The sequence below is a fragment of the Mustela erminea genome, chromosome 3, assembly GCF_009829155.1.
Source record: "Mustela erminea isolate mMusErm1 chromosome 3, mMusErm1.Pri, whole genome shotgun sequence".
In the NCBI taxonomy this organism is placed as follows: Eukaryota; Metazoa; Chordata; class Mammalia; order Carnivora; family Mustelidae; genus Mustela; species Mustela erminea.
The window spans coordinates 121982377-122121871 of record NC_045616.1 but is presented as its reverse complement, the minus strand read 5'-3'; the positions used below and the strand labels follow the sequence as shown (position 1 = coordinate 122121871).

General features: G+C 51.6%; 3 protein-coding genes and 2 long non-coding RNA genes across 14 annotated transcripts; 2 read left to right on the top strand and 3 right to left on the bottom strand.

Moving 5' to 3' along the window:
• Positions 1-12381: 12381 nt before the first annotated feature.
• LOC116585641 lies at positions 12382-15908 on the bottom strand. The gene is made up of 3 exons (XR_004283739.1): positions 15425-15908; positions 14658-14843; positions 12382-14257 (listed from the first exon to the last, which is right to left on the bottom strand). It is a non-coding gene; the product is annotated as an uncharacterized LOC116585641 (long non-coding RNA).
• A 4570-nt stretch (positions 15909-20478) lies between these two features.
• GPX3 (glutathione peroxidase 3) lies at positions 20479-28623 on the top strand. Its single transcript, XM_032337281.1, has 5 exons — positions 20479-20648; positions 25129-25282; positions 26447-26564; positions 27020-27119; positions 27536-28623. Exons 1-5 carry the CDS (start codon positions 20562-20564, stop codon positions 27755-27757), a joined length of 681 nt encoding a protein of 226 aa, XP_032193172.1. The 5' UTR covers positions 20479-20561; the 3' UTR covers positions 27758-28623.
• Positions 28624-29125: 502 nt separating this feature from the next.
• On the bottom strand, positions 29126-77507 carry TNIP1 (TNFAIP3 interacting protein 1). Of its 5 annotated transcripts, none has more exons than XM_032337276.1 (18): positions 77443-77507; positions 57758-57929; positions 56442-56576; positions 55005-55090; positions 53581-53664; positions 51024-51215; positions 47403-47497; positions 45704-45824; positions 41681-41770; positions 39939-40004; positions 39648-39779; positions 37308-37436; positions 35290-35421; positions 33708-33833; positions 33166-33231; positions 32271-32462; positions 31348-31438; positions 29126-29906 (listed from the first exon to the last, which is right to left on the bottom strand). In XM_032337276.1, the coding sequence occupies exons 2-18, from the start codon at positions 57891-57893 to the stop codon at positions 29872-29874; spliced, it is 1908 nt and encodes a 635-aa protein (XP_032193167.1). In that variant the 5' UTR covers positions 57894-57929; positions 77443-77507; the 3' UTR covers positions 29126-29871. The 5 variants fall into 5 exon arrangements, with proteins under 5 accessions (XP_032193167.1, XP_032193166.1, XP_032193168.1 ...); XM_032337275.1 differs by lacking the exon at positions 77443-77507 and adding an exon at positions 72068-72263; XM_032337279.1 differs by lacking the exon at positions 77443-77507 and adding an exon at positions 72068-72264 and having other exon boundaries at positions 29795-29906; positions 31348-31434.
• On the top strand, positions 41769-45704 carry LOC116586836. Of its 3 annotated transcripts, none has more exons than XR_004284168.1 (4): positions 41769-42079; positions 44291-44399; positions 44502-44901; positions 45208-45704. It is a non-coding gene; the product is annotated as an uncharacterized LOC116586836 (long non-coding RNA). The 3 variants fall into 3 exon arrangements; XR_004284169.1 differs by having other exon boundaries at positions 44291-44418; XR_004284167.1 differs by having other exon boundaries at positions 44291-44901.
• An 11103-nt stretch (positions 77508-88610) lies between the features above and the next one.
• On the bottom strand, positions 88611-135340 carry ANXA6 (annexin A6). 4 transcript variants are annotated; one of them, XM_032337271.1, is made up of 26 exons: positions 135201-135339; positions 125471-125514; positions 120718-120808; positions 119938-120032; positions 119311-119424; positions 117890-117980; positions 116917-116996; positions 115050-115106; positions 114124-114217; positions 113608-113703; positions 112399-112457; positions 111239-111361; positions 110140-110198; positions 108713-108791; positions 106980-107061; positions 105952-106046; positions 105273-105386; positions 103134-103224; positions 102386-102465; positions 101766-101819; positions 96634-96651; positions 95759-95852; positions 94509-94604; positions 93084-93142; positions 91640-91762; positions 88611-89420 (listed from the first exon to the last, which is right to left on the bottom strand). In XM_032337271.1, the coding sequence occupies exons 2-26, from the start codon at positions 125486-125488 to the stop codon at positions 89361-89363; spliced, it is 2022 nt and encodes a 673-aa protein (XP_032193162.1). In that variant the 5' UTR covers positions 125489-125514; positions 135201-135339; the 3' UTR covers positions 88611-89360. The 4 variants fall into 4 exon arrangements, with proteins under 4 accessions (XP_032193162.1, XP_032193163.1, XP_032193164.1 ...); XM_032337272.1 differs by lacking the exon at positions 135201-135339 and adding an exon at positions 125726-125745; XM_032337273.1 differs by lacking the exon at positions 96634-96651.
• Positions 135341-139495: the final 4155 nt, after the last annotated feature.

Genomic DNA, 139495 nt, shown 5'->3' with positions numbered 1-139495 from the left:
GAGAATATCAGTAGGTAAACACCATTTGAAAGAGCCAAGTAGAAGTTCTGGCATTGAAAGGTAACAGTACCTGAAATGGAGATTCACTATAAGGGCTCAACAGTCAATTTAAGCTGGCAGAAGAATCAGTAAGTTTGAAGCTAGATCATTAGTATACATTCTGAGAACAGAAGGGGAAAAAAGAACAAAGAATAATTAACCGAGCAGCCTTCTGGTTTCTTGTCTGACATAGAAAACTCTGGGAAGTTGTCAGTCCCATTTTTTACAACAAGGAAAACAGTCTCAACGAACTGGAAATTGACGATTCCTCTTGATCTTGCAAAGAATTGAGGTCACAAGACAAAGGACTGCTGTGAATACTAGCCAGGAAGGAAGGCAGATACTGGGAGGTTATGGGGGAGGATGGCTAAGGAGTATAGTATAACTTTCTGAGGGGATGGTGACCCGTGTCTGTGCATGCACTGAAACCCTTGAGTTATATAGTTTGAATGGGTGAATTGTATGATATATCAACTGTATCTCCATAAATCTGCTTTTAAAAATTGAGCTGCTGGGGCGCCTGGGTGGCTCAGTGGATTAAGCCGCTGCCTTCGGCTCAGGTCATGATCTCAGTGTCCTGGGATCGAGCCCCGCATCGGGCTCTTTGCTCAGCGGGAGCCTGCTTCTCTCTCTCTCTGCCTGACTCTCCGCCTACTTGTGATTTCTCTCTCTGTCAAATAAATAAATAAAATCTTAAAAAAAAAATTGAGCTGCTGGGTCTGTAACATAAAGAGATATATTTTACAATACAAAGTAGAAGCAAAGAAAAGTTATGAGGAAGTAAGGAAGTATTTGTGTGTCCTTTCTTCTCTTGGTTTCTTCAAAAGATGTGAAATTATGTAAAGCAACAATTACAACACTATGTTGTTGGGTTTTAATACATAGAAGACATGTGAAAACAATAGCATAAAGTGGGTCAAGTGTGGCAAACTTTTCATATATCTTAGAATTAATATCAATCTGAAGGATATTATGACAAATTAAGAGATACTATCCAAGCCCTAGAGCAAACACTGAGGAAATAACAAATAGTTTAAAAAATCAATAGACACTGGGCATAGTGACCTCCAAAGTCGATGGTGTAGAAAGAGAGAGGAAACGAATAATTTACAGCAGAGAAGCATGACAAACACTACCTCAGACACATGATCAATGTTGATAACAACACTGCTAAGCCATGTTGATACCAGGTACCCTTGCTGTAAGATGATGAAATGGCTCTTAGCCTCTGTCATCTTCCTCCCCAAAACACAGAACTGCAGTCTAAGCATGAGATAAGTATCAGAAAAATCTCAAGAGGGACATTCTGCAAAGTACCTGATCAGTCCTTCTCAAATCTGTCAAGGTTATAAAAACAAGGCAAGTCAGAGAAACTGCCTCAGCCAAGAGGAGCTTAAGTAGACATGATGACTAAATGTAATGTAGTATCCTAGAGGGAATCCCAGAAGAGAAAAAGGACATCCGATAAAAGCTGAAGAAGCTTGAGTAAAGTACGGACTTCAGTTAATTATAATGTATCAGCTTTCATTCATTTATTATAACAAATGTTCCATAGAATGTAATATGTTAATAAGAATGTAATTTGAACCTAGTGGCCAATAGACTATTTCTCTTTCTAAACTACTTCAGATAATGGAATCAACAGAATATAACATCCTGACTATCAACCTACATACTAGAGAATCCACAAATGCTATCCTCCACAAATGAAATCATCCACTAGAAGTTCTTGAGAAAGCCCTATGACGTGGAACAAAATTTAGAACCAACATGGTAGAGTAAGAGGTTTCTGCCTCCTTCTTTTTTCTTTAATAGAAATTACTTGGGGGAGCATCCTGACACCTCCCCCTACACAGGGCATGATGGGAAAAGACAGAGTTGGAAGGATTGGGAAAACTTCATGTGTATGAAGATTTGAGTGCAGTCTACCTGGAGAAGAAGATGGCGAGAAGAATGACATGAATGACATGAAGTCATGTAATGCTCTGAAGGACGGATGTCCAAAGTGTAGGATGATGTGTCTAAGTGAGATGCATGAGGGAAAAGGGTTTTCTACAATGTATTTCTGTTGGGTTCACAGATGGGTGGCTTAGTGGGTTAAGCCTCTGCCTTCAGCTCAGGTTATGATCTCAGGGTCCTGGGATTGAGCCCCACATTGGACTCTCTGCTCAGCAGGGATCCTGCTTCCCCCCTCCCTCTCTGCCTGCCTCTCTGCCTACTTGTGATCTCTCTGTGTCAAATAAATTTAAAAAATCATTTTAAAAAAAAAAAAGAAGAGGAAGATATCACTTGGCTTGGGAATACCAGCTAGCCATGTCTGAAATCCCAAACACAGGAGATCAGAGAAGAGGGTGAGCCTGCCTATAACTGCCTTGACCACTAAACAACCAATGGATTAAAATCTTAAAACCATAGAACCATGGAAACAGAGTCACAGAATTTTGGATCCAGTGGTACTAGAGAGCTCATGTAATCTAACAATTTAACAAGAAAAAAATTATCATTTACTGATTAGAAGTTTTTGACCATGTGGCGTTTTTTTTTTTTTTAACCTGAACACACAAGACAAGAACAGTCGTATCTTCTTGGTTGCCTGATAAAAGCGTCAAATAAACCCAAACCCCTGATGTGCCAGAAGCTAGGGGGAAAAGGAAGATGATTTGATCAGGAGAGTTAGAAGCGTTTACCGGATCAGGGTTTGAAGGTGGTGGAAGTGGAGAATGGAAGGTGCACGAGGTGGAGTGGGGAGATCGAGACTGCTACTTCCTTTATCTTTTCTCCTGAAATTCTTCATTAGTAAGACTTGCATTCACCTGCCTTTGGTTTTAACATATAAGTTACAAACTTTAACACAGATGTGAATGCTGCTACTTCTGAAATCAAGTTCTTAAAATGCCCCGTCAATGACAGTTCACCTGGCATATCTTCATAACCTTGCATAAGACAATAGATACTTAAATATGACACCAAAAGCATAAGCAACAAAGTAAAAAAAAAAAAAAAGATGAGTTGGATATCCTAAAAAATTAAAAAAAAAAAAACACTTTGTCCTTCAGAGGACACTATCAAGAAGCCAAGTAGTTATGGAACAAAATTTTGGAAAATTATGTAGATGATAAGGGACTTATAACTAGAATATATAGAGTTCCTACTGAAAAGAAAAATAACCCAACTTAAAAGTAGACATTTCTCCAAAGAAGACATACAAGTGGCTAACAGACGCATGAAAAAGTGTTCATCATCATTAGCCATCAGGGAGATTCAATTCAAAACCACATTGAGATACCACCTTACACCAGTTAGAATGGCCAAAATCAATAAGACAGTAAACAACAAGTGTTGGAGAGGATGTGGAGAAAGGGAAACCCTCTTACACTGTTGCTGGGAATGCAAGTTGGTGCAGCCACTTTGGAAAACAGTGTGGAGATTCCTTAAGATTTTAAAAATAGAACTACTCTATGACCCAGCAATTGCACTATTGGGTATTTACCCCAAAGATACAGATGTAGTGAAAAGAAGGGCCATCTGTACCCCAATGTTCAAAGCAGCAATGGCCACAGTCACCAAACTGTGGAAGGAGACAAGATGCCCTTCAACAGATGATGGATAAAGAAGATAGGGTCCATATATACAATGGAATATTATGCCTCCATTAGAAAGGATGAATACCCAACTTTTGTAGCAACATGGACAGGACTGGAGGAGATTCTGCTGAGTGGAATAGGTCAAGCAGAGAGAGTCAATTATCAAATGGTTTCACTTACTTGTGGAGCATAAGGAATAACATGGAGGACATTGGGAGAAGGAGAGAAGTGAGTTGGGAGAAATTGTAGAGGGAGATGAACCATGAGAAACTGTGAACTCTGAGAAACAAACTGAGGGTTTTGGAGGGGAGAGGGTTGGGGGGTTGGGTGAGCCTGGTGGTGGGTATTAAGGAGGGCATGTATTGTATGAAGCACTGGGTGTAGTGCATAAACAATGAATCTTGGAACACTGAAAAAATAAAATATTTTAAAAAGTAGATATAAGAGGGGCACCTGGGGAAAAAAAAAAAAAAGAAGAGCACCCTGATGGCTCAGTTTGTTAAGCTTCCAACTCTTGATTTTGGCTCAGGTCATAATCTCAGGGTCATGAGATCAATCCCGGCATCAGGCTCTGCACTGGGCATGGATCCTGCCTAAGATTCTCTCTCTCCCTCTCTCTCTGCTTCCGTCCCCTCAACTCATGTATATGCTCTCTTTCTCTTAAAAAAAAAATAGACACAGGATCTGAATAGATGTTCTTCCAGAGAGGGTATACAGATGGCCAATAAGCCCCCCAAAAGATCCTGAACACCATTAGCCATCAGGAAAATACAAGGCAACACCACAGTGAGATACCACCTCATACCACTAGTGCGTCCATAGTTGAAAAAATAGACAAGAGCAAATGTTGGTGGGGATGTATAGAAACTGGTACCCTCATATACTTCTTTACCAATGGAACTGTATAAAAGCAGCTGCTGTGGAAAACAGTCTGATAGTTCCTCAAAAGATTAATTGCACTCCTAGGTATCTATCAAAAAAAAAGGTAACATATGCCCACCCAAAAGTTGTACACAAATGTTCATAGCAGCATTATACATAATAGCCAAATACTGGAAAGAGCCTAACTGTCCACATGATAATGAAAATCTGGCATATCCCTGTGATGGAATATCATTTGGCCATGAAAAGAGGTAAATTATGAATACACAATACTACAAGCATGAAACTTGAAAATGCTATGCCAAGTGAAACAAGAACCATGCATTGCAATATTCCATTTATATGAAATGTCTAGATTAGGAAAATTCAGGGTCAAAGTATATTGGTGATGGTCTAGAGATGGGAAGGTTACAGAGATATGGGGAGTGACTGCTAATGGGTACAGAGTTTTTGGGGGAGGCGACGAAAATATTCTAAAAATGATTATGGTGTTGGTTGTACCACAATAAAACCATGTAAATATAACTTTATATGGGTAATTGTATGTATGTGAATTATATATCAAACTGTTACATATAAAAATGAAACCCAGATCTGGGACCAGGAATGCTTGCTGCTATTGGAGCATCACAACTTCTAGGCCCTGTCCGCTGAGAGAGGAAAGAGATAGGTTTATACTAAATCCCATATATCCACATACCTATACACATCTCTGTATGTATCTATCTCCATCCACAGTCGCTAAACATGATTTTGCACCATCTCCAGCTCTACTCCAATATCGTGTAGACCATCCTAAGCTTCCCCACATGCTTGTCTATAACCTGTCGCTCCAACAGTGAGACACCAGGCTTCTCCATCTGCCACCCATTTAATTGTTCGATTCCAGTATACATGTGTAGTGGTTCAGGATTATTATCCTGTACCTCTGTGCAAAATAACATTAGCAACTAGGGTACCATGCTTCTGTTTGTTTGCCTCTGGTCTTACTGTTCCACTCATTTCCCAAGTTAATTTAGGCCAATAACTTTCCCCTCGCCCCCTGCAGGCAGGTTGCTTCATACATGTGTCCTACAGTTAGAGTCTTTTGTCAAAGTCTAAAGTCCAGCCTGAGATCCTCCTACTGCCCAACTTCTGCTTTTAATTGATTACATTCAAGTTCATGGTTTGTGCTTTAAAGTTCTGTGGGTTTTGAATTTCACAGTGTCATGTATATTCTTCATTATGGTGTCATACAGAATAGTTTCACACCCTAAAAATCACCTGCACCTCTCCTGTTCAACTCCCTTCTCCTTTCTGAATTCCTGAAAACCACTGATACTTTCACTGCCTGTGTAGTTTTCTTTTCCATGGTCTCGTCAGTGGACTCATACAGTACACGGCCTTTTCATTTGGTTTCTTTCACTTAGCAGTGTGCTCTGAGGAGGCACCCATGTTTTTGAGAGGCTTGATAACTCGTTTCTTTTTGTCACTGGGTAATATTCCATCGTATGGATGTACCAGTTATTTTTTTAGAAGATTTTATTTATTTATTTGACAGACAGATATCACAAGTAGGCAGAGAGGCGGCGGGGGGTGGGGGTGGGGGTGGGAAGCAGGCTCCCTGCTGAGCAGACTAGGAGAAGCACCCATCCCACCAGGTAAATACAAGACAGCATCTGTAAAGCACTAGGAATAGGGGCTCCTGCTGTTGAGAGTGAAGGGGTGCGTAAGAGTCACAAGAGCCGCGACGTGAGAATGTAATGGGAAGGGAGCGGGTGGATGGCGATAGATAGGGCTTGATGTCTTTCTGACCCCTGAAAGGAAACCTCAGGTTGTGTCCATTTTGATGATCATCTAACAGGTTCCAAAATTCAGGCTTTAGAGGCATGTCAGGGAACAGCCTAGAAGGATACCTACCAGGTATCGTTAGTGTCTCCTGGGACGAGTGTTCTGATAGTCTCGTGGTCCATTTGTCCTCTACCCCAAGAACCCCTCTGCCATGCTGCAGGGAACCCACGTGCACTTCCCCCACAGAGTTTACTCACCTTCTGAACCCAGGTGAAGGATACCAAACAAGCACTGTATTTCCCCAGATTTCGCCCCCATCTGGAAATGGTCAGACAATAACCTGGTCTAAGCTATGTCTGTAGTGACCTTGTCCACCTTCTAACTCTTCCACACAGTGCTCAAGTGGCTTGGGAATCCCCACAGGAAAGCTCACCGCTTTCCCCTGCTCAGGGAGGTATTGTACTCCTGCTCCCTTCAGAACACTTGAGAAGGAGCACAAGGAGAGCCTCGTTTCCATTAACCAGGGACTGTGATCTCAGAATTCTGAGTCACAGACTTGTGTAAGCAGCAGACTTGACCTACACTCCAGAGTTTGTGCTGCAGTGTCCTCCTGCCCTTCTTCTGTCAGAACCTTGAAGAGTAAAGAGACTATCTGCAGGCCACGGAAGTCTTGTAAATTCATAATGATGTTTGCTCCAAAGGTGCCAAGCTTGCCCCATGTGTTCATAACTCTCTAAATGGTTATTCTTCCCAGATCCACTGCCTGCAAAGGTCATTTAGATTTTTACTTGCCCTCTGGTACTAATGGGGTCAGTTTTTGTCACATAAGTTTTTTTTTTAAGATTTTTATTTAAGGATGCTTATTTAAAGATATTTATTTATTTGTCAGAGAGAGAGAGCGCAAGAGCACAAGCAGGCAGAGAGAGAGAGGGAAGCAGACTCCCCACTGAGCAAGGAGTCTGATGCAGGACTCGATCCCAGGACCCTGGGATCATGAACTGAGCTGAAGGCAGCAGCTTAATGGAGTGAGCCACCCAGGCATCCCTGCCACATGAGTTTTAAAAACTCGCTGGGCAGGGGCACCTGAGTGGCTCAGTGGGTTAAGCCTCTGCTTTTGGCTCAGGTCATGATCTCAGGGTCCTGGGATCGAGGCCCGCATCAGGCTCTCTGCTCAGCGGGGAGCCTGCTTCCCCCTCTCTCTCTGCCTGCCTCTCTGCCTACTTGTGATCTTTCTCTCTGTCAAATAAATAAATAAAATCTTAAAAAAAAAAAAAAAAAACCTCTCTGGGCACTTGGGGAAGTAATATAGCTCAGTGGTTAAGAGCACACGTTTTGAGTCCCTGGTTCCAGTTTGGTTAGGTATGTACCTGGAAGTGGAGTTGTCTGGTCGTATGGTAATTCTGTGTTTAATTTTTTGAAGAGCCACCATACTATTTTCTGCAGTGACTTCTGGGGTAGAATTTTAACTTCAGACTTTCTAAAATGGTAAAAAGAAAAGGAAAAAAACCTGGAAGCAGAATGGACCTTCCCTCAGAGCCAGATGTACAGGCCCTGGTTAAAGCTGAAAACGGTACCATCACCCTTCCTGCAGATATGAGAACATTACTTTTTTTATTATTTAAATTTTGTCTTAAGTCAGGATTATTAAAAACTTAAACTATAGGGTCTTCATATGTTCTGGATGTCTGTGAAGTGCCCCTTGGGTACAGATTCGACAAATGCTGAGTAAACACTGAACCAATGTCTGTTTAACTTATTTGTCACCTCCCCCAGGAACTTTTCCAACCCTCTGCCAGGAGGTTCTTCCTGTCCCCCGAAGCTCCTGGAGCAGGCCCAAGGAGCTGATAAACGACTGTGGAAGCTGCCGCTCTCGGAGGCCCATGTGTCTCGGGGCGACTCCAGCATTAGATTACAGTGCATTATGTGTTGTCCTGGAGCATGGAATCTTCTTTCAAAAAACTATGATTCACAATACTCCCCAAATCAGCGTGGCTTATCACAACAGGTAACTCAGGCATCTGATTTTACTGACAGGTTCCCCCATGATTAAAGGAGCGGTATTTTTCTTTTTTTTTAATTTTAAGATTTTATTTATGTATTTGACACAGAGAGAGAGAGAGATCACAAGAAAGCATGGCAGCAGGCAGAGGCAGAGGGAGACGCAGACCCCTTGCTGAGTAGGGATCCCGATGCGGGGCTCAATCCCAGGACCCTGGGATCATGACCTGAGCCGAAGGCAGACGCCTAACCAATTGAGCCACCCAGGTGCTGCAAAGGAGCTATATTTTTCTAATAACAATAATTTGTGCTCATTGTGAGAATCAGACATATGACTGTAAAGAAGGAAGTGAAAAGCAGCTGAATTCTACCACCCAGTGTAAACACTGTTCATATTTAATGGGGTATCCTTTCATGTATGTACAGATATTTACAAAAAACAGGACATAGTGTTTACGTTTATAACTACAGTTTTACTTGGCAGTACACCATTGACATCTATGTCATTATATTAAAGTGGCTTGATAATATTCCTCTTTGTGGATGTGCCACAATATACTTAGCCAAACTCCGGTTTGGAGGCCTGGTTTGTTTTCAGTTTTTCAGTAATCTAAACAATGCCAAGAGAAACCTCTGGCTTCTAGATGGATGAGGAGCTTAAGATGCAGTTTGAATTTTATCCACAAGGGGGAAGCAGGCTACTGTGAGAAGACAAACTAAGCTTTAAAGGCAAAAAACAACTAGAAAGTTCTTTGGCATACATAAGCTCACCCCAAGCTTGGCAGGTGGATATTAATATTTTCCCTATTTTCTACATAAGGAAAGTGGGTGTTAGGAGAGCAAGTGACATGTACAGATTCTCACCAACCAGTGAGTGCTAAGGTGGGAGTCAAACCTGCCTTCTGATGCCATTCAGCTGGCTTGCTTCATTTCCCTGTGCTTCCAAAGTTGACAGCAGGAAAACTTCTCCCCACATTCAGTTCAGTTCTAGGCACTGTGCTGGCAAACTATGCAGAAATAAATAGGAGGATCCCTGCCCCTCAGGGGGTATTGTCCGGTGTGAGGACAGACTTACACGTAAATAAATGAATGACTAACCCACTAGAATAGTGAGAGCCCAAGTACGCTGGTAAGTCACTTTGCAGTGAGACTAGGTATAAAAGAGACTTGATAAGAGTAAGAGCTAAGGTTTATTTAGCATTTATTCTGTAAAAAAGCGCTAAGGGCTTTATATGCACTTATTAGAAATTGACCCGCGTAGGGCGCCTGGGTGGTTCAGTCAGTTGAGTGTCTGCCTTCAGCTCAGGTCATGATCTCAGGGTCCTGGGACTGAGCACCTCCTGCCCCCACTTCCCGCCCCATTATTGGGCTCCCTGCCCAGTGGGGGGGGGGGTCTGCTTCTCCTTCTCCCTCTACACTTCTCCTTGCTTGTCTGCTCTTGCTCTCTCTCTCTCTATCTCTCTCTCAAATAAGTAAAAATCTTTAAAGACAAAAAAAAGAAAGAAAAAAGTGGGGGCACCTGGGTAGCTCAGTCGTTAAGCATCTGCCTTCGGTTCAGGTCATGATCCCAGGGTCCTGGGATGGAGCCCCACATCCAGCTCCCTGCTCAGCAGGAAGCCTGCTTCTCCCTCTCCCACTCCCTCTGCTTGTGTTCCCTCTTCTTTCCCCTCAAATAAATAAAATCTTTTTAAAAAAAGAAAGAAAAAGGACAAAGTTCCCCCATAGACCTGGAAGGTATTATATCCTTTTTATAGGAAAGAAAATTAATGGTCAGAGAGTTAAGAAACTGACTACTCGTAGAACACTGGAATCCACATCCTTCATGTCAGTTTGACAGGATCTAATCAGGATGGTAGACCTTCAACAGGCAGAGCTCAGAAAGAGACTTCTAGGAGAGGAAACATGGAAATAAAGTCTTAGAGTCAAGAAATACCAGTACATTTGCAAATGCAAGGGGATCAGTGTTCCTGGAGGGTGAGAGAGGAGGAATCTGAAGAGATCAAAACTAGAAAAAGACTGAGCCAGATTGGAGAAGTCTGGGAATGGCAGGCCAAGGAGATCCTACTGGATTTGGTATTCGGGGGGAACCAACCAAAGAGAATGACGTGACTTGTGCTTTATGAAGATGAAGTTGTAGCGTTGCATAAGGGAACAAGGAGACTAGTTAGGGGGATTGTTAAAATAATCCTGGCCAAAGATAACCAGAGAGGGAACGAGAACTGAAAGACATTTCTGAGAGACATCTCGTCAGATGCTGGGGAGAGAGAAGGCAAAGCTATGGTTAAGTTTCCACGTTTGGGTAACAGGGAGAATGTGAACGTGTATTCCAGAGGAAAGGCCAAGGGGAGGTCAAGAGAGATGATGTCACTTTTCTTATGTGAGACTGAGGGGCCTGAGGGAGCTCTGTGTGGAGATGTTCCCTGGGGAGCTGGAAGTAGGAAGCTGGTGCTTTAGATATGGTACCTGGGAATCCCAAGAAATGGCCCCAGGAACTGGCTAGGGAGAATCTATACTTAAGATTTAACAGGGGACGTTCATACCCTGATTACCTGTAATTCTTCTGTCCTAGAGAAATAAAATCACATGTGACAAGATGTGTGAAGAATGTTCAGGCAGCATTGTCTGTGGCAGTGAAAAGACAGGTCGGGGGTGAAATCAGCAAACAAACCATAAAACATCCACGTTGTGTAGTGGTTAATAATTAAGGAGACTTAAAATGCTCACATAGACGAGTTTCGAAAACATACAGTGGATGAGGAAGGCAAATTGTAGCACAATAATGTGTCATGAAAAAAAAAAGGAGAAAAAAAAGCCAAACAATAAAAATGCTGTCACACATATATGTTTTAAGTGCATGTGTGCATAGAGAATATTCTGGAGGGATAAACAGTCTGCTAACTAGAAGAGTTGTGACTGTTCTCATGAAGAACTCTTCTCACGAGGCAAATGGGATTTTCACCTTAGTATCAAGTTTTAATTTTACAAGAAGAATGTAATCATATAGAGTGCGAATGAAAATTCTCAAACTATTAAATGTAGGTCCAATGAGAATAAGAGAGATTGGAAGTGACAGAGACATATTCTAAGACTCAAGGTAAGGCACTATTAATGGGAATACTGGGAGAAGTTTCTGGAAGTGCAGGTTGAGGGGTGGGGGGTCCTCTGCACTCACCAGCTCTGCAGGACAACCAGCAGGATGAGCCCTGTGAGCTTAGCTAGTTTTCAACACCTTTCAATTATAGCCACAGCTCCTGTGTCCTTGAAAGGTCACCGTGTCCTACCACTTGCCTTGGAACGAGATTATGTTTTTCTGTCCTCTTTGAGCTGTAAATGTCCTAAAACTTTTCATCCAGTTCTTGTGTTTGGACATCCCCTACTTTCCCAGAAATTTCACACGGTTCTTGGTGTTCTCATTCCAGTCTTTCAGACTGTCTATGAAATCCCAGTAAACACTTGCCACGTCTCTTTTCCCCGTTCAAAAATATTTCTAATCCTATGCTGTGGGAGGTTTCTAATGGGATTTCTCAAGGGACACCCGGCACAGATGTAGCTAACTCTTGAGCCCATGGAGGTTCCACACATGGGGTTAAACTTCATGTAAGTATCTTATTTAATCCTTCCAACAACCTAGTAGGTGAGTACTCTTATAACCCTCATTTCAGGGGTGCCTGGATGGCTCAGTCTTTGGGTGTCTGCCTTTGGCTCAGGTCATGATCCCAGGGTCCTTGGATTGAGTCCCACTTCAGGCTCCCTGCTCAGCTGGGAGTCTGCTTCTTCCTTGCCTCCCCCCCACCCCACCCCTGCCGGCCCCTGTGTTCTCTCTCTCTTGCAAAAATAAGTAAATAAAATCTTAAAAAAAATAATAACCCTCATTTCACAGCTGAGACCTGATGTGTGGTGGTAAGCATGTGGTCGGTGAGAGTGTGTGTGTGTTGTATGTGTGTGTGTCTCCCTGTGTTAGTTGTCCTAAGGGATTAAGTGTGTGTGTGTGGGGGGGTGGTAATTGGGGAGGCATAAGGGACTGGACTGGGAACAAATTCTCAAGGGCTCAGGGGGGTTCAGTTTGCCAAGTGCCTTTATAACCATTATTTCATTTGATTTCACCACCATTTTATTTGATTTCAGCATTAGAGCTCTAATGATGGTGGTCATTAGGAAGAATAATGAGATGAGTCAAACTTTAATTTCCTTAAAGTGGCAACCATTGGGTCAAGGGTTTTTAGGGCCCATTAACCCACCATGCAGCCTTGGACAGTTCTGCAAGGGGGTGGAGGTAAACAGAATGTGAGCTCTCTGTGGCTTCTTTTGACCCCGCTCTTTAAGGATCACTGGGTTTCCAGTAGCCGCTCCTCCTCTTGGCCAGGCACCCCCTGCTCTTCCAGCCCGCCCATCCCGGGAGATAAAGCTAAGTGGTAAAGGAGCCAGTTTCCTGGGGTTAATAAACAGGCTGTTTATAGCCAGGAGCAGTCACGGGGCAGGAACAGGCAGGCTGGGAGGTCATGCTCCTTCTGAATGTTGAGATTTCTCATAAACATCCCCCATCAGCCTTCTGGGATGTGAGAACAACTCTGGGCCCATTGCCCTTGCCTGGCAGCGTGCCAGGGCCCCCACACCTTACTTCCTGCTCCTTTCTCCCCACCATGGCTCTCCTCCTCTTCCTTTTCTCTTCTCCTATCCCCTTCTATACCCCTTCTTCCGTAATGGAGAGAGGATCCATTTCCACATTTGACACATTTAATAACTTTGGGCAGGTACTTCATCCCTCGGAGTCTGTTTCCTCCCTTGTAAAATGGGGGTGATAACAGGGCCCTGCTCAAAGAATATCTGAAAGGTGCCTAGCACCGTGTTGCGCGCATGCGCGCGTGCGCGCACACGCACAATGGCTATTAAAAACATGTTTGCCTTTCCCTTTCCCCCTCCACTCCATCCCCTCTCCCTCATCCTGGTCCCACCCTCTGTTGTTTACATTCGAGTTGGAGGAAGGGGATAGACCTTAGATAGGTAGATAAATTAAAAAATAGGTAGATAAAAAAAGAATGAGATCACTTAAAATTGTGAAAAGTAATAAAAGAATAACAAAACAAAGTGATGTGGGGAAAGAGGTTGCTTCTGTCTGCTGTCCTCAGGATGAAGTCCAAGGTCATCAAAGCCCATCTCCATCTGCCCTTGTTTACCTCTCCAGGCTTACCTCTTGTCACTTTTCACCTTGAACTCTCTGCTTCAGCCATGAAGAATGCAGAGTATTAAAACTGGTAGAGGCCACTCAGCCTTTGATGAAATTGTTTCTTCCGCTCCAAACATCTCCCTCGTCTCTCTCCGTAAAGGACTCTTCCTACTCCTTCCCAGATTGCCAATTACTTCTACCTGGAAGCCGGCCCTGCAGCCACTGAGCTAAGCTAGGTTTCCTGCTCCCTATTGCCATTTTCCCCTCCGAGAGTAACCGTCACCCTGCGTAGCCGGTTTATGGTCACCTCCTACCAGACTGCAAGCCTCTTATGGGCAGGACTCACTCCTTATCCACTCTGAGTCCTTGAACCCTCAGCAGCTGGGAAAGCGCGTAGCACCAGTAGGCTTAGTAAGTTTAAGACCTCAGTAACATGAGGAAAAGGCACTGACAAGGCATGGCTTTGGAGAGAAAGAATGAATTGGAAGGGGGAAATATCCTCAGTTCTCATTGAAGTTCATGTTCTAGCATCTTTCTGCTCCAACACTCTATCAGAGCCCTCTGAAAGGCTTCCTGAGCCAGCAGGGCAGAAGGCCATTGACCCTATTTAACACCTCCCACCAGGAGGGTCATGGCCCAGAAGGATGAATCTGCTTTGGCTGAAGCTACCCAGGCAGGCGGTGGTAGAGTATGTCTGAATAAGGTTAGGGCCCCAGAGAGGTTATCCCAGCCTCTTGACCTCCTGGGGAATGTGCATGGGCATGGTAATACGCAGACTCTGAACTTCATGTCCTTGCTCATTTCAAACCAAAACAGCCATCTGAAAAGTGACAAGAGCCATGAAGGAGGAAACCACATGATTTACTATGATTTACCTTCATTCCCCCATCACCCTTAACCCAACCCAGATTCTCCTGGGCACAACCCCATTTGTCCTCATGGACTCCTCCCCTGGGGTTGGTTAATGAGAAGCTATGCCCTCTCAGACTGGCCAGAATTCTGATTTCCTCATTTCCAGGGACTGCAAAAGGGACTAGGCTATGGCACATACTGAGATAGGACCAGGACTCCAAAACCTTCTCAAAGAGACTTCGCAAGCCCAGTTGACATGAACCTTCTGAGTCAGGGAAGGGGTAGGAGTGATATGGAACTGACCTATTTGTTAGCTGTGGTGGTACTGGGAGAAGCGAGTGGGGGATGGGCAGTGATAAGATACCTACCCCATCTTGTTCTTCTGCTCTAGAGTTTATCAGTTCCTTCTAGTCCTCATTGGTTTGATGCAGTTTGATGTATTGTTAGTTAACTCACTGGAAGTAGGATGTGGGTTGTTCATTGTTAAGTGATGATTTATGAAGGTTGTTACATAGTGCTCCTCCAGCACTACAATCTTCCAGCCCAACAATAACCTAGAAAGGATGGAGGTAGGGGGCGGGGTGAGGTCAGCAGAGACATAGGGCTTCCTACTACTAAGAAATGGGGGAAAGGTTTTGGTTTCTAGCAACATATAAGGGCATCCAAGAGAACAGAAGTGGCATTTTGGCTGAAAGCTTGCCACTGCGTTTATTCTACGTGTCACCCTTATAGATGCCTGTGTTTGCTGCGGGACCTTAAACAAATCACTCAGCTTCTCAGATGAGAGTGTTGAATGAGGTAGTCTCTAAGGGGGGCCCTTCCACTTTTTATAAGTCTCCCTCTCACTAAGCAGGCTTTGGAGCAAGTGGGATTCATTAACTTCATGTCAGGTAAACTCAACAAACCTGGTCCAACTTGCCAAGCCAGATCCTGGTGAAGTTTAACTGGGAGATCTGCAGAAAAGACTAAACATAGGGGACCTCAATGCTTGGAAAGATCAACTTGCAGTTGGCCCTTGTTTGGCATTTGGGAACTTCAGTTTCAGGAGAATTTCCACCATTCCCAGAACTGATAAGAGTGGGTCACTGTGCCCAAACTGTTGATACAGATAATGTGGTTTATGCTGAACACCTACCTGCTCTCCTTCTGGAAGTCCAGAATTTTGGTACATACAAAACAGAGGATGCCTACTTGGCTAGCTCCCAGGAAAAGCCCTGGGCAATGAGTGTCTCTTGAGCCTCCCTGGCAGATGGCATTTTTGACAACATGTGTTGTCACAGTTCATTGGTAGAGGAATTAAGCACATCCTATGTGACTCAGCTGGGAGAGGACTCTTGGAAGCTTGCTCCTGGTTTCCTCCAGACCTTGTCTCATCCACCTTTTCCCTTTGCTGATTTTGCTTTGTGAGCTTTCACTATAAGAAGTCATAGCATGAGGATGACTATATGCTGAGATCTAGGAGTCCTCCTTGTGAATCACTGAACCCAGAAGCGGTCTTGGGGACCTCAGACAGGCGGTAAGCAGGCAACCATAATCCTTTACCAATGTTTTAAGATTATATAGCTTAAACTAGTGGTGTCCAGTAGAAATAGAACATCAGTCATATACGTAATTTTAAATTTTCTAGCAGTCACATTTTGAAATGTAAAAAGAAACAAGTGAAATTAATTTCAAGAACATATTTTCAGGGCGACTGGGTGGCTCATTCAGTTGATTGTCTGACTCTTGATTTTGGCTTAGGTCATGATCCCAGGGTCGTGGATCAGCCCCCACGTTGGACTCTGCATTCAGCGCAGAGTCTGCTTGTTCCTCTCCTTCTGCTCCTCCCACCACTCGTAGGCTCTCTCTCTCTAGCTCTAAAGTAAATAAATAAAGTCTTTTTTTAAAAAAAATAATATATTTTTAAACCCAATATATAACTATAAACATTTCAACATGTAAATGATATAAATATTGGGGTATTTTACATTCTCTTTTTCATACTAAGTCTTCAAAAACCAGTGTGGATTTTACACAAGTGGCACATCTCAATTTGGACTAGGCACATTCCAAACACGCACTAGCCACAGCTGGCTCATAGCTGCCACTTGGACAACACGGGCTTAGAGATTAATGGCAAGGGCTCTGGAGACAGAGCAGCCGCATGAGAATTCTGGTTCTACCATCTACCAACTGCATGACCTTAACCTCTCTATGTATTAGTTTCTTTACCTACAAAATGGGAAGAGTAATGTTAGTTACTTCATGAGGTTGCAGGGGTTTTCCAAAAATGAATAAATCTAAAGCAATATCTGGTCCATATAGGATTTTGGGTGAATGCTGGCTGTTACTCTTACTGTCCAACAGTTTTGCCCTTGAGATCAACTTGTCCAACTCCTCATTCCACAGATGAAGAACTAAGGCCCAGAGTTTGAAAGGCCCTGGTTTCGAAAGTAAAGGCTCTAGCTATGTCTCCTTTTGATGGACTCCCTGTCTCCTGGCTGACTCTCAGATTGGATTGGCCGATTGGTCAGAAAACCAGCAGCAACAGGTTGCCCCTGGGTTCTGCAATCCCTTCTTGATTGCAAAATAGGGCTACTGTTTGAGATTGGCACTGCGCTGATGGGGGCTGGGCCTCCCTTCTCCTGCCCCTATATGAACCCATCAGTTGGGCTGGCTGACCCCATCGTCAAGTCCAGCGCTTACTCAGCAGTGATAGGGCTGGCTTCCATTGTTCTGGTTTTTTACAGCCCGCCTTATTTATTACCTCGTGTTCTATCTTCCTCAAAGACACAGAGCATCAGCACTTTTTAGAAAACCTTCTTTAAGTCATCAGTAGTCCCTACCTACCCACCAAACAGGTAAGTAGTAAGCTCCCTAAAAAAATGGTGAAGAGGCATTGATTGCCCACTTGCCTGGGACTCTGTAGAGCACAGCCTCAGGCTGGAAGCACACTGGCTTCTGATTCCCCTACAGCGTCTGTCTCTACCCTTCCTTTCTTGAAACCCAATGCAAATCATTTACTCTCCTGTGATAAGCTCACTTAGCATCATGCACATGTCTCATATCTTACTAGCTGCTAGAATCAGACCAGTTTTGTGGGCTTAAATTGTTAGTACATGCTGACCTGAAGCTCCCCTTATCCTAAATAGTGTTTTATTTGACAATTATTTATGTACATGCTGACCTGAAGCTCCCCTTATCCTAAATAGTGTTTTATTTGACAATTATTTATGTAATATCTACTGAGCATCTTCTGTGTGTCAAGCCCCGGGCAAAGTTTTGGGAATGAAGCCTTTGTGGACCCTGTGACTTGATGTAGAAAGTAAACAAGAAATGATGATAAAGGAAAACAAAGGGTTGATGTAGAAACTATCAGACATTCTAAAAACAATACCTGAACAGAAGTGGAGACCTGAAACAGGGTAGAAGTGAATGAATTAAGGAGAGAATGTGGAGTGCTCCAGGCAGAGGGAACAGCTGAGACAAAAACCTGGAGGTAAGAGAGAATGGCATGTTGGAAGAAAGGAAAAAAGACCCAGTACAGCTGGGGTAGAGAGAATGAGAGGAGTGTGGCTGGACTTTGAGGACATTGTCTAAAGCACTAAGGAATTTGGACTTCAACCTGAGGCCAAGAGGAAACAGCCTGGTGGAGAATAACATCTTTCAAAACACAGGGTTCTGGGAACAAATCAACTAAATGAGCTCAAAAGGTGGGTGGTGAAAAGACTGGGGCATGCCGTTTCCATGTTTGTCTTCATGTTCCCGGTGTGAAGGCTCAGCCCTCTTGAAAGTAATAGTATAGGTGGTCCGCAGTGCCCACCATGCTCCACCGACCACAGCCATGATCCGTGATGCCAGCACTCCGGAGTTTCTGGAAGCACATGCTTTCCTTAGACCCTTGGAACTGGAGAGCCACAGAGACCATCACCGAAAGACTGCCAAAGACTCTTGTTCAACCACTGGACCAGTTGAGACCCAGAGAAGGAAAGTGACATGTGTGTGGCCCCACCGCAAGCCTTAGGCTTCTGACTCCTTCTTATTTCCCCCAAAGAAACTGAACACCAGGGCTGGGACCAAGATGAGGCAAGTCAGGCACAGAGGGTGCCAAACTGAAGGAGGCCCTCACTCTTGGGGGTTGGCTGTGCACTTATTAGACCCCAGGGGCTTACTGGTCTCATTCTACTCCTGGCTCTGTAGGACACACATTGAGGACAGAGACTGAAACTTCCGGAAAACTCTCTGATGTCTCTCATGGTGTTTACATGGTGCCAGACACATATTTTGAGGGTCGCTAGATGCCTACTCATAATGAACAATGGATTTCTGACAGACTGATAGGTGTACAGACATTTGTATCTGTGGGTAAACACAACCTTCAAAATACAAGGAGCAAAGCGAGGACTGCCTGAGATTAGAGTCTAGAGATCTTGATTCTGGTCCCCACTCTGCCACCAATTTACTGTGGGAACGTGGCAGACCGTTCCCCATCTCTAAGCCTCAGTGAAATGGGTGGTTAAATAACATTTATTGAAGGGGCGCCTGGGTGGCTCAGTGGGTTAAAGCCTCTGCCTTTGGCTCAGGTCATGATCTCAGGGTCCTGGGATTGAGCCCCACATCGGGCTCTCTGCTCAGCAGGAAGCCTGCTTCCCTTCCTCTATCTCTGCCTACCTCTCTGCCTACTTGTGATCTCTGTCTGTCAAATAAATAAATAAAATCTTCAAATAACATTTATTGAAAACATACTTTGTGTCAGCCACTGTTCAAATGCTTTTGCACTTTAACTCATTTAAAGACTTTCTGGACTTCAATGTTCCCTTCAACAGGCTGTGGTTTGAAGTAAGAAAGGCTTTATGGAGAATATGGGACTTGAAACAGAACTTCCAAACTCCCACAAGGACAAAATCGCCAATCAGAGGAAAGGCATGCTATCTCAAGGCACCTCTCTGCCAGAAGACAGGATCGCCTGCCTCAGAATCACCTTTGGGACATGTTTGAAAGCAGATTCTCAGCCTCTGCCCCTCAAGATTCTAATGCAGTGATTCTGGACTGGGGTCTGGGAATCGACTAGAAGCTTTCCAGGTGACTCTGGTAGTTGGGCAGTTTTGGGAAGTACTGATCCCAACACATTCCTCTCTCTATGAACACGATTGTACCAAGACAGCCCAGACCTAGAACTGCCTACCTAATCAAAGGTATCTCCAAGCAGAGAAATGAATTTTTTGGTTGATTAATGCAACAAGTATTTAACACCTGTGCTCTAGGCTCTGGGCCAGGTGATGATCATGGTCCCTACTCTCAAGGAACTTCTGTTCTAGGTCTTTCTCTTATTTTAGAAGCAAGTCATCTAGGCTGAACCAGAAGGGCTTCAGGAGGTCATCAGCTAATCCATCATTACACAGTTGGGGGAAACCAAGACCCAGAGGGGGAAAGCAACACTTTCAAGACAACACAGTGAGCAATGTATTTTCTGCTCACAAATGGGCTGAGATATCCCAGTGTTCTCTCCAGTAGGGGACTGCTTTCAAAATCTGTGGGCATCCACTTTTTGCTTCCCTCCCACCTTTTTTTTTTTTTTTTTTTAAAGGATTTTATTTATTTATTTTAGAGAGCATGCATGCACAGGGAGAGGGGAAGAGCATTTGCCTCCCTGAGCTCGGAGATCATGACCTGAGCGGAAAACAAGGGTCCCACGTTCAAATAACTGAGCCACCCAGGTGCCCCCACTCTTTGCTGCTTAAGCGGTAAACCTGTGTGGAACAAATGTTCCTAGCAGTCTCACCGCAGATCTTGCTGTCATTTTCAATCCTTAACATCCTTCAAGTGGAATGGAGGAAGGAGGAAAGAGGAAAGAGGGAGCACCACGGGGTGTTTTAAAAAAAACCTAGGAGTAAGAAATGTCTCCTAGGATTGAGCCTTCCATTGGTTCTTCAGTTAGAGTTTAAAGCCCTCTCCCCTGGCTATGCTGGAGGACATTATGCGTGCCTCCACCTGCACTTTAGTGCCTAAAGAAGAGGGGGCAGCCTCATAGGTCCACAAGGACCCGCTCCCATTTTTGCCCAGACTTGCTTATGTCACTGTCGCCCTGAGCCTAGGGAGGAGAAGGAGGGTAAACTGCGCCCGCCCCTGAAATGCCAGCCGCCCTGCAATTGGCTACAGGGACTCCGGGCCGGCCGCGGATTGGTCATCGCTGAGGGCTTGAAAGGTGGCTGAGGGCATCGGACCCCTCAGACGGCGGTGGCCCGGGATCAGACAGCGTCTCAGTCGAGCCCGAGACGCGCCCCGTGCCAGCCATGGCCCGGCTGTTGCGGGCGTCCTGCCTTCTCTCCCTGCTCCTGGCTGGCTTCGTCCCGCCGAGCCGGGGGCAGGAAAAGTCGAAGGTGAGTGAGCCTTAGGGGTGGGGCCCCGGCGGGACGAACAGAGCCCCCAGGTGTCCGTCTGTCGGTGGCGAGGCACCCATCTTCCCGGGCTCCCCTCCAGGAGGGGCAACACCTGGTGCGAGGACCTTAACCCCGGTTCCTCCCTCTCCGCCTCCGGGACCCCCGCCCGGCGCGCCTCTATCTTTGCAGTTTTATCTATGGGAGATCTGAGTGCCCTGGGTGGGCAGAATGAATAGGGAGGAGAGTCCCTCTCGCCGAGTTGACCCCGTCTGCCCCACAGCTGCCTCAGGGTCGCCTTGTTACGAGCATGCCAAGCCGGTCCCCAGCTACTCCCCTTCAGGCGGGCCTGAAGTGGGCGGGGGCACAGAAAAAGGCCTAGAGACTCCGCATCTCGGCTGGCTGCGGAGGTTCCCAGGGGAGACTGATAGGCAAGGAGAAAGGGAAGGAGCTGGGTGGTCCCGGTCTTGGAGAATTACGGCAGCGAGGGCTCTTCTAGCCCAAGCATTAACGCAGGTAGAAATGCCCGCTAGGATTCCAGGGCGTTGGTAGAAGAGGCAGACATCCGTGACCGAAAGCACTCTGGATTGACAGTGCACAGTCCCCAGGACACTGGCTAGACTCTCAATCCTTTATGGGCCTCAGGTTGTTCATCTGTGGTGGGCTGGGGTGGGGGCGGGGTGGGGTGGGGGCGGGGCGGGGCGGGGAGGGAAGTGAAGGTGGGGGGCACAAGGAAGCTGATGGTTTCCCCGGGGAATGCTTGGGGAAGCTGCAAAATCCACCTGCTGCTCTGTGAAGGTGTGTTCTGGGGCAGCTTCTCCGCCCACCACCCACTGTCCATAGTGGCCTGAGCAGACCTGGTAAGCTGGAGAAAGTTGGGGACTGCCAGCTCACAGGAGAGGCGGAGTTCTCCTGAACCTCTGTCTATCCCCAGCAGAGTGTGTGACCCTTAGCTAGAGTGGGGATGCTGAAGCCAGGAGTGGGGTGACCCAGCCTGCTCATCTCCTAGGATAGTACAAGCCCGAATGCGCCCAGTAGACCTCTCTTCTTCCCCAGGGTGGGAGGCAGAAGCCTTTGGGTAAAGATCCAAAGAGAGAGATTTTGTCTCCACTCTCCCAACACACATAACACACACACACACAGACACAGACACATACACACACATACACACCCTACATGCTTGTATAAGCTCAAGAGAAGCTCTGAGCTTCTGTCTTTCTAAAATCTTCTGGGTCTTTAAGATCTTAGGAGTCCATAATCCTATTTCCAAAGTTCTATCCACTGTCCAATTAGCACATTCCAAGCACAGGGTTCCTTCTGTATGTGTCTATCCCTCCATCCTGTCCTGTCCTCTGCTAAATCCTATTCAGTCTGTTTCTCTTTGGAGTAGATGGTTATAAAGGCATTTCTACGCCTCCTCCTTTGTATCCAACCCTGTTCATTATCCTCAACTCAAAAGACATTTTCCAGGTGAGGGATGGGACTGAGTGTCAAGATTGTGGTGTGGGGTAGAGCTGGCGGTGGGCAGGCCAGCAGCATGGAGTCAGCCCTTTACTCTCAGTCTAGGGAAAGCCAGAGAAGATTGGGCTCTGACTCGAGAAGGCTGGAGGTAAGAAGGTAGACCCCATGAATAACTCATCATAGCTCTGTGTTATTTGCAGAACTCTGGGGAAGGAATGGGTGGATTCAAAGAGAACAGGATGGGTATGTCTAGAAAAGTCTTAGGGTGAGGTATGATCCTATCAGAGGCAGCCTATTAGGACTTGCTGACTAACGACAGTCTGGGCATGCCCATCTCTCCTCCCAGGGCCTGAGAGTCGAGATGTCCTAGCTCCGGATTCTAAGACTCAACCACCTACCTTACCTCCAACTCCAGGGCCAAGGGATAGGATGGTGAGGCACGTGAGGAATGGGATGGGCAGTAGGTGACCTTCTCGGAGGGATGTCTGCCTCCTCCCAGTTCAAAGGGAGGAGCCGGATAATGAAGGAAATCCTCCTTTCCTTGCTGTGTCCCATCTCCAGCCCAGCTTTAAGCTACCCAGGCTCCCTGTCCTTGCTGTGCAGAAGGACTCTGCAGAAGCTGGAGAGGGTAATGACCGCTGACGTGCGTGAGACCCTAGTAACCGCTGGTTTCTAGGTGACTCAACCAGGCAGAGAGAATCATGGAACCACAGGCTGACAGAGATGAAGAGCCCTTAAGACAACACTGACTCTGAGCCCATCTGACAGGCGAGCCGCCAGAGCCCCACAGAAAGGAAAGGAGGGGTCACGGTCAGAGTCACCATGGATGGTGTCTGAACCCACGGCCCTGGGCTCAGTGGCAGACAGCTTGGAGGCTCTGTCCTCATCGCTTCTCCCCAGAGACACCTTGCAGCAGCCTCCTCTTTCCCCTGGTTGGAGATCCTCAAAGCCCTCTTCACAATAACTGAGGACCCTCAGGGCCTTTCCCCCTAGCTGCTGGCAGAATAATCACTATCTCCTGGGATGGGGATTTCTCTCCTTGAGGCTTTCAAGACTGTTCTGATCTGCGCAGAGATTCGCACGGCTGTTTGGGGACAGGTGGCATTATCCTTGCCTGTCAGCCACCTGAGGCTCCCAGAGTGAAAGTGACTCACACCCTCAGGGCCACAGAGCCAACAAAGACTAAAAAGCCTAGCCTAGCGAGAGGAGAGTCCCCTCACCCCACCCCCATCCTGAAGCTGTGCTCAGAAGCAGATTGTCCTGTTTACAAGCTTCTGTTATTTGGACAACCTGTTGAAGTCTTTTGTTCTCGTCAATTCCCAGAATTTGCCTTTGGATGGGGGTGGAGGGGAAGAGCTAGAGGGGCGAGTGGGGAGTCTTTGCCTTCTGGCTTGCTAGACCTCCTCGGCCAGCTCTGGGCCGGGTGTGCTGTGCCCTGGTTGTTTGTGTTCAGTGGTGGAACTGACCCAGCTGGGGCCAGGGAGGCAGGGGCTAGAGGAATGTGGAGCTTAGGTTTCGGACCTGTCTCTGGCACCCGCTGGAAGTCACGGGGCATGGGCTCCCAGTTTCATGGAAAACAGGGAATCGGCACTGAGGCCGAGAAGAGAGCTCGCAGCTCTCTGAGAATGGCTTGCCGGAGGGAGCCCTGACTTGCCTGGCTCAGCAGGCCTGCGACATTTTCCAGGCTGAGGGTGACTTTTCTACACCCTCCTGGGGCCACACCCTGCCAACCAGATGACTCCCTTCACCTGGCTGGGCCCAAGTGCCTCACCTTAACAGCAAGCCTTCCAAGACCGATGGGGAGGAGAGGGTGTGGATTTGCTTCTCTCACTGCTACCGCAGGTCTCTCCTGATCTGTAATGCTAGTTCATACTACATTTGTTTATTGTCTGGGGACCTGTCTCCTCCCCCATCATGGCCAGAGATGACCCAGTATAATGCTGGCCAACACTTTCCTTTCCCCTCATGACCAGCACTGCTGCTGATTGTGTGACTGACGCCAAGACACCCTTTCAATAGTAGACCCAGAAAAAAAAAAAATAGTAGACCCAGGTTTTCGTCGCCTGTGCCGGAGCTGGGGTAGGTGGAAAGTGGGGTCCAAGCAATGCCCTGCTGGTTGGCACTGGGCCCACTCCTTCCCCAGCCCACTGCTGGTGATGCTGGCAAGCCGTCATGGTTGAGCGTGGCTGATCCAGTTCAAGGTTCTCATCTTATAAAAGAGGAAACTGAGGCCCAGAGAAGAAAAGGAGCTAGCCCCAGACCACACAGGGAGTTAGCGGCAGAGCTGGACATGGAATCCGCATCCCCACCTGAGTCCACTGTCCACTACTTGTTCTAGAAGGTCACTTGTCGGCGGGTGGTGGGGGGTGCGCAGCAGCCGGGCACAGAGGAAGGCATACCGGTCATCCCAGCTACACACTTACAGGGAACATCTCCCATGGGCGAGGCCCTGTTGGTTTCCCCTTGCCGGCACATGGAATCCTCCCGGCAGGCCTCTCCCCTTCCTGGCTCCTCCTACTTCCTTATATTGTAGCAACAGCCTCAGCTTTCCAGTCCTCCAGTCTTCCATATCTGAATCACCCCTCTGCACACAGCCACTTCCTCCTTTCTGTTCAGTTTGTCCTTGGCAATGCGATCAGCTGGCCCACACTGTCCCCTGCCTGGCTGTCTGCAGCAGCGGCCCCAGCAGCCTCCAGGAGCAACCCGGAGTAAGGCAACCTCCTGCATCAGCATGGTCTCTCTCCGGGCCTGGCCAGTGTTTAGGCATTGGGCACAGGAGGCGACAGAATGGCCATGGAAGTAGGACAGCAGGGTTCCACACACCCAGCTGCTGATTAAGTGCTTTCATAAGCATTCCCTTGCCTAAGGAAGTAGACCTTGGTTCTGGTCCAGTTCTAGTTCTTAGATTGGTCTTGGGTAAGTCACTCGCCCTGTTGATACCTTTCATGATCTTGAAAACGGAGATGCCTGGGTTCCCTTCCAGCCCTAACCGCTCCCCGGGACTGGTCTTCCTCTGTTCCAGACGGACTGCCATGCTGATGTGAGCGGCACCATCTATGATTACGGAGCCCTCACCATCGACGGGCAGGAGTACATCCCCTTCAAGCAGTACGCTGGCAAATACATCCTCTTTGTCAACGTGGCCAGCTACTGAGGCTTGACGGGCCAGTACGTTGGTAAGAGCCCACCCCCGCCCCCTGCTGTGGGGCTATTTCTGCCTGTTAGGCACATTCTAATCACAGGAGTTTTTTCGGTGCAAGCAGGAAGGGGTGACCGAGATCCCAAGATTCCAAGTCCTGTATCCCAACTCTACTGTCTTCCATATATCAGTGAAGATGACTATATAAGCCTGAGGTCTGACTGCCTTCAGACATGTTCTAGAAGATTCCCAGTAACCCTTCATCTCTGGGGACCCAAACTGCCCCAAAAACAGAGGGATGGAGGACATTGGGTCTGTGCCTGGGGTGTTCTTCCAGGGGAGTAAGAAATGGTATCTTTATCCTGGTGAGAATCTCCCATCTGCCCTCAGCTCCATCGGCCCTAGTGCTTCTCTTGGCTCCTACCCAGAAACTGGGCAGTTAGATTGAGGCCCCGAGGACACGTGTCAGTGGCAATCCCAGGTGTTTGTGCTAGGTTTTGTGATCCTGGTATCCTCACTCCCCTCTGTTTAGCCAGGGCAGAGGAAACAGCCTGAGAGAACAGGCTGACCAGAGGCTATCTGACCCCACCCACAGGAAAATGCCATGGGGCTGAGCACAGTCCGCTGGCAGGGTTTTGGGGGAAGCAAGGAACCTGACCCTGAATGTCTGCCTGGCCGTCTCAGGCAAATTCCCAGAAGCAGAGTGACAGTGGGCTGGATGGCCCAGTGGGCTCTTCTCTAGAATCCTTCTTTCCAGACTTTGGAATAGAGCAGAGTGTGTTTGTGCAAGAGATGGGCTGGGTGCTGGCACTGAGGGAGCTGGGAAGCTGGGCCATGGCCTCCATTCAATTCCCAAACTGCCAGGAAGTCTTCTGCCCAGGGATATACGGCTCTTGCTCTAAGGGACTCAATCCTGAGACTCCTGGAGGAGCCATTAGCCTACAGGCCCAGTGGCAGTGAGCAGTTGACTGGTTTCTGGTTTGAGAAAGCGTATTGCTTTCTCTCCAGATCTCCAATACAACCATACTGAAGTCAGGAGAATGAGGCTTGTAGCCCAGCATTGTCACGCTTGCTGAGCAATCTTCCCCAGTCAGGCCTCGGTGATTTCAGCTCACAATGGGTGAGCAGGTGGAGGGGTGCAGACAAGACAGGGGTCCTTGATAGTCTCCCTTCATCTCTGCTCTCTTTCACCCTGGCCCAGAACTGAATGCACTACAGGAAGAGCTTGAACCATTCGGTCTAGTCATTCTGGGCTTCCCCTGCAACCAATTTGGAAAACAGGAGCCGGGAGAGAACTCGGAAATCTTACCCAGCCTCAAGTGAGTGCTTGCTTGCTTGGTGTCTTGAGAAAGCACAGTCCCCTGTGCCCCAGCCGAGGTGCCGGGGATCTCTTGCATTGGCCCCTGCTCTTGACGGGTACTTAGCCACCAAGAACCATGCTCCCCTTCCAGGAACCCCGTTCGCTGGCATGAACGGAAGAGAGGTCGGACACAGGGATGACTGCCTGTGTGTGCATGATGGGATGGTGGCAGGGCCGGGTGGTGTGGTGGGGGGAGTGTAGGCAGGGGACAGGGGTACTGAGAAGGTACCAAACCGGAAAAAGAAGCTTGCACATCCACACTATGCCTGTGTCCATTCAGTTTTCATCAATTCCCACTGCCTGGTGTGGGAAAAGTTCCAGATTCCCAACAGCCCCTCCCTGCTCAGTCCCTTCTTGTCATTTCTGAGCCCTAGGCCCATCTCCTTGGGACCCACATAAGAACATTCCTTGTAGGCATGTCCGACCAGGCGGGGGCTTTGTCCCCAATTTCCAACTCTTTGAGAAAGGGGATGTGAACGGGGAGAAAGAGCAGAAGTTCTACACGTTCCTGAAGGTGAGTGCGTAGCCACAACTGACCCGCTGACCTGGCTCTGGACAGAGCTACAGCCACTCCCAGCTCCCACCCTTGGGGAGACACAGCCCATGCCACCCTCCCCCACCTCTGGGCCCCTGGGGGGATTTCCCGGCATCTGTCATTCTAACCATCAAGCTTGGCAGACCCTAGGATCACAACAGTCCATTGTATAAATATGGCCCAAGCAGGGCCCCAGAAGGGAAAAGCTGCTAGAGTCCTACAATCCGCTAGAGCCAAAGCTGGTCCTGGGATTCCATTTTCAACTCCGAAACTGGTGCTCTTTGCTCAGTGCCAGGCTTCTCCTACCTTCCCCTCTAAGCCCTCGTGGAAGGCCTGGAGAGGGAGGCTGGGAAGGGCCCCAAGCAGGGCTGACACGCTTCTCATTCCCGCTGCAGAACTCCTGCCCCCCCACCTCAGAGCTCCTGGGCTCACCTGGCCGCCTCTTCTGGGAACCCATGAAGGTCCATGACATCCGCTGGAACTTTGAGAAGTTCCTGGTGGGGCCAGACGGCATACCCATCATGCGCTGGTACCACCGGACCACGGTCAGCACCGTCAAGATGGACATCCTGGCCTACATGAGGCGGCAGGCAGCTCTGGCGGTCCAGGGGAAGTAAATCAGGCCTGCCCCACCCCCTGTCCTCCGTGCGGGGGCTGGGGAGGGACTCCGTTCAGGAAGGAATCCATTTCTCCAACTACGCCACACTCCCACCATAGACCCCTCACTTTTACACAAGGCCCCAACCTGACCCAAACACATGCAAACAGTTGTGTCTGTACTGCTGTGCACGTGGGCGTCTGCACACGTGCCTACAGGTGTGTGTGACGGTGTGTGTGCACAGAGACCACCACCTGTGTGTACCTGCGTGAATACGGGGAGCGTGTACCATATGTGTACGCACAGCTCTGTGCTGGGAGTGCGGGAGTGCGGGAGAACACCTCCCCCTTCTCTCCAGTTCTGTTCGGACGAGAACCATTCACTTTCAGCTGAGCCCACATTAAAACCAGCTCAAGCTCCAACTGTTCTGTTCTGACCTAGACCTCAACTTGGGGGCCAGCACCTCCTTTGCCTCCAGATACCACCACCACTTAAGTGCCCAGAACTTTCTGGGTCTACCACACTGCCCGATCTCCCTCCTCTCCACCATGCAGCCTCTTCTCCTTCCTGAGGGGCCCTCTCGAGTCCCCTACCCTCCACCCCCACTGTAGTGCTCCCCTAGAGCAGCCAAGGCAGATGTTGAGAGCCAGGGCCACGTCCCTGTGTCAGGAATGGCATCTCCATGAAGGAGGGGCCCGAAGCCCTCATGGGCGGACCTCCCCTGAGCCTGTCTGAAGGGCCGGCCCTTAGTGCATTCAGGCTGAGGCCCCTGGGCAGGGATGCCACCCCTGCTTTTCTGGAGGACGTGCCCTTTCCCCTCACCCTGGTCCCTGGCACTAGACTCCTCCCTCCCTGTCTGCCCAGTAAAGGCCTTTCTGCAACAGCTGAGCCTACTGTGGTGCTTCCTCCTTGGGGCTGTCCTCACTGGGCTGGGTAGGGAGGGAGTCGGAGGGAGAAGAGAAATGGAGGGAGTGCTTTGGGCCCCTGCTGTTTGGTTTCTACCTAGACCCACTGTGCTTCTCTAACTTGGCATTTAGAGTTTACAAAAGCAGTTCCCACCCACACCCATTCCCTCCCACAATTCTCCAGGAAGCTGGGGCTGAGACGAGGTAGTTCATGTGATGGGTGAGGAAACCGCCTCACAGAAGGGCCGGCCTTGCCCACTGCCTCCCAACATGTGAAGTCGCCTGACTCTCAGCCCAGACTTCTTCCACTGCCCCTGGGTGCCCCGCCCTTGGACTGGCTTGGAGCAGAGCCCGGGGAAATCTGCCAAGAGCCCTGGTGATGGTCTCGAGACTAGAGGGGAATGGGGCACAGAAAGCAGCACTCTCATCGACTGCAGAGGGAACACTAGCCAGGCCATAAAAAAATACAAATCACAGAATACTGATCTTCAACTTGGATTTATGTCCAAGATTCGTGCAAACAGCTGGCCAGGGACAGCCAGCCACCTTGATCTGGTCCTCTGACACCCCAAGCCTTCAATGTAGGGCCGAGGGTCTGCCAGCCTCATGGTGGGCCCCTCGGCATGGGTGGCTGGCGTGGCCTTCATCCCAGGCTGCCACAGTGCTGGCAAGGCTGCTGTGGGTGGAAGTGGAGGGCCCTGTGACAGAACATTTGTCTTCTGCTTCTGAGAGCAAACCCGTTCTTCTTGGAGCTCCTCGGCAGGGGGGGAAGGCTTGGGCATGGGGCAGGTCCTGCTACTACAGGGCTTCAAGCAAAAATTCAACACACATGTGAATTGAACATGTTCCACAGAGGGGCTGGGACCACTTCTGGGGAAGTTTTGAAAGGAAAGGGTCTCAGCTGTACCCCACTCTTGAGACTGAAGTCCACCAGTGATTCCACAGAGCATGGCAGGTCAAAGTCAGATGAGGCCTCTCTCCACTTGGTCCATGCTAGGCGGTGAGTTTCTCCTCGTGGCTCCAAAGGATGGGCCAAATGGAAGCCTTCTGTGTGGAGCCTCTCTAGTCTGGAAACGGCTTAGGCTGGTCTGGGGCACAACCCAGGAGCCCCTCAGCCTCCCATCCAGCGAAGGCTCTGGCCACACAGGGAACACGGCCTCCAGTTTTTCAGCATCTGAGATCAGGAGATCCTGCAAGACGGGGTGGAGCCAAGTGACAGAATCTGGTCTCACTGAGGCCCCTCACGGTCATTTTTCGTAGACTCTAAATAAAGAAAAATATTGAGGACTTTAGAAATGATGAAGTACAGTAGGTTTCAAAAGCTTATGGGAACCAGCAAGGAATAGCGGAAATCCCAGAGTTGAGGGCTATGGAGCGTCAGGTCCTGGGCTAGGACGTTCGGTGTCGTTCAGTCCTTCCCTAGTCCTATGAAGCCGGCAGATTATTTTTCCTTTATGGAGGAGGGAATAAGGGCACAGAGAGATTTTTAAGTATTGCCAGAGTTCCAGATCTACAAGTGTTCGAGCTTAGCCCATTTGGCTCCATATCTGGGAGCATATCTGGGGGAGGAGAGAACCCCGCCCACTAACCCCTTATCCCCGCAGCATCCCAGGGGCTCCACACAACCTTCAGGGCTCTGTCAGGAGCCAGGAGAAAATGGCCGACCAGCCCAGTGCCTCCTGCCAACCACCAGCTCCTCCAAACCACACTGGCTCCCATCATCCCACAGTGTCTGCTCACACACCTTCCGTGAGGGGCCCTTGACCTCCCGGCAGAGCCGGCTCTAGCTCGGCAAAGCCACAGTCCGCAGGAAACACCTCTTTGTGCAGAGAAGGACTCAGCTCTCTGTCCCCCACCCCCAAGGCAAGGCAGTGCCCTCTGCCCTGCAGAGCCCTGGAGGAAGCAAAGGAAGTCACCGGGGTCCTGGGGTCCCCCTGTGACTAGCAAACCGACCTCTGGTCCCCAGCTGTGGCTGGCCAGCACTATGACCAGATAGAGCTTTTCAAAATGCAGATCTGATCTGTCATGCCACTCTGCTTTAAACATGTCCGAGGATGGCCCATCATCTTTGGGATAAAGACCAGCCCCCGCCATCGTCTACAGGTCCCCGTGGAGCCTGGACTCGCCTACCTCCCTGCTCTTGCCTCGCCCGGCTCTCCTTACCCACCTCGCCCTTGGCTTCTCCAGTCTTCTCTGGCCTTCTCTCAACCCTCCAGTTGGCTTTCCTTCTTTCCTCCCTCCCATCAGGGCCTTTGTACGTGTTACTTCTCTGCAAGGACATCTTCTACTGTCCCTCAGGCACTGAGGGTCCGGACTCCAACAGGATCCTCTGCTATCTGCTCTCCTTTCTTCAGGGCACCTAAGTGCACTCGAATGCCTGTCTGTGTGATGCCTGTGTGTGCCTTTTACTCATTTCTTCCTCCCGCACGAGGCAGTAAGCTCCTCGAGGGCAGGAATCATCGACTGTTTCTACCCACGTGGCTTTCCCAGCACCCAGCAGAGCGCCTGCCATTCAGACACCAAGCTCGGAAGAATGAATGAATGACTTTAACCCCCTTGCTCTGCGGTCACCTCCCCATCCTCTTCACCCCGTCTTGGAATGTGAGGCCTCTCTGGCACCTCATCCCCAGACTGGGGCGTTCCTGGCAGGTAAGAAGTTATCCCCCCCAGGGAAAGGAGAGACCCGGGACAAGGCCACTCTCACCTGGCTCTACAGGCCTGGCTGGGGGTGGGTCCATCACTTGGGAGCTCTGGTTGCGCATCCCGCCGCAGGGCGGCCGCCAGGTGTATTCTGGCTGCAACAGAAGTGGGGCTTAGTAGCCAATCACTGCCCTCAAAAATCCCAGGTGCAGCTACCATGCCAGCACAGCACTCAATACACGCTAATCCAGCACACCTGAATCCTTACAACTTAGGCTGCCATCCCCATTTTACAGGTAAGGAAACTGAGGCTCAGAGGGGTTAAGAAACTCGCTGAAGGAGATCTAGCTAAGAAGGTGGCCAAGCTCGGTTCTAGGTCTCTACAATCCCCCAAGCCAATCTCTTAAGCCCCGCCTCTGCTCCGGTGTAGACTACCAAGAAGACGTATGTAAGGACAGGGCAGAGCAGGAGATGCCAGACGAGAGGACCAGGCAGAAGACAGTGCCATTGTCCAGGTGGGAGCGGGGATGCCGAACCAGGACAATGGCAGAAGGATGGAGAGGGTGGGACAGGTGGCAGCAGCTCTTTGGAGAAAGAATGAACAGCAAAATAAAAGGAAAGAAAGAAGGGAGTGGAAGGGAAACTGGAAAGGGGAAAAGAAAAGGAAAGCCAAGGAGAGACTGCACAGCTGAAGGCCTGTACCTGGTTACAAGTGCAGGTTCCACGAATAAGGCAAACCCAAACTCTGAGCCCCAGGCCTGCTTCCTGCCCTCCCTCTGAGCCTTTCCTGTCCTACACAAGAGACCCTGAGTAGCTTTGGGCTGGAGTCCTGCCTGGCTCTGGACGTCTGCCTGCACACCACAGTGCTGTTCAGCCAAGAGCTAAGAATGCAGTCTCAGACCCCCTCCCTTGACCTTGCCCTCTGCAAAGTGCATGGGTGGGCCTCTCGTGTGTCCTAGAGTGGGGGGGGGGGGCACACAGACTCACCAAGTGGAAGAGGCGTGAGTTTGGGAGTGGGGGTTGGTGCTCCATGGCCATGGGGGGCGGGGGGTAGCGGATCTGGGACCAGTCCTCATAGCCATGGTGCGGCACCATGGCTGGCATGGGTGCATAGGCGTAGGGGTAGGCCCCGCACAGGTGCTCTGGGTGGGGCTCCATGTGGTAGTGCTCCGCCGAGGCCTGCAAGAAATGTTGGTGTCTGGCTCTAGTCTGTGACAGGCCATCCCCAGTGATGCCTGTCTCGCTGCTCTTTCTCTACTTGGTATCTTAGTTCTCTGAAAGCTGGTACAGGGACACAGGTGGCTGGGTACTGGGACACAGGTGGCTTGTACCGGGACACTGGTGGCTGGAACAGGGGCACAGGTGGCAGGTACCGGGACACAGGTGGCTGGGTACAAGGGACACAGGTGGCTGGGTACAGGGACACAGGTGGCTGGGTACAGGTGCACAGGAGGCTGGTACTGGGACACAGGTGGCTGGGTACAAGGGACACAGGTGGCTGGGTACTGGGACACAGGTGGCTGGGTACAGGTGCACAGGAGGCTGGTACAGGTGCACAGGAGGCTGGTACAGGGACACAGGTGGCTGGGTACAGGTGCACAGGAGGCTGGTACAGGGACACAGGTGGCTGGGTACCGGGACACAGGTGGCTGGGTACAGGTAGGTGCACAGGAGGCTGATACAAGGGCACAAAATATCCACTGATGAAGCTGACGTGTTCTGAGCACCTACTCTGTACCAAGTATTGTTCGAAGTGCTTGCCCTGCACTACCTCATTAATTAGTTGGACACCTGAGAAGATGCTGCCTCCCCCACTCAGACTTTAGCTCCCTGAATAAGGTAAGATGAGGTCAGTGCTGCTTCCTCCCTCAAACCTCCTCACCTTTGCTTTCCTCTTCTGCTGTTTGAGGGCTTCTTTTGTCTTCTCCTCATCTTTGAATGCTTTTAGCTGAGAGGAGAAGGGAGGGGGAGAAGACTGTTGGCCCAGGTGCTTCCTGGCCAGGCCCGCACTCAGGCCGTAAGAAGCCCTGCCGGCTGATGGGCTGCGGCAAAGGGCCAGCACTCCTGGTGGCCCTCGTGGCCCAGCCCCGGGGAAGGAAGGCCCCCAAGGAGCAGAGTCCAGCTCTGGCTGGTGGCTGCAGGGGAGGCCTGCTCACCGGGCGTGGTGTGAACAGAGATCAGGAGGGTTCACACAAGCCTCCTATTGCCCTAGGTCCCTATTAACATCCTTCAGTTCACTTCTGAGAGAGAGTGGGGGACTCCAACCATGGAGGTGGGGTCAGAGAGGAGACGGGACTTGCAGAGGTAGGCAGAGCTGGAAGGACCACGTGCATCCTGACCTCCAGTTTCACCAGGGCCCCGCCAAGCCGCACCCCTACCTTGTGAGGGCAGCCGGGTGCCCCTTCCCTGGTCAGCTGCTCTCACCTGGGCATTGGACAAGGTGACCTGGGCCTGTAGTCTCTCCACCTGCTTCTTCAGCTCTTCCTTCTCCTCATTCATGCGTTCTCGATCACTGCGCTCCCTCTGGAAGTCCTCCTCAAAGATCTTCACCTAGAGGGGAACGGAGGGGAGGGGACGGAAAGGGAGGGTGAGGGAGGAGGGGCTCAGACTGCTCTGGCCTCCTGCTGCTGTCACCCCATCCTCACAGCCATTGTGAGGACTCTGGCTCCCACCTGCAGAGTAGTTTCTGGTTCCCTCTATTTCATAATCTGGGCTTCAACATAGGGCTTTATTTAAACAAGGTATCTGTGGCTTAAAAAAAGGGGGGGGGTCAGAAGCCCCCCACCAGTCCCATCCCTTCATCTGCTAAGGCCCCCGAGAGAGGTGAGGCCACGGGCCTGGAGCGTGGGGGCAAGACTGGGGGTCGTCTCCTGTCTCCCAGGGGACCTACAGAACTCTCCCAAGGCTTCACGGGTGCCTCGTGGGCTCCCTGAGCCCACACTTTCACCTCCCACGGAGACCAGTGAGACGCTGGCCAGGTTAGACATGGTTTAGGGGGTTCCAAAGCATAGCATCAGATAGAAACACATGGGACAGCCCTAGACTTGCCAATTTCCTTTCAGTCCTTCTGTGCCCCTCAAGGAGCAAGTCTCCATTTATGCTGGCATGTCTTTAGTATCTTTCCAGTACTTATGAATTTCCCTTCCCTTGCCTCAAAGAGGACTCAAGTTCAGAGTCTTCATCAGGCAAGCGTATCCAGTTAGAGTTTAATAACACTGTTTTTTGGGGTGCCTGAGTGGCTCAGTGGGTTAAGTCTCTGCCTTCAGCTCAGGTCACAGTCTCAGGGTCCTGGGATAGAGCCCCGCATAGGGCTCTCTACTCAGCAGGGAGCCTGCTTCCCCTTCTCTGTCTGCCTGCCTCTCTGCCTACTTGTGACGTCTCTCTGTCAAATAAATAAATAAAATCTTTAAAAAACTATTTTTCTTTTACTGTATTTCTTGCTTAGCAAGAAATAAAGTATTTTTCATTTATAGCAGTGACATAAAGTCCCTTTTTAAATACATTGATTGAAAACTATGTATTTTAAATTTGTCATTTTTTAAACGATTTGTATTTATTTATTTGACAGATAGAGACAGAGAGAGAGGGCATGCAGATGCACAAACAGGGGAAAGGCAGAGGGAGAGGGAAAAGCAGACACCCCACTGAGCAGAGAGCCTGATGTGGGGCTTGATCCCAGGACCCTGGGATGATGATCTGAGCTGAAGGCAGATGCTTAACTGAGCCACCCAGGTGCCCCTAAAAGTTATTTTTAAAATACTAAGTAAATAATAGCACAGCCGGGGTACAGAGACGGTTAACTCAAAAAGGTGGCAGAGGAATGACCTAGTTAGGGACACAGTGCTGGAAAGGATAAACCTATTACCAGACAGGGGTCCTGGCCAGTAGCCAGAATGTGGACTACTAATTAGAACTTCCACGGGATTCCAAGCCCATTGCGGGTCTCAGGAATGCTTCCAGCTCCGGACTCAGCATCTCCTACCCGACCTCCTCTTCTTGGACTCACCTGCTGTTTCAGCAATTCGTTCTGCGTGACCAGCTCCTGTTTCCGTAGGAGGCCGCCAGCTCCTTCTGGGCCCCCAAATGCTGCTGGCGGAGAGGAAGGGGAGGCCTGGATGCTCAGGGCTTCCTCCAGGGCCTGGGATTGGGAAGAAAGGACACAGGCCCATCAGCAGAAGCCCTGGAAGTCCGGCCCCATTGGCAAGGTCACCTTCAGGGACCTTCCTGCCATGAGTGACAATAATAACTGCCACCACCAGTACTATCTACTAAGGGCTACCCTATTTATTTACATGACACACATCATTTCATTGGATCCTCTCCACAGTCCTATGAAGGAAAGACTATGACCATCACCCCCATTTGACAGATGTAAAAACTGAGGTTCAGAAAACTGTGACGTGTCCAAAGTCACACAGCTTAGAAGCAGGCTAAGTGGGGGGTCCTCACCCAGAAGGGAAAATGTCCCTTTCCCTGAGCAGGGGTAGCTCACTTCCCAACACCCAGACCTAGAGAGAATATTAAGCCTTTCGGGAAAGGTTCCATGTCCTCAACTCGCCTTGCCCTCAGATTCTTCAGCTTTCCAAAACCGTGGCTCCCAAGCTGAACTCTCTGTCCCCAGCTCTTCTGTAGTTAGATTACATAATTCTGACTTATTTAATATTTTGTCTTTATAAGCCTGAAAATGGGCTGAAACATGACCAAATAACATTCTGAAAACAGAAAAGCACCCTCCTTCCACCACGCTCATAAAATCCTTTCCTTTTACGGAAGCAGTGTGCTCAGAGCTTCTTGAAAGATCTCTGTTAATGGGGTTCCCCTTCAGTGCAGTTAGCGTGTTACTTGAGGACTCTGGAACCCCGCTCAGGACCTGCCATGCTCGTTGCCACATGGACTTTAGCCCCCAGCACGGCGGGGCTTCTGCTCGCCATGCGTCGGCAGCGCCCACAGTGCCTCCCTAGGCAGTGGGGGGGCATGAAGAAAACCTCCCCCCGTGTGGACCTGGGCCCTGCTTAGTCTCCTTGACTCTCCCAGAAACCCATGGCACGTGCTGAACTGAGAGTGAGCCCAGGCCGCTGCAAGGGCAAGTTATGGAGCCACTCTATCCTCTTGTTCTGTCTGCCCATTTTTCAGATTAGAAGACTGAGGTCCAGGCACAGGGAGAGACTTGCTGGAGGTCACAAGCAAAGCAGGTTACTTGCCTTGCATCGGTCACCCACACGTGTGTCTCCCGCTATGCCAGGGAAACCCAGAGGGCAGTGACCCAGCCTGAATGACCTCTAGGGTCCAGCACCATGCACAATACCACACTCTGATTTAGGTCCCCAAGGTCCCCAGCTCGGGACAGGTCATTCTTTTCCCTGAGAACAGGTCCCACGGTTCCCCAAAATCAATGGCAAAACCAATGCTTATCAAATCCCAAAAATAAACAGAAAGGGCTCCCCTAGCAGGGTTGGGGCCCAAATATGCCAAACTCAGGCCAGACCCTGCTGTGGGCAAGGTCAGGAGGCAGCGGGGAAGGCAGACAGATAAGAAAGGAGGCAAAGATGAACCACAGACAACTCCAGGCTTTCGGAGAATGTTTCCTTTCAAAGCTTCCTCCTTCAGCTTGCTCCTTTAACCCCCATGCTGGAAGGTGGGCAGGGCTGGAAGGTGTCCATCCAGGGTTCAGATGGCAAAACGGAGGCTCGGGAGAGGCTGTAGTGGCTAAGCTGGGACTAAAACCAGCCCCAGAGCCAGCCTCACCCCTACCCACTTGCCTGGGCTCAAAGCAGTGGGCCTCAGCTTTAAAATCCAGCCTCCATCCAGATGCCCTGTCTCCCTGGGTCCCGATTCTCAAGGGCAGGAACCCTGGGGCCTCTGCTCACGCCTCCCTTCAGCAGGCGTTTCCAGAGCATGGGCTTGACGCCAGGCACTGTGCCGAGTGCTGGGGGCACACAGGCCAGTGAAGAGGAGCACCTCCCCCCTGCTGGAGGGGAAGACGGAGCAGCAAACAGGCCACCAAAGGAGATACACGGCGCCCACCTTGTTGAGCCTCTGGATCTCCTTTTCCTGGTATTCCCGCTGCCGTGTGAGCGGGCTCAGCTGATCCTGCAGGTGCTTGACCTTCTGGCGCAGCTCCTTGGCCTCTGCTGTCAGCTGCTCCTTGTCAGTCTGCGGGGAACACAGGGCTGATCAGCAGGGGCCCCTTCCGGAGGCCTGAACTCCGTGCCCCACTTGCCCCCGCCTTGGTTCAGCCCAGGCCTCCTCTCTGCCTCTCCCTCAGCAGTCCCCAGTGCTCGCGTGAAGACATCATGCAGGGCTTCAGAGCCCTAATGCCCGAACATCCCGTCCTCAAGGAAAAGGCAGCTCGGTTCAGTGAAAGACTCTGGATTCTGATCCCAGCAACTTTGCCAATGAGCTGAGACCTTGGCCACTGTCACTCACTCTCTGGTCTATGCTCCCCTATCTGCCACCGGATGGGGGCTCTTCACACGAGCCACGGATGGGTGTCAGGAGGTCTATGAGCCCCAAAATGGGATGCAATATTTTGCCTGTGTAATTTTCTAGGGAGAAGAGCCATAGTTTCCTCCAGATTCACACTGACGTCTTCTGTGATGCACAGAAGTGGTCAAACCACTGAGACTATCTAAACGATCTCTTAGCTCTTACAGTCTCTAAGCCTAGGAGAGAAGACACTTAGAGAAATAAATGCAGCATAAAAGGTAGAGTGTTCCTCCACAGAGAAACAAACTACTGTGAGGTGAAAAGAAAGGGCACCACAGCTGAGAAGAAACCAGGGAGGGCTTCCAGGTGGAAGCCCCGCTCCCACACCCACTATGGGACAGGCAGGACTCCTTCACTGCAGAAGGCCACAGCTGGACTGGCCTTTGGGGAGCATCAAGTCCTAATCCTTTAATGTGACGGGAGTGCTCGCTTCAGCAGCACATATACTTTAATGTGATGGGAAATGACTGTTCAGAGAGTGGAGGTGACTTACCTAAGCCCGCACAGTGAGCTGGGGCTAGAAGCCAGGTCTCCTAATTCTGGTTGGTGCTCCCTCTCCCCTTGCAAGTCAAAGGAAGTGTTTCAAATAAGGGAGGTCAGCCAGAGATTGGGGAGGGCAGCCTTGGGCAGAACTTGTGGGAGGGGTCTGGACTCCCACTGAGAGGCTCCAGGATTAGCATGGCCTCTTGTCACCATGTGTCCTTAACACAGGGCCACCTCCTCCCAGCTAACAGGGAGGACCTGTCCCATCCCGTGGACTTGTCTCACCCACCCATGTAAGCTAGGGGAAGGGGCCAAAGAGCCAGGGGTCTGGTAGACAGTCACAGATGTGACTGCCCTTGGGGAACAGACAGGCAGTGTCCTCCCTAACACACACATTCAAGGCACGAAGTGGTCCCTGAGGCAGGCCAAACCCTCAGATAAAGCCCCTGGGGTCACACGTTGAAAGAGGGAACTGTGCAATGCAATCCGTGTTGAAAATGGCCATTTTTAAGCTAGGTAAAAGTGGCCTGTGCCCAGTTCCCATGAAGGGAAAGATACAACGACTTAAATACAATCTTCCAAGAATCTGGGGCTCCCAGTGGCCTTTCCTCTTTAAGCTGTCCCAGGGTCCTGGAAAGCCTTGGCTGTTATCAGTCACACACTGAGGGCTCAGACTCGATTTCTTCAGAGGACCTGCTCCTGGCCCCGCTCAGACCAGACCTGGCTCCCCTTTATGCCCTCCCCTCACTCCCTGGAACTTCTCCTGTGATACTTGAACACATTTGTTCCTATTTGCTTCTGTAATGACTTGTTTTCCATTTCTTCCCCACCCGCTGATCTGATCCCCGCTGAGTCTTGGTGCCCAGCACGGCGCCAAGTGCACGCTCTGCTGAACAGTGGCTAGACAGTGAAGAAAGGGAGCTCTGTCTGATATTTTAGGGCCCCCCTCCCAACCCACTCTAAACAGCCACCACTACTCTAAACGCTCAGCTGCCGCCCACTCCCAGTAAGCACTGGAGCAGCCTGCATGTGTCTCTTTTATACTCTGTGCTTCCCTGTATGGTTCCCCAGTCTGTAACATCTTAATTAAACAAATCATTTAATTAAACAAAAAGCTCTCCTGCATGCAAACATGAAAATAGGGGAAGCAATAGCTAATCCAATCTCCTCAATTTTCAGATGGGAAACTGAGGTACAGGGAAAGAAAGTGCTTTTTGCCTGTGGCCACACAGCCCATAGCGCCAGAGCCAGAGCTGGGACCCCCAGGCCTCTTGACTCTGGCCACGCCCCCCACACCCACCCCTCACTGTCTGTTTACTACACTGAGCTCTTGGCTACTGAGGTGGGGGAGAGAGGTCTCACAAGCTGAACCTGCAGGGCCAGCAGTCAACTTGCCTCCTCCATTTCGATCTTAGACTTGGCCAGGAGGAGCTTTCGGTCAAAGTCACGCTGCTTCTGTTCTCGCTCGGCCTCCAGGTCAGTCACCTGCTTCTGGAGGTCCGCCAGCTTCTGGCGCAGCTCAGTGATCTAGGTTCAAAGGCAGAGACGGGGAGTGCGTGAGGGAAGGGGTGAACCTGCAACGTTTAAGGCTCCTGAGAAGGAAGCAGAGGGTGGAGACCGGGGAGGTCTCGAGAGGACAGCCATGCACCTGGGGCTCAGCTGTGAGTCCCCATCACCCCACACTACCTTCTGCTCGTACTGCTGCTTCATAGACCGGAAATGCTGGTCCCACTGCTTGTTCACTTCGAGCAACTATGGGGAGAGACTGGGGTTAGCAGGAGACAGGCAGCAAAGGCACAAAGAGGGACAACTCCACACGGACTGGCTGTCACAGTGTGTGCGGTGTGTGTGGGAGAACGGTGGTTACGGATGCTCTGCCTTGAACACTCCCCTTCTTGAAGACTCCATGTTCCCCAAGGCGGAACCTTTATCAAGCGCTATATTTTATCTTCACCAGGGAAGCAAGACTAACACCAAAGGAGCAGTAAAATTATGTAATTCTGTAAACTTTATGTAATTTACATAAATTTATGTAATTTACGTAAAATTATGTAATTTTGGAGTATGGTTACACAACACACATGCAACCTGGGGTTGCGTATGAAAGCTTCCCATTTTCGTTTTCCTTAACTCATTGCTGGTGTCTGAAAAGGAAACCTGAAGGAGCCGTCGCACCAGTGTGCGTAAGTACCCAGTACCAGGCTGGCCGTCTCAGCAACGTCTGCGTGACGGCAAAATCTAGAGGACTACTGATGCGTAGGACGTGGGTTAAGAAACTTATACTAGAAACTGAAAATGAGAAGCTGTGCAGTTAGTAAGAAAATCAGGCCCCTCATACACTGGTAAATTTCTAGGACAACCCGAATTATTTGCCCTCCGTGACACACACCACTTCCTCAGGGAAGAAAAACAATCCTACACTGTTAAATACATAAAACAATAGGAAAAGCTATCCCCATTTCAGACACATTAGCATACGATGAAGAGTATTAAAAGTGAAGAAATAGAGTGTGTGTCTGATACATAAACAGTGACCCTCAAGGATATAGTTGATTTTGGAGGAGAAAAGAAAAACCTGTGATCTGCAATCATGCAGTATGGAGGATATAATTTCTTCTGCTTATTTTAAAAAAACAGATTATGCATTAATTAAGTACATAATAAAACTCGGGACTCTTGCCAACTTGTGGGCATCTCTAGGTGGAGAGATTCTCAATATTTCTCTAATGAGCATTATATTACTTTTGTCATCAGAACGAAGACCTTACAGCAAAACCAAAAGAAAACTGAAACTGATGCACACGTAAGCAGAAGACTGATGGAAGCCTGACCTGCTCCCGGGCTGGGGGCCCAGGGAGCGCAGCAAGGCCCAGGAATCCAGAGGAAAAGCTAAGCTGTGGGGGTGGGGGGTTTCCGCCTCCAGTCTGGAAACACTGGCCTGGGGTGGGAGACGGTGGGGGCACATGGGCATAGCCTCAATTCTGGAGACTTCCAGCTGGTGAGAAGCAGTGCTGTGAGAAGGCATCCGATCCTCTTCTTCTGTGACAGTCCCTCTCTGACCCAGCAGCATGGTGACAAAGGAGCTCCGGGCTCCCCACCCCTGATGCTGCCACCTGCCTACCTTCCACCATCCAGGGTGTGCCAGAGGAGCCTTCCTAAACTATCCCCTGCCAACAATTTTAGGCCAGGCCCCAAATGGCACGTCTTCTGAGTGACCCTTGTAGGCAGGGGAACTGATTAAGAAACAAGAGCCCAGAATGAGGTGGCAGGTCTCTCTCCCATGGACAGATGGTTCTGTGGTCACCATGGTGACCACCATGGTGACCGAGGAGGAGGAGACAGGGGGCCAGGGAGGGCCTTCATCCTGCCAGGCCCAGGAGGGAAGGAGGTTCTTCCCTGAATTCCACCCCTCCACCCCCACCACCTACCTCAGTGCGCTGCTGCTCCAACATCTTTACCTTCTTCTCAGCTGCACCCAAGGCCCCCACCTCTGGGCTCTTCCCTGCTGCCGCACAAGCCTAGAGAGAACCACAGAAGGACCCTCAGCAAAGCCTCAAAGAACAAAGCTCCTGAGGGCCTTTACCCAGGGACCCAGGCCTCACTCCCCCACTTCTCTAATCTGCCCACGAGCCAGGACACCGCTCTACATCCCAGCCATGACTAAGCCTGCTCTGGAAAGTCTATCCAGGACATTATTCCTCCTCCCCTGCCCGCTGCCCTCCTGCTCTCTGCTCCCCTTCCCATGGCCACTTCTTCCCCTGCTCAGACTCTATAAGGCACTGCCACCGTCCCCCACCCAACATCAACCAAAAATCCTTCACTAGAAGGTAAGAGTTATGGCTTTTTAAAAAAACAATTTATAAAATGTTTACTACAAACCTGTTTAGAAAGATATGGCATAAAGATATGTATGTGTGATGAGTACATGTACATGTGCTTCCTAGCTCTGTCCTTTGAGAGAGCTTAACCCAGTGACACTCCAGGAGCAGTGAGCACACCCTGTGCCCAGATCTTTGTTTCTAAATGCTATTCTCCAACAAAATGAGGCAGGGCTCCTTAGAGAAGGATTGTTGATTCCAGGGGCAGGTAAAACAGAAGCAGAGTTGGGAACAACTTGTGCCAGGAAGTAAGAAAGCGCTGGGGCGCCTGAGTGGCTCTGTCAGTTAGACGTCTGACACTTGGCTTTGGCTCAGGTCATGATCTTGGCATCGTGAGATCAAGCTTCACGCTGGGCTCTGCACTGGGTATGAAGCTTGTTGAGGTTCTCTCCCTCTGCCCCTTCCCCTACATCTCTAAAATAAACTAATCTTTAAAAGAAAAAGTAAGAAATGGGCGCCTGGGTGGCTCAATTGGTTGAGCGACTGCCTTCAACTCAGGTCATGATCCCGGACTTTCAGGATCGAGTCCCGCATCGGGCTCCCAGCTCCTTGGGGAGACCGCTTCTCCCCCTGACCATCTCCTCTCTCATGCTCTCTCTCAAACAAATAAATAAAATCTTAAAAAAAAAAGAAAAAGAAAAGGAAAAGTAAGAAAGTGCTCAATAATAATAAGAAGAAGCAAGGTATGTCTCATGGGCACAGGAGACAACTTGAAGAGCTTCCTCTGGCCTAAGCTGGAACAATGTGAACAAAAATATAGATCATGGTCGTAGTAGATGATGACCCAAAGAATAAAATAAATATCCTTGAGTCCATAACTGGTAGAAAAGACTAGCTGAATAGATAAGTAAGTGGGGGAGAAGGGCTAACTCTCCCTTACAGAAGAATTCCCATTACTAAACAGAGAAGGAGCGAGGGAAATTCAGAATCTACTACGGTCATGATCTCTGCAGGTAAGATCCATCATGGATACTAAAATAAGAAGTGTAAGGAGAAACAGGACATTTGTGTAGTCTTAAAGTTTCTCCTCAGAACTAAGTATTTATTAACCATAAGGGGAAAACTGGTTCCTTTATTACAGAGAAACTGACACATACCCCCTTGGCCAGCAATCAGTGTGGACGGTCATAAAACACAGTGACGTCATGTACCCTTGCCGGGATGCACCAGGAAGTGCATGGCGTCACTCCTACTGTGCTCCCATCCAAGTTCAAGGGCACACCCTTCATCTGATCATGAGGGAACACCAGTCAGACCCACACTGAAGGACACGCTACAAAATCACTGGCCGGTAGAACTCCCAAGCGTAAGCTCGTTAAAGAGAAGAGGCGGCTGGGACAGGTCACAGACCGTTAGAATCTAAGGAAATGCGGGGTCCAGGACTGGTGATGCCCGGACAGAAAGTGCTGGAGGAGGATGCAGTGAGAAACCAGCGAAATCTGAACAAAGTCTATAGTTTTAGTTAATATCACTGTTTATTTTCTAGTTTCGATTATTGAACTGCAGTTATGTAACTTGTCAAGGGGGTATGGGAAGTCTCTGGACTACTTTTGCAACTCTTCTGTAAATCTAAAGTTATCTCAAAATAAAGTTTGAAAAAAAATTTTTGGACTAGGAGACGTTGAGGTGAAAGAGCAGAATCAGCTTAGGAGGCTGGCGGTGGAATGCTGGCTCTCCGCCAAGGAGACCAAACAAGGTGGGCTCCGAAGGCCCCAACCTCTGATATCCTGTGGGCTTGTCAGCATTTGTCCTGGGGTCACTGCCCACACTCTCTCTATCCCCTGGCCCCCCAACTCCCTGCATTTCCCCCAGGGCTTGGGTGGGAGTGGGCGGGCCTGGGCCATGAGGGCAGCATTCGTGAGGCTCCAGTGCCCCCTGCAGGCTGAAGCCTGTCAGCACACCACAGGACGAGCTACGAAGGGGAGTGGGCTGGGGGAGCCCTCCAGTGACCCTGGCCTTTAAGGAAGGCAAGAGATGGGCCTGCCCCTAGAAGCCCACTGCCTCCTTACAGGGCAAGGAGGAAGAGAGGATGGGGGCTCCTCGGGGTACACCCTTAACCTCCATGAAGAAGAGAAGGGTCAGCCTGCCTGGCTGCCGGCACCAAAGCTGCCATGAGAAGCAATAGCTAAGGTCACAGGTTACCATACGCTCCTGGCACAGGTATCACACCACCGAATCCTCCCAACATCCTCTGAGGCCAGTGTTATCGCTTCCATTTTACAAAAGAAGAAGCTGGAGCCACACAGCTGGTTTGTGTAACTCATCCAAGGTGACTATGCTGGCAAGAGGTGGGTGAGCACTCAAGCTGCATGCGGCTCCAGGGGCCACTGCCTCTAACACACGCCCCCCATGGGACCTTCCTCCCCAGCAGGATGCTAAGAGCTGCACCTCCAGGGAGTCGAGCGACATGAGTTGACACCAAAGGGCTGGGGAAAGTGAAGAGGCCTGCCCACAGAATCCCCCAACATCGTGGCTCAGGAGGGGGCTCCATGGGTCACTTCCACAAAAGGACAGCCCAGGAGGGCTCTGCCCTGAGGGGTGAATGGAGGAGGGGAGGGGCGTCATGGGCTGAAGTTCGCCACTTATCAGCGTGCGTCTCTGCTGCCGTGCTGGCCAGCCTGCTAGCAGGTGATGCAGGGAGCTTGGTGACAGGAAGTCATGTGACCTTTCCACACCGCCTGCCAAGGCTGTCATGGAGTCATCATCCCCTCCCTGCCTAGCATACGTGTGGAGTGGAGATCCAAATAGGATGACAGATTTGCAAGTCCCCGGTGAGTTCCACATTGCCACATAGTAACAAGGTATTAAGTTATTAAGATAATTACTGCTATTACATAGGTGTGGGGTTTGTTAAAGATGTTGAGTCCTGTTGTGCAGCCATTAAGGCCCATTAAAAGGGGAAAACGTGTCAGGAAAAAGCTGAGACTCAGCTCTGTGGGAAGGGGGAAAGACACAGAGCAGGCAAGGGAGGAGTGCCAGCTCCTGCCTGGGAACTGGATGTGAGCCACAGCTGGGAGCGGCCATGGGAAGGGGGGGCCAGGCCATGGCAACGTCAGCTAACCCCCTCTTCTCTCCAGGTCAGAGGTCCCAGGACGCAATCCCAGGAGCTCACCTGGGTCCCCTGAGGAGCTTTCTCAACCCAACACCCCATTCTGCCAGGAATATCTGAGACCCTCCCATCAGAGACCTTCACAAATGGGACCACGTTTAGGGAATGTGCCCAGAATGAGCGAAGGACTCGACACCACTCTCTGTGAGCAGTGGCCGAAGGAACTGGAGCTACTTGGCCTGGAGAGAAGATGGCCTGTGGGGGCCACCGAGCCAGGGTCACGGCCAGCAGCCCGAGTGTATACACCAGGGGATGGGATGCTGAATGGGGGCCAAGGAGTGGAAGCTCCAGAAGTACGGACTGTCAAGCTGAGCTGAGGAGATGCCATCTAACAAGAACCTCAACCCAGGGATGCTGGCTGCGGCAGGAGGTGGGGAGCTTACTGCCACGGGAGGTGGGAGGTGGCCGCGGAGGCCAGGCCCTGATGATCGAGGATGCCGTGGAAGGAGTTTCTGGGCACATACCTGCTGGTGTCCGGCCACCCCCTTCTTGCCTACGCCTTCCGTCTTTGGTGAGCCTGGCTGCCCACAGGTGTCCTCTTTGCCGCAGCTCATCAACAACTTCTTGAGCTCCAGGTTTTCCTCCCTGGGTCAGAGGCAAACACAGAGGTCACGTTGCTGGCCCTGTGTTAAGGAGGCCGGGGTTCCTAGACCTACTACTCTTCCGAAGCGTAGCTGAGTCCTGGAGAAGGTGGGAACCCAAACCAAAGAAGGAATCTCTAGGCCCCTTTGCTGGCAATCTGGGCTTCTCTAGAAGTCTCTGGTCATCAACAGCAGGGTTTCCCAATGGTGGGGGCTCTGCACACATGACATCTCCAGGATGTCACTCAAAACCTTCATTAAATGACTCTGATCACACTCCAGAGAGCAAGTTACACTCTTTCCAGTCGGCTTCAGACCTCCTGTGTAGAGCAGGGAACATTCTCAGCTGAGGCCAACAGGTCTGGCGCTCTCCTCCAGGACGTGCTGTTCTGCCTTATTTGCAGGAAAGGGCAGGCTTCAGGCTCAGAGCCTCCCGAGGGCCATGGCACTTTGCCAGAACTTAGTAACACCCTTCCATGTTTGCTGTATTTCTTGTTGGGCTTGTCTTCTATTCATAGGGAATGCGGTTTTCTATTAACTCGGAGTTTTATTTATTCTGTTAATGGCAAGTTTTTTTAATCATAATTTTCAGGAAAAACATGATTCAAATCAAAGCCAATTCTTAAATTGAGAAAGTAGGTGACATAGAACATAACAGAAAGTGTTGACGTGGGTTCAGGTATGAGTAAAATTGGGAAAATATTTACGTTGTATTTGCCAGCCAAGCTTCCATGTAATAAGAGAAAAACAGAGAAGTAAAGTGGCTTTCCACAGGTCACACAGCGGGGACCTGCACTCTTGCTTTCTAGCCCTGAGTCTTTCCTCCACCTGGGGTCTCGGATCCATGGATGGAGTCATTATGGCTCTAAAACCTCCAAGTGTTCGGCCAGGGATTCACCCAAAATGGCACAGGGACTCAGCAGTTACCTGTTGCACTCCCTGGGCCCCAGGCTCCCCTCTGCACAATGCGGGGTCTGACCTGTGTAATCTCGAAGGGCCCTTCGAACTCTGACAAGAGCACTGTTTCTCAAGTGTGATCCCGGGTCTACCCACATCGTAATCCCAGAGGCCCTCGGGAAAATGCCTAGGCCTGCCTCACATCCACTGCATCAGGAGCTCAGCTGAGGAGGGAGGGCTGGAAGTGCGAACTCTCCCAGACCCGCAGTGACTCTGAGGCACAATGGAGAGCCAGGAGGCAAATGAGGGACCCCTGAGGCAAATGAGGGATCTTTCCGGACGGTAGGCAGGAAAACGGCAGGACATGATGGTGACCAGCAGAGGGCAGCAAAGTCCCGAGCCCTCTCCCAGCTGTCCCAACAGCAGGCAGGCCGGCTGCTGTTAACAGGCTAAGGGGGCAAGTTCCTAAGGAAGGAGCCCAATTTGTGCAGACCTTCTTCTGAAGCTCTCAAGGCCCTTGAGAACAGTATTAAAAGGGCCAGAGAGGGCACCCAGGGAGAAGGACCAGGAGACCCGACATCAAAAGCCTCAGAGCCCTCAGCCCACAGCCCAGAAAAATCAATGCCAGGCACTACCCTCTCCTCCTGCCCATCTGACTCCTCGCTCCTGAGGAGCCAGGACTTACCGCAGCCTCTCAGCAGCCTGATCCCGCTGTTCCAGGCCCTTGTCCAGCTTGGCCTTCAGGGCCTCGTTCTCCTTCCGAAGCTGCTCACACAGGGTCTGCAAGCAGAGAGGTAGACAGGGGGCAAGGTGAGGGCAGGGGTGCCTCCCAAGTGCAGGCTGACAATGGAGGCCAGGGGAGGGCCACAGCCACACCAGGTCCCAACACATGATCCCCTTTGCGTGGCCTCAGCAAGCCCCTCTCAGGACGGCTGGGAATCCAGGCGCTAGGCCCATACTGGCTCCTCTATGCATCCTCTCCCTCGGGAGCCAGCCATAAGCATGCATGACCAAGAATCAGCCACAGGCCCTTCAGGTCTTGCTAGGCAGAGAGCTCCATCCCTCCTTCTCTTCTACTGCTGTTCCCACAGCACAGAACACTCTTCCTCACCAGCCCTCCCCCAGCTGACTTTTACTCCCGCTTCAGCTCTTAGCCTAAACGTCCCTTTGTCAGAGAAGTCCTCCCTGACTCTCACACCTTGGGGGAGTGAGGTCACTGCCTTTATCCTTGCTCACAACCCCTGCTGTCCCCCTGCTTAGGACCTGTGACAAGGACAGCCGAAGAGCCACAGTCTGTGAGCACCCAGAGGCCCGAGAGCCCCTCCCCACTCTCCTGTCTGCCGTCAAATCCCCAGCCCAGCTCGGGACCTAGCGCAGCCAACACTCAACTCTGCTGAGGGAATGCCCGACCACATGACTGAGCAGCCCCATAAAGGAACGTACAAGTGAGGGGCGATATCCCAGGAGGCCCATGAGCTAGTCAACCCAGGGAAGGTCAGAACCTTCTGGTGTGGTCAGATGGCGAGAGAGGGCATTTGCTCAAGACCTCAGCAAGGTCTCAGGTGCCGCTCAGGCTTGCTTCACTTCAGACACACAGCTCCCCACACAGGGACAACAGTTCCTCCTCTGCCTCCTTTACAAACAAGACCCTCTGGAGCTGGCCAGTCCCCCAAGCTATCTGCTGGGAGGCGGGGGGTGGGGCATGGAAGATGGGAGGGACAGACCTGGAGGGCGGGACATGCGTAATGCGCATGTCCGTACAGAGGTGCTCACTCTTTAGACACATACTTAGTGAGCACCTAGTACGCATCACGTCCTCGGCCGGGTGCTCTTCCACTCACTGCCTCGTGGGAGCCGCACGGCTTCCCCAAAGCTACTGAACTCCTCTCCGTTTTAAAAGCCCGGCCGGTGCAGGTGAAGTGATTTGCATGAGGTTGCACAGCTGCTAAGAATCACGGCTGGGATTCCACTCCATGTGACAGATGGAAACTGGGGTATCCTCCCCACCCCCCTGCCCCCTGCACAGAGAGGCGAGGGAAGGCCTGTAGCTGGGCCAGCGCACAGCTGGTGGTGATCACAGCCTACCATCTGTTCCCTTCTGTTTCTAAGTCCCGGGCTCTCTGCCATCACCTGCCTACTCCTGGCCCATGAAAGTGAGCAGCAGCGACCTGTGTTCGCTGCTGGGCTGGCCCAGGCACAATCCTCTGGGCATGCGAGGCCGGGGTGTCTGTCAGCCTCTGGGCATGCGAGGCCGGGGTGTCTGTCAGCCTCTCAGTAACTGAGGAGCGGAAACAAGCCGCTGCCCCACAGGATCTGTGGGAAACCTGTACGGTAACCAGGGAGACTTCAGAGTTGTCTGTTTCCACAGCAAAACCTAGCCTTTTCTGACTAACACAGGGGAGACCCAGGAAGGCTGCGTGGAGGAGACAGCCTGGAAATGGAGGCTGGCAGGACACAAGGGATCCGAGGCCGAGGGGGCGGAAGACTACCCTGACCGGTTCCAGTGCCTAGCAGAAGCCTTGCACCATAACTGCCTTTGACAGTGTTTGTGGAGTGAACCAAGAAACGAATCAATGAATAAATGAGGAGAAACCGGATTAATGTGCCTCCACCCACAGGCTAGGCAAATGCCCAGGATGCCATGGCCCTGGGCGGGAAGAGAGTATCCTGCTTCTGGTCATGAAGGGAAGGCCGGGACGAGGACTCGTGTGCTGTCTACCTGCCAGTCCAGAGGGCTGCTTCCTCCGCGTCTTTGGGCAAATGCCTTGGGCACAGAACAGCCAACGGAGGATGTCACCAAGGTCATCACCTTCCATCGAAGGGGCCAAAAGAGCAGACCTGTAAGGTCATTTGATCACTAACTCACTCACTCAAAAACGTGCATGAAACACCTGCTATGTGCTGGCCCCTAGGACACAGCAGTGACCGTGCCAGGTAAGGAGCTGCCCTGCCGCAAGAGGCTTATAGTCCAGCAGGGAGTGCAAGGCAACAAAATCAAACACAAAGCGGATAAGCCGCCGAATAAGATAAAATTTGTACCAACCATGACTAAGAACCAAGAAGGCAACACACAAGAGCTCGATGCATAAAAAAGGAGGTTGGCAGGACCCTCTCTTATGAAGCCTGGTATTGATCCCCATTTCAAAGCCAAAACGTCAGCACTCGAGATCTCACTGCACATAGTGCACCACGTTCACCTCCCCGGAGCTCGACTTGGACATTGCTAAGCCTCTGTGATGGCGGAAAGACCTCACCCTCAGCCTGGCCACCACTCCCACCGACCCCGAGACCCTCATGGTGTGCTCCGGTTACTCCCCTCAACACATGCCTCCCTCATGGGGGGATGGGAGTCCTGCGTTCTCCCTGGGGTCCTCTGCCCCTCACCTCTGTCCTCACATATGTCTCCAGCCTGGACTCCACCCCTGCTCTTGTCAGCCCAGCCCTTCTCAAGGTCACACACAGCAGACTCCCCCTTCCCCCACGGCCCACAACAACTGGAGCGTCTTGAATGTCTGCTGACATCAATGAGACCACAGACGAGTGACTGAACAGTGACTGGCATGAAGGCAGGAAGGAGGCCTTGGGTCCCCTTAGTGCCTCAGTTTCGCCATCTGGGAATCCTTTTCTGCCCCAGGCCCTTGAGGCGAAGATACCCAGCCTGGTATGGATGACCGAGCCCCATAAAACGCGAACAGTGACCACATGCTGCGTCTGCCCTGGGTGCTCCACCGGGACAGCAATCCCACGAGGGAGGCATTCCCGACTCCGTGTTACTGAGAGGGACAGTGCAGGACAGAGAGGGTAAGTGACCTGTCCATCCTCATACAGCTGAATAAACCAAAAAGTCCCTACTGGAAGCAAGGACCATTCTACTCCAAGGCCCGGCCCGGCCTAGGAGGGAACCTGACGTCACGGCCACGGCGCAGGGAGGGTTGGGAGGCGGGAAGGGCGCTTTGGGCATGGGATTCAGAGCATGATGGACTGCAGGCCGAATCCCAACTCTTCCACCACTAGAGGCGGGGCTGCCGCCAAGTGCCCAGGCCCACTCCCAGGTGGCACCCCCGACTATGACGTTCGCATTACCCACACACAGTTTTCCAATTTCCTGCCTCTTTCTCTGGCCTTCCCACAACTTCCTGACCTTGCTTGCCACCCTGAACAGTAAGCCCGGGGTCAGCCCCCAACATCACCCTCGGAGGGGCCCCTGGGACCCCTGGCTCCCCAGGAAGAGCGGGGTTGGGGGAGGCGGAGAGGGAACACACCTGCCATCCCCGCCCCACACCCCACGCCCCGTAGTCGGCCTCACCTGCAGGATGGAGGTGCGCTGCTCATTCTTGTGCACCTTGGAGGCCAGCCGGTTGAACTCTAGGGCCATGCGGCCCAGGTGCGTGAAGAGCTGGCTGTGGTCCGGCTCCTCGGCACACACGCTCAGTGTGCTCTCCAGGCGCTGCAAATGCAGCATCAGGTTGCTGTCCTCGTGGGGCAGGGGACCCAACACCTGGTGGGGGGAGGGGGGCACATGGACCACTCACCACCAGCCATTCTCCCTCAGCTTCCCCCACCCCATGCCTCATGACTCAGTTTCCCCCCAAGCCCCACACACCCCAGGGAAATTCTCTAGTTACACAGGTTCCCTGTATGGGGCTGACTCACGAGGCAGGACTTGGGACTCCTAGGCTCCAGGCTGGTTCGCCAGCATTGGGTCCACCTTCCTCCCACACTTTGGGCCTCACTGGGTGCCTGCGGGTAAACCGCTTGTCCACCAGGCCTCCGAGTCCCCTAATAAATGTACACACAATCCCCTCTTCCCTTCTGCCTCACAGGGTTCTCAGGAGGATTAACGAGATATGAAAGCTGCAAGCCCAGGAGAGGGGTGTCCCTTTATAAACAGCACTGCTTCTTTGGTTCAGGGACTCTCGACTAGGGAGCCATGCAGAAACCTACACTACTTTCGTGTCTGTAGGTGTATCCCTTCTTGGGAATGGTCCAAGCACTCAGAAGGTTCAAATAGCCCCAATCTAGTAGTGCATGTAAGAAATGAAGCAAACTGTGGGTCTAATCTCAGTAATCAGTCTCTCTCTCTCTTTAGGCCACTCTCCTGTCTAGAACATTCTTACCAAACAATGGTATTTAGTTATGCCAACACCAAGCCCAAGGATCCTCACTGGCCCCTTAGAGCTCACTGCGTCGAGCCCAGCTCCCCTGCTGGGTATCTGATTCCCCGCCATCCCCTGCCTGGACCTCCACACACCAGGCCCCACGCCTCCTCGGTCTTCATTCCCACAGTGCCCCCTCTGCCCATCCTTCCCAGCCGGGCCCACACTTCAGCTCCTCCAGCAGCCTCCCCTAAACACTTATGGAAGTCACAGACATCAGTGCCGTGGGGAGCCTCAGGGCTCAGGCTGAGAAGCCACAGTACGGGCAGAAGGAACTTGCCTGAAGTTGCCCAATGACTCAGTGGCAGAGCCAGGACTGGAACATCAGCTTCTGACTCTTGATCCGGCACCTGCCATGCTGAGCTCCCTCGTCTCTACACTCGGCTGCCCTGGAGGTGCCCCATGGCCACTGCACGGCGTCGGCGAATGGCTCCGCGATACTGTTAGCACCTTATCCACCCAGGAGCTGAGGCTGCTGCTTCTGCTGGGCCTCCGATCTCTCACTGCCTCCTCCCACAGAGGATCGGAGGTGCTGACTGCTGCTCTATTTAAGGCTCGTGGACCACTTCATCTCCATGATCTCTCCCACCAGCCTGCAAGCTCCCTGGAAGCACGGAGGCTGTCTTGCCTTTGCTTGGTGCAGACGAGGCACATGGCGGGACAGCACGATGCAACTACTGGGCCAAGGTCATAGAGTGACATACTCTCTGAGCAGGGGCGGGGTGGGGGGGGGGTGGTAGAGGGCGGGTGCTATCTTTCCTCCTCAGCCAGCATCTCAAGAGCCTCCAGGCATCAGAACCTTTCTGATGCTCAGACCTGCCCGATACAGTGAGGAGCCACTTGTCACTGAGGGCGTGCTAGTGTAAGCCAGATGACCATTTGACAGGGACCCTGCAATGCGGGGGGACTGACAGACACAACACGCCACGAGTGAATCAAGGAGCAACACCTGTCCCTTAGTCCTCAGTGGGAGGAGGAAACAGGAACCATGGGGAAGAGTCAGGCCACTTCCTGCCTTATTATCAGCACTGAAAAAATCTCAAAGTGGACACAGAGGCAGAAGGAGGAGAGGACAGGACTTTTAAAACTTATGAAGAATGTTCTAGACCTTCCACAATGGTTCTCCACTAAGTCGGCCATTTTAAGAGAGAGCAGAGGGGGACAGAGCTGGTGTAAAGGCAGCAAGCAGGGTGAAGTATGGAAAGAGGGTGCTGGGAGACACCCCCAGAGCTGGAGGAGTGTGTGTGTGTGTGTGTGTGTGTGAGTGTGTGTGCGTGTGTGTGTGCATAAACGCCCTAGAAGGGGACCCGGGAGGAGCAGTGAGCCTGCACAAAAGGGTAAATCACCTGCCTTGAGCTGTTCGGGGCTTCTCTGGCCCTTTCTCCTCCCCCCAGGCTAGGAGCCCACAGGTCCAGAAGCTGACTCACAGTATGTGGAGGTGCCTAGCACAAGGCCAAGACCAGCGGGGCTGGCAGCCTGCCCAGGCTTTCTCAATGGTCGGGTGCCTAAGAGGCCCCAGTCGGGGAAGTCATCCGCCAGGAATTTGCATATGTGAGCGAGAAGCACCCCCTGCCCCAGCCCCTTGTGGAACCCCAAGTGACTCCAGAGTGCCCCAGGGATGTGAGTGATCCTGTGCCTCTCTGCCAGTGCCAGGTGACCGAAACAGAGAGGAGACGCGGGATGAGCCAAGACCCGCCATCCACTCACCTTTGTGTTTCTGGCGTGGCCGCCGCTTGCTGGGGGAGAAGTCTGGTCGTCGGCGGGGACCACTTCAAATTCGGAGGAGGTGCCCTGCACAGAAAGGGAGTTAGGGACTGCCTGAGAGAATACCACCTCGCCCCTCTGGGGCCTCGTGACAGAGCAGGAGTTCCTCCGGGCAGCCCCTCCGTGCACAGGCTGCGCCCACAGGGCAATTCCACATGGCTTCCTGTGAGCCCCCACAGCAGGATTCCCAGCAGGTCTGCCCGCACCCCACTGGGTGATGTGAGGTCACTTTCCCCTCCACGGCCAGTTTCCTCATCTGTAAAACGGGGATGTGAGGCTAGTGACCTTGAACTGCTAACTAGCTCGTTAGGCCTTGCACGTTTAGAATGTTTGCAAATTCCAGTGATTCTCAAAGCAACCTACAGAGAGATCAGAGGGCCCTATCCCCTTTGGACAGATGAGGAAACTGAGAGCACGTCATTAGTTCACGCAAAGGCGGGCAGCACAGATCGCAGTTAGCAGGGCCCATACCAGGCAGTCCCAGGCTGGCCTTGCTGACCCAGTCCCAGAGACCGGAGTTGTGGACCAATCTGCAGTAAGGCTCAAGGATACGTCAACAAATATGGAGAGCCTTTCAGGAGTCACCCAACTGCAGGGTGGGTGGCCAAGGACTTTCAGACGATCATACCTGCAGCCATACCACGCAGGATGCATGGCTGTGTAACCGACAGTCAGGCCAATGGCTCCCCTCAACTAGGAACTGGCTCTGGGACTGCAGTTGAATCTGGTCTCCAAGGCCTATTCCAGCCCTTCCCTCATCCCAGGAACGGGCAGACAGGCAGAAGGGTCTCTGCACTCAGCTTCGGCTGAGCCTCCCCGCCACCAAGAATCCAGCTCGGGATCTCGGCCCCACCTTCCTAAGCATCCCTTTCACCTCCACTTCCCGAGTGGTCTGCACGACCTTACAGAATGTTCTTCCCTGTCTGAACCTCATTTGTAGGATGAAGACCCTACACCCTATGACCACTATGGCCCCTTCCAGTCATAAGATACCAAGAAGAACTTCTCAAGGCATATCTGGAGAAAGTACTGTCTGAGCCCCCCTGGAGAAGAAGAGTTCCAGGTCACATCTATTCAGTGTCCCAGCACTGTGTACAGTCAACACCCACTCAGCATTATGCAACTCAGTGGATGGGAGGAATGCCCTGTGCACCCCGGGGTCTTCCTGGTTAAGTGTTAACTATGACCTTCATTTGAAAACAGGGAAAATGAGGCCCCAAGGAGACAGAGATCAACTTGCCCAGTATCACCTAGCAAGTCAAAACCCATGCCTTTTGACTTCAACCTTCTCTCTCCAAATTCCTGTATCTACCACGGGGCCCTTGAAGTCCAGGCAACTTTCAGCCACGGTTCCAAATGTAACTTACGCTGGATGGAGGTTTTTGGACTGGCTCAGGTTTGTCGCTGGGATGTGCAGGGTCAGCGGGCGGTGCTGGGCCACCTGCATCCTTTCCTGGAGAATTGAGAGCACATGGATAAGCAGCAGGGAAAGGGGGAAAACCCATGTCCCGTGCCCTCGAGGACAGCCCGGGCCAGAAGCGTTCTCAGCATTCCCTACATGAGTCTGGGAAAACGGGAGGTGGTCCCACCGGGGGCAGGCAGCCTAGGAAAATGACTGGAATAATGGGGACAGAACCTGGGTGGAGAGACATCTTCTCCGCACTTGCTGGGAAAAATCCCACGGTGGCCTCTGCTCCTCACAACCCTGGACAGGCCTCCCTGATGACAAGGGGGACACTGCATGATTAACCAAGTATTTTTATATTTATCATCTCAGCCAATACTCGGGACAGCTCTGTATCTCCACTTTCAAGTAACGAAAGGGGAAACCAGGAAAGGTCACCACCTGGCCCACAGTCACATGGCCCGCAATGGCAAAACCAGGACTCAGACGGCTCTCCCTGATCTCCTGCAGCTGCTGGAGGGTGGCTGCATGTCCCCTCAGAGGGTGGGCCCGATGCCGAGCTGGGACTCCGAATTCACTGCTGAGCAGACCAGTGGAGGCTGGAAGCCCGCTGACTGTAGCGCAGTGGACTCTGGGATCATCACTTTCTTCACTAGTCCGTTCAGCGAAGGTAACCCCCAGCTAGCAGAAGGCCGGCACACGGGCCTGGGCCAAGACCAGAGGCAGGTTGCAGCAGAAGGCACTTGAGCCTCACATGAGGTAACCTTTGCTTTCCTGGTCCCTGACCTTGCCCTATACTTGGAGACACACCAAGGAAAGTGTAGTGATCCCACTCAGGACTACAAGCCTTCCCCCTAGTCAGTGTTTCCCCTTTAATAGGTGTGCAGGTACCTGACACCTGAAATACACTGCATCAGGCTAACAGGAAATCCAGATTCCTCCACAGGCCTCAGCCTCCCCCATGGTAAAATGGAACAAGTGGGGCCAGCCCAGAGAGCTTTCCACCCATGTACCAACTCTTGAGTGGCTTGAAGTGGCTGCCTGGAACTCGATGCCTGGTACATAGTAGCTGCTCATTAAAGATGTGCAGAACAAATATGCTGCCACAGACCCTAAGGCCACATCCTGGGTACACTGTGACCCATCACTAAGGTGTGCCAGGGCCTCTAGAGTGCTGAGTCCCCAGCCACTTTTGGATAGAATGATTTTGAAGTCCCTTCCATGCCTGACCTTCTGAAGGATACTGGAGACAAAACACAATGAGGAGGAGAGTCTGTGGCCTCAGGACCAGTGGAGGTGATGTGGGTTTCTGAATGAATTCTGAATGAATGAGACCACTGCTCAGATCTAGAGTTAGGAGTCTGAGGAAAGGCAGTGGCCCACCGGGCCCCCCTCATACTTGCGAGCTCAGCCAGGTGGTCATAGGAGGCCAGCGAGGGAGACGGCGTTGGGAGCAGCTCGCTGTCCTTGACCAGCTCCTCTGCCTTCTGCCGCAGTCTGGATGCTTCCATCTGGGACTCTTCCAAAAGCTCCCCTGGGGAGATGACGGGGAGCAAAGGAGTTACTCAGATCAGTGTACCCGTTCTCCCGGCCCCACACCCCAAGCCTGCTTCTGTGTAGCTTCTGATGCTGCGGGCCCTGGGCTGTGCCCCAACCATCACCCTGTGGGCTGAGTGCGACACACATCATTCCCGCCCCCAAGCAGAGATGGCTAGGGAAAGAAGGGACCCGGCAATCAGGGGAAATGGAGTAGAGGGGAACTGAAAACAAACTCCTGGCCTCCAGGCACTGTCTTGCTGACCCATTCCTGCCATACCTGGCGAGGGACTCTACAGAAAGCCAGGGGCTTTCTGAGAGCAGCGATCATGGGCCCTGGGGCCTACCCACAGCCTACACCCGCCAGTCAGGGGCTGCCTGAAGGGAGATCTTTGGTAATACCACTACTCCTCTGGGCCTCAGTTTTCTTTCTACACGTGGAAAATGGGGAACTCTCCTCCCCCTTGCCGAATCTGCCATTCTAAGCAGAGATCTGCCAAGCAAGGGGTAAGCAGTTGGAAAACTGGGGACCTATGCTCACTCCTCAAGGCCTATGGCCAGAAAAGGTGGCAGCAAAGCAAAGGAAGAGTTTCAGGGGTACGGAGAGCAAAGAGACTCCTCTGGACAGGGCATCAGTGAATCCTTCACACGGAGGAAGAGATGGCATCTGGACTGGTTCAGTCATAGGGACATAAGCAGACTTGCTCCAGGCAAAGGGGACAGCTTGAGCAAAAGCCAGGAAAAAAGAAACCAAAGGACCTATCCCTGCTTTGCTTCAGGCCGAGCTCAGCTCCCTGCTCCAACACTTGGGGACTGTGCCCTTGTTGGCCTGGTGAGGCCAGCTCTCCCATTTCTGCTGCTTCCAAGAAGACGAGGCCATTCTGTTTCCATGTGCACAAACTGGACCTTCTAGCTCCTCCCCCCTTCCCCACCCACACCTCCTTCTAGGTCACTGGGGTGTCCTGAGTCCAGCCCCCATGGCGCTGCAGAATCGGGGCCAGGGAACCAGGGCCGGGGACACTGCCAACATGCTACAGGAGTGTGCAAAGACAGAGCTGTAAGGCAGGAGCCAGCGCTGGGCCCGGAGAGGCAGAGGGACGGCTCAGCGAGGCACAGGCCAGCAGGCATGGCAGGCTGCAAGAGGTGGCTTGTAGGGGGCGGCAGCAGGCTCTGTTTTACCTAACATCTTTATCCCTTGCATTTTTTCCTTCAGGCGGGAATTCTCCTCCACTAGGCGCTCAAAAGTTGCGGAAGCCTCTCCCAGAGGCAGGCCGCCCCCGGGGTCGTAGATCCGGTATGGTCCTCTCCCTTCCATGAGGGTGGCTCAAGCCCTGCCGTGGCGCCCACAGGGCTGTAAGGACAACACAGCATGTGAGGGGGCTGGCCAGGCCATTGACACACCCTAGTCCGTCAGCGCCCCCGCAAGGTGGTCCCCATCACCCTGGAGAGAGCACAGCGCTTGAGGCTAGCCTGGACGTAGGACGCCAGAACAGCAGAGTCACCCCCTTTGAGCCAGATACCGTGTCTCTATGAAGAGACAACCCCAGAGTGCCACCAGTTTCCTTCAAGCGGCCTCACTGCCCTGCTGGTTCATTCGGAACAGCAACCCACCCGAGGTACCAGTGGGGGCTACAAGAAAGAGCAATGCACTTGGGAGTCAAACCACCTAGTTCCTGTCCTGTCGGCAGGATCCAGAAGGAGGGGGACCCGACAGCCCCAGCACCCAGCTCCGTAGAGCTATGAAGTGAGTGCTCAGTGAACATTCAGTGAATGAATCAACAACCTCGCCATTGGTTCACTGCGCGATGGCGGGCAGTCCCTTCCCCACTCTGAGGGGAAATGAAAGTCTTACACTAAATCAGTGATCTTTAGACTAAGACGCCCGGGGCCCTAAGGGATAAGCAAGTCAACCCAATCCCAGGTTTCATTTATAGGTACGTCCTCTTCTCTAAGAGAAAGAAGAAGAAGAAAAAACCCTGACTAATACTTAATATACTAACTGACATGGTCACCCTCATCCTTCAGTCCCGTATCGCGTACGGTCTGTCCCTTACAGTTCTAATGAACAGACGAATTTTCCATCCAACCGCTATCTACTCATGCCAGCCAGGGTTTTGCATCAGTGTGTTCAGTTTCATCTGCTTTATTTCATCTGATCCCAGTTCTGGAACTTAGTAGAGAAGCACTCTCCTTCCATTCATTCCTTCATGTGTTATCTACTCTGTGGTAGGTACCAGGCTGGGTGCTGGGAAAGGACCAGCTAATAAGACAGACAAAAAGCCCTCCTGGAGCTCGCATTCTAGTGGCCAAGACAGAAAGATGGTAGAAAGGGAGATAAACACGGTATTGGAGGTGACCTTGACCTACCTATGAACAAAAGTCAAGCAGGGAAGTATGAGGCAGGGACTTAAATTTTCAGTGGAGCTGTCAGGAAAGACCTCACAGAGAAGGAGGCATTTTAGCCAAGACCCAAAGGGGTTGAGGGAACTAGCTATCTGGGGGAGGAATATTCTAGACAGAGAGAAGAGTTAAGTACAAAGGCCCCGAGGCTGAAAAACTGACCTGGCTTCCAGCCCTGCAAAGAGCTAGCCAACAGGAAAGAGCTCCAAAGGGCTTCACTGGGGCCCTCAGAAGGACTTGGGGCCCTAAAACCTCCCTTCCAAGGTCACCACCCCCAGAGCAAAAACTGCTTCAGTCAGGAATCCGCAAAGGCCCTTTGAGCACCCACACAGGGCTCACTGAAAGAAGAGAGGGAACAAGGAATGACGGCCCCATTCACTCATCAGGACTGATCATGACAGCCCCCTCGCCAGGCACCGCACTCACGGCTTCGGGGGCATAACCTGCTGCCTCAGCAAGTGAGTTAAATTAACGCCCTGCTACACGGGCTCCACATCCCCAACAAGACTCAGACCCAAGGGACGGACAGCGAGTTCCAGCCTGGGGAACTCAGGGAACGACACTTGCCCAGCCATCAGGTACCCTCTGGGCTGTTTCCCCTACCTCGTGCAGAAGAAATAATAAAGATTTTGCCCCAAGGGTCCGTATTACGATGGAATGACACGGGCCAGAAAGAAAAACAGCGTTCTGGTGAGTGGGACCCCTTCCTGAAAGACTGAGAAGCAGAAGATGAAGACACACTTCGAGAGGCAACCCACGCCCAGCTGGGCCCCACAGAAGCAAAGGACAGCTGCCCACACAGCCAACACAAAAGTCATCACTTAGTTTAGGGGGGACTTGTTTTCGACTTGAAAAGGTCAAAGTTACAGCGCAGAGCAGTTCAAGCAGGCAAGTGTTCACTGAGGTACGAGACGGTGCGGATAAAGCACTTAGCACCATGACTGGCACATCACAAGCTGCTCAAGATGCTGGCAGACATGGGGGGCGCGGAGTCCTTCCTCTGTGCTCCCCACTCCTCAGGGGCCTCTCCAGCGACACACTCACAGCCCAGGATGCAGGGTACAGGGCTGGTGTAAGCAGCTGTGCACCCGACGGAGAAGGTCCTGGAGGGGGAGCGCGAATGCTCATCTGTTACCAGCACAGATCTAGTGCCTGGATGGTGAGCCATGACCGAGAACAGAACGGACTTCCCAAGGGGGGAGACAGAGGGCATCCTGCTCTCCCCTCTGCACTTGCCCTGAACAAAACTCACAGCTGACGTCATGATGTGGGCATGTTCTCTACTCTACTCCAGCCCAGCTGACCAGGGGCTCCCTGAGAGCAGGGCCAAGCCCACCCTGTCTGCCAGGGTTTCTTCAAAGCGGCCCAGAACAGACCTTCAGTAAGCCTCTAGTCAGAGACACTGAAGGACCAAAGGGGCCTGGGACCTGCCTCTGTGCCGAGAGGCCGTGTGAAAGCGTTCTCAGAGCACGACTGTGACCCGCCAACCAGCAGGACTCTGGACACTTCTGGAACCAGGCCGAGCACCACTGTGCTGCCTCAGAGATGCCCAGACATGTGGCCAAGTGACGGAGCAGGGTGTGGGACACAGGAATTGAAACCCCATCTCCACGTCCTCCACACTGTGTGATGCTCAGGTTCTCCCTCAGCATTGGGGAGCTAACACGGAAGGGGGTTCAGGGAAGCCAAGCGAGGAGCAAGCAGGCCTACCCCCCACCCCCAAATTGTGGCCTTGCAGGCAGAGCTCCGGGGCAGGGCACGAGAACAGGCTGGCAGGCAGTAGGCCAACAGAACCCACACAAAGCAGCCCGATGTGAGAAAACCCTCTCTGGAGCTCAGGGGAGCCACCCAGGGGAGGGCTGGACTTCTGGAGGGAAGAAACACAAAAAGAGAAATGGGGAATTTCCATGTCCTGCTGACCTCATGCCCAGATGGTCAGCGGCAGTTCCAGGATGACTGCCGGGCAGACAGGAACTCTCCTCCTGTCAGTGTTGTTTCTAGAACGTTTCCTGAAAGGGGGAATCATTCCCAGGATGACAGAACTGGAAGGGAATCTCCAAGGGCAACAGGATGACCCTTTAGCAGGCATCCAGAGGCCTTCTGAGGGAGGGGCTGAGCTGCTCTCCTGCCTCCTTGGTGGATGGCTGGTTTCCGCTCACCACAGACAGCAGAATGTGTGTGGAGGCAGCAAGAGGAGCAGACCCAAGGCCCCGTGCAGGGCAGTACTGGAGGTCAGTGCCCAGGCATCCTGGGCTTCAGCTCATCTGACTCTCTCCCTCATGATGTGAGGGCAACAAGTCGGGGCCCAGACATGAAGACCAAGGTCACCCAACATGTCAGGACGGAGCTGGGACCAGAGGATCCTTGCTCTCTCTCTAGTCTTCCCATTGCCCTCGGCCTGTGTTTCAGCTCCTGCACTGCAGAGCTTTGGCCCATCAGAAACTGTCTTGTGTGATCATACATGTGCTGGTGCCGGCGGGGGTGGGGTGGGGGGGTGGGGTCCGGGGCGCTCCCAGGCCCTCCAAAAGAGATGAGTCTGCATAGCCTGTAACATCTGCAAAACGCCTGGTATTTTCCCAGGCTTTGTTTTCCCGTCTGATTGTCCTAACAGTCTGGGAAGAAGGCAGGATGTCTGTTTGACAGATGAGGAAACTGAGGCCCACTTGGGAACATGAATAAGCTCAGACTAAAGGCATCGGGAACTGGCACCCGGGTGGCTCAGTGGGTTAAAGCCACCGGGCACCGGCTGAAGATTGGAGGAAATGAAGTTCCCCTTGCCCCAAAGGAAAAGTCCAAGCAGATTTTTGGTACCAGAAGCTAGGAGGTCCCAGAAGGTCTCCCAGGCCACCTCCTTGGGCAGAGGCAGGGGCTGCCTGGGATGCCTGAGGGAGGGGCTCACAGAGGGCTGAAGGGAAGCGACCTCTAGGAAAGGAGGCTCCAGACAGAAAGTCCAAAGGTGCTCGCATCTACTCTGCTGCCTTTCACGGCCGTGGGCAAGCCTGTCCACTCTCTGCATGTTGGTTCCCTCGTGTGCAAAGGGAGGAGCCTGGACTAGAGAGAAAGCAGGGGATGGTGTCGAGCTGGCCTAAGGATCCACGCAGACCCAAGCCTAGCTCCGAGGCAGCAGCAAGGCAAGAAAAAGAGGCGATCCGACATACTCAGGATGGCAAAGCCATGGAGTCAGGAAGAAAGGGTCCCGACATGATGTGGGGGTGGGGTGAAGCTGGGCACGCAGCACAACACTGAAAGGGGCTCTGGGGGCCAGGCACACTCTCCTGAGCAGGAGCCCCACTCCTGGTCTGCCTGCCCCTGGGGGCCTCATCAGTGTCTGCTGCTCCCTCATCCCAGCCCCATCTGCCCCGTCCACCCCGGAGGCTGTGTGCCTTTTCTGAGCCTGGGCTGCCTCTGTGGCAAAACAAGGAAAGTAAGAGATTGTCAGACTGATGAAATTAAATGCAACGATAGTGTACGGTGAGAAGGGAGTTCTCACTTTCTACTTCTTACTTCCTGATTACTTGATTTACTCAACAAGAAACACATTCATTTTATAGTAATAAAATTTCCAAAGTAATAATGATGTGTGTATAGCACCTAGTTAAATGTCTGGCACGCAGTGGGTTCTCAGTAAAAGGTTGGGGCAGCCCCATAACTCTGCCCCACCAATTTAGGGCCGAGTCTCCCCCACTCCCATCTACTCCCCTTTTTAATGGAGTTTTTAGGTTCCTCTGCCAGCTCAGTAAGCTAGGTTGTGACACCCACTTAATTTCTGGTAACTCCGAAAGGCTGTTAAGTAGGGACGCTGGTCCAACCACAGCCAATGATGATGTGGCTCCCAAAAGCCGATGGACTGAGAAAACACATTCACAAAAGACTGGGAAGCATCTGAGGTTCCTCTTCCTCAACGGTAGGTGGGACTATCCTACAACACCCCCCAAGGATGTGACAGGAAGGCATGAAAGCACCGTGCAAACTAAAGCAAAAATCTCTCCGTATTCATACTTCATGATGACCTCCGGTCATTCCCCAACCTCCCATTTCACTGTCAGGGGAACTATGAACCCAGGGACACCCATTAGGGTGCCCGTCCTGGCTCCTCGCCATGAGCCAAGGACTTACTCGGTCTTTGCGACAATTCGGTAATAAAGAGGCTGCAGGCGTAGCATGTAATACAGGGAACTGAGACCAGAAGCTGTGGGAGCAAGTCAAGGTCCGCCAAAGCGAACACGTGCCCCTTACTGATCCTCGGTTTCCCAAAAGAAGGGGTTTGTATTTGCAACACCAGCAATAACACAACACAAGGGATCCACTAGGCAATGTGTAAGGCCCCTTCTGGTTCTGACACTCTGGAACTTGCAATTTATTATCACCCCCTCCTACAACCGTCTGACCTGGAGAAGGCTGCTCTCCTCAGCTCCAATCCCTCCTAACGCCCACGTGGATTTCCCTGAACCAAGAGTCCTCCTTCAAGCGCTCTCCGGGTGCCTTCCCCTCCACCAAGGGCAGTCAGAAACCCGCAGATGATGTCTGCAGCCCTTCGCGGGGTCCTCCCCTCCGCCCTAGCAGGCACCCCGGTTTCAGCCCAGCTTGAGGACCGTGTCCCCGCATCTCCTCTGTGTCCTCCCTTCCTCCCCTCCCCTGCCCAGGGAGCCCCACTGCCCCCACCCAGCCTCCAACACCCAGGCTCCATAGCACAGCCTGGGGATGAGGGGCTGGACTAGAGCCGACAGCTGGCCGGAGCCACTGAGAAAGAAGGACAAGGAGGCTCTGCTGAGGGCTGGGAGAGTGCCTACAGTTAGGTCCGCCGCAGATCAGGCGCTGGGCTGCCGCTTGAGGCTCACCACCTTGTGTTCTTCTTACTGCACAGAGAGAAAACTTATCACTGTTTTCCAGCAAGGAAACCCCTTTTGGCTAAATAGTAGTATCTCTAGTTTTCAGGTAAGGAAGCAGACTCAGAGAGGTGAAGTCACTTGCCTAAGAACACACAGCTGGTAAGCAGCAGAACAAATAATTCGGGCTCTATGTGTTCAGGCTCCAGCACTGATACCCTCTCCGCTGGCCCGCACAGCCTAAAAGACAAGGGGCTGAAGCTCAGTAGGAGGAAACCAGTCCTGCATCTGGCCGGAACAGACTCCCAAGTTCCCAGCCCCTGCCTCTACGTACCTCTAATTTTGTATACAGTCAGGTCCCAGTCTGCCCCTGATCCCCTGCAGTCACTGAGGCTTAGAATTTCAGGCTGCAAGGAAGCTTCGGGGGAAACGCAGTCCTGTCCTTATTCAGTCGCCAGGGGAGCCAAGGGACTGGAGAACCATCTTTAGTGACCCCACTTCCTCCCTAAGGACCCCCCACCCCCACCCCGGTAGCCAACATTGGCTGTAGTTAGACTACTCCCAGTTCTCCCCCCACCAGTCCTTACACGCTGCCCTCTGAGGTTCTGGAACCAGGAACACCATATTCCTCTTCTCCAGTCCAGCCCTGAAGACTGCAGCATTCTCTTGAAGCTAATCGGACCCTGTTTCCTGTGCTGTTCCTTGAGGGACTGGCCTGCAGACCCTTCCCTATCCATTCCCCTCAACCTTCTCCCACTAGCCTATCTGTAGCAAGTCTTGAAACTGGATACAACACCCAGGTGTGGTTTACCTGACCAAACAGAGGAACTTTCACCTCCACCTTTTTAGGTATTATGTTTCTATTGATGCAGCCTTGGGCCGCCCGCAGCAAAGAATGTCCTTTCTCAATGATATCAATACCTGCTTGCATGTCTGATTAGCTGAGAACAAAGTGCTCTTATAGAAATGTATGCCTTGAGGTTTAGTTATCTATACAGCCAGAAGTTACTGCCTCAATCAGTAATCCTCTATCTAAGAATCTAGAAATCTCTGCATCACTGCCCACAGGGGCCGAACAAAGAAGTGCATTGTGACCTGCTTTGTAACAGCAAAAATGTCCTACATGTCCACCAGGTATAATGAGCCACGGTGCATTGAACCACTGGAAAACTATGCAGCCATCAGAAGAATGGGGCACACTGCTTTGCAAGGACATAAAAAGATGTCCATAAAACATCATTAAGAATAAAAAGCAAAGTATAATAGAATACTTTTTTTAAGTTTAATTTTTTTTAGTACTTATGACCTGGAGACCAAGAGTCATATGCTCTTCCAACTGAGCCAGCCAGGTACCCTAAGATACTATTTTTTTTAACATACAACTACATACATGTCTATATGTATATATGTACATCTATATGTATATATACATATTTGTGCATAAAATCTTAAATGTGCATAGGAAAAGGTTTGGAAAGTTACATACCAAACTGCTATTGGTACACAGCTCTAGAATGGGAGCTAGGATAGGGATCAGAAACCAAAGAAACGTTTATTTTACCTACAAAATTTATACTCTTTACAAGGGAAATCTACACCTGTTCTACTGAAAAAAATTCATTCAAAAATATAGTGGGAACAGGGGCAGTGCAGAAGAAGGAGAAGACAGCTTGCGCTTTTTACTATACCTTTGGTATTGGTTGAGTTTGGGGGAGTTCCTTCAATGATAATGTTATTTTGTAACTTTTTAAAATAAGTTTTAAAAATATAAGTGCCTTGGGGTGCCTGGGTGGCTCAGTGGGTTAAAGCCTGTGCCTTAGGCTCAGGTCATGATCTCAGGGTCCTGGAATGGAGCCCCATGTTTGGCTCTCTGCTCAGCGGGGAGCCTGCTTCCTCCTCTCTCGCTCTCTCTCTCTGTCTGCCTCTCTGCCTACTTGTGATCTGTCTGCCAAATAAATTAAAAATTAGATATAGATATAGATATAGATATATACACACAAATATAAGTGCCTTGACAAGGTCAGAATAATAGGGAAGGCCCATTGTTCTGGCATCAAATGAGGCTGGGGGGGCCACAGGAAGGGGTGACAGCTCATTACGTACCTGCCTCATATGGACACATAAGGCTGAGGGATTTGATCATCAATAAGGAGGAAAACCCAGGAACGAATTTTCTAGTCAGTGGATGGAAAGCTGGCAACTGCTGGGGAGAGTTTCAACCTAGAATCTACCAGTAAGGATCTGGCTTCAGGAAGTCCAAGGCTGGCCTTGAGGAGCTAAAGATGGGAAGAGAAGCGGCAGACTCTGGATAACCACCCTCAACTGGGACCAGTACAGAGCTCCCTACCCACTGCTTGTGGGTCCTCACACCAGGTACACCCATTTTGCTGGAGAGGAAGCCGAGCCCAGATAGGTACATGGCTTGGCTCAAGGCCACACAGTTCCCAAGGGACGAAGCAGAACCCACATCTGATCATCACATCACTGGTCCTGCCCTGTACTCCTTGCTGCCAAAAGCTCCCTGAGAAGACAGCCCCGGCAACCCCAGCCCACTTTCCTTCTACCCCATACACGACTCCGCTCAGCTTCTGGGATCCACAGATACACACATTCCACACCTAGGAGCTGGCTTTCCTCCCAGCACCTGGAACCTCACTTAGCCCAGAAGGGATGCCTCGACTATCAGCTATGGAAACAGGGCACTAGGTCCACCCTTACACAGAAGGCATGAAGGACTTAGTTGTCCTTCTGTCTCCCAGTCCCCATTATGCTAAAGCTGGCTTACCCAAAGAAGGGTTTCTCCAACCCTGTAACTACCCCCTCTAAGGGGGAAGAGGACAACTTTTAAGAATTCCCCTTCTCTAAATATGGTGGAAGGAGGGTTCATCGTGTTCAAATCCTGGCTCTGCTCCTTGCCATGTGACCCTGAGCTGGCCTCACTTTCCTTGTTCCTCCCAAAGGAAATGCTGGGAGGATCGACTAGGAAACACAGAGCTCTCTACAGACCCCCAGCAGGAGCCATAATGGCTAGGAAGGGGACAACAGGACAGGGGTGTTAAGACCACTCAGATAAAAGCCAAAGATATCTTGTTCTAGCAGTAAAGGCTGGAAACTACCTGATGAGGATGAAAACAAAGAAATACATTGGGGCGCGGTCATACCACAGAATATGATATAGCCGTGAAAATGAATGAGCTACAGCTAGAGATATGAACACAACTGAATTGCATAAACATAGTATTAAGCAAACAAGGAAGTTGCAGAACACGGGCAGTATGATGGCTCTTAAACAGCATTCTTAAACCTACAAAACAGTACTACATATTGTGTAAGGAGGCCTTTATTTATACTAAAACCATAGATATTAGGAAATAAATTTTAAATTCAGAATACTTGCTACTTCCACATGAGGGGGAAAGGGGATGGTCAAGGAGATATTTCAGGTGTACAAACGTGTTATTGCTGAAGCCAGATGGCTGGGTGTATGGGGTGTGCCTGTTACCCTCTACGTCTGAAAGATTCCTTCATATTTTCAAAGAGTTAGTGCTGCTATCCTTCAACCTCTGTTCTTTGGGGCAGGGGAAGGGAGAGCCCTTGCCGAGGCAGAAGTGGGGACGTGGAGGGACTGGGGTTCCTCAGACCACTGATAAAGCTGGCCACGACAAAGTCCCAGGACGATGGCCTGCCAGACAGTGGAAAACAGAGCGAGCACTCTCCAGTGTGGGTGGAGACCAAACCCCAGGCCCCTGACTCATGGGACACCCCCCACACCCGCCCTAAAAATACCAGCTCCGGCCTCTGAGTATGACTCCTTGGTGACACAACTCCCACTGCGCCCCCGCCCTCCCCCACACATACATCTGCAGGGCCACCCGGTTTGTCCACCCTGTAGGTGTTCAAGGGCACGGGGAACAGCTTCAGGGGGAGGTCCCAGGAAGAGAAGAGCTCAGCTGCTCCTCGGGCCAGTCATCTGTTCCTTTTGGAAGAGTGACTGTCCTCGGCCAGTCATGGGGGAAAAACACCAAAAACTTCCTGCAACTAATAGGCCACGGTGACCGCCAAGGTCGGCCTCTGGAGGTTGGGGAGCTCTGCTCCATAGAGCAAAGGGAGCTTCCCCCTGCTTCCCTGCGCCTCCTTTTTGGCAACTCTCCAGAGGGCCTTGGACACCCTCCCTTCAAAGAGGGACAGCAAAAAGAGAAGTGGGCACTGTAGGCAGGCAGGGGTGCAGCAGCAAGAAGTGGGGAGGAAGGACAGGCACAGAGAGGCCTGGCCCCGCGGGAAGAGCTCAGGAATGGATGGATCCAGGGCACTGGGCCACAGAGTTTTTAGAGCTAAAAGAACATTTTAAGACAGCAGCCAGTGCAATCCCTTCATGCTGCACTGGGCACACCAAAGCCAGAGAAGGAAAAAGACCTGCCCAAGGCAGCAGAGGATGGCAGTGACACAGAGAGGAGGCAAACCCAGGCCTCTGGGGGCCAGCGAGGCACTCTCTTACTGCCCGGCACCATGCCCTTCCTTCCCCCAAGTGGTCAGGTGGGCAAGGAGGGAAAAGGGAGGTGAGATAGGACGAAGTTGCACCCAGGGCGCCCCAGCCGTGACATGGGAAGAGGCTACCTACAAGGTACAGCACCCCCTGACTCTCGGGGCGGGAGTCAAGCCAAGACTAGATGATCACTGGCTGGGGTGCTAGAGGCTTTTTGAGGGAACTTGGGCCAGAGGTCCTCTGTGCCCCAGGGATAGAAAGGCATCAGACCCTGGGTGACTCAGATGGTTAGGCAACTGCCTTCAGCTCAGGTCATGATCCCAGGGTCCTGGGATCAAGTCCTGCAACAGGCTCCCTGCTCGGTGGGGAATCTGCTTCCCCCTCTGACTTTACCCTGGCTTGTGCCCTCTCACTCACTCTCTCTCCCTTTAAATAAATAAAATCTTAAAAAAGACAGACAGACATCAGACCCAGAGCAAAGGATGACCCATCCAGAGAAGACACAGCATGGTCCACAGGTGGCAGAGGGGTTAAAAGTGAGTTATCCCAAACCATGAAAAATCGGACCATTCCTACCATCTCCTACTGAAATGCCATCAGCTCATGATTATCCTCACTCACAAGATCAGCAGCTAGCACCGAGTGACTGCTTAGCATACACCAGCCTTGTACAGTCTGTCCCCTTAATTTGCAGCACTGGAGAAGCCAGCCCTGGCATCAGAGGACCTCACAAGCAGGGAGCAGGGGCCACACCCACATAGGTGTGCCAAACTCTCCACCAGGGACAAAGTAAGTCACACCTGTGGCAGCAGCATGGCCACTGCTCACTGGATCAGCCCCTCTTGGGGGGACACAGCCTGGTGTGTTCAGCAAGCCACACAGGTGCTGCACAGGCACACTTACGTTTGCCAACCAACCGCTCTAATCACTTCCTGATGCTGCCCACAGGGAGAAACCACAACTTCTCTGCCTGGTAGTCAAGACCTTAGGGTTTTTCCTGGTCCAGCTGGCCAGCTCCCCCAACCCAGCAGAGCCTTACCCCAAATCCTCTACCCAGTAGACTAAGTTCCAGAAGGTGCTCAGGCCCCACTCTGCACTCATCATCTTTCTAGAGCCTGGCCTTGAAGCTGCCTGCCCGGAGAGGTACCCACCCCACACCCCAATGACCTGGGGCCCCCGAACTGCCCTGCGCTCCAGTGAGACTTCTACTTGGCACTTGCCAGTGTGCAATGTCTTCCAGATCACACTCAGAGCACATCTCTCTCCATTCCGCTACAAGTGCCTGGAGGGCCAGGCTCGTTCCTTATGTACCTGAGCCACCACGCTCCTTGCCAAACAATGGGCACAAGACAGTTCAGGAAAAACTGGCTGACTGTAAGAAAGAAGGAAAAATGTCCCCTTGGGAAGCATGTTGTGGTTCTCATCCTGATGCTGCCACTACCTTTCTGGGATAAGTGCCTTCCCATCTCCTGGCCTCAGTTCCCTCATCTGTGAAATGCACCATTATTCTAGTTTCTTCTATTCTACTCGTCCACTGAGCGAATGCAGCAGAGCCTTACCCCCCAACACTCTGATCCAGGATCAGGGACTGGTCCCTGCTCTCACCCTTCTGCTCCAGGAAACAGAGAAAGGCAAAAACAAGGAAACACGAAACATTATTACATTCCAGACACTAAGTTCCATATATATACTTTCTCATTCGCAAATAAACAAGATTATTGCAGAGTATGATGAGCATACAAAAACACAATAGTAATATGACAGAAAGTGAAAAAAGGGTGCCACTTTGCATAGAAAGGTCAGGGAAGGCCTCTCTAAGAAGGTGACATTTGAGCTGAGACTTGACAGATAGGAACCAGCCATGTGAAGAAATGGGGAAAGGTGTTCTAGGCAGAAGGAACAGCACACAGAAAGTCAAGAACAACCTTGGCACCTTGGAGGGGAAAAAAAGCAGCTGCCGTGGCTAAACTACAGGGAAAACGGCAGCAGTACCCAGGGTACTCAGAGTGACAGACAGACAGACGACCTCCTTCAATGGTGAGGTGCTCAAACCAGTGCGACCCAAGCCACCCCAGAACATCCGGGACCCAGCTCACAGGCAGCATTAGGGGTAAGGGTATGAGTCAGACCCCATGGCTTCCTGGGGCCCCCCAAGACCTGGTGTAGGCATACAGGCAGGTAGTGCCCCTCCGCATGAGAGCCTCACCATAGCCCCAGGACACCCACGGGTGGGGGAAAACAGAATCACAGAAGTATGTAGAATACAAGACACTCAAATGCAGCTCCCAGGGGGTCATGATCAAGTGGTTCCATGAAAAGCCAGTTCCTGATTACACTATTTTCCCAGGACACAGAGAAGACGGCAACCTTGGTCAGTGGAAATGGAACAGGGCAATACTATGCAAGGCTTACTGGTCTTGGCCAAATCTTAACCTTTGTGGGCCTCAATTTCCTCATTTGAAAACTGAGGCTACTATTAGTGACTATCTCCCAAGGTTGTTGAAAAGATTAAATGATACACTGAAAATAAAGCAGTGTGCCTGGCAGAGGTTAAGTGTTCATAAATGTACACTGTCTTCATTACTGCTCTTGGTTTTTCAGTGCCTCAGTTCTGTTTGCTGTAAGGATATTAATATAACATCACAAGATTCCTAAACTTTTGTACTACTAAATATTCCAGTCTCCTGCATGCTCAAGAACAAAGAAAAAATAACTGAGAATCATCCTCTCTGACCTCTCATTCGATGCTGAATTCCCCTCTACCATAACCTGGAAAATACGTGCTGATGAAATTCTATTTTCATGATACTGTGAAATTAAAATGATGCATTAGGAATCCACAGATTTTTCTGTACTGTCATTCTGCAAGGGGGTGGGGATGGACGTTGCCTATTCTTTTGCATCATCCACAAACCACCTCAACCAAAACACAATCTCTCACCCTGGGGCACAAAATTCACGCCCACCTCCATACACACAATTAATGAATGTACAATGTAATCACTTCCGTATTGCCCTATCTCTCTCTCTCTCTAACACACACACACACACACACAAATGTTCTACAGTGGAAAACTCACCCATTCGTAAAAACACACCGAAAATCACTCCCAGACTCACTACAGCTACCCTGCACTACACATGCACACAAATGTTGCCTCCAACAGTGTGCAAAGTATGTTCAAAAGAAACTGGATAGCTGAACTCTGGAGCCAAAGGCCAAGTTTCGAATCCTGCCTTTGCAACTCCCTAGCTGTGTGAATCCAATCTCCAGGTGCCCCGGTTTCCTAAACTGTAAAATGGGGGTGATAATAATAATATTCATTTTAAAGAAAGATGCGACAATTACAAGTTTAATACACCAAATGGGTTTAGATGAGCACTTGGAAAGCGCCCAATAAATTATTTTCCTTTCCATTACATGTGCACACTGCTTCCAGGCCGGTCCCGCACACTATACACAGACCCGTGCCGGCTCACTCCCCCCAACCGGCTGGTCCGCACGCATTGCACACTCCGCCTGCACACCGTTCCCAGACACGCTCGCCCACACAGTGCGCAGGCGCGCCCCCCGGCCCTCGGCGAGGGGCAGGGATTCGCCGCGGCCCGACCCTTGCCGCCGCCGGGACCTCAGGTGCCTGGGCCCAGGAGCCGAGGAGCCTAGGTCACCGGGCCGGGCCCGACCAACCCTTTCCTCCGCGCACGGTCACTGCCGAGGCTCTGAACACCCGGGTCGCGGGCTCCCTTCCGCCCCATCCCCGCTCAGCACGGCCGGCTTACCTGAGGTTGGGGGCCCGGGGACACACCGCCCTCCCCCTCTGCGTCCAGCCACGGATGCAGGGACGGGTTATCGGCCGCGGCCACTGTCCGGCCCTTCAGCACTCTGCGGGTTCCCAGGCCGGGTAGGGGGACCGCGCTGCGGACGAGGAAGTGTTGGGGGCAGGGCCGCCCTACCCCTGGGAAAGTCCCCGGCGACTGACAGGCCGCTCGCCCAATCGCGCTGCGCCCTCGGGGCGGGCCAGCGACCGTGGGGGCGGGACGGAGCGAGGTAAACAGCAACCGCCCGGGGAGGTCCGGCCCCGGGAGCAGTTGAGCCGTAGCGGTTACCCCCGCCCGTGGGCCAGCCCTTCGGGCGGTGACCTCCGGGGCTTGGGCAGCCCCCAGTGTCACTCCCCGCGCCGGAAGCCCCGGAGCCCGGGCTGAGTCCGGAATCTCAGAGCAGAGACGAACCGCAGAGACTACCCCTTCCCTTCTTTGATGCCAGGGGCTCGAGGACCACAGCGGGGAGGGAACTTGCCGAAAGGCACGTAAGCATCTGGAGCTGGGCCAGGGCTAGAGCTCGGGGCCGCAGAGTGGGGTCCAGGGCGCTCCTGAACGACTTCGCGGAACTCCCAGAAATTTAAGCTGAAAGGACTCCTAAATAACTTTTTTTTTTTTTTTTTTGCATAAACTCACAGCCCCAGACATTGTAAGCATTTTGTATGCATTATTTCTTTCACTGAGCCACCCTAGTGAAATGGGTTTACCCCTTGTTTACTGTAAATAAATTAAAAAACAGGCACTGAGAGGAGGTTGGTTGATAGTAAGTGGCTGAACCAGCATTTAAACCCTAATGGGCAAATCCAGAGCCCTCCTCCCACCCTGTCTACGTATTTGTGGGTCAGATCATCCAAACAGCTGTGGGATTTCCCAGACCCTTAAGGAGCAGCTTGGTTTAATGGTGGGAACGCTGTCTTTGGTTTCATCATTTTATTTAAGAGGGTTTTGATTTCAAAAAGTAGAAGGACCTAATCTGGGAATAAAGGACAGCTCTTTAAATGGGGGTAAATACAGCTTTATGAAAAACCTATTGCAAAAGACTCATTTCCCCAGAACTGATGAAAACTTAGTCATTGACAGGTCCTGGTCCTCAGAAAGGACTTGGTGAGCTATTTTGTACAAGTCCTGATTTTACAGAAGTGGAGATCTGTCAATCAACTGTGACTGAACACACACACACCCCTCTACCCAAGTAGGAACCTAATTGGAAGATTCTCCTGTCAGGCCTGTGACTTCATTTACTTCAAAGGTGTCTTCAAATTCTGGGATGCCTTTGGTTACTTCAAAAGTGTTACCACATTCTCAAAACAATAGTAATTCTGGTTCATTTTTAACTAGGAAAAGAAGTACTCATAAACTCTGATTTTAAAGAGTGTGGGGAGAACAGGATACAAAGGCCAACCCAAGCACATTTGACCATCACCAACAGGGGAGGGGACGGAGGGATTAGAATCGGGCTGGTTCACCACCTCTACCCAGTAGGCTTCCCCCAAAGCGGGGTTTTCTTCCTGCTCTTTGTCTACAGTTCCCAATTTGCCTCCTCCTGGAATGCTGTCTTCCTAATCTCAACCCAACTCTTCTGAAATTTACTTTAAAAAAAAAAATGAAGAGTCTCCACCTATTTGCATTTTGCTTCCAGACTATTTCAGCTGTCTGTAAAATGTCTGACCTTCGAGATTTAGGCAAATAGCTTCATCCCTTAAATTGCTTGATGACCACTAGGAGGACTTGTTGGACAGTGCTCTGGTATGACAAAAAGGTTACGTGGTCTTTTCTTTTTTTTGGACTGATTCCCTGTTTTGGGGTACTTTTTCCTAACACTTATAATGTGTGAGGAAATCCTCTTCAAAGTCGTGAACACACCCACCCCTTCCCACCTTTTTAAAACTTCATCTGAATTCAGAACTTCCCACCATGTTAGAAGCCATGGAGACCATTGTTCGCAATCCCCTATTTGATAGATAAGTAAACTGAGTCCTCAGGATAATAAAGGACTTGTTCAGGGCCGCACCCATTGAATGATGCCACCACGGTTAGAAGCCAGGACCTTGGTTTCCAGTAATATGTGCTCTTTTCACTGCATCCTGTTATCTTTCCAGTGTCATGATTTTCCCTATAGAAACTCAACACTCATTAGGAACAAGGCTGGGTTCTAACTCCTACTCGACCACTTGCTACCTGGGTGGTCTCTCTAAGCCTCAGTTCCTCTCTGAAAAATGGAGGAAATTGCATCTTACCCCTCATGGGATCATGGGGATAAATGAGTTAATGCAAGGAAAGCCCAAAGCTTGGCACACAGTAGGCATCTGAGAAACAGTAGTGGCATATAGACACGGATTGCCAGCACTGGACAGAACTTCACTGTTAAACCCAGGAATGCACTCTCCCCAAGTTCCATGTCACTATCCACATCCTCTATGGACCCTGAGACCCCTGGCAGGGTGGGAAATGGGTCCCCCAGCCTGGTAACCCCTGCCATCCCTAGATCTGGAAGGAGATGTCCAAGCCGAGAGCCGAGTGACTCAGGCAGCTGGAAACTTCTTGCTCTTCCAGAGTGATGACAAGCACCTGCATAGAGCCCCACCTGGGAGGAGAATCAAAGGCCTGTGTTTGGTTTGTTTTGGTTTTTGTTTTAAAGCATGCAACTTCCCACCAGTCCTTCTCTCTCTACTACCTCCACTAAGGATGCTCCAAAGAAGAACCGAAGTCCACACTTGATAGAAATAAAAGACCTACCAAAAACCTCACCTGTCACCAACGAAGCTTTAAATCAAGTGCCTGAAAAGAAGTGTTTTTGCCATGCAAAAAGGTTGTTTTCACCATGTAGTGGCTCTGCTCTCTGACCTAACAGGATATCTCCCAACCACCCTGAGGCCATTACCACTGTCATGCCCATTTCACAGATGAAACTGGGGCTTTGAGGTGTTAGATGACTCGCCCAAGGTCTTATACAGCAACAAGTCCTAAATTCTTTCTGCTCTTAAGCATTAGACTATAGAGTCCTGCCAGCCAGTAAGAGCTCAAAATACTAGTCATTATGGCTCGTTTAGGAAGGATTAGATCCAACCTTTCTCTCACATGGATACAACCACTGAGGGCCATCTGTACACCCCACAGATGGGAAGAGGAGCTTCTAAAACCACTAAGCTCAGCCTTACTCTAGGAGGTGAAATTGTGAGTTAGGGTCTTGGCTGCAGGGGAATGAAACTCAAGGTGAGCGGCTAACGCACTAGGAAAAGAGCAATCCCGGCTCTGGGTCCCTTCCTTCTATCCAGTCTCCTGGTCCCATAGCCTGAGGCAATCTGGGGAATATAAAACCCTTGGTGAATTCTAGGTGCTTTCTGGTACTGGGTGTGTGCACATGAGAGAGAGATTTTAGTGATAGTTAAATGAGAAATGCAAGTCAAGCACATGCTGTTGGCTGAAATTGTAGGTAACTATATTTTTTGGTAAGAAATAAGTAAGCAGAAGCAATGGTCCCCTGTTTCCCATCCTCAGCCTCAGAAGCATTTTAATTCTATCTACCTCCCAGATCACTGCACGAGGGATGGATGGATGGCTCTAAGATTTCCATAACTTTTCATGTTCCTTAGGCACCTTAAGGTGAATTAAACCATACCAGACTCACAGTTTGCCCCTCCTCCAAGAGCATGTAGGTCATGCAAGGGTATGGGCTCTGGAGTCAGATCTGGGTTTAGGTCACAGCCTTGCCCTTACACCTTGTGATCACTCTCTGCCGGTTTCCTCACAGAGAATGTGAAGGGCAGGGTCCAGTGCATAGGGTAGCGAAAGAATGAGGTGCCATCGGGCCAGGGGTGAAGTTAAAGGCAGCAAAGCCCAGGGCCCAGAGCTACGGAGGAACTTGCCCAAGACCTCACAAAGTGTCCTCAGAAGCACCAGGCCGAGATGGCATTTCCCTGACTTTTTCTCCAGGGTCTTCCCTGTTTTCCTCCTTCTCCCTCCCAGCTGTTTCCGCTGTAGCCCGGGGCCTGCCGTTTGTGCTAGGGTTTCTAGGACACCGCTGCGGAAAGGAAAGAGCCAGTGACTCTGGGGGAAATTCCCGGCCTCAGAGCCGATGTGGCCAGGCACCTCCCACAGCTGCTGGGAGCCCCAGGCTTCCCCTAGTCCACGTCCTCTCCCTCTGGCCTCCCTGTCTTCAGGTCAGGGTGTCAAGCCAGATCTGAGTTTGGATCCAAGCTTGCTCCTCGTGATCCTCCTGGGAGGGCAGAGAGGTCAGCCCAGCCCAGCCCCTGAGGGAGGCAGCCCCATGGGAACCAGACATTTCCTAATCCTGGGAAGCCCTACCAGGGCCCAGGGAGCAATCCTCCTACCACCTCACCCCACGTCCTTTCTCATACTCCTCCTTTCAGGGTCCCTCCCACTGCTCCCTCCATTCTTCTCCAGCCCAGAAGCTGCTGTGACAATGACTTGGTCTCTACTCCTTGCCCCTCCTAGCCAGGGACTTCCCAGGGCTGGGCCTCCGACCGGCTCTGGAAAATCTGGACTGTTTGTGATTAAAGAGGAGGCCATATCACCACCGTCTGCCAGCTCTCACCCTCTCCCTGTGCCTCAGACCCCGAATGAAATGTTCAACCACAACAGGGTCCAGCCAGCCCTAGGAGGGAGGCAGGTGAGCGAACCTTCCGGAGAGCCATTTGCTCCAGCGCTGAGGAGGGTCCTCGCCCTCCATTGCGTTCCCGAGGGAGGCAGAGGTAGACTCCCACCCGGGCTCTTCCTACCTCACTGTATAGACCACTGACGTGGGCAACACACACACACACTCGCCCACCCTCAAAACTCACATTCACCCAGAGACGCACACAGGTTCATATAATGACCCAGACACTTCCAGATACACACGCACTTAGACATGCTTGCGAACTTGCACTCACATGTATACCTCAACAGATCTGACACAGACGAAACTCACCAACAGAGATGCACATTCACACACCAACACAAATCTACGTTCATACTTGTGACCCCAATCCCTTTCCTCCAGGGAAGGATAAGACAAAAATAGACTCTGCTTTTTCCTTCCCTTGGGAAGAACTAGAAGCGGCTAGAAAGAAACACACGGGCTGAGGAGGGCAGGAAGAGGAAGTAAGAAATGGAGGGAGAGAAGCAAGAGGAGAATGAGACCAGGCAAGGAGGTAGAGAGGCCCAGAACCCAAACCCCGGTCGGAGAAGAGGGAGCTGGCCCAGGGGAGCAGCCGACCCCAGCTGGCAGGAAAGCCACCTGGCAGAGCTGGGGAGTGGCCTGGTGGCCCTGACCCCTCACGCAGTGAGCTCCTAGCCATGTCCTGACCTGCCGCCCCCTGCACTCGGTCACTTACCTGGGGCAGGAGAAGACGACCGGGGGTGCAGCGGGGGCTGGCACCCTGTGAAGGCTCGTCAGCTCACTGTGCTTCTGCAGGAAGGAGGGCTGGGCTGGGCTGACTTTTAGGCAGGAGGGGAATTCCCCGAGATGGAGGAGCCAGCCGCCAGGCAACCCCACAAGGCCCAGCTGAGGCCCCATCCTGCCCCCCCCTGGCAGAGCACAGGGCCCTTCTTTGTCAGTTCCCCACCTGTCACTTCCCAGACTGGCTATCACTTGCCAAGCGTTCTGGGGAGGGGAAGGCGTTCTGGGGAGGAGCTGGAAGCCTGAGGGTTCTGTGGCCGGACCAGGAACTGGCGCGGGGGCAGCCTGGTCTGCCCACCCTACCCCAGCCTTTGACTTCTTCTGAAGACCGCTAATGCCTCCTTTGCCTGAGGTGGGGGATTCCAGCGCCCGGGACCCTCAGGAAAGGGCCAGATGCCCAGCCCACATCGTCCTTCCCCATCCCTGTTCCATCTGTTTCCATTTAGTGTCTGTGGACTCTCCAGAGGGAAGGAAAAGCCCCCTGCTTCCCTCCGTGCTGGCTCTCATTTCCAGGTCAAGTGGGGCCTTAGCAGGCTAAGCTCCTTAGCAAAGAGCCACCCAGCTCTACCCTAACCAGCCGGTTCTGCTGCTCCTCACTTTCCCATCCAGACGGAGCCTTGGTGATCCCCAGCTGTAAAATGGGTATAAGGAGTCCTGCTGGGTCTGGCTCTTGTAATGAGGTGATTAAGAGAGAATGATTCTGAATGTTTGAGTACTTTACAAACATAAGGTCTTAGTTCATTATCCACCGATAAGATGCTTGGGGAGGACATGAGTTGGCTGTGGATGAACTGGCCTTTCTTGATCATTTCAGGTTCTGGAACTTCAGGTTCTGGAACTTTGTTCTTAACAGCAACATTACAGACTGCTGAGGATACAGGGATGGACAAGTCAGACCCACTTCCTGCCCTGTCCAGTATGGTAGCCATAAGCCACCCATGGCTATTTAATTATACATTAGTTAAAATTAAATAAATTAATAACTCAGTTCCTCGATACAGCTCGCCATATTTCAAATGCTCAGTAACCACATGTGGCTGTCCGAGTAGGATGCACATATATAGAACCTTTCTATCATTACAGAAAGTTCTGTTAGATAGCATTGCTCTGGGCGCTGTGGGCTAATAGGTAGTTATAATCAAGAATGGTAGAGATATGTTATGACAGGAGAAATACAGGGAGCTACAGGATCATGGACGGGGAGCATTTAGTTAGGATTCGGAGATCTGGGAAGCCTTCCTGGAGGAAGTGACACATCAGCTAAGACCTGAAAGCAGCCAAGCAAGAGCACAAGGAACAGTGTTCTTAGCAAGGGGAATAGAATATGCAAAGAGAGAATACATTCAGGGAACTGAAAATTGTTCACTCGGAGTGGAACATGGAGTTTGAAGCAAGGGGGAAGTAAAGAGGTGGACCTGGAGAAATAAGGAAGGTCAAGTCACAAGGGGCCAAACTCAGCTTAAGCAGGGGGTTGGGAGGCAGAGGATAGGAGGTGAGAGATGGGGAGAGTGCACCGAATCCACTCCTCTCCTGCTTCTGTGTCCTCCTCTCCTGCTTCTGTGTCCTCCGGATTGGGATTCCATGAGGAACACTAGAGAGAGCTTCTGGCCCAACAGAGGAGGAAGTGAAGGCCAGACAGGGGAAGTGACTTTCCTAGTGACTAAATGAAGGGACTTCCTGACTCCTGGTCCAGTGCTCTTTCCCATACTGCACTCAGACCCTTGGTCACACTGGCCAATTTTTAAATGTTCAATAGCCACATGGGGCAAGTGCCTACCATACTATATGGTACAGGCATTTCCATCCACACAGAAAGTTCTACAGGACTAACAGCACCAATCCTTGAGCTAGATCAAGTGCAAAGGATGATTCACTTCCCTGCACATACACCCTTTTCTCTGCAAGGAATAAATTATACCTCATGCTGACAGCATCACATGCTCCCCTACCTATTAGCCCACAGCGCCCACCTATCTACCCTTGCTACCTGCTTGCAGGTCCTTCCTCACCCATGTCCCCAGCTGGGCAGGAACAGGCACTCAGGATGGTGGCAGGACTCCGCATCAGGGAGAGCAATATTATCCCTGGCTCTCTCTGGGAAGCCTCCCAGTGGCCTGTGACTAGCCATCTGGGTCAGCCAGGACCTTCTATGAAATTGAGGAATGTCCCTTCCTTGAGGAAACTGGGTTTCAGATTCCTCATCAGTATAGTGTGTAATTCAGCCCTGATGTGCCTGGATTGCAGTGTTTCCTTTAAACCTGACATCTTTCCGCAGGCCTCGGTGATCATAGATCATCTGTGACTTCACAAAGCCTTGCTTGGACTGGTTCCTGCTCAGGGCGTCTTAGATGATGGAAGGACCTTGAAGGGCTAGGGAGGCTCAAGGAGCTGGCCCCACGTGAACCAGAATCTCCAGGCAGGAGCACTTGGCTTGCAGATCCTGGGGGACAACCAGCTCTGGGCTCTCCGTGCTGGAGTGCTGAGCACAACTAGCTTCTCCCACCTTCCCTCACACCTCTTCTTCATCCAGCCATGGATTCCCTGAAATTGCCTTCCTTGTTCAGGCTGTGGGATGGATGTTGAGGAGGAAGGGACCCTTGGACTGCGCATCAGAGGAGCTGAGCTTGAGTCCTGGCTCTGCTGTGTGGCCTGGGGCAAGTCCCTTCGCCTCTCTGGTCCTCAGCTTCCCTTTCTGTAATGTGAAGGAATCAGACTGGATGATCACTAAGGGACCTTCCATTCTGATACTGTTAGGAAGTCCAGAAGTTCAGAAAAAGGAGAAATCAGGGCAGGCCAAGATGATCAGGAAATAATAACACTAATAGCTAATGTTTTAAAAAGATTGTATCTATTTATCTGAGAGAGAAAGAGAGGGAGATGGAGAGGCAGAGGGAGAGGGAGAAGCAGACTCCCCACTGAGGAGGGAGCCAGTGCAGAACTGGATCCCAGGATCCTGGAATCATGACCTGAGCCGAAGGCAGACACTTAACCAACGGAACCACCCAGGCGCCCACTAATAGCTAATATTTAAGATTATCGTATAATGGGCATGATACTCGTGGATTCCTCATCAGAACTCTTGGAGATTGGTACCCCTGCTTTGCAGATGAAGGGGCTTAAGCCAACACCTAATGAGTAGCACAGGGGAGTTCAAACTCAGGTCATGTCTACAGAGCTCACCTGGGGGAGACAAGATCCATGCCAGACCTCAAAAGATGGCTGAATTTGGATACACACGGGGAACCTCTCACCGGCCCACCCCTCTGACACCTAATCGCTCAGGCCCACCTCTCCTGTCCTGACATCTCTAGTCTCGTTGACATTTTGGGGAACAGCACTGGGCCAGTCTCATCCTAGTCGATTAACATTTATTTAACAAATGAATGGACTTGACGCCATGGGTTTCCTGATTCACCAAGTCTGTCCGATGTTTCCCAAGGATGGGAATTCCTCATGCCATGGGGACCTAGTCCAGGACTCTGGGCAGATTTCTGGATCCCACCATAGACCTAAGAAATCATACTCTCTGGGGGTTAGGGCCCAAGAGGTGGCATTTTCAGTAAGCTCCTGCCGTTATCTTAGTACTTAGTAGTTTGAGAGGCCCAAGCTCCCTAACTGGATCTTCCAGCTCCAAAATGAGCGTCATCTTCTCCTATAAAGGCAGCCAAGAACTCAGTGTCATGGACTAGTGGGCAGTACCTAGCGTGCTAGTACTTCTCTGGGTCACCCATGCATCAAATCCATGACTTTTGCAAAAATGCTTTGGGTCTACCAGCTTCCACTAGGGGCAAGCCCCACTGCTGTTACTAACTCTCTGTGTGATGTGAGCAGCCATTCCCTTCTCTCTCCCTCACCTTCCTCATCTGGGAAAGGGGGTCAATGCTCTTCGCCCATCTATAATCCTGGGAATACCTGTGTGCACAGAAGAAGGGCCCACTGAGGTCATTTTATTAGGAATATCATAGGTCAGGGGGTCATCCATTTGAGCATCTGCCAGCATCATCTGATCCATGTGTCTGGGTTAGGCTGATCTCAGGTCAGTGGTTCTCAATCCTGACTGCGTGTTAGAATCACCGGAGGAGCTTTGTAAAAATACAGATGTGCAGGCCTCACCGCAGACTAATTATATCAAGATCTTGCGGGGTGGAGGGTGTGGCCTGGGATTGGCATTGAAAGGCTCCCCCACGGGGCCCCTGGGTGGCTCAGTGGGTTGAAGCCTCTGCCTTTGGCTCAGTTCAGGATCCCAGGGTCCTGGGATCGAGCCCTGCATCAGGCTCTCTGCTCAGCAGGAAGCCTGCTTCCTCCTCTCTCTCTGTCTCTCTCTGCCTGCCTCTCTGGCTACTTGTGATCTCTGTGAAATAAATAAATAAAATCTTTAAAAAAAGAAAGAAAGAAAGAAAGAAAGGCTCCCCCAGGTGATTCAAAGTTGGGACTCCTGCTCTCAAAGCTGCCTTTCAAATCTTTGGTTCTGATGCGGGTGGTCCTGGGACTTCACTGCTCCCCTTTTTGTTCCAGGAAAAGTGCCTTCTCAGTACCAGCATCAGAGACCAAGAAGACAACAGATCTTAGAATCTGGAGAGAAGAGAGCTCGAGTCCATGCACTGTGGGTCACTGGGCATTATACACAGTGGATAAGAAAGGCAATATTCAACCTCAAACCAAGTCACTGCACAGAGAGGAGGTACATGTCATTCTGGAGCATCTGAAAAAATGGGATTCAGGAATGCATTTTGCAAAATTGTGCTTTCCAAGGAAAGGAAAGGAAATGGACTCAGGGCAGTATGTTGCAAGGTTCTTTTCAAAGGAAGAAGATCCAAGGACAAATGTTGCAAGACTGTGCTGCTAAAGGAAGTGGGTTTTTTTTAGCTCATTCGATCTGGAACAGAACTTAGAGATTATCTTGACCACTCCCTTGGCTGGACAGAAAGGGAAACTAAGGCCCGGGGAAGGGAAGGCATGTCCCTAAGGTCAGGCAAGGAGTTGCTGACAGAGCTAGTATTACTAGTCTTCTCAACCACCCCCTGCCTGCTGACTTTTTCTCTAGTCCTCCGGTGTCTGTCATTTCTGGCTTTGCTCCAGGCCCCCAGCCCACCCTCTACGCTCACATTCCTGGACAGCACCCCAGGTCCCCAGATCACATGATGGACTAAATCTGTGAAGCTGGGTCTCCACCTGCCAGATAACAGGGGCCCAAACCAGCAGGAGCCTGGGGCAAGCTGGAGAGGAAGGTGCTGCGTCTGATGATGTGGCCTGACCTCAGAAAGGAAGCCTGGTCACCAGGGGGAATTTCCCCGGGGGGTGAGGTCTCATGTCTATGCAAATAATGCATGCCAATGAACCTGGACCCCAGGATGGGAGAGGGGTCTGGGGAGAAAGGACCGGGAGACAGGGGAATTGGGAAGTGACAGAGCCTGACAATAGAGCCCTGTGCCAGGCCCCTTGTATGCTGTATCTCCTTTGGTCCCTGCAACAGCCTCCTCCCTAGGAGAGCTAGGAGGCTGAGGCCCAGTGAGGGGAAGGTACATTTGCCCAAGAGAACGCAGCACCACCTGGGAGAGCCGTGATGGGGGTGGATTTGGAGCTGCTGTTGCTGCTGGCCAGAGTGACAGCAACAAGGCTAGAGTCAGAGAACTCCAGTGAAGTTTCATTTTGGGTTTCCATCTCACTCACCTGGGGGGTTTTATCCTGGGGACAGCTAAAAGGCAGATAGGGAGGTAGTGACCCTGACTTCCCTTGGGCAAATCCCTGCACTCAGGTTTTCCAAAGCCCAAAGGTGGGGTGTGTGTGGCCTGGGCACTGTTAACCCTTCCACTGCTAGCTTCTAGAATACTCCTAGAGAAGGGAACAGAATGGGATGGGGGTTTCTGAAGGGATATTTCTCCCTCTTGCCTCTTTATATCTCACTCACATGGAGCCTCAATACCCCAGGAAGACCTCCGCAGGGATTTTGTTCTTTCCGGAAGGCTGATCCCACTTATAGCCTGGTTCTCTGAGGAGCTGCTTCTGCTTCCTCTGAGCAGGGATGCCAGTAGGAGCAGGCTCAAGTCAGAGCAGTTGGGTGCAAAGTCTGCCCTCCGTAGATTCCGGTGGTTTTGTGGTTTGTTGTCCTGTGAAAGAACGTACATGAGAGCAGGCAGGTCACTGATTTCTGGAGTTGTGTGCTACACACTAAGGCTGTGTGCCAAGCAAACTACGAGTGCCTGCACGCCCTAGGGAGTGTGTGTGAAAGGCAAGTCTGGGTACTTGTGCAAAGAGTTTCCTGTATGGCCGGTAGTTCATGTAGAGATGACAATATCTGTACTTCTAAGCAGTGTGTTTGGGGCCCAATCATTTGGTTTTTCCCCACGTGGTCTGCCGTGTGTGTTTCTGTGCATGTGTTAACAGCCGTGGGCTTCTTTCTGATTCTGGATATACATAGTATGTCCCTGTGGGTATGACAGGCAGTGATTTGGAATTCTGGGTTTGTGATAAATAGTATTTATGGACTTTGAGAGGACAACAGCTGTGTGGGAGAACAGTAATTACCAGCCCAGCATAGGCATGGGATCTCTAGGTCCACTCCCCGCCCTCCTGGCTTGCCTATCGGGCCATCCTGTTCCCGCCTATGGCTATCTCCAGGTCAAGGTCCATGGCCATCCCAGTGTGGAGGGGCACTAGGTCGTTCTGATTTCAGTTGACAGAACAATAGGCAGATGGTGGTAACTGGGAGGGGTGAGACCATCCCACAGAAGGAAATACATGTTCTGGAAACTGCTAGAACAGCTGGGCTCATGGGCAGGGCTCATTCCCAGATGGCTCTGGTTTAGGTCTTCTTCCTTATCTGAGAGGTGGGTACAAGAAGCCTCTGGCCTCACATCCTGCTTTTATTATTTATTTATTTTAAAGATTTTATTTATTTATTTGACAGACAGAGATCACAAGTAGACAGAGAGGCAGACAGAGAGAGAGAGAGAGAGGAAGAAGCAGGCTCCCTGCCAAGCAAAGATCCCGATGTGGGGCTCGATCCCAGGACCCTGAGCCGAAGGCAGAGGCTTTATCCCACTGAGCCACCCAGATGCGCCCACATCCTGCTTTTAAAAGCACTTCCTGCCTCTGGGTTCCCAGATAGTGACATCTGGCTTTGTGTATCTATCTGCCTCTGTCTCTGATTCTCCACAGCAGGTTCCTTGGTTTCCCGCACCACCACATCTTTCTTTTCTTTTCTCCATGTCAGCTTCTTCTGCCCTGGCTCATGTCCCCATCCCTCCATTTCTGGGAAACACTGCAAGCCTGTCTGATGGTCTCCCAGCCAGTTTCCTTCTCCACGCTGGCCGCAGAGACCTCTTTCTAAAGGATACCTCTACTCACACTACCCCTGTCCCTGGCACCTTTGGGGGCTGGCCAGGGCCTGGAGGGTAAGGGCCACACTGTGGCCTGGACTCTCTGTGACCCTCCCAGATGATGTCTTCACACACTGGATATGCGCTCCAAGACACCCAAGGCCACTTCCCATGGTCTCCACTTCCCACCTCTGGGCCTTTGCTCCTACTGTTGCCTGGGCCTGGAATTCCCTTTCATCTTAGATATCTTTTATTGTTGAAGACATCTCTCCTCATCTTTTTTTTTTTTTTTTAAGATTTTATTTATTTATTTGACACAGAGAGATTACAAGTAGGCAGAGAGGCAGGCAGAGAGAGAGAGGAGGAAGCAGACTCCCTGCTGAGCAGAGAGCCCGATGTGGGACTCGATCCCAGGACCCTGAGATCATGACCTGAGCCGAAGGCAGCGGCTTAACCCACTGAGCCACCCAGGCGCCCCTCTCCTCATCTTTTGAGGTGCCTCTCACATGCCCCTTTTCTAAGGATCCTGTGTCCGTCCTTCTGTGGTTATCTGTGTCCTCTGCACGAGGTACTTCTTGCTCTGTCTTGGTTGTATTTTCTCTTCTTTTTCTCTTACTAGGGGTAAGAAGCAGGCACAGTGCAGGGACTCATCAGAGGTTGTTGAAAGAGATTCCTCCTCCAAGTCCTCCTCTAGGAAATGGAATCCAGCCTATGTATTAATACCAAAGACCCAATATAGGGCCCTTATTATGTCCCAGATAGTGTGCTCAGAGGTATCCATGCATTGCCTTATTTAATCTTCACAAAATCTGGTGCAGTAGAAATTTTTGTGATCCCCACTCTACAGGTAAGGAAACCAAGGCATAGAAAGGCCAAGTGACTTAGCTACTTCTAAGTGGTTGGCTGGGTTTCCAATCTAGCCGGCCTGCCTGCTTTCAAAGATTAATTGCAGAGCAGAGGGCTCAGTTAGGAACTGTAATTTCCTGCTTGCCTAACTCAGCTGTAAAGTGGGGAATTCTGCCTGGGGAAACCTGAGGTCTCCCAGGTCTGTTAGAAACACCGATTTGCTACTTTGGGGTTCTGAAATTAGAATTGGGCAACTTGACACTTCTCCCTCCCATTCTCAGCGAAGTCCGGCTTCCATTAATCAAGAGGAGGACAACGGCATGTCTATAGTGAGCAGAGCAGGAATCAGGAGACCCAAGTGCCGTCCCCCAGCAATACCATGGTCACTGGGCCTTGATTTTCAAACTCGTGAAACAGGAGCGTTGGTTTGATGAGCTCTCAGCCCACTTCCGGCTCAGTCCCTGGTGTGTCGCCTGTACCTTTGGCCAGTTTGCTTCACCGCTTGGTCCCTCAGTTTCCTCATTAGGAGAACAGGGGTGATCCCGAGCACTACCTCAAAGGAAGTCTGGGCTGCGGAGGAGAAGCTGCTCCTCCCGAGGTGACTGGTGGCTCCGCAAAGCGGGGGAACTCTTCATGGGGCTTCCAACAGCCAGCTGTCCTCACGCTGCTCTCCGACAGCTGAAGTGTGGCCCCAGCGGTGCCCGGAAACCCCCTCCCCGCCGGTCACTTGAGACAGTTCCTTGTGGCCCCAAAGACTGAGGTTGGAGCACCCCGGTTTAGGGGTTCTGAGAAGTGTTCCCTCGGAGGGGAAAATGCAGGCGTGGAGGCAGGAGGCGGAGCAAGGAGCTAGAGGCGGGGCGGGGGCGGGGGCGTGGCCGCGGGAGGGAGAGGCCAGGGTCCAGGGCAAGAGGAAGGTCAGTGCCAGAAGGTTGGGACCTGGCAGGACTGGGAGGCTCCACCTCGGTCCTCCGCTTCAGTGCCAAGTGCCCTGGGGCCAGTCGCTTCCTCTGTGGGAGTGACAGTTGTCTAGGAGTGGGAGAGGGAGGTGAGACTTTCCGAGGGCCCCTTCCACACCGAATACATCACCACCATCCTCCTTTTCTCCCGCTTTGAGACAGCAGTGGTCTGGGCTTCTGCTTTCTCTTTCCTTTTAGTTTTAATTTAGTTCCTGCCACTTGTGTCCTTTAAACTTTGGCCCGGTGTCCCTCAACACCGTACTTTGGAGAAGGATGGGTGGGAGGGACACTCAGGTCAGCTCTTAGGGATCAGGACTCCACAGTTTTCCGTGTTGTAGCTTTAGCATCAGGCATGTGCCACGGAGGGGCCCAGGGGAGGCCTTCAGTAAGTAGAAGCTGCTCCAGTGAATGACTGAATGACGGCGGGAGGTGCTGGGTTTCGGATAGCGGAGAATAGCCGACAGCAGCCACTCCCTCCTCTGCTGCAGCTCCAGGGGAAAATGCGGTTTGTTCTGCAGGCACCTGGGTCTTAAGTGGATCACTGCAACAGCCTCCCATCCGGCCACCCCTCCTTCACAGGTTTTTCTGAAGTGCTCTCAAGCACGAGGTTAGCCTTCCCTCCAAAGGACCTCTCCCTGGCCAACCTTGTAAGAGAAAACGCTGATGGCCTCTGTCGTTGGATGTAAATTCCCATTTCTAATCTCATCAGCCTTGCCCCCCCAAACCCTGAGGGTCTCCCTCCTACAAGAGACCAGCCCCAGACTACAGCCCACTTACACTGAAAAGTAAGTGAAAGCTGCATGGTGAGGAATTAGAAGGGTCTCGTACATTGTAAGCGCTCTGTGAGCTCTCCTCATTCCTGGTTTCTGGGGAGTCTAGAAATTCCTGGTCTCTCTGCTTGTGTGTTCCCCTTGGCCTCAGGGAGCCTCCTGCTTCTATTCCCTGGGATTCCATCACTCTTTCCTTTGGACTCCAGAGCTTTTTTTCCCCTTAGCACACATTTTTAAGGCACTTTCCTGTTTGTCTTTGGATGCCTCTGTGATCTGCTGCTGAGTTCTTGACAAGAGAGCTCAGAAAACCTCGGGGTCTACTCATCATCTCCTACAGTGGGGCCTGTGTCTGAGCTGGTGGTGCTGACAGCCGACCCCAGGCAGGGCCCGCCCCTGCTGAGTGCTCACAGGTGTCACCTCATTTCCTCCTCAAAGGCTCACAGTTGGTTAGCAGCAAAGGTCTGACTCCACAGCTCTTAATTGCTTGTTAATTTATCTTTTGGTAACAGTTGCGTGAAGTTGGGCAAATCCCCCCAAAAAGCTCTCAGCGGACCCTCCTATTGCTTGGGTTCACAGCCGGGTGGAGGGAAGGAAGTGGAGGGACAGTCTTGCTTTCAGCATCATTATGGCAGAGATGAAGATGGGGCTCTTTACAACTGGGGGGGCCATCCTCTCACTAGAGATGCCTGGGGAGGGCAGTGGCTGGCCCAAACCCTGTGATCCCTGCACACCTACTGTAGCAAACAGGCTCTGAACTGCCAAAATAGGTCAGGCCAGTCGGGACAGGGAGCAGGGCCCTCACGGCACTCGAGGGACCGCTTCACGTCCAAGTCTCAGAGCAGAAACACAGCTCTCGGGAGGGAGACAGAGAAGCTGCAGCTGAGCCTGCTGCTTATCAGTGATCTGCACAAAGTAGAAACTTTCCACAGGCCTCCCCAGGTCACGATTGCATCTGGTGCCCTTGAACAGCTCTAAGGAGGAAGTCTGGGTTTGGCTGTAATGGATGAAGAACGCACAGAGCCACGCGCAGGCAGCAGAGGGAGGAGAGGGGAGCCGAGAGCTCGAGGGGGTGGGGCCGGCCTGCCCAGGCGGGATGTTGGCTCACTCTCACCTGGGATTCCCAGGCAAGAGGATGAGGTTAGGACTTACTCCTGGGCAGGTGCCTACCTCAGGCTGCAGGGCTAGGACAAAAACACAGATCCCCAAATGAAATGTGTTTCTGTGTCTATAGGTCTATTTTTACTTAAAGAGGCCAGTGGAAAGGGAATGATTTGGGGGCACATCCTACAATGTCAATGTTAGAAGAGAAAGTCAACATTCTTTTGTCCAACTCTCTCATTTTGTAGATAAGAAAGTAGAGACTCGGGGAGGGAAAGAAATTGGCCAGAAGCTAGAAAGCACATGTGTGGTGACACAAATTTGAAGGTATCCAGACGCCTGGTTCCGTCTTTCACACAAAAACCTGAATGAGGGTGTGGTGAAACAGTGGGAGGTCTGGCAATTGGCAGGAAGACATGAACTGTCTGTCCCCTCCCCTGGAACACTCAGCTGGCACCGGCCACCATACCCCATGGCTCAAAGCACACACTCCACTCATTTCACAGGCAGAGGCTCAGTATGTTTTTGGATTTGACAAAGCCCAAACCAGGGCAGTGGCCGCAGCGAGGGATGGAAGCCAGGAAAGGCAGAGGAGGAAGATGGGGAGTGGAGATGAACGGGATTTGTGGCTACGGATCTTCAGCTGCTCACACGGGAGCAGGAGTGACCGTGCTGGGCCTTCAGTGGCCCGTGGGAATGGGAGCCTTCCCTAAACCCCGGCTGAAGACAAGAGCCCACCCATGACCCCCTCCCCCCCACCCCTATCCCTTCCTTCATCCCGGGAGCTGGAGCAATCAGGCTTGGTCATGGCGGCTGGTGCTGCTGACCGTTTCTCGGCAGAGGTGCTGGCCAAAGCTGGTGGCTCTAGTCCTCGCCCCCACAGACAGCGAGCAAGGCCTTCAGGAAGTCTCCAGAGGTGTCACCCTGGCAGGAGCAGAGGAAAAGCAGTGAGAGAAAGCAGTCCTGATGGCCTCAACGCCCCTTCCTCCCAGTGGCTATCAGCTTAATGTCTCCCGAACACATAAATATGACTACATCCCTTCTACGGGTCCTCGCTACCCTCAGGAAAAGGTCCAAGCTCTCAGCTTGGCTTCAAGGCCTTTTGTGGGCTGGCTTCACCTACCCCCTCTCTTGTGGGGGCACCCTGGTTCATTTTCCTACGTTAATATCTATCATTCCTCTGACCAGCCGGCCCTCTGCACCAGCCCCAAATCCTGCCTGCCCCTGGATGCTCCCTCCTCTATAAAGTGTTCCTGCCCTTGATTCTTGCCTTCCTCCTCCCACATCCATTGACACATGTGAACGAGACATCTCATTTGAACCAACACTATGGAGCCCTTACTGAGCACCAGGCCCTTGCAGGAATTTACAGGAACATCGTTGCCTTTAGGATGCATCATAACGTCAGGCCTACAGCAGAGTGCTGGGAGCCCAGACTCTCCCTCCTGTTATTGTCTCCTGTCATTTTTATGATACATGTTGTTTTTCTTTACTTTTGTAATTTTTATTTCAAAAATCACTATTATAAACAAGGTAAGTTAAAGGAAAGATTTCACAATAAAAAACTTCCCACCCCTGACACCTTTTTCCCCAAATCAAGAGAGAGGCATGGTGACTGGTGTCTGGGTTTCTAGCAACAGTCTGTGCATGTGCTAACAAGTATAGGTACAGAATGTCCCTTTTCTACACACATGGACACACAGCATTCATACCCTTCTGACTTAGAGAAGATCCCAAATCAGCAGATGGAGCTGCTCATGCTTTTTCATGGTTGTATTATATCCTATCTTATGGATGTACCACACTTTCTCTAACCAGTTCTGTCCGGAAGGCTTCTAGTCTTTTGTTCCTGTGAACAATGCTGGCATAAACACTCTCCTCCACATCGTTGGGAACACGTGTAGCTCTGTCTGTAGGATCAATTCCCACACGAAAATCACCAAGTTCAAAGCGTATGTGTTTAAAATTCTGAAAACTGCCCAACTACCCGTCAAAAATGTGCTAGCAGTGTATACCCCCACCAAGTCTGGGTGAAGCTGCTATAACATTTCCCACAGGCTGTCAGCCAAGACCAGTATCAAACTTTAAGATCTTGGCCAACATCGAAGACAAAAAAAAAAAAAAAAAAAAAAAAAAAAAAGGCTGTGTAAGTGAGAGAAGTCAGATACCACATACCACGTGACTCTATTTCTATGAAATACCCAGAAAAGGCAAATCTATAGAGATAGAAAGTCACCCAATGGGTGCCTACAGCAGGGGTGGAAATAAGTAAGCGGGTATAAGGGGTGTGGTATCTTAAAGGGGCACTGGAAATGTTTCAGAACTGCATTGTGGAGATGATGCATGACTCCTTCAATTTCCTAAAAAATATTAAATGCACCTTAAAATAAGTGCACTCTATGGTATATAAGTTATGTGTCAATAAAGTTATCTTTATTTTTTTAAGATTTTTTTTCATTTTAGGGGTGCCTGGGTGGCTCAGTCATTAAGCATCGGCCTTCAGCTCAGGTCATGATCCCCAGGGTCCTGGGAGCCCCGCATTGGACTGCCTACTTAGTGGGGTGCCTGCTTCTCCCTCTTCCACTCCCCCTGCTTGTGTTCCCCCCCCCCCCCCGGTCAAATAAATAAATAAATAAATCTTTAAAAAAAAAAAAAAAAAAGATTTTTTTCATTTGTGTGTGAGAGAGAAAGAGTGCACACAAACAGAAAGAGCAGCAGGCAGAAGGAGAAGCAGGCTCCCCACCAAGCAGGGAGCCCAATGTGGGACTCCATCCCAGGACCCTGGGATCATGACCTGAGCTGAAGGCAGACACTTAACCGACGGCACCACCCAGGCATCCCAACAAAGTTGTCTTTAGAAAGCAGCCCCCCACCCAAAAAAAAAAAAAAAAAAAAAAAAAAAAAAAAGAAAGCAGCCCTCCAAGATGGGCTGTTTTATTTAGAAGTCCTTCATTATAACCCTTTGAGCCACCTGGAATTTATTTTTGTATACACAGTGAAGTAGGTCTTTCATGAATCAGTAATCTCTGCTGTCAGAGAGAACTCAGAAAAAGACTGGGAATAGGAGGGATTTGTAATCCCACGCTCAGGAATGTGATGCTCCTCCCGCCCTCCCCTACTGATGTCCAGCCACTCCCCCTTACTTCAATGGCTTGGTGGAGAGACTTGTCGTATTTCTCAATGAACTCCCGTCGGATGTTGAGCAGGTCGATCTCACTCCGGGAGATCATGATCCTGGTGAGGGTCTTCTCATCTGTGCCAGCACCCTGGTGGGACCAGGGGAGAGGGAGACAGAGGGCAGGAGGGGAAACAGGGTCGGGTTAGGCAAGAACTCCTAGGTGTCCTTCTGCTTCCCTTCCTTTTCCCTCCCAAACCCTGTGAGGCATTCTGCCTCAGTCTTCTGCAAGTAGTGCTGACCCAGATTCCCCCAGGGACTGGCTAGACCGGCAAAAACAAGCTGTTAGAGTTGAATGGTGTGCCCCCAGAATTCACATCCAACTGGAACCTTGTGACAGGGCCTAATTTGGAAATAGGGTCTTTACACATGTAATGAGTTGAGGGCACACTGGATTAGGGTGGGCCCCAAATTCAACAACTCGTGTCCTTGTAAGAAGGGGACACATGGGTACACACACAGAGAAGGCTGAGTGAGGATAAAGGCAAAGCCTGATGGACGTGCCCACAAGCCAGGAAACACCAGGATTCCTGGCAACCACGAGGAGCTAGGAGAGACCCATGGGAGTTTACCCCTCAGAGCCTCCAGGAGGAACCTGATGCCTTCAATTTTGATGTCTGGCCTCTTGAACCATGAGAAAATAACTCAGTCTGTGGTAATCTGATAAAGCAGTTAAAGGGAAATGAAGAGGGGGCCCACGGATCAGGCGCAGGACATGGAATGTGTGGGCAGTCAGGGCCCACTTCAGCCCCGAGGGAGCTCCGGGACACTAGCTTGGTGGGTGCTCAATACATGGCCATCATGTCTGAGGCTGTAGGTGGAGGAGGGTTTCAGGCCACCGAACAGCCTGCCCAGACTCTGTTAGCAGCTGAGATACCCCTCGCTGGGCTGAGAAGGTGGCCACAGCAGCCTGGGTTTTCAGGAAGCCAGGGCTAGTCCCAGCGCCCAGCACTGGCTGCCTCTGTAATTAATCATCGGTCACAGGAGACACTGTCACTGCTCGACTGTGCGCTCCATGAGGGCAGAGACTGGATCTGACTCAGCCCAGTGTCCCCGGAGTGAGTTTCTCAGCCTGGGCCTTTGGGGCCAGGTCGCTCTTTGCTGGGGGACCCATCCTGTACATCGTAGCATGTTTAATAGCATCCCCCACCCTCCGCTCTTGTCCCACCAAATGTCAGCAGTGACACTCCCCAAGTGGTGGTGACCAAAATGCATCTGAACATGGCCAAAGGTTCCCCAGGGGACAAAATCACTATCCTAGAGTCAGACACGGGGCAGATGCTGCTAAGCATCAAGGGGGCAGAAACAGTGGCCAGAAGTCCTGGCCGGGGCTGGGGGGACCGCACACAGCTGTGTTTGTGGGTGGGCAGAAGGACCTGAAGGGAAGGGAACAAACAAGCAAGTTTGTTTACCTTCATGGACTTGTAAAGTTTGTCAGCAAAGAAGAGAGGCTTGTTCTTGACACTTTGGACTGGTAGGATGAGAGAAATGCAGGGAACTTGGTCAGAGGCGGTGTGCCTAGACCATGGGCTGAGCTGGCCTCTCCCACCCCCTCTCCCTCCAGCCTGGGACTGGGAAGGTCACAGCCAATCCCAGGGTCTTACCCAAGGCCTGATACCTTCACTCCCCCTTCCCGATTCCTCTTCCTCTGGCCCATCCCTCAGCTTGGCTCTCACTGGGTTACAACTCCCTTCTTGCTACAGGGCTTGCAGCTAACCGAGATCAGTCAGGACTCAAAGGGAAGAAACCCAAGGCACAGGGCCTCAAACTTCAAAGGGCCTGAGAATCACTGGAGAACCTGTTGAAAACTTGGGTTTTAGGTGCCACCCCCCAAATTCAGACCCCAGAAATATTTTGAGCACTGGCTCGCAAAGCTTGGTTCCTGGATGGCTCTAGCAGCAGCATCTGGGAACTTGGTAGAAATGCAAACTCGAATGGCCCATAACAGATGCGCTCAGACTGCAACTCTGAAGGGAGGTGACCAACCTGTCCCACTCCGCCACGGATGCTCCTGGTTTTAGTACAAACCAGCATGGTTGGGTCTGCCTACTCTGGGGCAGCCTCATGTTGGAGAGCAACTGATGGACAGGAAGACCAGGCCCGCGGATGACTGTCTATTGGTGTGATTTAAGGCACTGTGCCCACCCCGGGGCTGTGTTGCTCCAGAGCCTGCCCACTCCAGCTTGCACTGGCAGCTCTGCGCCCCATGCACCAACCCCACCCCCCACATAATGCTGCCTGGCTGTACCAGTCCCAGCCCCTTCCCAAGGCCTGGGGGGCTCTAGCCCTCAGCAGCTGCTGGATTTCAAGGCTCCAGTGCCTACACAGGGGTGTCTCAGGAAGCTTAAGGAACAGGAGTCAGATACCAGTATCTGAAATCCAGAATGACTCTGGATATAAAAGTGTGTCTGTGAGGAGGGCAGGGGGCAAGGGGCTGGAGATGCACACCCCAAGGGCACAGTCACCTGGGGTGTGTCATGTACTGGCTCAGGAAGCCACACACCAACCTTCCTAACTCTCCAGGTATGGTATGCACGTGTGTGTGTGTAAGTGCACATGCGTGCGTGGGTGTGCACACCCTGGTCCTGCAGAACACAGGGCCCCTCCCTGCCCTCCCCATGACCTCCCCTGGGACAGCTTGTTCCATCATCCTGCCCTGCAGCCTGGAACAAGTCTTCACACTAACACCCCCTACCACATGCTGACAGGACCCCCACAATGCTGGGGTTTACTCTCCAGTAAGAGGAGCTCTGGAAGCCGCCAAGGCCACCCCTGTCCAGGGAATCTGGCCAAGTTCCCAGCACCCCCAGCCCTTTCCCGGGACATCCATCAGTTACCGATGGCCACAAACACGTCCCTGACGTCCCCGGACATCTCTTTCTTGATGATGTGCTCCACGTCATAGTTGGTCATCTTGACAAACTCCTGGAAGACTGGCCCCAAGAGAAGCCCCACAGGTGGGGGGTGAGCTTCAATTCAGAGGGTTGGGGGAGATCACCCTTGCCCCGCCCACCCAGCTCCCCTCCCAGGCCATGTCCCACGGAAGGGGAAAGGGACAGCAGGTACGGCTGCAGCCCAGGCCCAAGTGCGCTGGGCACGATCAGGTTGGGAGGGAAATTCTGACCTCGAGGCTGCCTTGGGCTCAGAGCCAAATCTGTGTCAAATCAGACGCTGTTCTAGGAATGGACGAGTTCTAGGAATGTGGGCTGGGGTAGCAAAAGGAGCTGGGGTCCTGGTAAAGGCTCTGCCTCCCACTGAATGACTTTGGGAGAACCCCTACCCCCTTCTGGGCCTCCCCTTCCTCCTGTGTCAAGCTGGGATCTAGATTAATGTAAGTAATCATAATGAAAACAGGGAGGAAGTCATCACGTGCCAGGCATTATGCTAAGTGCTTTTCATGCATTGTATTTTCTGTATCTTTATTAACAATCATGTGAGGTAGAACTAAAATCCCAATTGGCAGATAAGGGAGTGAGGGCCCAGATATTCACTAACTTGCCCAAGGTCACACAGCTGATAAGGGGGAGATTCAAATCAAGGCAATCGGGCTCCCAAGTCCATTCTTCCAGCCACTATGCTAACGTACCTTATGTATTTTACTGAAAAGTGCCAGGCAAATCCATGTTAAACCATAAAATGACCTAGTGGCCAGGGCATTTCATGAACTAATGTCAGGTGCGCCCTGTGCATGTGGCCGCTTGGGGTTCCAAGACGTGTGGCTGGTCCTGGTGCCATCAGCACGCCTTGTGGCCTTATTCCTGGCAGACATTGCCAGAGGGTCATGACCCTGAACCTCTGGAGGCAGCCACCACCAGTCTACTGGAGTAGCCTTGGGGTTGACAGGCACCAGCCATCCTGTATCCCAGGCATCCCACCTGCTTCCCTAAGGAGGTAATGGGTGCTGGCCCAAGGCTGAGGGTCAGGTGCAGAGTCAGGGCCAGACTCCCTACCAGCCACAACATTCCGGTGCTGGGTAAGGAATGGGTGTGTGGACACCTGGCTCTTCTCGCCACAGAGAGCGGAGAGGCTCCCGTCGGATTTGGGGACCTTCCTGCAGCATCGGGAAGGGGAGGGGTTGAGACCTCACCTCTCCGGAGGTGTGGATAGCTCCGCGTGCACAGGATTGTCATGAAACGGGTCTCCAGGGAAGTCTTGTCTCCGCTGGGTCTGTCCGCTATTTCCTGCGGATCCCAGGTTGGGAGAAGGATTTGGGAGGGAAGACACCAGAAAGCCTTGGTTATTACTCACTTTCATGTCTTTGCCTGGGGTGAGGGTGGTCAGAAACTGGGTCATCCCAACTAAGGAGGCTGACATTGGCCCCTTCTTCCCTAACCCTCCATCCCCTTGTCCAGTTCTCAGGAGCCTTCTGGACTGACACGGGGGTGCTCTGCACCGGGTACTTCTGCTTTGGCCCCAGGGCCTTGAGACTGGGGCCCAAGGGAGCGCAAACAGGCATTGGGCATGGGGACCCAGAGTCCTTCCGTTCTCAAGCCCTCCAGAAAGGCCCTCTGGGGAAGAGGGTTTGTCCATTGCAAGGAAAATGGCCTAGCCAAGTGTTTCCCCAAGAGTCTACATGGGCAAACATATAACACGCTGCATATATATGTTTCCACGAGGACCTTCCAGCCATCCACTAGTCCCGTTCATATCGACACTAAATTTTAATTGACATTAAAATAATTCATTTCAGATTAAAAAGGATCCATTTAAGGAAAAATACTCAAAAGCTGGTGGTATATAGCACGAATCATGTGGGAGGTAAGTGGCTGAAATTTGGGAAACACTTGCCTGGCCCATTTTTTACCCAGTGGGGCTCTTAAGAGGCTGTGAAAGGGAGAGAGAGAACCTACGGGCAGGTCCCCAACCACTGCCTGACTGGCCGCTCAGCCCACCCAGAGACACAGCCACTCAGCCCTCACTCAGAGAAGCCACGAACATCCCCGTGAAGAACAGGTCACTCACCAAGATCTCAGCAGCCACCTGAGAGCAGGGAGGAGAGAGAGGAGGGAGAGAGGGAAGGCTGAGTCAGAGGAGGCCGGGAGAGGTGGCTCTGGGGCCCTGGGGACGGGGGGGGGGGGGGGGGGGGGGTGGGAGGGAAGAGGGAAAACACCTTTCCTTGATCTTTGGGCTGGAGTCCCAAATGGGGACAGGCCTGGGAATTAATTTTAAAGTGTTTGCCTGAGGGGCTGGGGAGGACACAGAATAGGGCACTCTAACTGTCACTCCCGGCCACCGAGGGTGACTCCAGCCCTCAGCCTGCTTGTCTCCGCAGAGCGGCCCAGAAGTGAGAAGAGAAGCCCTGAATCCCCCACATCCTTTACCACCAGGGGTCTGGGACCCATCATTTTACCCCCTCGTGTTACAGGCAGGAGAGACAGGGAAGCTGAGGCTGGGAGGGCAGGAGACTGGTGGGGGGCACAGCCAAAACCAGGTGGGGGAAATGCCAGCGGTCCAGTCATCTCACAAGGGTGACTCGGTCACTGCGTTATGCTGAGTCCTTAGAACATGATGTTGTTGGGCAAGGAGTAGTGCCTTGGAGTGTCTGGGAAAAAAATACAGCCCGCCCTGGGGGCCCCAGACTGGGTTTTGCTCTTACCCGTCTCCCTGAAACTCTGCTGAGCCCTTGATTCTATTGGGCAGACCCCAACCATCCTCCTTATAAACTTCACAATAGCCTTACGCTTTAGAAAGCTCTTCTCATTATATACGTGGGCAACGTCTTTCCAAATTTTAAATGCACATGACATCTGATCAAGCAATGACATCACTAGGAATGTGCCTTTACTGACACATGGGCCAAAGCCTTTCAAGATAGCAGGAAAGGGTGTTCACCGCAGCATTCTTTGTAATAGAGGAAAAACTGGAAACTACCAATAGATGATTTGTTAAACAAACTATGGTTATCCAATAATGGAAATCCACAAAGCTATTCAAAAGAATGAGTCTACAGTACTGAGAAGGAGAGTTTCCCCTTAAATTAAGCCAAACAAAAGCAGAGCACATTGTTTGCAACAGTGTTCCCTTTATCTGGATAAGAAAAGGTAAAGGCACCCTCACTCTTACATATTTGCTGGGAAGTCATGCTACAGGCATGGTCAAGGTGCCACGGGCGGTGGTTACCTTTGAGGAGAAGGACTGGGAAAGCTTTTGCATTTGATTTTTCCTGAAATTCTATGTTTCCATTTTCTCAACAAGCAAATGTGTCCTTTCGATGTTTTATTTTAATGTTCAATAGAAGTTATCGGGGCCATGGGGATCACGGGATTCTTCTGGACTTTTTTCATCCCTTTCTGTATTAAAAACCTAGCTGAAACTTGAGGACATTATGGTCCGTGAAATAAGCCAGTGATAAATGGGTAGATACTGCAGGACTGCAATTACACACGGTCCCTATAGTCAGATTCAGAGAGACAAGGTAGAAGGGGTTGGTTGTTGCCAGGGGCTGGGGGAAGGGGAGGGGCAGTTACTGTTTAATGAGGACCCAGTTTTAGTTTTACAAGAGAAAACGAGTTCTGGAGACGGATGGTGGTGATGGTTGCACAGCAAGGGGGACATGCACTACAGTCACTAAACTGTACACTTGAAAATGGTGGAGATGGCACATTTTACGATGTGTCATGCCTTATTATGTGTTATGTGCATTTTACCGCCATTTTTAAAAAGGGATGCTAAAAAAAATACCTGTTTTTTGTTTGTTTGTTTTTTAAAGAGAGGGAGATATGTTATTTTTCTATTTTTATTTTTTTTAAAGATTTATTATTTATTTGACAGATCACAAGTAGGCAGAGAGGCAGGCAGAGAGAGAGGAGGAAGCAGGCTCCCTGCTGAGCAGAGAGCCCGATGCGGGGCTTGATCCCAGGACCCTGGGATCATGACCTGAGCCGAAGGCAGAGGCTTTAACCCACTGAGCCACCCAGGCACCCCGAGGGAGATATTTTAAAAATCAAACAAAAGGGGGCACTCGGGTGGCTGAGTCGGTGAAGTGTCTGACTCCTGATTTCGGCTCAGGTCATGATCTCAGGGTCATGAGATGGAGCCCTGCGTAGGGTTCTACACTGGGCATGGAGCCAGCTTAAGATTCGCTCTCTCTGCCCCTCCCCACCTTCTCTCTCTCGCTCTCTAAAAAAAGAAAAAAAAAAGGCAAATAAATAGGAATCTAATGTGCCATCTGTCATTTATTTGGGTCAGAGGACCCCAGACATATTTGTTTTGTCAGAGCATCTGTAATGATATGTGCAATATGATAAATGCAGTAGGCTATTAAAACAATTTTTCAGGGGTGCCTGGGTGGCTCAGTGGGTTAAGGCCTCTGCCTTCGGCTCAGGTCATGATCCCAGAGTCCTGGGATCATGCCCCGCATTGGGCTCTCTGCTCAGCAGGAAGCCTGCTTCCTCCTCTCTCTCTGCCTGCCTCTCTGTCTACTTGTGATCTCTGTCAAATAAATAAATAAATAAAACAAAACAAAACAGAACAATTTTTCAAATAACACAAAGACTTTTCCCTATTAGCCTAGCTAATAGGCTACAAAAAGTAACCTGGGAAGTTCCTCCAAAATCTAAACACAGAGTTATCCTATGACCCAGCAATTCCACTTCTATCTACCCAAGAGACATGAAAATATATGTACACGCAGAACACGGACACGCGTGTTGACAGCAAGCAGCGCTGTTCTTGAGAAGTAGTCCAATGTCAAGTAGCTGATGCATGGACAAAAAAAAAGTGATGCGGCCATGCAATGAGGTATTATTTGGCAGCGGGAAGGGATGAAGTACCGATATAGGCTAAATACGAATGTTGGACACACTAAGGGAAGGAAACCAGTCATGAAGGGCCATGTATCGTATGACGCAATTTATATGAAATAGGTGAGCCTACAGAGAGAGGAAGTAGGTTAGTGGTTCCGCAGGGCTGGAGGGCAGGGAGGAAACGAGGAACGTGTTCAGGGTCCCTTTGGGGGTGATGAGATGGTTTAAAATGGACTGGTGATGGTTGTACACGTCCATGATGATGCCATGAGCCACTAAGGTGGAGGCTTTCAATGGGCTGAAAGCATCGTGTCTGGGTTCTAGTTCAACAAAACTGTATATTCAAAAATAACAGCCTGGGGATCGAATCATCCCAAACTAGCCACAGGTCTTCACTTCCCTCTGGTTTAGATTGTCTGTGTTATTGTCTGGAACACGGAGGGTGGAAGGGAAGCAGTCAGCAATCCCCATGGGATGGCAGGTGAACACGGCACACTCGTTCGCACAGTGGTCGCAGACACGGACCTCCAAGAGCTCGGGGTATGCTAGACGCCTAGGGGACAGTGTGGGAAGGAGGAGGCATGGCACAGAAAGGACCAGGTCCCCCTGTGTTCTGCAGATCGAACGCCTTCCATTTCTGTGTACATTCTCCTCAGGCGTCCGCGTTTCACCTCTAGAAACCTAGCTAAGGAAAACGTTCCTGCGTATGAGGGGAGAGTTGGTGACTGGGAAGAGCGCTGCCCAAATAAAGCTTGGTAGTAGCTTCTTAAGTGGAATAGGACATGGCCATTAAGTGACGTTGGTTTTTAAAAATAATATGAATGGTATTCGCGGAATATTAATTTATGAGTTTATGTATGTATGTATTTGTTTAGGCTTATCTGTTTTCTAGAGTTTCTACAAAGGATAGGTCTTACTTTAGAAACCGAATATTCTGACTCCGAGAAAATGAGTCCACACTAAGACTAATCCGGGTCCAGCACCTGTGAATCTGGATGGGCAGCTGAGTTGGGCAGGGTTCCCTAGTTTCTGCTCCCCAGGTTCTCTCTCACCCCTCGGCGCCTGCAAGGTGTGGCTGCAGCCCACCACTGCCCCCTGCTGGCAACAACTGGAAGCACAGCCCCATAGGTAGGGCCCAGGCAGAAGCGTTCCCTAGAGGATGAATTTCAGGGTAGAGGATGGATTTGGGGTGAGCTCTAAGGAGGAAGCCAGGTTCAAAGGCCCTCAAGGGTGCAATGGGACAGTCTGTAGTAGTACTTAATACATACATGTTGAATAAGCGAATGAAACGTGGCCTCAACGGGCCTCCCTAGGGGCTGGGTTCCAGGCTAGTCCTTGTAAACACACCCATATGCAGCTGAAAAACCACACTTAAATGCAGCCCTGTAGCTTCGGACAGCTGCATTCTGAACTGGGGGCTGTACAACTGGAAAGCAGCAGCCCCCTAGTCTGGAGGCTGCGGGGAAATTGTCATACTGGGTTTGGGAAGGTATCAAATTGTATTAACATAGGATTTGGTGGGCTTGGGTTCAAATCACACCCCAGCCACCTAGAAACCATACCCTTGGATAGAGCAAGGCACAGGTGAGTGGAGACAGTGTATATGGCCTTAGGAGGGACTGCCCAACCATAATGACCCTTGGGGGATTTGGGCTTGTCTACCCTCCATGAGAAACCATCTCCAGACCTCAAGCTCCCCAGCCTAGGGGGCATGGCAGAAACCGAGCAGTCAAGTGACCCAAGAGAACCCCTGACTCCCTATTCATTTAATAACAAATATTGGCTGAGTTCTGACCATGTGACCACTTGGGATACATCAGTGAACAAAACAAAGATCCCAGCCCTTGATGAACTCACTTTCTAGGCTCTCTCAGAACATGTCCCTCAACCTTGGTCCCATTTCATAGGTAAGAAACTGAGACCTTTAGCACCCAGGTCCCCTTCCAGCAGGCCCCCAGACCTGCTCCCTCTGGCTTAATTCTACCTAGACCACTGATTTGCTGTGTGACTTCCAGAAGTTACTCCCCCGCTCTGGGCCTCCATTTTCCCCCACTGTAACATAAGGAGTTTGACCTGGCTGATCTGTAAGTCCCTTCTAGCTCTGAAGGTCTGGGGTCTCTCAGCCTACTCTTGACACAGGATGTCGTAAGACCAGCATCACACTCATGAGAATCCTTCCGAAATTTGTGGAAATACTCAAAGTCTCACTTCTAAGGGTAGAAAGGGGCAAGGGGTCCCTGAGTCTAAGGATCCACCAATTAAGAGAGCCTTCCCCGCTCCCGAACAGCCAAGGCCTGGCAAGACGGACATCAGCTGGAGACACTTGGAGGGGGAGGGGACGGTTCTCACCTGGGCATCTTCCCGGGCCTGGTCCCGGTCTTCTCCTGCCTCCTCACGGTTCCCCTGCAACAGGACCCGTGAGAAAGGTCAGTTGCCAAACATCCACCCTCTTTGGCCCTCAGCAGCCACAGGACCCTTGGCTCAGCCTCTCTGCCTCTCAGAACCCTCTTCCTGAGCTATAACACGGGGACAGGGATCCTGCCCTCAGAGGGAAGGCTGTGGTGAACATTACATTTGAAGGCACTCAGCCCAAGGCGACTCAAACACAGGCAGCTTCAATACCATGCGTCAGGCCCTGGTGTCTGGGCTGCGGGAACGCAAGCAATGGTGAAGGATACTTGCAGGTAACGTGGGTTGCCCACATGGCCTCGTCCTGTCAACTGGGGACCCAGAAAGCCAGGCTGAGGGCCACCAGGGAGGGCTGCCTGGAGAAGGTGGCCCCAAGCCAGCTTTGAAAAGTAAACAGCGGGAGAAGGCCTCACACGAGCCAGTCACAGCCTCAGCAGTGGGACGGAGAAGGCAAGTAGAGAGGACACCCTTTCTTCATCAGGGGTGGGCTCCTAGCTCCCTGCCCCCGCTTCAGGGCCCCTGGGGGACCAGGTGGGACCTGGGACCATGAACTCACTCACCGTGGCCAGAGAGATAAGGATCCTCTTGAAGTGGCCAGATGTGTCTGAGCTCAGAGCATCCTCTAGGGACTTGTGATAGTCTGAAACAGAGAAATGGAGTTGTGGGCAGCTGCTGGCTAAGGATGAGGGTTGCTTCTAGAAGCTCAAGACTTGAGCCAGAGCATGTTGGCCGGGGTGGTGGGGATGAAGGCGTTTGCGGTTGGTTTTTAGCAGCATTCGGCCACACCACTATGGGTCGTGACACACTGACACCCCAGTCCATTGCCTCCGCCCCCATCCCAGCTGAGGGCTCTTGGAACCCTGCCTCTCCTGCTTCATGGTCATTCTATCTTCCCTCTCTTACCTTCCCACCCATCAGACAGGGGCTGGACCCACCCGCTCTGGCCACAGCTCTAGCCCTGTCAGTCCCCTGCTCAAAATGTCAACCACTTTAGAGCTGCTGACAAGGAGAAAAGTTTAAACATTTCTGACCAATACTGAAGGTTCTTCACAATAACGTTCTGACTTCTGCCCATCCAGGCGGCTGCCTGCCTGCTCCCCAGCAGCCTGGACACGTTCTCCTCACTCCCCGCCTCCAGCTGGGACTCTCTGCCTGTGGCGCCCTTTCCTCAGACACAGGGCTGGGCATATCCATGGGCTTAGCAGAGCGTCGTGGCCGAGAGAGGGGAGAACGGCAGAGCTGCGGGGTGAGGTGGTGCTTCTCCCACTGCCTCCCAGCGCTGCTGACCCCAAGGCCTCCCACACTCACCTTCCTTATAGGCCTCACAGATGGCCCGGATTTCTGCATTGGTCCGAGTAGCGAGGATTTCTATGAGAGTCTTTTCATCTGTGCCAGCTCCCTACAAGGTCAAGACCAAGAAGACTTAACCACAGCCCTGACCCCGAGGCAGAGACTCGAGAGGCCCTGGCCAAGAAGGCCCCTGTTTAAGAAACCATCCAGGGGGCAAATGCTCGGATCACCGGGCCTTCCTGGATTTTCTCTTCACCCCCAGACCAGAGACAGCACAATCAGGGCAGGAAATGCCGACTTGTCAAAATTTCCAGAACCTCCCATGAGAACTGCTTTGGACCAAAAATTAAAAAGCAAAGAATATGGCCTATAGGCACGTGTATATAAAAAGGCACACACACATATGTCTCTGCACATATTTATGTGTAAATGTATAAAAACAACAGAGCTCATGCTTCACAGTATAACTGTGACTGTGGTCTCTGGATGGGTGAAGGATCACAGGCGATTTCTCATTTCTTTCTTTTTTTCCTCTGGGTAGATTGTCTCACACACGATTTTGTCAGAAGAAAAAAGGTTCCGTGCCTTAAGGGAAAAACATGCTGGATTTGTTGATATTTGCCTTTGAGGAGTAATCTAGGGACAGACCCGTTAGGTCCTTTGGACTGAAGCAGCTGCTCAAAGGTCCTCACGCTGGGGGAGGGGAGGGAGGCAAAGGAGATGGACAGATCGATAGAGTCAAGTATTTGTTAAACACCTGCAACGTGCCAGTTGCCGCACAAGCCGCTGCAGCCCCAACTGTAAAAAACAGGAAAGGCACGTTCACTGCCCTTAGAGGTTACTTCCTGTGGGGTGGCCAGTCCGTCGGGGCCCTGACTTGAAGGAGACTGAGGCTGACGGAGATCTTCACAGGTGCTTTATTCAAAGCAGGCATGTATGTGGGGGAGGACAGCCTGATTCCCAGAGCATCCTAAGACCCAGGGTCTAGCCCCTTCCCTAGGGCAGGGTCTGCTAGCCGGACCGCTAGCTGGGTGTGCTCAGCCTCCCTCGGTTTCCCATTGTGGGAATGGGAAGGGTCGGGTCAGGTTATCTCACTGCTCCCTTCAACCTCTAAACTCCGCGTTTTCAAATCCTTTGCTTTTCTTGTCTAGGCATTTTAAAAGGACGAGAACCTCAATTTGCTTTGCCCAGGAAAATGTCTGATCTTCTCTGAATCCTCCAGGGGCCCAAAGTCCTCGTAGTCTCAGGCTCCAGAGCCAGACAGACTTGGTCTGAATCCCAGCTGTTACCTTGTAACGCTGTGACTTTGATCAAGGGACTGAGGCTCAGAGCCAGACTTTCCCATCTGTAAAATGGGGATAAGACAATAGCCTTGCCTTGTGGATTGGTGAGAAAAGGAGCTGAGCCCAGGACGGGTCGCTAAATGCTCTGATGACAGAGAGGAGCCCCATACAGCTGGTCCCCTGAGAAATCAAGCAGCTCTAGCAACAGCTGGGCTGGGACATCACATCCTTTCTTGCTAATTAACCGCAAGGGCAGGTCTTCAGAGTTAACAATGTCCTTCACACCCATGACCTTGCCTGGCCCACTCCATGCTTGAAGGGCAGGGATGATCGCTCCTGTTTCACAGCTGAAGGCATGGAAGTTTAGAAAGTGTAAGGGGCCCAACATCACAGTGAGTTCGAATACAGGCTCTGACTGCTGTTGTTTCCCTTCCAGATCCATCCTGCTTTCTCTAGCTGCTCCTTGAGATCCCCTGACACCACTGATTACTGGGCATGTGCCCTCACTTCAGCCAGAGCGGAAGCCAGGACTTTGGTGGAACTTCTGGGAAGAAGGACATACATGCACAAGCCATCCGACCACAAGAAGGAGAAAGGCTTTCTGAGAGCAAAGCCACCACAGAAGACAGACAACCTTGGTAGGGGAGAGACAAGAGTCCACGTAACATTATTTGAGTCCCTGGATTCAGCCATGTCTAAAACCAGATGGAGTCCTGTACCTCTGTTATCCCCTTTGTAGTTCACACTAGTTGGAATTGGGCGTGGGAAGGGCTCTGCCAAGGAGCTATGGCCAATCCACACCTGTGCTTGTGGGGAGCCCCCGGGTCCCCCCAACACCCGCATACTGGACATCCCTTTGGTGCCCCCACCATACCTCCATGGCCTTCTTCAACTGCTTGGCATCATAATGGGCCGGTGGCATCATGAGCCCTAGAATCAGCCTCGCCAGGTCTCCAGAGATCTCAGACTTCAGATCTGCCATCAAGTCCTACGAAGACGGGGGCCGAGGTCACGCAGGCATTACCACGTGTTCCCGAGTGACCCAGGACAGGGAGGAGATATGGAATGAGGAATCGGGGGCTCCAGGTGAATGCTGGGGATAGCGATAGTGGGAACCCACACCTGTCTTTGCTGAGGTTTACTATTTAAAGGATGGCAAAAACCCCAAGCAGAGGGAAGACTGGCTCTCCTTGGAGGCAAGGAGGTGGAACAGGAAAGCGGGGGAGGGCTGAAGGACATCATTCCCACTGTGAGGGAAGCTCGCCAGCTGCAAAGGCACAATAATCTCAGTCATTCAGCCTTGGGGCCTTGAAGCCTCTGGAACTCGAGATCCAGAAAACGCTGTGTGAAAGCAACTCATCTCAGCCCCACACTGAGCCATCCCCATGGGTGCTGATCCTGGGGAACTGGGGGACGGACAGAATGTGGTGCAGGCAGCCCAAAACCAATGAGGGAGATACTCCAAGAACACATGACCACAGGGGCCCCAGGACCGCCCCTACTTGGGCACTGGCTGTGAGAGCCAAGCCCCCCGGGCCTGGCTGAGGCCTCACCCGGCCGAAGTGGGACTTGAAGGTCTGGCGGATCTGCTGGCGCTGGGCGTTGCTGCGGTGTGTGATGATGTCGATGATGGTGTCCTCGTCAGTTCCTGAATCATCAAAGCTGCATGGTTCAGAGGAAGACCCACAGCCCACTTCCCCCATCCCCTCTACGCCACAAAGGGGCCGAGTAGCTACTAAGGGATCCTTCCAACCTGCCCATCTAAATCCCATGGGGACCTCGTGTCCTTTCTCTTCAGCTCCCGGGAGCTGGAGCCCAAGTCCTTGTAACCAGTGCATGTCAACTCTGAGAACATCAGGATACCACCTCTGAACTCCTGGATGAATGCCTTCAACCTCGGACTCCACACAGGACTCCACCTTTCAGAAGGACTCTTACACCTGTCATCTCAGTCCTAGACATGCTCGGGGGCTATTATCATTCCCAAGAGACAAATGGAGAGGAGGCCCAGATGGGGAGGATTTAAGCCAAGGCCTCTGGGAGGTGCTGTTAGATGGGCAGGGTCAGGGGTGGGCAAAGTGTTGGAGGCCAAACCCGGATCCTGTCCCCGATGGCCTTTCTGAGAACAGGCCATCCACCCATAGAGTAGTTCTTCCCACTAGTTCCAAACAGGGGCCCTGAAGGGGGAACCAGCAGGGGGCACTCCCATCCCAGAATTGGGTCTGCAGCTCTTACTTTATAGTGCGGGAAATGGATGCTTTGGAGGCACTGAAGGACCTGCCCAAAGTCACAGTGAGTCGAAAGCAAAGCCAGGGGGAGAACCCAGGCCTTAAGACTTAGTACTTCCTTCTACTCCAGGACACTGCTCCTGACAGGCTGGGGGACACCTTGGTCCTCTAGGAAGGGCTCATTCCCAGGTCCTTACAACCCCCCTCACTCCTGCCTAGACTCATGGAGCCAGGACCCTCCTCATTCTGTGGACCCTAGTTTAGGCCTCCGCTCTCACTCCTGCCCAGCCCACTGCCCAGCCTGCCACACCTGCTGCCCCAGAAGTCCACCCACCCTTTCCTGGTCCCCTTACCGAGTCCCTTCATGGCCTTCCGCAGTGCTTTGGCGTCAGCGTCAGGGTTGAAGTTGTCGACTGGACGCACGGTTCCCTTTAGCTGCGAGAAGCAGAAAGAGCCTCAGCAGGTGTCTGGAGGCCCCCCCGGGGGCCAGGCCAAGAGAGGAGCATGCAAGAGAGGGGAAGCTTTCCCCATGAGCTCCAAACCAAGCAGCTTCGGGGGAAAGAGGCAGGGGTGAAGGCACAGCAGACAGACCCCTGCCCTAGAGCTGAGAAAGGGAGAGGGGGCAAGAGACAGACCCAGACCTGGGAGCAGGGCAAATGCTGGTCAAGCCAGCTTCCTGCCCCAGGAGTCAGCCCTGCCCTAGCTGCACTGGGGCCTCCCCAGTCCCTGTCGGAATCCTGCCCTGTCCCCAAGGCCCTCCTGCCTCTTTAAGATCCCCATCCCCTGAAAAGGCAACCAAAATGTCTGAAATCCCAGAACAGAATCTCCCAAATTCAGTCACTCCTAAGTGGGGTTCTCAGTGTTTCCTTATTTGCATATACCCTGTTCTATTTCTCAATATTTCTCCTGAATTCAACCTCTTTTCTGTTTTACTTAAATGCATTCACTTTTAAGTGTATTTAAATACTCCTGAAGGGCAAGGAGCTTTGTTCATTTCGTTCTTGGATGGATCCCGAGTGCCTACAACAGAAGTAAGCACTCAAAAAATATTTGCTATGTGGATTAATGAATGAAAGAATTTTGAATCACTATCATAAAGAGAAAATTGGTCTTAAGTGCCATCGACGGATGATAACCCATGAAAATAAATGTAATAAAGAGAAAATACCGTCTTGTCAAATATCACCAAATTTAACCAGATGCCGTTGCTTGTCAAAAGCTCTGAACTTGAAGCTAGCTCTCTCAGCTCAGTTTGTGAAAAAGGAAAGCCAGTGAGGGTGGCACGGAGCCAGACTCTCCCTCTGACAGAATGAGGAAGGAGGTTGGGATTGAAAAGTCGCTCTCTCACTATGTGAGGTTTGGTGTTACCAAATGCCCCCAAGGCTCCCCTCACCCGAAAGAATTCATTTCTTAAGTAATTTAAAGTCACCTGCAATGACACTTCTTGGCTTGCAATTTGGGATATGCTGTTCTAGAATATCAGCGCTCAAGAGCCCTTGGAAGGCACTAAGTTTGCCGTGTCTAACACCTCGCTCGAAAGATGGAGACAGAGGCCGGGAGAGGTAGGGACCTGCCAAAAATGGCTCCACGAGTAACAGAGAGAATGCAACGTTGCCAAATTATTTTCACGTGGACCAAGGGCTACTAGTCCCTGGAATGGTTAGCCCCCAGTACGTCCGCGGACCCTGGGTCTCAGGATGGTCAGAACAACCTCGAGTCACCCAGCGCCCTGAGGGGTGACAGATCATCTGGAAGCCTCCAGAGGCCAACTGTCTGACCCAGGATGACACAGGCCCATCCACAGAACCAGACATGTCTCCGTTCAGCAAGCCCTGTTAGTACTCAGCGGGCCCCCAACGCTCCCCTGCGTGTTAGAAGTTAGGGCGGGAATCAGAGGCCCACAGCAGAGTGCCCGCCCACCAAACTCAGCACTCCTGGAAGACAAGGAAGCTTCAGATGTGAGAACCGATGTCTCAGGTTGGCCGCCAGGGGGCAGCTGGGTGCCAACCGGAGCAGCGGGAAGGTGCGAGCAGAAGACCGGAAGCTTGTGGTCAAGAGGTCAAGCAGGAGGTGGGGAGGGTCTGACCTCTACTCGGGCCACTGCACTAAGCTCCCACATCTGATAGGCCACCTGCGCTGCTTCCGGGAAGAACTGGCCAGCAGCACTGGAATGGAGGGGGTTGGGGAGAGGATAGAAGGGAAGGTCATCGTGGGCAAGACCACACACACAGCAACAGCCATGTATGCATACGGACAAGGACACACACACACACACACACACACACACACACACAGCCACACACTTGAAGTGAATCCATCTTGCTTTACCTCCTATCAAGCCTCATCCATTCAGAGCCTCCCCTCCATTTTTAGAAACCTTCTACCTTCTCCTGAGACCCCCTGCAACGCTCGGTCTGCCCAGCTGCCTTCTAGGCTTTATGTTCCCAGTAGGAGAGGATTTCTTGAATACTCTGTCCTCCCCTTTCTCCCTCGTGATTTGAGTGATTTCTACCCAACTCTCCCCTCTCAAACAAGCTCAGTTACCAGCTTACGGCCATGTCCCCTCGCTTTCTCCTCCTGCAAACCACCTGGGCTTACAAGATGCTGAGTAAATGTCTGCGGAACTGAAATCAGCCCCCAAGGCACTTGTCAAAGGTTAACAGAAGGTTCTCGTATCCCTTACTTCACTGGATCCTTATAAGCTCTGGGAGAGAAAGTCAGAGGACCTATGGCTCCCCTCCTAGTCCACAAATCTGGTCAAGTCACGCCCAGTGTCGTCTCTCCCACGGCTCCCACTACCCCAGGAGAGGTTCTTCTGCCAGCAGGAGGCCCCCAGGCCCTGCCCACCTCTCACCCTCTTTTCTTCCCGGCCCCAGCAAAAGTGCGGCATCAGGTACAGAAATGAACCAGGCTGAACGTGGTCGTCTCTAGGTCTTTCCTCCACCCACTCTCCTTCAGAGCCTCTCTTCACCTCCTCCTCCTTACGGTCTCCCTCAGGCCTCTGCTTCTCTACCCGCAGTCTGGGAGGGTGCCCCGATCTGTGCGTTCCCAGGCACAGAGACTTTCCCTATCCCGTGACGACCCCACATGTAGGCCCTGGTCCGGATGCCTCACCGGGCTGGGGGCTTCACCAGGGCTTCCCTGCCAAGAGGCCTGTCCCAGAACGTACTGGGCACGAACGTGCTGGATAAAGGAGCAGGCAGACCGGGCACCTGTATTTTTTCCATCGAACAGATGATGAAATGGGAAGCAGTTACGAGGTAGCGGGGCTTGGACCCCCCTGTTCTGGATTCCCAGTCCACACCCCCACGGGAGCAGACACCCCCACCCCTCCCCCAGTCTGGGAGAGCCCATTCCCGTCACACACACTCACAGACTTTCACCAGGCACTGAGGAATCCCCAAGCTCATCCAGTCCATGCATCCATCAGGATGAGGGCCAGGGGAGCCTGGCCTGCCACCGCTCCCCCCACTCAGGCCACCCCCTCCAGCCCGGGGTCCAGGAGCCACTCACTCATCATCACCCCCACAGAGTTTCAGCAGAGCCTTCTTGTAATCACCGGATGTGTCATTCTGGGGAGAAAGTGAGACAGAGAAAGGTGACCTCTCACCCTTGCGCTCCCCTCGGATAAGGAGGGGAGGTTGTGCAGAGCCCAAAATAGGGGAAGGCTGAACACTTATTTGTGGCAATCCTGACTCTCCTCTGGTCTGGGGTGGCAGAGACCACCAAGCAGTGGTGTGCTGGCAAGTCCTGAACAACCAGCTCTCGGGGAGGGGAGAAGGTTAAAAAGCCCTAATTTCTAATATCTGCCAATTTCCGTGGTATAAACACTTCCAACAGGGATACTTTCAAGCTACCCATAGGATTTCACTGAACGTGGAGCCCGTGGGAGCCAGCCCCAGCACACTTCTACTCTCTGACCATCCCCAGCCCAGCTCCCCCATGTGAAATAGTCCATGGAAATAGGGTTCCATGAACCAAAACACCAGGAAACGCCAAACCCAGACCAATGGATGTAGCGTATTTTATGCCTCTCTCAGAGCTTCATGATGGATTTAACCAATTAAAGGCTGTGAGAAATTCTGAAGGCAACAGGCTGCCTTGTCTTTACTTTCACTAGCTTTTTCCAAACACTTCCCATGAACCATTGTTGCATTTAATATCTGTAACACTCGGGGAACATAGCTTGAACTCAGAAAGCTTTATCTCACTCACCACCCCCAAAAAGAAAAATACCCAACCCTCTATGTGTCTCTTGGCCAAGTGTCAGAGGCTGGACACTGCAGTCATCACAGATCACGTGGCCCGGGGCCAAGAGTTCTACCCTGACTTCTGCAGCCTGAGCTCACTGCCCTTGGGATGGAGTCCTCATCCTTAACTCCGCCCGCGTGCCCTTCCTGACCCAGGTCCGCCTTCCTTTTGAGCTTCTTGACTCATAAGCACCACCAGACATTTGCTTCCCTGTTGAGTTGTCTCACGTGCCCTGAACGTGCCACGAGGCAGGGGCTCCTGGGGTTCCCAAGAGACTCCCAGCTCCTCAGGACCGTTCTTTCCTCCTAGGAGTGGTTCCCAAGCCCTCCGCTCCTCTCTGTACCCTGTTGGCTCCGCTCACCTTGATCATGCTATACAGGGACTTCTCATACTTGGTCCGGAATATCTCCCGAATGTCAAGCATGTCCAGCTCACTGCGGGTGACCATGATGCGGATCAGGGTGTTGTCCCGAGTCCCCAGGCCCTGGAAGACAAGTGGGTTTGGGGGACAGGAACCTGAGAGGAGGCCAGACGGCTGACAGCCCCCAGCTGGTTGAAAAATACAATTTTTGTGCTAACACATTAAAAAAAGAACAAAAGAAACAAAACATTGCCTTTCCCCTGAAGCTCCCTATGTGTCCCTCTTGCTTTAATCCCCTTCCTCCTTTCATACGTCAGGTCCATCCTTGGTTTCCTTGACAATTTTACCATAACTGTATAACTCTAAGTACAGATTGTTTATGGTTAGATATCTTGGAACACTAAACAAACCACTTTGCATTTATTTCTTTTGCTACGCCTGATGGACACTGGGTTGTTTCTAAATTTTTTCTAGGAAAAAATTTAGAAGAAACTGCCACATTCTTTGGAATGCATGCACACAGGAACCTTCTCTCCCCGGCTGAGCTGCCCGAAAGAGAATGGGCCATATTTCCCTTGCCCTTGGGATGGCCGACTGACGCCACGAAGGCCTGAGCTCCTGGGCCTTGGATCTGTGGCCTCTGCATTCATGAGTCCTGTTGTGCTACAGAACTATCATCAGTTTCTGTGTGTCCTGTGGGCAAAACAGTGGGAATCACTGTTCTCATGTACATGCTTAGGGTAGAATCGCTGGGTCACAGGGGTAAACATTGCGAGTCTTAGCCAACAACGACAAGTATCTTCCAAAGCGGTCTAATCTACATCCACTGTACAGAAAATTCTGGTCAATTAATATTTTTGAAATGTGTGGGTTTCTAGCTCCTCTGGCTGGATGGGTCCAGTGCGAGCTGTCATAACACCCTGTTATCAATCACGAGGCGGGAGCAGGTATCTGGGTGGGCAGGCGTGCGCCCGGACAGCGACCCAAGCTCAGGAGCTCGCCTGGAAAAAGGGCCGTCACTCTCTCCTGTAGTCAATCACGAGGGCTCTCTTTGGCCAGTGGGCCCTACAGACTTGTCAGAATGTCTCTACAGTCCCATGGAAATGGGCAGAGACCCCCTCCACAGCTCTTTCCCACTGATCCCACATACACATACACACCTTCATCGCTTTGAAGAGCCTTTCCGCAAAATATTCTGGAGTGCTTCGGACACATTTCACTGGGAAGAGGGAAGGAGAGGCGGAGTTACTCCAGCTGTCTCGGAATGGGTTGGGGTGGACTGACCCCTTCTTTATTCCTACCCCTTGGGGACCACAAAGGGCAAACCCAGGATGGATCCAGGCTCTTGATCACCCAAGGCGCCACCCCCTTTAACACAAACCCAGAACTTCGAGAAATCAGGAACTGGGCCGGTGAAATGTGGGCTGTGCCTCTTAAAGACCCACTTTGTCTTTCTAGTCCGCTGGGGGGCTGGTAGGGAGCAGGCCCAGGTGGGGGGCAGCACCTGCGGTAGAGCTGGGAGGGGTGTTTCTGTACGTCCTGCTGCGGCCACAAGGGTATCAGCAGCTACGTCACTTTGGATCCTGCTAGGAGAGCAGGCCAGAACCTGACTGCCTAAAGCAGAGTGGGTTGGGGACAGCTCTGGTCAGGAGGATGAGGCTGGGGCTAGAGCTCTCCCCCAGGAAACATGCACACAACCCTCCCCAGACTCGGACAGACTGCCTCTTGCCATGTCGAGCTTCTGAGGGCCTCTGGGTCAGGCAGGGCCTCACCCCCACCCCCATTTATCAGATGAGGGAACTGAAGCCCAGAGAGGACAGGAGACTTGTCCCAAGTCAAGAGCAGATTTGGGAGAAGTCCTGGGTTGGAATCTTGGGTCAACCAACTGACTAGTCAGATCCTGGTGTGCCCTGTGCCTATGATACCCCAAGTCATGACTGAACTACCCCTTGGCAAGTGACATAGCCTCTGCGAGATACGGTCTCCTTATCTGTGAAATGGAGATCATGCCCCTCTCCTGGGTCTTTTTTCAAGATTAAACTCCACACAGCACCCAGCATGTGGTATGGGCCCCACACAAATCTGCTCTCCTGCTGGTTTTTCCTCTGGGCCCGGGCTCACAGCTCTATCTCGCCCCACCTGCTCTATCTCACAGGAGGGAGTGGCAGGAAGTCAGCCCCCCAAGGCTCCACTCCCTGCCTCCCTGACTTCATGTGGCCTTGGCCAACCCGCAGAACTCACTGCGCGTCCGATTTTCTCCTTCCTGCCTCCAGATCATGTAATCCCTCTTTCCCATTCTTGGCCTCTTGTTCCTGGGCCAGAATCCCAGAATCCCCCAAAGCCCCTGGGAATGCAAGGTCAGGACATACCCACAGCCAGCATCAGCTTCTCGAAGTCCCCAGACAGCTCTCCTCGGATGCTGGCTTCGATTGGCTTCCCAGTGGTCTTCAGATACTCATCAAACACTGAGTCAGAGAGACAGGGGTGTTGAGAGTGCCCCAGAAGGCAGGAGAAGCCAGGACTTCAGAAGGGGAGGCCAGGACCAGAGTGCCCACCATGAAGTCAGGGCTGGTCTTTGAGGAGCTGGCCAGCAGGAAGGTCAAGCACACCACCAGCCACCATGCAGTTAGGCCGTGTATGACGTGAGGGACTTATGTGTACCTCACACTCCAACAGGAAGCAGGTATTCAGCTGGGAAGGTTAAGCATCCTGTCAATGACTTTCCTGAGGGACTATACAAACCACCATCTAATAAAATCAGGACTAGTACTTGCTTTGTAGGTGAAGTAACTACCCTGCTCTATTAGTAGCAAAGGAAAAAAAGAATGGAATTGTTGGCACAAGTCCAGGGGAGCAGCTGTAGGTCCTTGTTCTCTGGAACTTACCCAACCGAAGATGCTGCTTGCTGCGATTTCCCAAAATGTAAATGAACTGGGCTTCATCTGTTCCCCATTTCAGTTCCCCTGCCTCGTACAGGTCCTGAAGGGGAAGAGGAAGGACTTCATGGAAAGGAGACAGAACTTGCTGGCCAAGCGAATCAACTGCTGCTGAATCCCTGAACATACGAGTAACTGGTAGCCTCAGGACCTCTGCATACACCTGCATACCCTCCTTTCTTTCTGGGGAAACTCCGACTCAACGTTCAAGGCCCAGATTAAATGTCCCGTTTGTTCCTGAAGCACTTCCTGATGTCCCCAAGGTGAAGTCCTTTCTTCCCCTCCTTCCCTCTTCTAGGCTCCCATAGTTTTCTACTTCTCTATTGCTTTGCTCCACTGTATGTTATAACAACTTCTTTATAAGCCTGTCCTCCCACTACGGCATGGGCTCCTCAAAGACAGGGACTATGTCTTAGCATTCTCTGTATCTACCCTTGCAGTGTTGCATGCACACAGTGGGGCTCAAAACACCTTGAACGTAATGCTATATCCCTAGAGACGGTGTTTGTATGATTAATATATGCCTTTCTCTCCTGGTACTGTGTGATTTTAATCAGTAGTGATCCCCCAGTGCTTGGCAGAGTGCCCGGCACATAGTAGGTATTCAACACATATTAGTTAACTGAATGAATAAAGGAACAAATGACAAAAGCTCCAAAATATATCTCACCAACTTTATATATGTTGCGTACCTTTGAAAGACAATTTAAGTCCTTTCTTCAACAAAGCACTGTATAAAACGCTGGCCATGAGTCAGTTATTTCTGGTATTTGATGCAAATTACTCGGCCCCCAGCCCTTCCCCGGATCCCCAAGCTACTAGCTCTCGGGGTTCCCTTGCTGTGCCCCAAGAGCCCCTGGTCAGTGCTGGTTTACCTGGACGTCCTGCTGTACCAAGTCCTCGCTCACAACATCATCCGCCTCCCTGGTTCCCTGAGCAGAAACACAGGGACACGGGATTCACATACCAGGGCCAGGGAGATGGGAGTGGTGTGGATACCAGGGAGAGAACAGGACAGTAGAGAAAGTATGGTGGCCCAGGCGGGTCTTGGAGCAGTGACTTCAGCTGCCACTACATCAAGACTGAAGCATCTATTTTGTGGGGAATCATGGGGTTTGTTGGCTTTTCCCTTCATCCTCGGAGTTGAGAACAAAGGGGAGAGTCCTGAGAATGACCAAGGTCCCTCTAGGTGCCCCATCCCAGAGCCAGCCAGAGCCTGTACTGAGAACAGGACCCAATACAAATCCTGGTATGGCTCACGATGCCCGTGGAAAATGATACTACAGGGCTAAAAAGATTGCACACCGGCGTTCCACTGGGGGCTCACAGACCTTGACCCAGAAAACTCAGCAGGGAGGATCTGAGACTTGGGCCCTGAGATCCGAGCTCACAAGCAGTGAAGGCACACAATGCTATTGGTGTTTCTGCTGCTCCGCCCAGGCTCAGTGCCCCATCCAACAAAGGAACTCGCAAGGGATGGGGCCAGCCCAAGCGGGCATCGTGCTTCCGTGGGCGCGGGTCAGGCCTACGCTTCTCTCCTCCTCCCCTGGACTATGAATCTCAGGATCTCAAAGCCCCGGGCTCTCCTGGGGACACAGCTTCAGAAGACAGAGCCCGCACATTCACAATCCATGCTGTGGCACTGCCCGCCTGGTGTTAGATGTTGAAAAGGAGCTGGAACTCTCCAGAACAAACGGCTTTGAACTTGGGGGCAAAGGTCACACTTGCCCATTCCTGCTGTTTCCGGTAATCCCCCAGCTGCTTACTGTGGGATATGGGTTGCTATGGCAATGGAGAAAACGACCTGGGAGCAGCTGGGGTCAACTGTGTATGGGAGCAGAGGAAGTGAAAGAAACAGAGAAGTGGCTTAATTCCTATATAAAGCTTCCCACAAGCGTGGTCCTTGGACCTGGGCTTGAAACTGCTCAGTGCGAGAATTTCCGGGGAGCCGGGCAGGTGAAGGGGAAGCAGCAGGGTGGGTCATGTTTTCCAGCGCCCTGCAGCCATACAAAATGCAGGCCTGCTGGTGCCGGAACTTTCCATTATTCTGAAGAATGTAGAAATCTGGCTTTTGAGCAAAAATTCCCCATTTTTAAATGTTAGTAACTAACTCAAATATTTAAAAAAAAACATTGTGTAGGAAAACCAGGGAGAAAAAAAAAACAGCTTGGCAAATGGAAACCAGTCTGCAGCCCTGACTTCATGGTCCTTCTTATGTCTCTGGGGATGGGAGGGAGGAGCCGCAGGGCTTGGCTGTGGGAGACGCAGTGCAGGCAGCCCCAGAAATGTCACATCCCTGCGGGTGACTCGTGGACGTGCCGGCCGTGCCAGCCGTGGCAGCCGTGGCTGGGGAAGCAATGGCGGGAGGGAGGCCTGGAGAGGAGGGGGAGGGGTGGGTGTGAAGAGAGGATGGAGGTCACAGGGGAAGATTTTCCTGGGCACAAGAGAGCAGAGATGTGTGCAAAGGGATATGTGGATCACCTGCCTGCACAAACCAGGGGCGACACAGCAAACCCCTCCAAGCTCGGATTCCACACCCAGGTGAGAGAGAGAAAACACCTCAAGTTCAAGGATAAATGGGCAATTGGGGAGTAGCCACAGCTGAGGAGGACTTTATACCCGAGGAGCCACCAAGGAACCTCTCACAGGCCACCCTGTCTGGGACAAGAGGCAGATGGTACCCATGGCCCTCTGCCCGCACTCTGGTAGGGAACTTCTGGGAGGACCCCAATGTGGACCAACCTGGAGCAGGACCACGAGCATCTTCTGGAAGTGGCCAGAGGTGTCACCAATGATGTCAGCCTCCAGGTCTCTCTCATAGGCTGCAGGAAAGGAACACAAGCTCTAGTCCCATCCCCGTGAGACCTCAGGGATCCAGGATAAAGGTCCCTGTTGTCCCCAGTATGATCCCAGCATCCAGGCTCCGGGCTGTCACGGAAAGACCCAACATGTACTCTCACAGGTTTCTGCACTGACCCCTGACACACTGAGATGGAACCTGTCTACTTCCTCCATCTACACCTGTGCCATCCCACTCCAGGTACTGTGGTCACATACCTGGACAGTGGCTAGAGCCTTTTAACTATTTCCCCTGCTTCTGTTCCCCCTCCCTCTCCAATCCACAGCAACAAGGGTGACTTTTAAAGCTCTCTCCGATCACAGGCTCCCCTGCTTCCCGCTAGACTTAGAATCAAGCATCGCCTCTTTCTCTTGGGCTGAAAGGCCATGTGTGATCCTGCCTTGCCCTTTACCACTCTGGCCTCACACTAGCTACTAGGCTCATTTCTGCCCCAGGGCCTTTGGGCTTGCCATTCCCTCTGCCTGCCAGGATCTTCTCCCTATTCCTTACACAACGGACTCCTCATTCCCTCCCAACACACTTATCTGGAGAACGTCCTCCAGAATTAAAGTCTGATTCTTGTTACTTCATTGTGTAACAATGTGTTATCATCGTGTTGACCTGCGTATTGTCTGTATCCCTTGTTATCTCACTAATCTGTACATTCGAAGAGGCAGGGACTACATGGGTTCTGCCCACCACCATATTCTGAGAACCTAGAACATTGCACAGAGCAGCTATTTCTGACAAGGAGAAACGACAGTTAGATCAGAGGGCAAGAGGAAAGAGGGCGGATGGGTAGCCTTAGCGTCCCTACTCTTGGAATTACCCTCATTTCATAGCTAAGTCCTGAATGGCCCCTCCTGCCCATCTCACCATCTTTGTATGCTGCCACCAGCTCGTGGATCTGCTCATTGGTCCGAGAAGCCAAGATCTCAATGAGACACTTCTCATCGGTGCCGATACCCTGGGAGAACAGAAGGGACATCGGAGTCAGGGCTGGGATGGGAGGCCACCAGCAACCATGGGTTGCCTTCCTAGAGTGGCCAGAGCTATGACACTCCCAACACTCAGGGTGCCCCTACCACAGCTCTTGGGCACCAGACTGGAGCTGCTGCCCTGAGACTCAGAAGACATAGGTTCTAGTCCTGCCTCTGCCAGCAGCTTGCTTTGACCTTTCATTAAGAAACGTCTTTCTGGGGACGCCAGGGTGGCTCAGTTGATTGGACGACTACCTTCGACTTGGGTCATAATCCTGGAGTCTCAGGATCGAGTCCCACATCGGGCTCTCAGCTCCACGGGGAGTCTGCTTCTCTCTCTGACCTTCTCCTCACTCATGCTCTCTCTCATGGTCTCTCTCTCAAATAAATAAATACAATCTTTAAAAAAAAAAATGTCTGGGGCGCCTGGGGCGCCTGGGTGGCTCAGTTGGTTGGACGACTGCCTTCGGCTCAGGTCATGATCCTGGAGTCCCAGGATCGAGTCCCATATCAGGCTCCCAGCTCCATGGGGAGTCTGCTTCTCCCTCTGACCTTCTCCTTGGTCATGTTCTCTCTCACTGTCTCTCTCTCAAATAAATAAATGAAATCTTTAAAAAAAAAAATGTCTTTCTGGGCCCCTGTTTTTTCATCCGTGAAATGGAAATTATGCCAGTGGCTCTGCCAAAATCAAAAGGAGATTGAAAAGGCGATCTCTCTCATCGTTAAACTTACAATATGGCAAGTAAATTCATGTTGAACAGTCATCTGGGACAAAGGTCAAGGCACTTTACAGACAATAAAGTGCAGATGCACTGAAGGGCTTTGCTTTCTCCCCACTTGCTAGGGAGCCACCCTCTCCTTCAACCAGAGCTAGCCACGCTTCCTGACCTGAACACACTCCCACCATCTCTGCTGACCTCTTACCCAGCTGGAAGGACCCTCCCACTCTGATCAACCAAATCCTCCCCGGGGCTTCTGGGTGTGACTTGATCTCTCATCTTCCGTGACGCCTCTCAAGCCACCCTGAGCCTGCCCTGCTGCCCTCCTTTAGTATGCCCTTGGCCTTGGAATGTTGGGCACAACTTGTCTTTATGCCCCTATATCCTGCTTCCTCAGGGCTGGAAGCTGCTGTGTTGAGGTCTGTCTCCCGCCAACATCTGTCCCACATCTGGCCATCTGAAGGAGACCGTGGCACTCCTCTGGGACAGGGTTTGAGCCTCTTACAGCTGCGCTCTGTGAGTACTTGCTGCAGAGACCAGAATCTGCCCCACACATCACACCCCCACTCAACACACACGCAGACCCATGCTTCCTTACCGAGATGGCGTCTTTAATTTCCTTGGCATCACAATAGGCAAGTGGCCTCATGAGACCCACAATCAGTCGTTCAAACTTTCCCGTCAGCTCATACTTCAAGTCAGCAATGAGGTCCTGGGTCGGGGGTCAGGGGTGGGGAGGGAGAAGGAGATGGAGGAGGAAGAGGAGGAGCACTTAGGATAAGAATTACATTTAAAGAGCACCTGCTCTGTAAGGCACCAGGCTACGTAAGCCCATGGCAGTGTCAGTCTGGGAGGTATGGGCTCTCATCAACCCTAAGAAATGGGTGTAGAGACGTCAGGGAAATTGCCCAAAGCTACGTAATGAGCAGATGGCGGTGCAGGAGTCAAGCCCATGGCACCGGGCCTCTCCCCGCAGCACTGTTTGTTCCCTTGCTTATGGGGTGTCTCTCCCACCATCTGGAAATCCACGGGTGCACACCTCGCCGGTCCCCTTCACCTGTGGGCACCAGCACCCAGCCAGTGCCCAAGCACACAGCAAGTACCATGGATGTATCTGTGGCTGAATGGGGCCTGGCTAGCACGGAGGCTGAATGAGGATACAACAGGAGAGACCCTGAATGAATGCACAGGCCCGCCCCACCTGCCCCGCGGTCGCCATGGTTACCTTGCCATAGAGGGACTTGTAGCTCTGACAGATCTCCTGTCGCTGTCTGTTGCTCCGAGAAGTGATGAGCTCCAGGATGGCCTCCTTGTCACTGCCTGGAAGACAGGAGGGCACTGGTGACCCTCTCCCAACCAGCCTCCAGGAAGCCCACCAGGACTGCTCCCTGCCGTCCTCAGCACCAGCCTTCTCTGTTCATCAGGCGGGGATGTCGGTGGCGGAGGATCTATGGAGACCGGTCAAGCCCCGACTGAGAAGGATCACAGCACCCACAGCATTTGGGCTCAGAGGGCCTGTGATCCAGCCCCTCATCAGACCTGTTAGGAAAATGAGTCCCAGAGAGCAGCAAGGACTCACTTCAACTTTCACAGTGAGACTTGGCTTAGAAAACCCCAGGCATCTTAACACCCAAGATAGGGTTCTTTCAACAACAAGAAAAATAAAAGAGAATCATCAGCATCAAGCTCGGGTTAGCAGATCCCCCCAAGGGGAAGGCAGGGCTGAAGCTTCCGGAGGGGACCTTCCAAGGAGCTTTCAACTCCATGAGGAAGCCCGGGCTAGTTGTCAAGTTGCGTGGCAGGCCTGCAGGAGAAGATTCTATTATTCCTTAGACCTTTGGGTTGGTCTGGAATATTTCATTAGAAAATGATGAAAAATAGTAAAAACGGGAGACAAAAGATGAGTGAGCCCATCTCCACACCTTACCCCCACCCTCGCCCCCAGACGGGCTCTGGCCTGGGCCCCCATGGGGGAACGCCCCCACGCTGGTGACTGAGCACCCACCAAAGCCCTTCATGGCGGTGTACAGGGCCTCGGCATCCTGGCTGGGGTCAAAGTCTGGGAAATCGTGAATGGAGCCACGGTACTTGGCACCCTGGGGAGAGAAAAAGCAGAAGGTAAGCCGCTGACCATGGCCTTAAACGGGGTTCCCAGCCCCAACCCCCCGATCACACTCTCAGCCCTGGCAATAGGCAGAGTCTAGGCTGAGTTCCCTTCCACCGAAATTAAGCCCTGACTACAGGAAGCCCAAGCAAGGGTAGGGACAGCTCTCCCTGGACCCTCCTGCCACAGCCCATCCCGAGGACTGCACCCTTGCCCTGTGGGACGGTGGGTCCGTCCAGCCCACAGCACAGTACAAGCTTCCCAGGACCCAGGAGGGAGGAGAAAGCCAGGCTGAGTGCAAGGGGTAGGAATGATCCCTGTAAGAGTTACAGGAGCTCCTCATATTTTTATGGCACTTTACAGTCTACAAAGCCCTTTTGCCTCCTTTACTGGGATTCCAACTTGCAGAAGCACTTAATATTATCTGTATCACAAAAACACAGAAACTGAGCCCAAAGAAGGAAAGCGTCTTGCTGAGGGCCCCACAGAGCCCAGATCTCTGGCCCAGTCCCCTCTGCTCTCCAGCTCCAGCAACCTTCCAGCCACTGGCATCTGAGGGTGAGGTCATGGCCCAAGGGAAGCCCGGAGCCACCCTCAGAATCAGTGCCAAGAAAAGATAATGCCCCTTGGGCCTGGTAAACTGAGCTGGCAGCTGGCATCTGAGGACAAGCTGGCTGGGTCTTCAGGGTGAACGGGAGGAGAGGCAGGGCCAGAGTATCTCAGACATTGAATCTGAATGCACAATGGGCTGGTTCACAGAGAAGTCAGATGTGGGTCAGCTACATGACCCCAGAGAAGCAAGGGGCTGGGAGGGGGGCTGAGAGCTAGGAGGGCTAGGGATGCCGGAACCCATGGCACGGTGAAAGGGTGCTCAGCCTGGGCCAGCCCCAATGCAAAGGGCAGAAGATTCAGGAAGAAAGACCTGCCCCTGTCTTTCATGAGCTTTGAACCCAGAGGAGAGAGACAAGCACACAAATCAGCATAGAACTATCACTGATACCCTAAGACGGAGGCAGGGTGATTTGGGAAAATAGTGGAGGCCGATTCTGGCTAGGGGAGGGGGCCAGGAAAGGCTCCAGGCAAGGACTGGGGTGGCCCACATACAGTGCACCTTAAAGGGGTAAGAAGCAAGTGCAAAGATGAGCCTCCAACCACCTCCTGTGTCTCCCGGTGCGCACAGTGAAGGACCTGGCCAGACGTGTGGCTGCCCCCTGGTTTGTCTGCAGCTGCTGCTCCTCTGAGGTATGCATGCGTGGGCGCAGGGTGGCTATTTAAAGTTCTGACAGGGCGGGTGACCAGAAAGGGACACGGCCCTCTTCCCGCCATCCGTGAGTCCCCTGCAACCCGATCGCGCCCTTGGACACAGGAGAAACGCGGGCCAAACACCCAGACCAGAAAAGAGTCAGTCCCTTTAGAAAGCCCTAGGATTGTCTGTCTTGCTCACGGATGCCTCCCAACTCCTGGCACAAAGCCTGGCACAACCAAGCCCCCAATGAATATGTTTCCCAGAGGGACAGGCACAGGAATGGATGAATGACCGAGTATATTCTGAGCAGAATGAATTAGATTTCCTGGCTGGGACATCTACACTGAGTCCTAAAGGACGAGTGACAGCGGGGGGCCCCAAAGGAGGGGGCAGTGGACAGAACAGCAGAGAGGGGGAAGGCTTCATTCAGCACAGTCAAGCCCTGGAGGCAAGAGCAGGCGAGAACATCGGGGAGGCCGCCCAGATTCTTCAGCGCTCGGTGCAGACACCCCAGGTCGCCAAGACCGTGGGACTCCAAGCTGCCAGGAAGGAACGAGAAGAGAAGGTGGAAGGGCCGAGGCCTCAGCAGCCAGCCCAGCTCCCCGCCAGCTCCCCGCCAGCTCCCCGCCAGCTCCCCACCCCCAACAACTGCTGCTCCTCCACCTCAGCCGGCCCCTCCTTCCACAGCAGGCAGCCGGGCCAGGGCTGCCACTGAAAGATGAGGCCATATCCTCCAGGGGGAAGGGAATGACTGACAGGGAGCTGGAGCCAAATGTTCCCTTCGAGACCGGTTTAGTGAGGAGCGAGGCCAGGTTCCCAGGTGTGTCTTTGCATAAGGATAATCAACTCTCCCAGGGGCCCTCGGGATCACAGCCACTAGAAGAGGCGGACATGGGGGGCCTTAGCACTGGTCACATTCAGAGGCACAGAGACAGGCCCTCAAATCACCCAGGCCTGGGTTCCCACGATCAGTCATCCTCACGCCAACCTGATGAAGTCTGCGACCACACTTCCCCGCCTCACCTAGATGGCCTGTGCTCCTCCCGCAGGCAGGATCCCGGCATTAGACACCATGACCCCAGGGATGGGAGAGCACAGAAGGGACTTTCCACCCTGAAATATTCAGCAGGTCCTGCTGCCAGCTGGTGAGCGGCCTGGGCCCTGGGGCTCTGAGGTCTTGGGACCCATCCCAGCTATTGCGGGAGCGGAAGCCTTGGCCTCTCCTGAGAGCCGGCTGCCAGGCCAGGACGCCTCCTCAGAGCTCCTGTGATCACACCTGACTGGGCCCTCATCTCTGCAGCGGCTGGAGTTCCGGGCACCAGTGCCTGCCCCTTTGCCCGGTCCCCAGTGTTCTCATGCCCCCAGCAAGTTCCACCCCAGACCATCCCTGTGGCATGAACGCCGCAGAGCCATGCGTCTGGGACCTTTCTGTCCCCACACTATTTTGTCACAACTGTGGGTCCCCAGTTCCCTTCTTCTAGAAGGAAAGACAGGGAGAAGAGCACCATTAACACAGCAGAACTAACTGGGGGGTGATCTGGAGCAGAGAAAAGAGGGAGTGCCTTATTCTGTGCATGTGTGCATGGGGGCGTGTGGGGAAAGGGGCGCACAAGATGCAGAACTGGGGTGTCCATAATTGGAAGCAATGGATACCAACTTCAGCTCAAGAATGGAAGGAAGACCTTGCTCAGACTCCCTGGCTTTGTTTCTGCAAACTCCTCTCTTGCCCAAACCCTTGCACTCCCAGTGTGCCAAATTACCTTTGTTGCCCACCCCCCCCCCACCCCCCGCAACACACCCTCTCCTCTCTGGCCATCTGTTCCAACATCCCCTCTCCCCAGAGCACATCAGCTCCCTATTCTCCCCCAGTAACTCTCCAGGACCCTTTCCCCGTTTCCTCCACCCGCATGCCCACGTAGCTCCCTTATAGCCTCCGCCAGGGCACGAGTGCCGTGTGTGGGGGATTCCAGCTCATCTCATGGGATGAGGGAACCCCAAGGCCCTGCCACTGTGGGACTCTTGCTTGCAGAATGTCTGCAGGCCCCTGGTCCGTGGCAACAAGAAACCACGGGTCAGCCAGGCCTGAGTATGGCCGGGAACACTGGAGCAGGATTGCAAAGACCCACACCCTGGGTCCTGGCCCATCTGCTCTCCCAGGATCTGCTCTGGCCACTCAGGTCTTGCAGAACCCTGCACTTTGAAGTCCTCCCAGGAAGTAGCTGCGGTATGACTACATACGGAAAATGGGGAACAGCAAGCTATGGCTTGGACCTTTGCCCGTAACCACTAACACTTTCTCCTCCCGGTCAGAGAGGCCACTTGTGCAAAGGACACTCCTCAGAGGGTGATAGGGAGGGGACTCTTGAGTACCGATCCTGCGTCACGTGACACACTGTGCTCTTCAAAAATTGTGAATTGATATCCTTAAGGCCCTTGTTCACTGGGTGACGAGTCATGAAAACAGAGGCCCAGAGAGGGTAATGAACTCTCCCAAGATCACACAGTATTTCTATTATGTCCATGGCCAGTAGCTCTGTGACTGAAGCGAGGAGCAAAAGGGGCCTAGTCAGGCGTCCCTTGGTTTCATTCTCCCTTCGCCATCCCAGCACTGTAGCAGCCGGATCTCCTTTTCTAATGCAAGCCAATGGGGGTCAGTCTCGGGTGAAGCTTGGCACAGGACACCCAGCTCTGCGCAAGGACAAAACCTGATCCTGGCCACACCCAAAAGTAAAAGCTCTGTCACATCTCCATTTCTACTGCCTAGCAAAGTGGTCCTGCAGCATGAAAGACGGGGGTGTCCTAAGCAGGGAAACTTAATTCCAGATGCATGTGACAAGAAACACCTCCAGCTCCAAAGCAGAGAGAACCCTCTCATGCTGGGGAACCACTTCTAAGGCCATGCAGTTTGGGTAGGACCAACTCTACCACCTGAATCCAGGTCACCACCAGTCCAGCCACTGAGAACGAAACCTAGGATTTGCCCTGGAATCACTTTATAAAGTGATATAAAGTAAATAAATTATATTGTTTCCTCCATGGTGGCTGGTGGCTGGAGTCCCAAATCAGGGAAGGACCACCCACAAAGGAAGCCACCCAGAGTAAGTTCAATTCACAGAGGCAGAATCCTGACAATATCAACTGGGTCCCTGGAACCAGCCAAACCTGAAGCCCTGGACTGTCAGTCACGTAAGCCAGTACACATCTCTTTCTTCTGCTTAGGATGTTGTGTGTGGTCACTGGGCACTTGCAACAGAAAAGAGTGTGACTTGTAACGGGAGCAAGCAAAGCCTAAGAACCTGTCCCGCTCCTTTCTAGAGAAAGGTACCAGAGATCTGCAGAGCAGACCTAGGGACTATAAGAGCCCAGGAAATGCAGACCACAGCCTCCAGGAGGGGAGATGCTCCTTACCTGTGCTGGTTTGGCCATGGTCTCAGGTTCTGCAGCAGGGAACACTGTGGGGAAGAAAGAGACCCATGAGATCTGGTTCCCTCCATGATTTCCCCCAATTTCCTCATCCTTCTAACCTCCCAAGGGAAGGTATGCTCCCCCTGCTGCTTTCCAGCTGCACCCAGCCCTTTAGGTTAAATTACACCCAGACCTGCCTTGGGGCTAGATGCCTTTTTCTGAAGACAATGGAGAGACTGGCCTGGTCCAGACACTCACACCACTATGAGAGAGGGACTGGGAACTGAGACAGGGCATGGCCACTGAGCACATGACTCTTCCAGGCCATGCAGGGCACTTTCCCACATGTCCCACTTAATCCTCACGGTGATCTTTCCCAGCATCAGATTTCCCCTTTCCCTAGAGGAGGAAATGGAGGATGGGAAGTCAGGGAGGTTGTGCATTTACCCAAAGTCACACAGCTTAAAACTGAATTCAACGAAGTGCAGATTCCAGAGTGCAAGCTATCTGCACCACACATGCTCTATGCTAAGTCACCAGGAAGGGTTCCAGAAGCCTGGGCTTAACTTTCTGCAGACGAGAATGCTCCAAGGGCTCTGGGCCACCTGCTGCAAATATCTGAAGGACTAGCTTCCGGTTCCGGGTAAGTCAGTGCGCATTTGCTGAGCATTTGCTCTGATTAGGCATTGCTCTGGCACTGAGGTAGAGCAATCAATAAAAGAGATTTTTAAAACCCTGCTTTTCTGCAGCTTACTCTATAATGGGTAAGAATAACAAATACAAATGGCAAGAAGTAAGGGAAAAAGATAACGCTTGGTCAGAAGAGAGTGACAAGGAGTAGTAGCCTAGGCCAAGTGGTCAGAGGATCACGAACCACGTGGCTACTGGGGCGGGGGGTGGTCAAGGGACTCAGGATGGCTAGAGGGGCAGCAGGGAATGGGGGCATGGGACCAGTGCCTGAGGCCATGGTAAAGGCTCTGGATTCTTCCCTGTGAGGACAAACAGGAGATAAGAGCTTTCAAAGAGGATGTTGAAGGGATGCCTGGGTGGCTCAGTCATTAAGCGTCTGTCTTCAGCTCAGGTAATGATCCCAGGTTGTGGGATTGAGTCCCACTTCGGGCTCCCTGCTCAGCGGGAAGCCTGCTTTCCCTCTCCTTGTCTTCCTGCTTGTGTTTCCTCTCTCGCTGTGTCTCTCTCTGTCAAATAAATAAAATCTTAAGAAAAAAAAGGGCGGGGGGGTGTAGCAGACAGGATCTAGAGGGAAGAAATAAACAAGTGTCTTACACCTAAAAAGAAATGGAGAAAGGGCTGTCACTGGCTTGGAAATGGGAAGAAAAGGGGCCCAGACGGGTGAGCACGCCCAGCAGGAAGGCAAAGGTCTAAGTGAAGCCATTCTCCCGAAACAAGAGGAGAAAGACGGGCCAGTCCTTTCCATTTCAGTCCGGACGGTACCATTTGATCTTTTTAAACCATGTCTGTGTATTACTTTTTAAAAATGAGAATAATGAACTCTATCTGGCTTATTCAGTAAGACCTACAAGGAGTTAGTTGAACTAGAAGAAAACCAGGGTGGCATTTCAGCTCAATGCTTTCCATTCCCCACATATCCCACTACCAAAAAACAAAAACCAAAAACAACAACTTAGGTGAACTTGGCCCTTCCTGACCTCAGCCCATAATCCTGCTGGGGACGGTGCAACACAGTAAGGAGAAGACAGGTTTTGGAGTCAGATGGACAGGACTAGACTGAAATACATTTTGTTACTTATTAGCTCCATGACCTTGAACACATTGCTCATCTCTGAGTTCAAGGTCACCTCATGGACAAAACTGGGGCTTGCCCTTTCCTGCCTTGTAGGGCTGTTGGAGGATGAGACATTAATTTATGCCAAGGGCAGAGCCCAGGACACTAGGCATTCACTGTATTGGTGGGAAGTTCTGACCCGGCTTTGTCGTGTTTGCCTGTAGCTCCAGTGCCTGATGGTGAGTCCCCATATAGTGGTCAGCAGACAGACAGGAGGTGGGGCTGAGGAGGAACAGCAGAGGACAGAGATCTGCCTGCAACCCCAGCAGAGCTGGAGGAAACACTGCTATTTCCCTGACAACCAGGGGCCCCTCTGTATAAATGTGCAACTCTCACCAGAAAGTGGAAACTCCCCCTGCAGGGGATGGGGAACCACATCTACCACAGGGTCTGGCCAGGAGCCAGCTCCGGCTTTCCCTGCCTGGGGCACGGTGTGGGCAGGCTGTGAGAGACCCCCAAGTCCAGCACAGCAACAAGGACCAAAGGAGGCCCAGGAAGTCCCATGGGCAAGGAGGGCTGAGGCCTGTCTCCTGCACCTCCACACTGGAAGCGTTTTCCTTTGGCCTTGTTGCTGGAAACTTCAGCTGCTGGCTGCAGCCCAGGTCTGTCTGGACAAGAGCCCCTTTTCAAGGAGAGACAGCTTGGAGGAAGGGCCTCTGAGTCTTTGGGAAAATATTCTCAGCTCAGAGAGCGGTTTATATGTGCTTCATGTAAGTACAGTCTTGTATATACACAGAAAGCAAGCTTCTTCCAGAACTAGATGTGGAGACTGCAGTTTAGGGGTGTGGGGGGGGAGGGAAGGGGACCTCTGTAGGCTCTGTGGACTCAGGAAAACTCTGGAACTAATCATAGCGGTGCTGTTTACCTGGCTTAACAAGGATCTCTGTTCTCTCCCAGAGCAACCTAGACCCTACCTCTCAAATTGGCTGAATAAAAGTTTAATGTACAATGTTTCAGAATCCCAGGGTTTCTTAAGCATCCACTACTTAACCAACTGAGCCACCCAGGCGTCCCTTTAAGCATCCACTACTACATCAGGCCCCTCACTTTCTGGGTGAGGTAAAGACATCTCAGGGAGGGTAAGTGACTTGCCAAGGCCCAGACCATGGCCAGTATCTGTGTCTCCGAGCCCCAGGTCCAAAGCCCCCACGCAACTGTGGACATTGGCTGCAACAGGAAGGACATTAGGGAGAGGCCAAAGAAAAAGACCTAGGTGTGGTTCCCAATCTGTCTGTAACCTCAGACAAGTCAGGTTCTCTCTCTGGACCTCGGTTTCTTCATCTATAAAATGGGGATAATATCACTATCTCTTCAGGCATATCCAGAGTGGATGAGAAAGGCTTTTATAGATTCCAACCATGGATTTTCACAGCAGAATCTCAGGATATCAGTCCCAGGAGGGTTCTTCCCTCAAACCTCCCCCTATCCAATATGCAAGTTTTATCATCCTGGCTGAAATAGCTTCTCAAGACTGGCAGCCATGGCCACTCTAAACCTGTGCCTCTCTCCTCCAAGAAACCCTGAACCTCTTCTGACCTGCCTATCCAGGAGGGCTCATCGTGGCTGATCATTCCAGAAATCCATTTTAGGGTAGAGTCTCCTAGCTTTATGCTACCATGGCCTGCCCCTGCCTTAGCCCTTTAGCCCACAAGCAATCATGTTTCCTTCCTTCCCCTTTGGGAGCTCCAGACTGATCCCAGGAGGAAAGCTCTGGGGTAGAGAAAACACCAGAGCTGGCAGGACATGTGTCTTGCCACTGGCCAAGTGCAAGATATGGGGAAACCGGGCACCTGGGTACCTCAGTCGTTCAGCCTAGGCCATGATCCCAAGGTCCTGGGATCGAGTCCCACATCGGGCTCCTGCTTGGAGGGAGGTCTGCTTCTTCCTCCTCTCACTCCCCCTGCTTGTGTTCCTCCTTTCACTGTCTCTCTGTCAAATAAATAAATGAAATCTTAAAAAAAAAATAAAAATAAAAAAATAAAAACACTCCCTTGTCTTAAAAAAAAAAAGGAAAGAAAAAAAAAGAGTTAGGGAAACCAAGAACTGGACAGGGGAAAGGTCTTGCTAATTTATGCAAGAGGCATGGGCTTTGAGGTTGAACCTTACTGTGAATCACAGCTCTGCACCACCCCCCTCCCATTTGTGATTTAGGTAAATTACGCTCACTGAATCTCAGTACCCACACCTGCAAAATGCACATAAAAATTATCCCAAAACACTGAGAAATAAATGAAACAGCAGATGAAGAGCCCTAAGCCCAGTGCCTATTATAAAGTAAAGGTTCAGGAAATGGTAGCTTTTATTATGATAAACCCAAACATTTACAAGGGAGGCAGCATGGCATCATAATAAAGAATGCAGGCTTTACAGTCCTGGCCTGAGTTCCAATCTGAATTAGAAAATTCCTAGTTCGTGACCTAGGGCAAGTTCTGTTATTTCTCTCGACTCAGTTTCTTCATCTAGAAAATGCTAATCTCATAAGGTTTTCTGTGAAAATTCAATGGGCCGATGCAGGTAAAATACTCAGCTGGTCCAGGAACACATTTAATGTTTAATATGGGGTGGCTTCTGTCATCCCAGTCACTTGTGATTGGTGGGGTTCTGGGCACAATGAGACATGGGAGTGCAGGACAAAAACACTACAACTTTCTAAATTTTTTTTATAACCTTTTCCTTTCTCATTGAATGTGTGATGTGTGTATCAAGTTAAAGATACATGTTAGGGGTTCAGGCCAATAGGTGGGCACAAGCAAGAGTCTGGATGTCATAGAATGAAGCCGATGGAGGAGAGAGGGAATATCAGACAGAACAGAAACACCAGCCTAAGAAGAAGCATTTTTGTCCTCCGAAGGTATCTTGCATGCATTGGAGGAAGAGCATGCTTTTAGGGTGGGAGGAAATACTGGGTATAAGGGGGCGAAACCAGACTGTGCAGGAAGGCAATTTGAGAAAAATCAAAAATAACATGGAAGGTCATGCAAAAACTCCCCCAGAACTCTGTACCCCAGGGGAGCCCTGGGAACTCTAACTTGAGCTGTGTCCCGTGACCCCCTTTAATCCCGTGACCCCCTTTAATGCAGGCCCTTGTTGCTCAGCACTGAAGGCCTGCGACATCCTTCCTGATTTATCTGCCTTCCCCTCTTTCCTTTTCACCCCTTCCCTGCCCCACCAAGCCAAGAACCTCTTCTACCAGCATTGCCTATCCAGCCTTCCAGCATCAAGCTTTCCATCCTGGCTTCATGAATCCCACCTGGGGAGTTTTTCCAATCTACCAAAGCATAAGGTCAACTCCCTGAGATTCTGATTCATCAGTTCTGGGGTGAGGCCTGGACTTTGGCAATTTTTTAAAATTTTCCTAGGTGATTCTTTCAACTCTTCCAGGAAGCCAAAAGGGATTTCTCTCTCCTTTGAACCCCCAGAGCACTCAGAAACCACCTACTTTTGACTGGCTTGGATTCAACCATTGTGGATTTCATCATTCCTTGAGTAGATGGAGGCTGCCTGCCTCCAAAGTATTCTAGGAAAAAAATCTCGACTTCAACCTCTCCAGGTTATGATTTCAGTCTGAGCAATTTTACAGCTCAGTAATTTGTAGGTAAATGATGGTAATGCAAAATAATTCTTACAGACGTGCTCAGTGTTCTATTTGGTGAAGGTCCAATTAATCTCCCTCCCCTTCCACCAGAAAAACCAGTTTGCCTCCATTTGTACATTCCTTTTAATAAAAGTGTCCACTGATCCTCTTTCAAGCTGGTCAGAACATCTGGCTGTCCAGTCATTAGTAAGTGACTAGAATAAAATTTTTGGCACGTGATCACTTTTCTATCTTCTGAATCATGACTTTACTATTTCTTTCTTTCTTTTTTTTTTTTAAAGATTTTATTTATTTATTTGACAGAGATCACAAGTAGGCAGAGAGGCAGGCAGAGAGAGAGGGGGAAGCAGGCTCCCCGCTGAGCAGAGAGCCCGATGATATCCCAGGACCCTGAGATCATGACCTGAGCCGAAGGCAGAGGCTTTAACCCACTGAGCTACCCAGGTGCCCCGACTTTACTGTTCCTTAAAGATTACTGTGTCTGCTTCTTTGCTGCACCCCTTACTACAGGGTGTGGCTCATAAGGATTGTTGGGTGAAATGCACTGAGTTGTTTTAATGCTCCTTTAGTGAACACTTTGCCCGGGGGGGGGGGGGGGGGGGGAAATCACACAATAAAAGGACATCCAGTCTAGGGGTCTTCAAACTGTGCTTTATTCCTCATTCTATAGCCAGGAGAGGCAATGACTTGAGGTTTAAGTACAATTTACCTAATGTGGTAAAGAAAATTAGTGATTAAGCAGGAGCTCAATTTTCAACAAAATCCTTACTGAGCATGTTCATTGGTAGGAGATGGGGATAGAATAAAAAAATGAGACAGCTGAGTCTCCCACACACACAACGCTGGCAATCTGCTGCTGTAATCTGTCATCTTTTTGATCCTATGTGCCACCAGTAACCAAGGAAAAAATAGTGAGTATTCGTCATGATAAAAATATATTTTATAAGCATGAGATTAAAAGCATATATAGTAAGAGGCCTAATAATTTCTTCCTGTACCCCAGAAAATGATCTTAGTCCCTCCCAGGACGTGTGCACTGGACTTCAGAGGCCCCAGGCCTGTAAGATGGGGATCCTTCCCTCCCCCTTTCCTGATGGCACCTCCCCCAGCCTGCGGGAAGATACTAGGACCAGCCCCACTGGCCTCGGGGAGTTAGCCTCTGATGAAGCCCGGGTAAAAGCCATTCCTGGCCCTGAGCCTGGGCACACCCCCTCCAGCTCGAGACAGGAGACACTCGGGTTTCTTAGAGAGCAATGTCTTTCCTGCTCCTGACCCAGAACCATTGATCTCAGGGCTGGGCAAGGCCCCAGTTAGATCATCAGAGGCTGCCCCAGGCTTGGAAGTGGATGGACCAGGGGTTTGAATCCCTGTTCCGGTGACTTTTGTGAGAGACAGAGAAGCGTAGTGCCTAACAGGACAGGGGCTGGAACAGCCCCTCCTGGGACTGAAGCCTGACCCGCTCTTCAGGAGCTGTGTGGCCTTGGGCAAGTACTGAGCCTCATATGTAAAACAAGATAAAGATAGCGCCTGTTTCAGAGGAGTCATGGTGAGGATGAAAAGAAGACACACCTAGAGCTGAGGAATTGGCCATGACTCATGGGAAACACACGTGCATTTAGTAGTATTTCTCCCCTAAACTTCAGAGCGCTGACGTTCCACAGCTGCAAAATGGACACGGCAGCAGCATCCAATCTATCAAGGGTTCAGCCTGGCAAGTTGCAAGGTTCAGTAAATAACGGACGTTACGATTTAATTATAACTTAAGAGGTCCCAGGACACCCATTTTACAGATGAGGAACCCAAGGCTCAGGTCACCTGCCTTCTCAAGCACCACACCCTTCCAGAGGACAACAGCAGCACTTGCTTCTCGGTGCCCTGCACTCTGCAGTTCACAAGACACTTTCACATCTGCCATCTTACAATCTCACGACGTGGGGACCAGCCTCATCCTCTTTTCTACAGACGGGTTATCTGAGGCTCAAAGAACCCAAAGACAGTCATTCCTCCCCAGCCAGTCTCTGTGGAAGCTTCTCAATCCCCGGCAGAAAGGAAATGCAGTGCGGCAGGATTCCAGGCCAAGAAGTTTACAAGCATAGAGGACTTGCCCCCCTCCCCCCAGACTTCCTCTCCACCATGGTGGGGGTGGCAGGGGTGCAGACAAGACTCGGACTTGCATGCTTAGAAATCAGGGTACAGACCACATCCTGCACTTTGTCCCCACCCAGGAAGTATCTTGGAGAAGCTGGGTGGGGTGAGGCTAAGTGATACCCCTGGGCCTCCCCAGAAAGTCCTAGAATAATGCAACATGAGGAGTCATGCAGCCCCAACCCATTTTACCAGCTGTGCCCTGGGCACATCTCTTGCCCCTCTAGGGAGGAAGGAACCAAGGCCTAGAGGGAGTGGGTGTGCCCACCCACCCACGCAGGGCGGGGCAGGGGGGTTGGAGCCAGGTGGCCCAAGGCTCCTGCTGGGTGCTGCAGTGCGGATGCTCCTGGTGCTGGCAGCTCCCCAACTCTGCAGAGCCTCTTCCACCCCTTCCCGGGGTCCGCTCCCACAGGTGAGGTCCCGCCCTTCCCCAGGACAACCCCCTCCTCTGCACACTGGTATCCACATTTTGCCCCAGCAAGAGCTATTGCCCTTACCCAGAAACCACAAATAGTTTGTGAATCCAAGCAGCCAGTACTTTGGGAACAAAGGGTGGAAGGCAGAGGAAGATGAGTGACTGCCACAGCTGCAGAGGGGGATGCAGGCCTCGGCCTCCCTCCCCAGCCCCACCCAACTCCCAGAATCCTAAGTCTTAGAACAGCTGAATCCTAGAGTGCCAGCGCTGGAAGGGGCAGGCGGTTCAGCAGCCTTTGCTATACAGATGGTTAACCAAGGCCCAGGCAGGGAAGAACCTTGCCCCAGGACCCCTCCAGCACCGGAACAGTAACCCTGCTTTCCAAGGACTCGCAGGCCAGTGCCCTTTTGCATGGCACAGGGCCTGCCAGCCAGAAGGGCACGGTCTGTGGGAGCTGCAGCTGGAAGGGTCATTCACCTGGAAGGGCAAAGCAGGGCAGGATATCCCTTCTGGGTCAGTGGGGTCAGCAATTTCAGGTGCGCTTTGGGTGCGGCAGGAGGGGGAAGTGAGTGAAAAAAAATGGCAGGCTGAGGAAACCCGAGTCCTTTGGCCAACCCCGGAGCCATACGTCCAAATTTGGAATAGTCAGAGAAGACCCGCGGGGCTTTAGAGAAAAGGAGGGGCTAGGAAGCAAGCAGAGGCTAGATTCTCTTCCCAAAGGACCCCTCCACTCCCCTTACAGGGCCTACCAGCATAGCCCAGGCTTGGCAAGTCTGTAATGAAGACCTCCCAAATCTGTAATCATTCCTTGCAGCTGACAAGTAAATCAACGTTAACGACAGCCATCATTTCCACGGAGAGGGGCTGGGTTTATCAGCTCCGGACTTGGAATAAGCTGAGACAGGGAGAAGGAAAACTGATTCAAGGTCACAGCTGCAGGTCGATGGAGGAGCTGGGACTGGATTCGGGGCACTTCAGTCCATTGCTGGTATTTTGGGAGTTATCTGAAGACCTAAGCTTCGGGAAGGCCTAAACTGGGCTTCCGGGGAGCAGGAAGAAGGGTGGGGCATATGCCCTGAGCGCCCAGCTGCGAGTCCCCTTCAGGCCCGCAGTGGTTCAAAGGGGAGAGGAGGTCTCCTGGGGTGTGAACAAGCCAGTCCCCCAAGGGTCTGCACTCCGAGAGCCCCACTCCCAACACACACAATCCACTTCGCCAGCGGCTGTGGAGGGTCTGCCTCTTCCTGCATGCCTCAGTCTTAGGCCTCAGCCACACCCTTCCCTGCGGTCCTTAGACCCGCCCCCCACCACCCCCCCGCCCCCGGTCCGGTTGCCCCCAACCCCAGGTCTTCGAATTTCTCTCCAGCCTCCCACCCCATCCAAAGCGCCGCCAGCATCCAGCGCTGCCTCCGTCCGAATGCCCCCGGCCCCTGGACCACACCCGCGCCAGAGTCCGCCCCGTCCCCCCGTGCCCTCCCTTCCACTCCCCTTCCCCGTTCCCCTCCCATCCCCCCAGCCTTCTCTTCAGCTCCCGCCGCCCTAGATTGGTTCCACTGCGCTCCCCCAGACACGTGCAGCCTGCGACCCTCTCGGGTTCCCGCCCCTGCGGTCCCCCACTTGCCCGCGCCAGCCACCTGCCTTCGCCCCACCCCGGAGTCCCGCGAGGCACAGGTCGGCGATGACTGGGCGTTTATCGCTGGTCCCCACGTTCCCTGCAGCCCCCAGGAGGGGGGAGGGTCCCCTGATGCGGTCCCCTCTCCCGCCTCAACCCACTCACCGCGCGGCGGAGGCTTCCTGTAGCGAACCGGCAGACGCGGGCGCCGACGAGGAGCTCGCAGGGTGAGAGCCCGTTAGCCCAGCGGTAGCAGCAGCCGCAGAGCGGGGCTGGCGGGGAGGACAGCGGGCGGCTCCCCAGCGGGACACGTGGCGCGCCCAGGCCAATCCGACTCGCCCCGCCTTCCCTCCTCCAACCCCACCCCCCAAGTTCATTCGCTCCTGGAACTTAGAATGTCACGGGCCAAGAAGGGCCTAGCCAGGAGAACCTAGGCAGTGCTCAGACCCCGGCCGAGATCTAGAGAATGTAGGGGGATTTGACCAAGGTCACACGGCCACTCAGGGCCAGAAGTCAGAGCTTCCAATTCCCTGATCTGGACATTTCCCCCCAAATTCCAACCAGTCACCAAAGCTTTATTGAGAAACAGAACGTCGAGACAAAATTGAGGCCGAGCACTTTATCTGCCTGATCGATTACATTCCACAGTAGCCCCGCCAGGCTGGTGACATTACTTACCCACTTTGGGGAGCGGGAGATCCCAGAGACGTCCAGTTATTTGACCAGTGTGACGCGGCTAGTCATTTGTGGAGCTGGGATTCTAACCTGGGCCTAGTGACTCCCCAGGGATGCTCACTGAGGCTTGGCTCTGGGAAGTGCGTAGTTCAGAGGAAAGGCAGAGAACAGCACTTAAAGCCAGGGCTGGGTGGAAAATGCTACAACACAGAAAATGATAAACGATTTGGGAATCCAGAGGGAACAGAATGGTTGTCCCCCAGGGTATTTGTTGAGACTTCCTGGGGGAGGTGGCCCCACAGTGAAGGTCAGTAGTATCTCCCATCCCCTATACCTCCATAGAAGCTCTGCTTTGGTGAAAAGGTAGACTGATGACGACCCGGGGCTGCCACTCACGTGCTGTTTGCATGGGCAAGACACTTAACTTCTTTGATTATAAATTTGCTCATCCAAGAGATAGTGACGATCAAAGCCTTGTCCAAGGGCTGTCCTCAATCTGTCACTAGTTCAGAGTCCTCCAAGCCTCCGGCAAGGAGACCTGGTTGGAAAGCATGTCCTTTCATCTGTTTGGAAGGGCCAAGGGCAGGCTGCTCCAAGATGGACCACTTTGGCATGAAGATTATTTTGAATTAAAACCAGATTCAGGGGCGCCTGGGTGGCTCAGTGGGTTAAGCTGCTGCCTTCGGCTCAGGTCATGGATCTCAGGGTCCTGGGATCGAGGCCCGCATCGGGCTCTCTGCTCAGCGGGGAGCCTGCTTCCCTCTCTCTCTCTGCCTGCCTCTCTGTCTACTTGTGATCTCTCTCTGTCAAATAAATAAATAAAATCTTAAAAAAAAAAAAAAACAGATTCAGGAAAAGCTCTTTATCTCCTAAATGTACAGTGGAAAGAGCCTGTACCAAGAAGAGAACTCTCTTTTTTTTTTTAAGGATTTATTTATTTATTTGAGAGAGGGAGAGAGTGAGAGAGGGCACGAGAGCACATGCTTGCACGAGGGAAGAGCAGAGGGAGATGGAGAGAATCCTCAAGCAGACTCCCCACTGAGTGTGCAGACCAACAGGGGGCCAATCTCAGGACCCCTAAGATGATGATCTAAGCCAAAATCAAGAGTTGGATGCTCAGGGGCACCTGAGTGGCTCTGTCAGTTAAGCTTCTGCCTTCGGCTCAGGTCATGATCCCAGGGTCCTGGGATTGAGTCCCCAGTCCGTCAGGCTGCCTGCTCAGTGGGGAGCCTGCTTCACCTGCTCCCTTGCCACTTCCCCTGCTTGTGCTCTCTCTCTCTGTCAAATAAATGAATAAAATTTTTTGTTTTAAAGAGTTGGATGCTCAATGGACCCACCACCCAGGCATCCAAGAAGATAACTTGTTTTTATTAACATATAATGTATTATTTGCCCCAGAGGTACAGGTCTGTGAATCATCAAACTTACACATTTCACAGCACTCACCATAGCACGTACCTCCCCAACGTCCATAACCCAACCACCCTCTTCCTACCGCCCCCCCCACCAGCAACCCTCAGTTTTTTTCATGAGATGAAGAGTCTCTTATGGTTTGTCTCCCTCCCAATCCCAACAAGAAGAGAACTTTTAATAAGACATTCCAATTTACCTAAACTTATCCTCATAACATGGCAAATTTTATTTTCCAGACATCTCTCACCTTCCTGCTAATAGTCTTCCTCAGAGCCCTACCCTACCCCCAGCTCACTGAAGTGTCATGTTCCTCAGTGTCTTCGGAATTTCCATGTCTGTATGGATTCCCCTTAAGTATGAAACTAAATTTGATTTTCTCCTGTTAATTGGTCTCATGTTCACTCTCACAGAAGACAGATGGTTAGGTCATTGTTACAATACAGTCTGGATAGTCGTAATCTATAAGGTGCAATGCTGGCTCACAGCAGATGAACCCAGCCCAGCCCATCCAAATGCGAGTGATGTTAAGTTGTAACCAGAAAGATGAATGGAATCTAGTTGGAGACTAAGAAGAAGTTAACATAATTACCTTATGATGAGATCTGTTAAAAATGAAACCGCTGGCGCGAAATAGTGTCATTGAGACTGAATTCATAAACAGTGGCTTGGGGATTAATCCTTAATCTGTTTCAACCTCCCCCAGAAATGTCATCTTAACTGGTCAATTAGGAATTTTTCAATCAGTGCCAATGAATCTGCCGTTGGAGCCCTCCAAAGAAAGATGAGATCATCTGCAGGGTAAGACTCTTTGCTCTAAGAGAGGGGGAGACTGGAACAATGTGGAAGAGGTAAGGATGGTCGCCAAGCTGTAGGAAGAGCATCTCAGCCAGAGGAAACAGCTGGAACAAATGCTCAGAGGCGAGTCGGAGGGGGGAGCAGGGCTGTAAGGAGGCCTGTGTGGCTGGAGTGGAGTGAGAGGGAGGGGGAGTACAGGGAAAACAGAGATAAGGAGGGACCAGATCAAATGGGGGTGGGGAAGGGGGTTTGTGGGTCCTTGTAAGGACTTTGTGTTTTACTCTGAGGCATTTGGGAAGCTGTTGCAGAGTGCTGAGTAGAGGAGGGACATGCCATTTGTTTTCTTTCTTTGGGGGTAAAATTCACATCACAGAAAATTAACCATTTTAAAGTGAACGATTCAGTGACATTTAGTACATTCATATTCTTATCTAACCACCCCCCCTGCATAGTTCCAAACCAGTTTCATCTCCCTAAAAGAAACCCTGAACCCACTAAGCAAGTACGCTGTATCCTCCCGGCACCCAACCCCTGCAAACTACCAATCTGCTTTTCTGCCTCTACGGATTTGTCTATTCTGAATGGGCCATATACATGAAATGATACTAATGTGTGACCTTTCAGGTCTGGCTCCTTTCATTTAGTATGATTACATTAGGGTTCTCCAGAGAAACAGAACCAACAGGGTATATAGAAATAGATGTAGGACGAGATTTGTTATAGGAATTGGCTCAGGCATTTTATGGAGGCTGAGAAGTCCTATAATCTGCTGTCTGCAAGCTGGAGAACCAGGAGGGCCACTGGTGTGATTCCGCTGGAATCTGCAGGCCTGCAAATAAGGGGCTGTGGGTCTGAGAGCAGGAAAAGATAGACATCCTGGCTCAAGAAGAGAGAAAGCTGAATTTACCCTTTCTCTCATTTGTTCCATTTGGCCCTCCATGGATTGCATGATGCCTGACCACACTGGTGAGGGCAGCTCCTTAGTCTACTGTACCAAATCCTAATCTCTCAGTGAATCAAATGCTAATGATCACAGACACACCCAGAAAGGATGTTTTATCAGCTCTCTGGGCATCCCTTAGCCCAGTCAACCCGACATGTAAGATTAGCCATCATGACAGTGGTCTTGAAGTTCCTTCGTGTTGCTGCGTGTGTCTGTACTTTATTCTTTTTATGGTTGAATAATTTTTTTTTTAAGATTTTATTTATTTGAGAGAGAGAGAGTGTGAGCATGAAAGGGGCAAGGGGCAGAGGGAGAAGCCGGCTCCCTGATGAGCAGAAGGCCTGATGTGGGACTTGATCCTGGGACTCCAGGATCATGACCTGAGCCCAAGGCAGTTGCTTAACCAACTGAGCCACCCAGGTGTCCGGTTGAATAATATTTTATTGTGTGTGTATCTATCACCTTTTGCTTATCCACTCATCAGCTGATGGACACTTAGGTTGTTTCCTCTTTTTGGCCATTGTGAACGGTGCTGTTATCAACATTTATGTACAAATGCTGGTGTGAGGACTTTTCTTCAATTCTCTTCCGTATTTACTAAGAGTGGAATTCCTAGTCCATTTGGTAATTCCAT

Bases quoted from the DNA above. Each gene is read 5' to 3' on its own strand.
- TNIP1 (XM_032337276.1), bottom strand. From the start codon at position 57,893: ATGGAAGGGAGAGGACCATACCGGATCTACGACCCCGGGGGCGGCCTG. The intron at 47,498-51,023 runs GTGAGGCCGACT...CTCTGCTTGCAG, and splicing joins AGCGCACCTCCATCCTGCAG to ACCCTGTGTGAGCAGCTTCG. The intron at 33,232-33,707 runs GTGAGAGCAGCT...TTCTCCTCTCAG, and splicing joins TCACCTTGTCCAATGCCCAG to CTAAAAGCATTCAAAGATGA.
- ANXA6 (XM_032337271.1), bottom strand. The intron at 113,704-114,123 runs GTAAGTTCCAGA...TCTCTGACTCAG, and splicing joins CAAGCAGCATCTTCGGTTGG to TGTTTGATGAGTATCTGAAG. The intron at 89,421-91,639 runs GTAAGGGGGAGT...TGCTCCTGCCAG, and splicing joins CTCTCCACCAAGCCATTGAA to GGTGACACCTCTGGAGACTT.